The sequence below is a fragment of the Ascaphus truei genome, chromosome 9 (assembly GCF_040206685.1).
Source record: "Ascaphus truei isolate aAscTru1 chromosome 9, aAscTru1.hap1, whole genome shotgun sequence".
Lineage (NCBI taxonomy): Eukaryota > Metazoa > Chordata > Amphibia > Anura > Ascaphidae > Ascaphus > Ascaphus truei.
In genome coordinates, this window is record NC_134491.1 from 14,808,057 (window position 1) to 14,952,235 (window position 144,179).

General features: G+C 47.5%; 3 protein-coding genes and 1 long non-coding RNA gene across 11 annotated transcripts in view; 2 read left to right on the forward strand and 2 right to left on the reverse strand.

The window, feature by feature from the left end:
* Positions 1-4,450: 4,450 nt before the first annotated feature.
* Positions 4,451-8,665, forward strand: CHAC1 (ChaC glutathione specific gamma-glutamylcyclotransferase 1). Its single transcript, XM_075613440.1, has 3 exons — positions 4,451-4,681; positions 5,770-5,805; positions 6,296-8,665. The coding sequence occupies exons 1-3, from the start codon at positions 4,487-4,489 to the stop codon at positions 6,701-6,703; spliced, it is 639 nt and encodes a 212-aa protein (XP_075469555.1). The 5' UTR covers positions 4,451-4,486; the 3' UTR covers positions 6,704-8,665.
* Positions 8,666-20,940: 12,275 nt separating this feature from the next.
* INO80 (INO80 complex ATPase subunit) lies at positions 20,941-87,236 on the reverse strand. Its single transcript, XM_075615372.1, has 37 exons — positions 86,800-87,236; positions 76,459-76,649; positions 75,446-75,612; positions 74,972-75,039; positions 72,725-72,871; positions 71,812-71,932; positions 70,879-71,093; positions 70,474-70,527; positions 69,022-69,225; positions 67,783-67,978; positions 66,590-66,657; positions 65,795-66,004; positions 64,853-64,933; positions 64,051-64,146; positions 59,651-59,710; positions 58,545-58,687; positions 58,207-58,291; positions 55,824-55,941; positions 55,022-55,107; positions 50,737-50,904; positions 50,356-50,489; positions 49,704-49,771; positions 48,841-48,934; positions 47,934-48,108; positions 43,456-43,709; positions 41,163-41,292; positions 40,337-40,586; positions 33,506-33,633; positions 31,643-31,737; positions 29,205-29,277; positions 28,836-28,994; positions 28,447-28,549; positions 27,803-27,891; positions 25,385-25,540; positions 24,293-24,452; positions 23,485-23,694; positions 20,941-22,867 (listed from the first exon to the last, which is right to left on the reverse strand). Exons 2-37 carry the CDS (start codon positions 76,599-76,601, stop codon positions 22,653-22,655), a joined length of 4,923 nt encoding a protein of 1,640 aa, XP_075471487.1. The 5' UTR covers positions 76,602-76,649; positions 86,800-87,236; the 3' UTR covers positions 20,941-22,652.
* An 890-nt stretch (positions 87,237-88,126) lies between these two features.
* LOC142502454 (uncharacterized) lies at positions 88,127-98,961 on the forward strand. 3 transcript variants are annotated; one of them, XR_012803764.1, is made up of 5 exons: positions 88,127-88,141; positions 90,677-90,950; positions 92,076-92,241; positions 96,446-96,485; positions 98,812-98,961. It is a non-coding gene; the product is annotated as an uncharacterized LOC142502454 (long non-coding RNA). The 3 variants fall into 3 exon arrangements; XR_012803763.1 differs by lacking the exon at positions 88,127-88,141 and having other exon boundaries at positions 90,676-90,950; XR_012803765.1 differs by lacking the exon at positions 88,127-88,141 and having other exon boundaries at positions 90,676-90,919.
* Positions 98,962-115,279: 16,318 nt separating this feature from the next.
* Positions 115,280-144,179, reverse strand: part of EXD1 (exonuclease 3'-5' domain containing 1) — a 44,358-nt gene continuing 15,458 nt past the window's right edge. For 3 of the 6 annotated variants that reach the window (XM_075613441.1, XM_075613443.1, XM_075613444.1), the window contains exons 3-14: positions 139,346-139,432; positions 132,367-132,507; positions 130,721-130,789; positions 130,311-130,377; positions 128,901-129,025; positions 128,187-128,248; positions 123,704-123,790; positions 123,206-123,310; positions 122,144-122,224; positions 120,731-120,874; positions 118,592-118,783; positions 115,280-117,286 (exon numbers count right to left, since the gene is read on the reverse strand). In XM_075613441.1, coding sequence (XP_075469556.1) covers positions 116,861-117,286; positions 118,592-118,783; positions 120,731-120,874; positions 122,144-122,224; positions 123,206-123,310; positions 123,704-123,790; positions 128,187-128,248; positions 128,901-129,025; positions 130,311-130,377; positions 130,721-130,789; positions 132,367-132,499 — 1,491 coding nt within the window. In that variant the 5' untranslated portion in view covers positions 132,500-132,507; positions 139,346-139,432 and the 3' untranslated portion in view covers positions 115,280-116,860. Of the gene's footprint in view, positions 117,287-118,591; positions 118,784-120,730; positions 120,875-122,143; positions 122,225-123,205; positions 123,311-123,703; positions 123,791-128,186; positions 128,249-128,900; positions 129,026-130,310; positions 130,378-130,720; positions 130,790-132,366; positions 132,508-133,606; positions 133,788-139,345; positions 139,433-144,179 lie in introns of those variants that run through there. The other 3 variants (XM_075613446.1, XM_075613445.1, XM_075613442.1) reach the window with 3 other exon arrangements.

The window sequence follows — 144,179 nt, forward strand, 5'->3', positions numbered from 1 at the left end:
CTATAATGTTATGGTTGTTGAGGGTACAGGGTGCGCCCATTCATTCCCATTTGGGTTATCTTTGCTCCCATCGAGGGCTTAGGTAACCTCACTGTCAATGAATGTATTGTTTAGTATTGTGTTTTAATGTTTATTGTGGGTAGCGTGGGTGACGGTGGTATTTGGCCTGTGGAGGGTGTTTATGCCTATTGGGTGGGTAGTGGGAGGGGTTAACCCTTCATTACTTTAGCGGTAGTAACCGCTCAGGTAATGAAGGATCTAACTTCTCCCGCAAACCCCCCTCCCCCCCACACACACATACACAAACACACACACAAGGCATAAACTCCCACCATGGGCCAAATACCACCTTCACCCACCCCCGCTACCCACAATAAACTGGGCACTGGTAGTTAACCCCTTCATTGCCATAGCGGTTAGCCACTAAGGTAATGAAGCTGCCTAAAAATGTATTTTTGTTGCATAGGATGGAAGACGGGGGTCTCAGGAGCGGGTATTAATGTGTATCAGCTCCGGAGACTCCCGGCATCAATCCCATGCAGGAAAAATACTTTTATTTTCTAAGTCCCACTCTAAGGTCCCATAACGGGGGGGGAGGGGGAGACGGAGATCAGATCTGTGATAAACTCGCTATTTCAGAGCCCGATGAGATTCTCGAGGCTACTAGAATAGCGCGATCTTATCGAAACGGCGCTATTTTGCCGTTTGTCACCTCCCGTCCGATGTGTTTGGCCAGGAGCGAGAACTCTCGGGAAAATGCCCTCCCTGTACAAGTTTGCCAGGTCATCCAAGCTTCTGAATAGCAAACTTGCCAAATCGTACGGGAACTGCTCAAAATCCTCTGAGTTTGTTATCGAAGTTTATAGAATAGGCCCCTATATATGCAGATATACCCACACTTATACAGTATATGTTTGTTTTTTTACACATACACATATATGAACGTCTTCATGTAGCTTTCCTGACAACGTATCTCTACATTATATATGTACTCTATATAAAAAAAAAGTATATATGGTTTTGTTACAGATTGTGTGTGTGAGAGTATGCAGTGCATGCAATACAAGTACAAGTTATACAAACAGCATATATAATTATTATAGCACCTAATAAGACATTATTGCAACGAAAATAAAAAATAAAATCCTAGCAGCAGCAGTAAGTTTCTCCTTAAAGCTTTGGTCCCGCTGCGTCCGGCGGCGCACGGCCGCGCTAATCACCATTTCCTGGTATCCTCCCGAGCCGGTCCCTCCTCCCTGCACGGCTCACTACACGCTGTGACGCATCAGCCGCCAGGGGATGCAAGAGAATTGTAATCCCAAGCGGCGACGCGTCACGTGGTGCGGCTGTGAGCCAATGAGGAGGGGAGGAGAGGGGAGCGGGGAGGGGGGAGGAGAGGGGGAGGGGGGAGGAGAGGGGGGGGAAGCAGCGATTTGTCTTCCAAATGAACTTTGCAGCACCAAGGGAGCCCCCCTGCTCCCTCCCACAGACTCTCCTCATACTGTGTGAGCCGAGAGACACTCCGGGGCTGTGAACCAGAGGGAAGACCCCCCCCCCCCCTAAATGAAGGGGAAGGAAGGCGCTGGATGAAGAAGAGGGGCACAGCAGATTAAACCCTATAGTGTCTGCAGTGTCAGCAGATGCACAGGGGGGGAGGCGGGGGAGGGAACCCCTGGCACAGACAGTGTGATGGCCCCGCCCTCCGACGTCATTGCCGCGCCCACCCGACCCATTTTGGCCATGCCCCCCCCCCCGCTCCAGCTCCCTACAGACCGCAGATAGTGGTCAAGTGCCTCTTCACGCGCCGCCTGACTGCAGTGCGGGGTCTGAGGCAGCGGGGCCTTAGCCTAAGGCTGCGTCCATAGAACATGGAGCAGCGCTGAGCCGCGCGGACGCTGATGCTCACCTGGTCAAGCATGAGTGATTTCATGCACATGCAGGCGAGCCAGCGTCCGCGATCGGGAGGCGGGGCAATGACGTCGCTGGGCCAATCGCCCGCGACGCACCGACGTCAATGTCACGGCGCTGTGACGTTGACGCTGCTTCGCGCTGATTGGATGTTTTCAGCTGATAGTGCGCTTAAAAACAGTTTTGGCTGTGGGCTGAAAAATCCAACTCCTCAGCTCGCCTGCGGACGCTCGCGTGAGCCCCCTCTCAAGACATTCTCATTGAGGATGACAGGGCTCAGCGCGGAGCGTCCGCACGGCTCAGCGCGGCCTGTCCTTCTATGGACGCAGCCTAAGGCTACACTTAGGCTGCGCTTATAGTGCCTGGTGACGGCGATGCGACGTCGCTCCAAAACAAATGAATTGACTCCGTCGCCAGCGCTTATAGTAAGCGTGACAGCGACAGACCGGCGGAGCGTCTAAAATTTTGAAGCCGGATTTATTTGATTTTTTAGAGACAGTCGCCACATGTGACTATCTCTAAACCAATCAAATTGTGCGGCCCGCCCCTTTTAGTGACATCACTGGCTTTGACGCCAGCGACATCTTTAAAAGTAAAATTACAACCTTCGCCGGTTGCGACGGTGACGGGTGACGCCATCAGTCACATCGCCGTTGCCAGCACTATAAGCCCGGCCTTATAGTGCTGGCGACAGCGACGTCAGGCTGCGGTCACTGTAAAAATCAAATTGAGATGACTTCCAGCGATCGCGACCAAGCCGTCGCTCCGTCGCGCTGCGCTTACTATAAGTGCACGCAACAGCAGCAATGTATTTGTTTTGACGCAACGTCGCCGGCACTATAAGCGCAGCCTAAGTCCTTTTTGAAACCCCCCTGCCCTCTGCCTGATGCGATTCTCTCACTGTCCCCTACCGCCTGCCACCGTCTCTACCGCCTGCCATCCTCTCTCTACCGCCTGCCATCCTCTCTCTACCGCCTGCCATCCTCTCTACCGCCTGCCATCCTCTCTCTACCGCCTGCCATCCTCTCTCTACCGCCTGCCACCCTCTCTACCGCCTGCCATCCTCTCTCTACCGCCTGCCATCCTCTCTCTACCGCCTGCCATCCTCTCTCTACCGCCTGCCACCCTCTCTCTACCGCCTGCCATCCTCTCTCTACCGCCTGCCATCCTCTCTCTACCGCCTGCCATCCTCTCTCTACCGCCTGCCACCCTCTCTACCGCCTGCCATCCTCTCTCTACCGCCTGCCATCCTCTCTCTACCGCCTGCCATCCTCTCTCTACCGCCTGCCACCCTCTCTACCGCCTGCCATCCTCTTTCTACCGCCTGCCATCCTCTTTCTACCTCCTGCCACCCTCTCTACCTCCTGCCATCCTCTTTCTACCGCCTGCCACCCTCTCTCTACCGCCTGCCATCCTCTCTCTACCGCCTGCCATCCTCTCTCTACCGCCTGCCATCCTCTCTCTACCGCCTGCCATCCTCTCTCTACCACCTGCCATCCTCTTTCTACCTCCTGCCACCCTCTCTACCTCCTGCCACCCTCTCTACCACCTGCCATCCTCTTTCTACCTCCTGCCACCCTCTCTACCTCCTGCCATTCTGCTCTCTGTCTCCTGCCATCCTCTCTCTACCTCCTGCCACTCTGCTATCCACTCTCTGTCTCCTGCCACCCTCTCTACCTCCTGCCACCCTCTCTACCTCCTGCCACCCTCTCTACCGCCTGCCATCCTCTCTCTACCGCCTGCCATCCTCTCTCTACCGCCTGCCACCCTCTCTACCGCCTGCCATCCTCTTTCTACCGCCTGCCATCCTCTTTCTACCTCCTGCCACCCTCTCTACCTCCTGCCATCCTCTTTCTACCGCCTGCCACCCTCTCTCTACCGCCTGCCATCCTCTCTCTACCGCCTGCCATCCTCTCTCTACCGCCTGCCATCCTCTCTCTACCACCTGCCATCCTCTTTCTACCTCCTGCCACCCTCTCTACCTCCTGCCACCCTCTCTACCACCTGCCATCCTCTTTCTACCTCCTGCCACCCTCTCTACCTCCTGCCATTCTGCTCTCTGTCTCCTGCCATCCTCTCTCTACCTCCTGCCACTCTGCTATCCACTCTCTGTCTCCTGCCACCCTCTCTACCTCCTGCCACCCTCTCTACCTCCTGCCATTCTGCTCTCTGCCGTCCACTCTCTGTCTCCTGCCATCCTCTCTCCACCTCCTGCCACTCTGCCGTCCTCTCTCTGTCTCCTGCCATCCTCTCTCTGCCTGATGCCATCCCCTCTCTGCCTGATGCAATCCTCTCACTGCTTGCTATATGCTCCCAGCTCTGAAACCAATAGTAGCAGTTGCATCAGATTCATGATCCAGCCCTCCCAGGCAAGGGGGCGGAGCTACCTCTGTGATTGACAGCAGCGCCAGCCAACTGGCAGAGGGCAGAATGAAAGGGAGGCTGGGCCAAAATGCTGCAGTATTCTACTTGGTGGGAAAGCTGGCGACGCCCCGCCCAGTGGGCGTGGTTAGGGGACAGCAGGGATTTAAATGCCCTGCTCGGCTTGCATCAGCACCAGCTCCCATCCCGCTGCCCGATGCCTAGAGACCCCGGCTCTGCCATGGCGGAGACAGCCTCACTCTCCCCCGGTAACACGCTGTGGATCTTCGGCTATGGCTCCCTGGTGTGGAAGCCGGACTTCGAGTTCACTTCCAGTAAAGTGGGCTTCATCCAGGGGTACAGCCGCAAGTTCTGGCAGGGGGACACCTTCCACCGGGGCAGCGAGCGCACGGTGAGCACCGGGGGCAGGGGGACACCATCCACCGGGGGGCAGGGGGACACCATCCGCAGGGGGACAGCATCCGCCGGGGGCAGGGGGACAGCATCCGCCGGGGGCAGGGGGACACCATCCACCGGGGGGGCAGGGGGACAGCATCCACCGGGGGGCAGGGGGACACCATCCACCGGGGGGGCAGGGGGACACCATCCACCGGGGGGGCAGGGGGACACCATCCACCGGGGGGGCAGGGGGACACCATCCACCGGGGGGGGGCAGGGGGACACCATCCACCGGGGGGGGAGGGGGCAGGGGGACACCATCCACCGGGGGGGGGGGCAGGAGGACAGCATCCACCGGGGGGGGCAGGGGGACACCATCCACCGGGGGGGGGGGGGGGGGCAGGGGGACAGCATCCACCGGGGGCCAGGGGGGGCAGCATCCACCGGGGGGCAGGGGGACAGCATCCACCGGGGGGAGGGGGACAGCATCCACCGGGGGGGCAGGGGGACACCATCCACCGGGGGGGGGCAGGGGGACACCATCCACCGGGGGGGGCAGGGGGACAGCATCCACCGGTGGGCAGGGGGACACCATCCACCGGGGGCCAGGGGGGGGAGAGATAAAGAGAGGAGAGAGGGAGAGATAAAGAGAGGAGAGAGGGAGAGATAAAGAGAGGAGACAGGGAGAGATAAAGAGAGGAGAGAGATAAAGAGAGGATAAGGAGGGGAGAGAGAGACTATAACGTATATGTGTGTACATACATGTAACTATAACGTGTGTGTATTTGTAAAGAGATGCACGTATGTATAAACATACACGTATATAACATTTATAAGTTTGTGTACACTGATTTATTTTTTTGAGCTTGGGGAATAATGCCCAAACTCAGGGAGATCAGCGTTATGAGTGCAATGCATGTAAAGTATATATATACATAATATGAATATACAGTAGAGCAATAGGATATATAACGGTTGCTTATACCAGGCCAGAATATAGTATTATTATGTGATTATTGCATTTGAGGATTTTGCTGTAAATCTGCGCAGTACTGCCAGGATACTGGGTTTCTCATCCTATTCCTTTCTTTCTCCTTGCAGCCTGGCCGCGTGGTGACCTTACAAGAAGATTATGATGTAAGTGTTTATTCTTGTGATATATAATCGAAGAAAACATTACACAGTGGAGTTATTCATTAAACTGCGACAGTGAAGTCAATAGGAGTTTCCATGGGATAGTACCCCGATCGTCACTCTTGCAGCTTAATGATTAAGGGGTGGCCAAATCCACTCCTGAAGGGCCATCAACAGGTCAGGTTTTAAGGATATCCCTGCTTCAGCACAGGTGGCTTAGTGATAATGCTTCAGAATAGGGGGCTCAATCAGTGCCTCAGTCTTAATGATTGAGCCACCTATGTTGAAGCTGGGATATTCTGAAAACCTGACCTGTTGGTGGCGCTTGAGGACTGGAGTTGGCCACCCCCGGCCTAAGCAAGTGTGCAGTTAATTTTAGGAGCAGTTCATCATTCTGTAACACATAGCAACCCTGACTGCAAGTGTAAAGTGTGATGCTTTTTCCAGCAACATGAAACGACACTGAACCTTCTCTGCGCTTGTCTGATTACAGGAATGCACATGGGGCATAGGCTACGAGGTCCGGGGCGATCAGATCGAGCCGTCACTGCAGTACCTGAACGTGCGGGAAAGCGTCCTGGGCGGCTACGTGACCAAGCTGGTCAAGTTCTACCCGCAGGATGAGGGCGACGAAGGGGCAGTGTTGGCACTGGTCTATATTGCCACTCCTGAAAACCCCAGCTTTCTGGGGCCGGCCTCTGAAGAGGACATCGCTGGCCAAATCATAGTCTCAACCGGGCAGGCTGGGCACAACATTGAGTATCTTCTACGTCTGGCAGACTTTATGCACAACTACTGCCCTGAAGCTGAGGATAAACATCTGTTCTCCATAGAAGAGGCATTAATAGCCATCCTTCCCTGCCTGTACAGCACAAATGACCCTCTGGGCGTGCTCTGCTGAAACACTCGTAGGCAGTGATCATCCCTATGAGGTTAACATGACCGTTCTTCCTAGAAGTCCTATGAACACCTTGTTCACATCTTCCGGGTGCAGCACCTGCGCAGAACGTTTCATGGCGGCATCACCGCGGCGTACGACCCAGATGTGCTCCGGCGCCCTACACCGATATTGAAACTGCATGTCACGGTTACAGAAAACTTGCACGGCCCCCAACGCTAAAGCTACACCGTTTACATTTACTCACTTGGACTTGGGGGTGGGGGGGCATCAGATCACTACTGAAAGGGGCTGCCTTCCTCTCTGGCACCGAAGGGGTTAACCATTTAGCTAAAATAAGGACTGAGATTAATTTTTTGGGGTGGGGAGAGGGAGCTGTCAGAGAAGGAATAGTGTTTTTAGTTTCCTTTTTTCTTTGAGCTGTCGAATCTATGTTAAATATGTATATATTTGTTAATCCCGGGGTGAGCTGGCCTCGCCTGGAAAATAGTACTTTTCTCTCTTTATTTAAATTTACCTCGGCATTGGTTTTGCCACTTGGGGCACTGCGGTGTCCAGGCATGTGCAATATTACAGGAGACCACCTCCTTACCCTACAATGAATGGCAGTACTCGTGCCACATCCTGCACCCCGAATTTGAGTGGCTTAACCGAACCATGTATTTTTAAGTGCCACGCAGATCTAAGCACTGCTCTCGGTTTGGGTGTTAATGACATGTCGATATATGTGTGATACATACACGGTATCTCCACACTGCTGCATGAATCTTCATGCTATGTGCGTGTTGAAAGGTTATCATGTGACGGGTGGGCAACTCCAATGCTCAAGGGCCACCAACAGATCAGGTTTGCAGGATATCTCTGCTTCAGCATAGGGGGTTCAATCTTCAACTGAGCCACCTGTGCTGAAACCCTGATGTGTTGGTGGCCCTTGAGCACTGACGTTACCCACCCCTGGCTTAGCACATTACAAATATGTTTTCTTATGGGTGGGAGGGAATAAGACTGGAATATTATTTCAGGGACATATAAGAATCGTTTTTATCTCTACAACAGGGAAAAATAATAGTATTGGCTTTTTTTTTTTTTTTTTTTTAACCATCCACTTACTGTACCTGCATATTAAGCTGAAAAACTCGCAAGATGGGTTAATACGGAGCTTTTGCTGCTAAGAGCCTGTCCGTCCTGTGATGGGACTGACAGGACTCTCAATGTGTTGGGTTTTAATGTACTGTTTAAAACAGGTTATCTGAATTATGAAAGCACCTGTGCAATGGAGCAATGTTCTATGAATTCACTGCTGCCCAGGAACACACGTGTGCCACTTGATCACAGTATCCTGCTGCAGCTATTTTTGCCACTATAGACAAAGCACGGTAGCAGTAAGTTACAGGCACCTCTGGTAACGCAGGGGTGGGGTTAATAGTAATATTTGTAGCAGTTTTTCCTTTTTATTTATTTTTTCCATAGTGGTCATTCCATAGAAAATATAAGCATCTTACTTCTGCACACGGCTGTGAGTTTTATTCCTGTGAGCGCCGTACTTGAAACTCACAGCACACTGCATAGGCTTAATATCTGAAAGTGTATGTAGAGGGAAAAACCGGGGGAGAAATGTCTCTGCGACAAAGTTCTGACTTTCAAAAGCAGCACAGGGCATTTCACATTCCATTTTTGTCCCAGAATCCTTTGCTGTGGTATCTTCTCTGCATAGGTCCCTGAGGCAGCGAGGGTGAAACCGCTGTTTGGTTGAGGGGAAGACGCCTGCTTCACCCGTGGTGGCGGTTGACACTTGTTTTCCTGGCATGTGACCCGGTTTAAACGCGTTTTGCTCCATTGCTCCAGCTGTTGTTATTAGGAGCACGCAGGCTGCAGGCTGCTCCTCAATGTTACACGTACTGTATGTCCCATGTACTGTATTTGTTTTTTATATACACACGTTCAGTAATAAACTGACATCCAGAAGATTGTTTACTTTTTAAATCCAGATATATCTATGTATTACGCCATCCATAGCTCTTCACAGCAGGAACACAAGACCTAATCATACAACGCGTAATGGGAAGAAGAAGCGCTGGAGACCTAAAAGTAATATTGGGTAAAGGAGACACTTGGCTGAAGAGCTTACAATCTAAGTACAGAGATAGAGAAGGTGCTAGTCAGATATGGGTGTGGGGCAGTGAGAAAGGTTTTGTGTGAGAGGGCTTTAGATAAGAAAGAGATAGAGAGAACCTTGACCAGAACACAAGAATCTGCACGGGGTATAGTGAGATATTAGGGGTGTGGTGCAAGGAGGGGCAGAGGAGTGTATAGTGAGATATTAAGGTGAGGTGTAAGGAGGGGCAGAGGAGTGTATAGTGAGATATTGGGGTGAGATGTAAGGCTGCGCCAATAGACACAGCAAGAGTGCGAAGGCTGAGGGAAAGCGGGTGCTTTCCCTGGATTTCATTCGCGCGCCGTCCAGGGGCGTGTCTATAGGCAGGCCAGTGACGTCACGAGGGCGAACCGCTCACGTGATCACGCGAAAAATCCGTTTCGATTGATTTCACGCGCCCTCTTCCGCACGCTGTATAGACGCGATCACTGCCTTTAGGCAGTCTGATCGCGCAGCGTCCGGACGCATCAGCGCGGTTTGCCCTTCTATGGATGCAGCCTAAGGAGGGGCAGATAAGAGAATAGTGAGATATTAGGGTGAGATGTAAGGAGGGGAAAAGGAAAGTATAGTGAGATATTAGGGTGAGATGTAAGGAGGGGAAAAGGAAAGTATAGTGAGATATTAGGGTGAGATGTAAGGAGGGGAAAAGGAAGGTATAGTGAGATATTAGGGTGAGATGTAAGGAGGGGAAAGGAAGGTATAGTGAGATATTAGGGTGAGATGTAAGGAGGGGAAAAGGAAAGTATAGTGAGATATTAGGGTGAGATGTAAGGAGGGGAAAAGGAAGGTATAGTGAGATATTAGGGTGAGCTGTGCTTCAGCAGTTGGCTCAATCAGTGGCTCAGATTGAGCCACTTGTGCTGAAGCTGGGATATCCTGAAACCCTGACCTGTTGGGTTGGGGGGGTCACACCATAAAGATTGTTCCCGGCTACAATGAGATCTGTGAAGCAGCATTTAACAGGTATAGCACTTACAATACCACTGCTCTCTGCCCAAGCCCCTGTCTGTCCGTCTGTCCGTCTGTCTGTCCGTCTGTCCCTCCAGCTCCCCCATCACTCTGGAGTTAGAACTTCCCTCCTTCTGCAATTAAGGTGAAAACCCTCGTCACGCAGATTCCTTATTGGCCAACTGTGATTCTCAAGTAATTTACAAGGAAGTGACTCACTGGATCGGAAAAAATGTCCCACGAGGGCGTGTTAAATTGTCCTGATGAGTTGCATTGCTCGGCCTTTATTCACACGCTGCAAACCGTACACAGCAGCCTCGCACAGTAATGTAACCTCACAGCAGCCCTCACTCACAAGTAACACTGCAGTGCGGCTACAAGGGGCACACGGTCCCATTAACCAGAGTGCTACTGCTTGCTGATTTTCAGTTCTACTTTCTAAAAATATATACTTTAACATTAGGGCTTCCGCCCCCCCACCCCGCCTACTAATAAAGTTTAGAGTTTTATTTTTAATTAGACAGGATTGTGAACGATTTTTGTTAGTTCACTTTGACCATCTGTTAGCAAAACGTATCAGAGTAAAAGCATCAGTCATATGAGCTGTACCCCTCTTTAACCCCTTGGGTGCTAGCGGGGTGTGTAACCCAGTGCAGACAGGACAGGTGCCTCGGTGCCAGATGTATACAATATGCTTTATTTGTGAGCGAGACACACGCCGGAAGTGCTGGAAATGATTCTGAGGCATATCATAAGCTACACAGATAAGCAGGTTGTCATGTGGCTGGATACCACGAGACCACCTCTCAAGGGAAAACCTAGAACAGTGTTTTTCAACAGGGGGTTCCCCGCACATCCCTAAAAGGGTTCCCTACAATTTTCTGGTGATTTGAAAATTGTATCAAATACAGAAGACTTTATAATGTATCTGATCTGAGACGCGCTATTAGAGAAGGTTGGGGGTCCCTCAGAATCTCACATGGGGTTTCAAAATCAAACCAAAAAAGGTTGGAAACCACTGACGTAGAATCTCCATGGAGAGGGGGGAGAAAACGTGTACAGTTTACACATGAAGTACGCAGAACGCAGATGTAGCTTCACAAAATACACAGCAACATTTGTGATTATGATATAATTAACCGAGCATACAATAGGGAAAGAAACCCCCTGCACCGCAGAGCTTACAATCCACAGTTCTCCTTACCCATGAGGAGTTTTATCACAAGGTACAGTAGAGCTGACCTCACCCGCAGAGAAGAAATGTACTGCAGCCTACATTTGGGAACTTTAATTTAAGCAAAGGAATAAATATGGGATTCAAATAAAAATATTAATTTCTGAACATTTTCTCTGAATAGTCACTTAAAACTGTGAACTCTTACACACAAGGAGAGATTTTCTGACCTCCATAAAATGTCACTTAAGCCAGCGGTTCTCAACTCCAGTCCCCAAGACCCTCCCCAACAGGTCAAATTTTCAGGACATCCCCTGCTTCAGCTCAGGTGCCTCAATCAGTGGCTCATTCAAAGACAGCCACTAATTGAGCCACCTGCACTGAAGCAGGGATATCCTGAAAACCCAACCTGTTGGGGGGGGGGGGAGGGGGTCTTGAGGACTGGAGTTGGCCACCCCTCCCCTAGATTTAACGCCTTGACTTTTTTCTTTAAGGTGTGAATCAGCCCGTGTCAGCGATTAGCTGTTGGAGTTATTTCCGCAGGACGGCATGCCCTTTTAGCCGTCTTGTGTTTTGATCCCAAGGAACATTGAGAACCCAAACTTGCTCTCAGCCAATCACACGGTGTCCCCTGGCCTGGGACGTGCGTGTGTTTTTAGATTCTCAGAACTCCGCTTGTTTTCTCTCCTTCTGGGAACCCGCTGGTAGAATGAGGTGAAAGGTAAAAGGGGAATTTATTGAGTGAGCTGTCAGGTTCTCTGCTCAGGGTGCTCTAGCATTGGGAAATCCTGCATAGGCCAAGAGATTTTAAACCCCCTCTGTTACCAGCACCCCAAGCATCTAAAGCAGGGCACTTCAATCAGTTCTCCAAAAGGCACAGATCGGAGAACATTTAGGAGTAGTAGGGCCACAGTCTTATTGTAATGTCATTTACAGACTTAAACATTATATTTCAACATTCTTGCTGGCATTTAGAACATTTGTACCATATAAACAAGGGAAACTCCAGTCCTCAAGAGCCACCAACCTGCCAGGTTTTAAGGATATCCCTGCTTCAGCACAGGTGACTCAATCCAAGACAGCACCACCTGTGCTGAAGCAGGGATCTCCTTAAAACCCGACCTGTTTGTGGCCCTTGAGGACTGGAGTTGCTCAACCCTGATATACACCATGTTCAAGAAAAAGGGGACCCCTTTAGTTTTTCATCAGATCTTCTATATTTCTCGCTCAATCCCCATGAGAATTTGCACACTTGTAGGTCTGTTATGTAGATTAACTCTATATAAGAAGCACAATGTAGCCAATCAACTGATGTTAATTAAATTGATGTCGCTGTATTATGTCAACAAGTAGCAGATACGCTGCGGGAGGTACGTGTTCATTAAACAAGAAATAGGAGTTTTCCTTTGTAGCTCGAAAATGTGCTAAACTTTTGTAATCTAATCTGACACTAAGATTATTATAAAGTTTGAGTGCAAAGTGTGTTCAAAATCCCCCCCTCCTGCTGAAACGCGCCCGGAGACAAGAACGCCGCTGTCCGATCGCAGAACCGATAACGTATTTTACGAATGAGTTTTCCAGTCCTAGCGACCGTCCTTTATCAGGAGACATTTTACGGGAGTGTTTGACCATAATTCGTGCTCGGTCTCAAGCACTTTATAACGCGCTTATCTTCCTCTATAAACACCATTTTGTATATATACGCTTGATGAGGTCATCACGCCGGCACCAATTCCAAAGAATGTTTATTACATTAAATCATTCTTAAATGTAATGATCTCCTGTGACAAACCTAGAACTGCTCTAATGTCCATAAAACATGGAGTGGTTATTCTGCAAGATATGACGAAAAAGAAAAGGGAGTCCAGCACATATTTACATCACCTTAAGTTCATTTACAAGTGAGACAGTTGGTAAAGCTGCATTTAGCCTCCTAAGCCAGGAGTGCGCAAACTGGGGGGGGACGCGGCCGTTATAGCGGTCCTGCGCTCTCCTCGAATGTCGGGGGACCGCGCGAGGCATCTATAACACACTTGCCTTCCATTCCAGCGACGCGTCGTTATGGTAACCAAGCGACAAATGACGCAGCGGGGTCACGTGATGTCATGTTACCATGGCAACGTGATGTCACATGACGCCGGGCCCGAGCAGAGTGGGGGGGGGGGGAGGGCGAGGCACCAAGGAGAGCTGGCAGAGGTGCACGTGAAAAAGTTTTCGCACCCTGGCCTAAGCAATACGTTTGCAATGAGCAGAGTCCGTGGGTCACAGCGAGGTCCCGTGCTTGGCACCAGTGGAAGAAACCTGGTCTAAAGCATTAACAAATGACAGGATCGTCCATTGAAAGGTATCACAACCTGCAGCTGATGTGGGTCTCCCAGAGAGAGGCATGCTTCATTAACCCCTGCACTGCCAATGAGGCCAGCAAAACATTTGATGAAGTATCGGTTTCAAACTTCTCCTCAGTTTAATAAATCTGGCGGTGCATTAAAAAAAAACACAACATACTTTTGCAGGGGCACCGAGGGGTTAATTCATTCTGCACTAGCCAAGCGTAAGAATGTAGCACATGTTGGTCGGTGTCTCCTTACCTTTCATGTCTCTTTTACAAATTGCTGCTTCAGCACAGGTGGTGCAGTCAGTCATTGGCTGAGCTTCTGATTGAGCCACCTGTGCTGATGCAGAGATATCCCGGAAACCTGTCCTGTTACTGGCCCTTGAAGAGTGAAGACTGGAGCTGGCCGCCCCCAAAGTACATTATATTGTATTGTATTCCTGCGGGGGCCAGTAATTATAGGTTTCGGGGCTTCCGATTCTGGCGTCTTGCAGACCCTACAAGTAAAACGACAAAATCCTAAAACAAGGGAAAGTGCCTCCTAGTTACGATTTTAGCGCTGTGACAGATTAGGAATTAAATCAGATTAAGGCACGCCACACCCGTGTTAAACCGACGCTCCAGATTGTATGCAACAATGCAAGTGTACAGCTGGAAGGGCTGCACTACAATACGTTACATTAACAGGCCTGCAAGATCACATTGTTTATTTATATACAGTCATATTTCCCGATATCACCATTTCTGACGCTGTTCGGAACACAAAAGGCTTCTCCGGACACAGAGCAGGCGAGAGGGAATGGACTATATTGTGCTAGCACAGAAGCCAGCCCCCAACAGGTCAGGTTATCCCTGCTTCAGCACAGGTGGCTCAATCAGAGGCTTGAGCCTCTGATTGAGCCACCTGTGCTGAAGCAGGAACTGATTGTGCCTCTTGTGCTGAAGCAGGGTTATCCTGAAAACCTAACCTGTTCGGGGGGGAAGGGGGACTTGAGTACTGGAGTGGAGCACCCCTGCCTTAGGCTGAGTCCATGGTGACTGCAGCCGTGCAGAGGCGCGCTGAGGCTGAGGGAAAGCGGGCGCTTTCCCTGGCCTTAGTTCGCACGCCATCCGGGGGCGTGTCGGGGGGGTGGGCCAGTGACGTCACGGAGCTGGCTCCCGTGACCTGCCCTGCACTCCCGTGAGCGCCAAAACTAAAATTGAAGTGTCGGCTACGCTTCCGCACGCCTGCGAAAGTGTGCGCGAGCCCCTGCTAAAGCCGCTCTCATTGCGGCTGCAGGGGCTCACTGCCGAGCGTAAGCGCGCCTCAGCACGGGTCAGCGCCTAAGCGCTGACCATGCCCGAGGCCTTAGAGGATTAAACGGTTGAGTGAAAAAATATGAAATGGCAGTCGAAGTGTTTTCCAGCTCTGTCTTTGCTATCAGCAGTGTAACGCAGTACGCACAAATTTGGGTAGAATAATGGATAAGGTGCTATAAAGTGCGCTCATTGGCCAGTCATTACCCATAATCCTCATCAGCAATCTAACATTAGGACATATACCAATGGGGCCTAAACTCCAGCAGAGCCGAGCCTGCATTTGGCCACTTTAAGACCGTGTCTGGACTATACCGCGATGAAATACGGATCTGGGACAGCAAAGACTTATTTATAAAATGTTTTTACCAGGAAGTGATACATTGAGAGATGCCTCTCATTTTCAGGTACGTCCTGGGCACAGAGTTATAATAACAATACATGGTTACACGTTATATTTACAGACATTTCATGGACAGTTAGGGACAATATATGCTATGGGCGTATTTAACAGACAATTAGGCCTTAGTTATAGCAAAAACTGCAGAGCTGCAAAGCGATCCGGTGACGTCATCGCAGCGACGTCGCCGTGCTACACGTGAACATGCCACTGATTTGTAGCGCTGCAGCCATGACATGTCCGGATTGGTTGGTTGATGATACACTGTGATTGGCCGTGCAAATCACGTGATCCGGCCGTCGTGTGTGAACAACAAAATCTCAAATCGCTTGAGGAGACAAACGCTCTGCAGTACGTCGCGCCCGGTATGTGCACACGTATTGGCTTTCTTTTGTTTTTTTAGGCATATATTTTGATTTTGCTATAATCACGGCCTTAGCAGTTACAGACACGGTTATAATGTGAGATGGCTGAAGTCTTGAAAGAACTTAGACTGGTGGCGGCTGTGAGAGTCTCCGGTAGGTTGTTCCAGTTTTGGGGTGCACGGTAAAAGGAGGAGCGGCCGGATACTTTGTTGAGCCTTGGGACCATAAACAGTGTTTTGGAGTCAGATCTCAGATAAGTGCTGCATGTGGTAGGGGTGAGGAGCTTGTTCAGGTAGCTGGGTAGCTTGCCCAGAAACTATTTGAAGCCAAAATAGGAAAGATGAACTTTGCGCCAACACTCAAGTGATGACCAATCTAGTTCTTTGAGCATTTCGCAGTGATGTGTGTTGTAATTGCATTGGAGGACAAACGGCATAGTAAGTTGTAGAGGGTATCTAGTTTGCTGAGGCGAGTTTGTGGTGCCGAGCCATATACGATGTCCCCCATAATCTATAATTGACATCAGCATCTGCTGTGCGATGCGCTTTCTTACCAGCAGACTTATTGAGAATATGTTCCTATAAAGCAGGGCTGCACAAACAGGGAAGGGGGAGGGGGGGGGGGCGAGCAAGATTTACCATGGTGGGGGGGGGGGGGGGGGGAGGGGGCGCAGCGGTTACAGGCCCTGCGCTCTTCCCAAAGGCATTTAATTTAAATGCCGGGGGATCACGTGAGGCCTCAGCAACTTCCCTTACCTTGACAAGGTATGGAGGGGGGGGGGGGGTGCGAGCAGGGGACAGCACGCAAGGGGGGGGAAGTTTGTGCTTCCCTGCTATAAAGTCCATCTAGTTTAGTATATTTTGGATGTCAGTATCAATATGCTACCCAAATGTTAAATGGGAGTCAAGCCGTGTGCCCAGATACTTCAAACTTTTAAAGATTAGTATGATAAGTTCTCTACTGATAACTGGGGAGCCGGACAATGGCATTGCAACCCAAATAACTGCCCCCCGCCCGTGACTGAAGTCCTTGCATTTGCTTCTCACGCCTCCACTGTAAACAGCAAACACAACCAATGCCTTCTTACTTAGCCACCATAAAGCCAGTGATCCAATCCCGATTCGTTACAGCTCATTTCAGAAACCGGTTTTACCTCTCTAATTATCACCTGGACCGTACTGTAAACATACCGGAGCGCCATATGCACCCGGAACTCGGACATTCCGTCTGCCACGTGTCACACGCCGTCAGTGTTTACTGTCCTCATCGTACAGCTGAAGGCCTAGCCTGGTTTGCCCTATGAGTAATGCGACATGAACGGATTGCGTTCCCACGATGGATGTGTGTCCCCCCCCGGTCTGCGCTGGTTCTGTCTCGCTGCAAATGTAAAACTCTGCAGGTACTTTCCTGCAGGCAAAAAAACAAGGAACAGTAAAAAGTGGCATTTTCTTTGCAGCTTATGTTGTAGGATTGGACTGGGGGTCTATACTTATTACTGGGGCCCCTAAATACTCTAGAGAAGGGGTGCGCTACAACAGTCGCCTCCCCCTCAACAGGTCAGGTTTTCAGGATATCCCAGCTTCAGCACAGTTGGCTCAACCAGAGGCTCAGTCAAAGACCGAGCCTCCGATTGAGCCACCTGTGCTGAAGCAGGAAAATCCTGAAAACCTGACTTGAGTTGAGCACCCCTGCTCTAGACCAGTGACCCGGAACCTTTTTCGGCCAGCTTACCCCCTTGGTCTCAGTGGGCACTACGTGTATCACACAGACACGATACAAAAACTCACAAACCCTTTGAGAATCCAAACAGATTATTTTTCACTATATACAAACATCCTTCCATGAACAGAAAAGTTGCACAACCAATACCAAAACTTCGTCTCCAAGCGAAGAGTGCTGCGTATTGGCAACAAACACTAAGGGGCCTATGCAGAGAGCAGCAGTGGAATTAATTGGAGATGTTAATAAATAGTACCTTTTTTGGCGTGATTTTATCTCCATATGCAGCAAGGTCCTAAAACTGCATTTAAAATCATGTCTGCATATGGAGAGTTTCAACCGGCGAGATGTGCGCTGGTGAAACATGTTTTTAAAAAAGCGCGTTTTTTTTTTGTTTTTCTTCTCCCTCTGGCCGCCGAGCTCCAGCTTCCTGCCAACTTTTGTTGGCGGAGCTAATTGTTGAATTTTTCTCCATTTTAATGGCGCGATCAGCCGCTAGATGGCGATCGCGCCTTTCTGAATACGGCACTTTTGAAACCTGGCGAGATTTCGGTTCTCGCCACCCGCGCGGCGAGATTTAAAAAAAAAAAAATGGCGCTTTTTTTTAACTCGCCATTACCTGCCTCTAAAGGCATATTTTGCTAACAAATGCCGCTAATTCAGTTACCGCAGCTCTCTGCATAGGCCCCTTATTGTAAGCGACGCCGGAGAGTCGCATGCCCGTCATGTTCGACTTTCAGCCTGTTCCTCCTCGCTTTGGTCTTCTGTTAAAAGCACAGAAAATGCCAACTCACAGGGGTCGTGTGTGACAGACGGGGCTGGAAGCTGTAAATCCGCTTGGTCTGGGTGGGAGATTTGCACCTGGATCGATCCATTTCCATTCTTTCACAATCAACACAAAGTTTCTGATTATTGCGCAAATCAAGACGCTGGTCTTTGGCCAGGTCGGCATCGCTGATTTGTTCGAGAGGCGGTACAGATTTTTCTTACCCAAACGTCGTATGGTACGCGCCATTCTGTATATGCCCAATATACCTTTCCCGCCTCAAAATATATGTGTCATGTACCCGCTGATGAGGTTTCATGTAAACCCCTGGGGGCCCATGGATCCCAGTTTCAGAATCGCTGATCAAGACAAGGGGTGGCCAACCCCAGTTCCCAAGGGCCACCAGCAGGTCAGGGTTTAAGGATATCCCAGCTTCAGCACAGGTGGGTCAATCAGTGACTCAGTCTTCGACTGCACCACCTGTGCTGAAGCAGGGATATCCCAAATACCTGACCTGTTGGTGGCCCTTGAGGAATGGAGTTGGCCACCCCTGGGCTATTGTCACTGATGGAGCCACCTGTGCTGAAGCAGGGGTATCCTTTAAACCTGACCTGTTGGGGAGCGGGGTGGAGGAGGGTCGTCTTGAACACGAGTGGAGAACATGGGGATTGGGGATCAAAGACAAGAAGCAGAATAACACTTATTAGCTAAAGTAGATTCCCAAGACAAAGTCATTAGTTTCTAACACCAGACAACATTGCCTCAAAGCGCAGACTGATTATCTCTAATTACTGCTAATGGCAGTGTCACTATTACAGTCCGTGTGTGTGCGTGCATAACAGGAAGCAGCTTCACATTGCAGAGCAACAGACACGATGTTGGGGCTTCTAACCGGCACAGAAAACCAAACAAGTCACCTCGTCCTTCAGGTGGCTGGTATTTTAAAGCCACGGACCAACTCCACGTATGTTGGGATTGTATTAAAGCAGCAATCCCCCCAGAAGCCGGTGTGAGTTTCACATATAATGTTAGTAACTTATCCCAAGCACGTCCTGCTATTTTTTTTTGTGTGTGCGTTTGTTTTTCTAGTGCTAAAAAGCCTAATTTTTGGAATCTCCAGCTCTCGAGGTTACCATGGTAACCGTCAGACTGCACTGGGCTCTGGGAGGAGCTGCATTTTCCCCTCGCGGGCGCTTACTATTTCTCACGCACATCTCATGAACAAAGCGTCAGATTGTACAAATAAAAGCAGTGCTGGAAAAAGGGAAAAAAAGAGATCTATTCACAGAAAATAAAGTGCTGCATTGAGGTGAAAGCGCTCAGCCACGCAACAAATTTAAAGTATGTTTAATCGATCCTCTGACTTCTGTCCAGCACTGAAAGGGCTACAAGGATATTGTTTCTCTCCTCAAACTACCAATACTTTTGCTTATTTCTCAAAGGAACTTGTGTCCATGATAAGAAAATGTAGTTTACAATTTGCTTACTTGAACAAGTGGCTCTGCAAATAATAAATAACGTATTTCATATACTGTACTTCTTTTCTCCCAATGGGACTCATAAGCGCTTCACAATTAGGCTGGGTCTGTGCGCGTGACGTCACCCACTTTTTAGCCGCAGCGATTTGTGGCCAGGGTAGACGCGACAGGGAGGCGTCGGGGGGCGTGGCCGTGATGTCACGGAGCTGGTTCGCCCTCCTTTGGCAAACTCTGACCTGGCCATTGCGTAATGGAATCAAATTTAGCAGATTTCTCTCGCACCATCTATGGCTGCGATCATTGCCGTAATGTGATCCCGCCGTGCGCGCACTTCTCCGCACGCTCCCGCCGACCATGGACGCGGCCTTACAGTATAGTGCACGTAGGCAGCACATCACATTTTTACAAAGTCTTTGCCCCGATGAGCTTACAAACTATGTTTTTGGTGCCTGAGGCACAGGGAGATAAAGTGACCTTGCCCAAGGTCACAAGGCGCCGACACCGGGAACTGAACCAGGTTCCCCTGCTAGTGTCATTGTTTACAGAGTCGGTGAGTTTGCTCACTGAGCCGCTCCTCCTCACAGATTGAACCAGGGATAAACAGATGTTAAAAACAGGTGCAGCAGACATACCAAGAATTCTTCATATTAAAAGTAAAAAGGTCAATATCAGCATAGGAAATAGATATTTGCCGCAAAACATCCGTTCCCTGTACAGTGAGGTGTTTTAGAAAGGAACCGATCCCCTCTGACAAAGGGGTGTTACAAGGTACCACAGCAGTGAACATGCGCTCCTCCCGGAACCCCACAAAGCCGGCCTGGCAAATAGGCATGTTTCTGGTATCACAGAGACCGTTTTATTATGGCATTCCAAGAATCCTCCCCCGTTACCCTGACAACCCCTACAATATCTGTCCCTCTGTGCTCACTATGCAACAAAAACCCTAAGACAACCTACAGTCATTATACTTACATTAAATGCACACCCTGCTAAAAACACGGCGAGGAATTCTTTCCAGCGGTTACACTTACAGAAGAGCCCTGCGAGGTTAAAATCCTCAAATAGAATTGTATCCATGAATAACCCTTATGTTAGTTTATTAAAAAAGTACCCCAACCTACACCCAAAACATATTCCCTACATAAGCATTCATCATTTAATAACCACCCACCAATTAAGAAGCCTGTACACATTACGACATAGCACCCACTTGCCCTCTGTGATCCCCTTTCCCTCCTATTTTCCCATCTAGATAAACTCAACCATGTGTCGCCGCCCTATAGGACATTCATGTATTGCATGCAGCCTGTAATTCACAAATGCTTCATTAAAGGTCTGAAATGTGTCACGAGAGAGGGTGGAGGTGACCAGAGCCCGAGCATCTTGCCAAACTAGCTTTTCTAGCTCAACAAATAAAAATCGGACTCTGGGAGCAAGCTGTCGTACAAACTACGTTCGCATATCCGGAAATCCCGGTGCTGAGGTCGTGTTTCCCAACCAACCATCCAAATACATACACATACATACAACCACACACAACAAACCACACAACGGTACATCCAGCCCAACACAAACCACACAACCCAGCCAGGAAAACAGATACAAAGTTACCTAAAATTATCTTCAATTTATTTCAGATTTTTTTCCTCCAGTTAGTAAAAGAAAGATGTGTCTCTTTTTATACATATATACAAATTCAGATATAAAAATAGACAGCACATTCAAAAGAGAAAAAAAAGGCTTTGCATTGTTTAGATTCCCTCTAAATAATTTATATACACACTTGTGATCCTCTGTGGCTGGACAACGAGGAGAGGGGGCGGGGGGGACATTCTCATGATTTCAATGAATGAATCCCCCTCCGAAAAAGCTAAATAAATTCTTTAAAACCTGCCTGTGAAATGTAGGTGTGCAAAATCAAAAGGGGGCAGATAGGAGCCCATAGCGCCGGCTGAATGATTAGGGCAGCCGTGGAAAAGGAAGAAATTGGCTTCTTATTGTGACTCTCGCTCTCGGTGGGGGGTGATTGAAGAGGGGGTACTGCACATTGCAATGGGGTGACTCCATGTGGTAAACTAGCTGCATGGGGCAGACAACTGCAGTCCTCAAGGCCCACCTACAGGTCTTCAGGATATCCCTGCTTCAGCACAGGTGGCTCAATCAGTGGCTCAATCTGTGCCACCAGTGCTGAAGCAGGGATATCCTGAAGACCTGTTGGTGGGCCTTGAGGACTGCAGTTGCCCGCCTCTGGGTTAGAGGCGGACATGCAAATAAATCCATCCAATTAATAGATTTCTTGAATGTTTTTGGCTCTTTGCTCCTGGGAAGATTGCGGCGGTACCATGCAGCCCCGGGCCTCAGAGCAACAACACAAACCACACGCGTCTGGTGCAACGCCTTCCATTGCCAATTCTTGGAAACAATGCAGTTGGGTGCAACACAGAGGCGGTATGTTTTACGGGGACGCACCCACCGCTTCTCCTTTCCCGCCGGCGTTGGCTTGCACACATCGCTTTCCAGAAGCCAGTACCTGGAAGTATTGTGGATGAACAGAAAAATAAAATTCATAGTGCAAGCAGACGTGGTGTCTTCCACCTTGTTTGGCCGATGAACCCCTTCATGGTGTTGCTCAGATGGCGGAAAGAGGGGCACGGATGTGAAGGCCTGGGTATATATGTCGTTATTCAACCAGGAGCCTCCAGTGACCCTCGCAAGGAAGATGGATCTCCATTAGATTGTGAGTTTTGCTCTTCCTCCACTGGCAGCTCAGGCGATAGTGCAAGGGAATTATGGGATTGCTTAGGGAAAGGGGCAGTGTTGCCCAAGGCGGATTATTGCATCGAACTCCATACTCACAAGAGCCCCCGACTGTCCTACCAGTGAGAACAAGACTGGGGCATTTTGCCAATGCTGCAGTGGTAGGCTTGGGGTGGAGTAGGACACATACTGAAGGTTTGTGAGCCCAGGAAACTCACTGAGGTCAGATATTACCGAGCATAACTCCAACATTGGATTTCTGTGGTGGAAAAGCGGTCTGAAATCGCTCATCACTAAAAAGGGGAATGAGTGGCAGGAGGGGAGGAGATTTGGGGAGAATAGTACGGAGAATGCTTCAAGTTTTTTTTTTTTTTTTTTAATCAGCAGACACCCTGCTGTGACCCTGCAAATCCGCAAGGAAACCACTGAAAAGGGACAGGTCTTGTGGTTGTGCTGTAGATTTTGGGGAGTGTTCAGACACCCTTCTGTAAACCTTTGGCTGTCTGCATGAACAGATAAGAACTACTGATGGCAAATACAGGTACAGAAGACTCCCAACGTGTTACAGCCCCCCTGGGGTGCTAGCAACTTTGCTCTGTTTTCGTGTTGGGGTCTCTGGGTTTAAATTGATGGGGTTGATGCCTTTTGGGGTGCCAGGGGCACTATTTCCTTTACTTATGGGGGAGCTGAGAGGAGAGGAAGTGTTCAAAGGTCCAAAGTCTGCAATCCCAGCCGGTCGTAACGAAGAGGTCTGAAGGGGGCTGCTCGCTGGGAGACCTGGAGACACGGAGAGAAACAACCAACGGAGAGTCAGATTATAGCACATCCGCCTCCAACTAGTTAGCTGGTACTGTACATTTTACGGGTCTGGCACCTAACGGAGACAAGGTGTACCCAACTTTTGCCAGCGTGGGAGAGCAGGGGGTAGCGCCACTTCATCTAGTTACAGGAGCCGGGAGATGTACAGACGATTTAGTGGGTTATAGGGAATTTATCACCACCTAGATTGTGTGGGGACGCATAAATATATACAAATACATCCAGAGGCCACGGAATAATTGCCACGTGATATTTGCATATACCGAGAGGAGGCTGAAGGAGTCCCTGTAGTAGGCGCCGCCTTTGCAGCGGGGGAACATCGTTCAAATCCCTGCATCAGCTCTCCTCGTTACCTTGGGCAAGTCTCATTTCCCTGTGTCACGGACACCAAAAAATGAGAAGTACTTTGGGGCAGAGACTGGCGTTGGCAGATTTCTATGTAGAGCGTGTCCATAGGCAGAGAATATAAGAAACAAACATCCTATAACTTGCACGGGGTTGTTAGCGAAGCGCAGTGTTTTCCATTAGCAATCAACGCTAACCTTCCCCCGCTCTCAAAGTGAAGCTGTTCGTACCTTTTGATACATTGTACCCGTACGTAGCGTAAGCCGCCGCGGAAGCAGCGGCCGCTCCAGCCATCGCCCCCGCCATCGCTGCTGCGCTACCCGCCGTGGACTTCCGGCTCCGAGATTTGCCTCCTTTTGATCCACCCCCGCCACTTTTGGCGCGACCTTTGTTCCTCGAGTGGGCTCTCCCGCTGCTCGGCGTCTCCAGGCTGGAAACTCCTATTTAACGGTTAAAACTCTCGTTGAACGCACCACGACAGACCAAACGGACTCAGAGGAAATCAACCCCCTCCCAGCAGGTCCCAGCTCACCCAGTTTACAAACGGACTTGAAAACATGATTTAAATAGATTTATAGTTGTGAAATTGACAAACGGGGCGCCCATCACCCAGCTGTGACCCTTCGAGCATCACTCTGCCGTTTGTACCGTTTGAACCTAGGAGGGTTTGCCCACTTATTGTCTATAAATAAGGAAGTTCTCCCCTTGAATTTGGCTTTTGGGCAACTTCCTGCTGTCCAGCAAATCCATAATGGGGAGTTCAACATGGCTGCTGACTAATAACCTGCCAACAGGAAGCCAGCGAGAACACTGTACCCAATTATCTTCAGAGGGGGTCCCTTAAAATGCAAATGATGAGGGTTTATACTGTATTAAATTGTAAACTAAGCACAGTTGATCTGTGTTCCATTACTGTGGCCAATCTTTGCTTTTATAAAGCGATTTTATTCTGAAGAGCCAATGGCCAGACTAAGGCGGGTCCCCCGTTCCTGTCTGATGGGTAAAGAGGGAGACCTGCACAGCGCAGGAAACACTGACCATTCAGAGTGTCCGAGACAGAGCCGGTGATGGAAGCCGGAGAGTTGGTTCCCCGCGATTGCTGCGCTGACGAGGAAGGGTCATCTACGATGACTAGCATGTCGTTACTGCTCTCGTCCGGAGCGATGGAGCCGGTGTGCAGCTCGCTGCTGATGGAGATCTGTATACCAGACAGAAAGTAGGAACTGCAGACGTGTACGCATCGTATCACAGGTTACACGCCGCCCTGGGGACCCCCACAGCCCAGAATATTGCATGGTATGAAAATACACAGAATAGATGGGCGCAGTGACCCACAGAAAATGAAGTTCTTGCCCGGGAGAGATCTGAGGGTGCCACAGAGATCTCTGGGGGATCCCCGGATGTAATCAGGTTTTGAAACAAAAAAACTGTAGTAGTGATTGTTGTTAATTTATTTTAAATGCCAGTGTTTAATTGCCCTTATAGCTTATTTTATGGTAGTTTTCATTTAATATTTTCAGGGATTTAGATATTTGCTATGAGGTTCATCTAAATAAACCTTTCAAACCTTTAATTCTTTAGAGGAGAAAAAAAAAAAAAAAAAAAAAAAAAGAAGTTTAACACTTTTACTGTGTTGAGGTTCCCCAAGGTGAATACGTGTCCTAATAGGTAACGAACCTCAACACAGGACCAGGGTACTTACAAAGGGGGGACAGGGGGTCCGAGTGCAATGAGGGGTACACAAAGGAAGACCGAAATAAGGTGGTTCCACTGCATCAATAACCCAAATCATTTATCCTAATAGCAAAGTTATCCTCTGTAATGCTAATTATCTCTGGGGAGGAGGATTCCCTAAGCCAGGGGCGGCCAACTCCAGTCCTCAAGGGCCACCAACAGGTCAAGTTTTCAGGATATCCCTGCTTCAGCACAGGTGGTTCAATCAGTAGCTCAGTCTTTGACCAGTGCTGAAGCAGGGATATCCTTAACCTGACCTGTTGGTGGCCCCCGAGGACTGGAGTTGGCCACCCCTGAGCTAAGCACAACGATAGCTTTTGGGGGAGGGAGGGCAGAGTGCAAGAGGTTTGGGACGCTCTGCGTTAGCGGGACACTGTGCGGCTGCTCAGCCCTCACCTCGCTGAAGGGACTTGGCATGGCGGAGTCCACGCTGATAAACGAGTCGTCCCCATCAGCAGACAGGTTGGAGTTGTCAGCCGAGGGCAGGAATGGGATCACCAGGTTGACTCCTTCCTTCTTCCTCTTGCCGTCCAGCTCGTCGTCCTTCTTCTTCTGCAAAGGTGGGGGGGGGGGGGGGGACATTAACTCGAACCGCGGTCAGCGCCACTACGCGCAACTGGTCACGCCACGCCGACTTACAGATCGTTATTATACAGCCTAAAAGGGGGAACGTTCAGCTCGGAAGCTTCAAACCCAAAGCACTGCTCTAAACGTACGTTCCCGACAGCTGGCCTACAGGCGGCATTCCCTTCAAGTCACCGCGGCGACGTAGTGGCCACGATTGCAACTTGCCAGAAGGGCCGTGGCACTTTGGTACTGCAATTCCAAAGTGCGGGGAAACGGTTTCAGGCGAGGAGAATCCGGCATGTGCAGCCAACACAACACAGACAAACACATTGTTCTCAGTGAGGTCTCCTCTGGGACAGAGGTACACAGTAAAGCTCTATGCATCCGTTCATCATGCAATTCTCCATTTAATGTGACAGCCAAGAACAGAGGACAGACAACGTTTCAGGTCCCGTATGGAGCTTTCAGCAGATGTTCTTGGCTGTCACATTAAATGGAAAATGCCATTATGAACATGTGAGTAGAGCTCTACTTTGTACATCTGTCTTAGGGCTGGGACCCGCTGCGCTCGGCGGCGCGGACGGCGGCGCGAGCGTTCCCCACCAGCAGGGGAATCCTCCCTAGCCGGTCCCAGTCCCCCCTCGCTGACGGGTACTACGCGCTGTGACGCGTCAGCTGGCAGGGGATTCAAGAAAATTGTGATCCCGAGCGGTGACGCGTCACGTGGTGCGCTGATGAGCCAATCAGCGGCGGGGGCGGGAGCTGTCATCAGGCAGCTTCCTACTCAAGGTAGTGTGTGTGTGTGTGTGGTTTTTTTTGTGTCAGAAGGGGGAGGGAGCTGCTTACCTTACAGCAGCCCGCAGCAGCTCCCTCCTGCAGCTCGAGCCCGTGGAGGGAGGGGGGGGGAGTAGCGGGTCCCTCCGCTCAAGCCACGCCCCCTCCCGCCCACCTCCCGCTCCGGCTCCCACTCCCTACAGACCACATATCGCGGTCTGTGTCTGTCAGCGCCCCACCTGTCTGCAGAGCGGGCGCGCTGACTGAGGGAGCGGGGCCTTAGCCTTAGAGGAGACCTGCACTGTGACTAAATTGTTTGACTTTGGTACTATAGACCAGGGGGACGCAAACTTTTTTCCCTGCGCCCCCCTCCCTCCTCCTCACCTTGATTCCCGACTTCGTCACGTTGCCAACGTGACGTCATGACCCTGCGGCGGCATTTGATGCCGCGTTGCCATGGCGATGCGTCTCCAGATGCCGGCTGAATCAAGGTAAGTAGGTTTACAGAGGCCCTGCAGCTCCCCCGGCACTTAATTTAAATGCCATCGGGAAGCGCACGGGGCCTCTGTAAACCCCGCCCCCCCCACCCCCCCTGGGGGTCGCGCCCCCCACTTTGCGCACCGCTGCTGTAGACCATCTTGCACTTCAGTGGTTAAGCACGATTTACTTTATTTTTTACAGGGTCACTAAATGGGGAGAGGTTGTATATAAAAGGTTAGGGAGAGAGGTGTCTCTGCCTGTGCAAACTCTTGTTGAACACACAGAAGGGAACAGCCAGAGGAAATATCACCCCTCCCACGTCTCGGCTCCCCCCGGTGGTTGCAAAGTAACTCACACAATTATTGAAAAATACTTATAGGTGTCAAATGAAAAGAAAAAAACAAAGACTTAGTAAATTGCTGATCCAGATGTTTCCTCTTGTGAGGTTGTGTTTAGCTAGTGAAAGCTGCACAATTAAAGCCACACTGGGGAAGAATAGTACTTACAGATAACGTTAACAGCTCCGAAGAAAATAAAACTGGACTCAAATTTACACACTAAGCAAATAAGAGTGTGAATCTCATTTCTAAGGAAGTCATTTACACTGATGAGGGCGTTTGCGTTGGCCGGGTGTTTGCGTTGGCGCTTGGCGGGACAGCCCTTGTAAAGCACTTTTAATAACCAGTGATCAAGTGCCATCATGTGACAGCATTCAGCAAAACAGCCTTATTGCCCTTCAAGTTGTTAAGCTTCTCTGGGTTCCAGTCACCTACAATGAAGGCACCCTGTGCGAGTGCGTTGTATACCGCCCGCTATCGAAGGTCTGCAATGTTACCGGCCTCGCTGGCTGCAAAAGGGTCAATAACTTAAGTGGTGCGGTTTGATTATTTGATGTTTAGGGGTAGAATATAAACAAAATGTATAATCAGACAATTCCCCAAACTTCTGGATTTTACGGAAATCTGCAGCCTACACAAAGCATGGAGTATATACCTTCTCTGCGTATTTGTCCCTCTTCCGCTTGCGTTCCTTCACTCGGTTCGTCTCCTCCTGATGCCGCTTTTCGTCCTGGCGCTGACGCACTGGGGAGGCGAGAGATGAGTGATGAGGTGGTCCATGCTCTGCAGCAGCACAGCCCGCGCGACTTTACATGCGAGACGGTCTACATTCGGAGGTGGTGATGCCTTTTAGGCTACGGAGCTTTCAAAACCGCAGTGTCATTTTAAAGGAGACCTGGGAGGTTTGGAAAGCTCTATACACATCGTTATCCATGATCCTAAAACTTACCGCAGCCTACAAAACGTACATGTGCCCAGGAGCTACACAGCGGCTGGAACTTTACACTACACCCATGCCGTGGCTTTTCATGGTCTGGCCACTATAGATAACTTGATATGACCGTGTGAATGATGTTAAATAGATTTGTGCATCGTGCTTAAATTCATAAGCAATAAATGGTTAATAAAACTGGATCACTTGCTGTTACGCAGCATTACATGAATGAGCGGGGAGTTAAGAGGGGCCCGCGCGGGGGAGGGGCCTGCGCGGGGGGAGGTGCCCGCGCAGGGGAGGGGGAGGTGCGGTATTTGCGCGTGTATGGTTACCATCAGCTTTAGATATAAGCGGATAGCACGTACATTTCTTCTCAAGCTCCTCATCGTCTAACAGCAGGCTGACCACCTCTTTGGGTTTCAGAGTGTCCGGTTTAAAGTTTCCGCCGGAGATCACCACCCGTTGGATCTGAAAATAAAGGGGTAATCCTCATTTAGCGCTATTTGTTGCAGATACAATCTAGACCGTTTAGGACTGACACAAAGAAGCCACAAGGAGTTACATGATACAATTCGAAGGACGAGACCTTTGGTTACCATGAAACTGTTAATAGTCATTGTTTTTTTAAATAAATCCTTATGCTTGTCTTATTTATTTCAAGGTGTAAATTGGTAACAGCGAACCAATAAAACATGTCACTGTCCTTAGGCCAGTGTGGTCCTAGGCAGGGGTGTCCCTTGTCTCCATTCCTCACCTCGCTCTTCTCCTTGGCTCTCTGTAGGATGCGTTCCTCGATCGTGCCTTTACAAATGAGTCTGTATACTGTGACCTGCTTAGTCTGACCCAGGCGGTGAGCGCGGTCCATGGCTTGCTGGTCCACAGTCGGATTCCAGTCGCTGTCGTAGAAAATCACCTGAAGAAAAAAAAAAAGAAGAAAGAAAGAAATTCCATTAAGAATATAGCCTATTCTTTGTAAACACAATTAGGGTCATTGAAGCCTGAATTAGAAAAAGATTTCACCTTTTTGTAACTGCACAGTCATACCCAGGACTGCAAATAAACATTTATTTTCATTCATATAGGCTTGCACTTTTATATCAGGTTTTGTGGAAGCTACACTTACTGTATCAGCAGCAGTGAGGTTAATGCCCAGGCCGCCGGCCCTTGTGCTGAGCAGGAACACGAAGATGTCCGTCCTACAGGAAATAGCGAAAACAGAAACCCACTTAGTAACAGAGCAAGCTGTGCACAGAGAACCATTCCACAAGATCCAGTGGAATATTAGATATACACCTCGTACGCCACAGATACAGGCCCGTCAGAGACACACCTCGTACGGCACAGATACAGGCCCGTCAGAGACACACCTCGTACGGCACAGATACAGGCCCGCCAGAGACACACCTCGTACGGCACAGATACAGGCCCGCCAGAGACACACCTCGTACGGCACAGATACAGGCCCGCCAGAGACACTTCACATGGCACAGATACAGGCCGCCAGAGAGACACCTCGTACGGCACAGATACAGGCCTGCCAGAGAGAGACCACGCGCGGTACAGGCTCGCCAGAGGCACCTCGCACGGCACACTTACAGGCCCGCCAGAGAGAGACCACGTGCGGCACAGGTACAGGCCTGCCAGAGAGATCCCTCGAACGGGACACAGATACAGGCCCGCCAGAGACACCTCGCACGGCACAGATACAGGCTCGCCAGAGAGATACCTCGAACGGCAGATACAGGCCCGCCAGAGACACTTTGTACGGCAGATACAGGCCCGTCAGACACCTCGTACGGCAGATACAGGCCCGCCAGAGACACACCTCGTACGGCAGATACAGGCCCGCCAGAGACACCTCGTACAGCAGATACAGGCCCGCCAGAGACACCTCATATGGCAGATACAGGCCGTCAGAGACACCTCGTACGGCAAATACAGGCCCGTCAGAGACACACCTCGTACGGCAGATACAGGCCCGTCAGAGAAACCTCGTACGACAGATACAGGCCCGCCAGAGACACACCTCGCACGGCACAGATACGGGCCCGCCAGAGACACACCTCGTACGGCAGATACAGATCCGCCAGAGACACACCTCGTACGGCAGATACAGATCCGCCAGAGACACACCTCGTATGGCAGATACAGGCCCGCCAGAGACACACCTCGTACGGCAGATACAGGCCCGTCAGAGACACACCTCGCACGGCACAGATACAGGCCCGCCAGAGACACCTCGTACGGCAGATACAGATCCGCCAGAGACACCTCGTATGGCAGATACAGATCCGCCAGAGACACACCTCGTACGGCAGATACAGATCCGCCAGAGACACACCTCGTATGGCAGATACAGGCCCGCCAGAGACACACCTCGTACGGCAGATACAGGCCCGTCAGAGACACACCTCGCACGGCACAGATACGGGCCCGCCAGAGACACACCTCGTACGGCAGATACAGATCCGCCAGAGACACACCTCGTACGGCAGATACAGATCCGCCAGAGACACACCTCGTATGGCAGATACAGGCCCGCCAGAGACACACCTCGTATGGCAGATACAGGCCCGCCAGAGAGACACCTCGTATGGCAGATACAGGCCCGCCAGAGAGACACCTCGTATGGCAGATACAGGCCCGCCAGAGAGACACCTCGTATGGCAGATACAGGCCCGCCAGAGAGACACCTCGTATGGCAGATACAGGCCCGCCAGAGAGACACCTCGAATGGCAGATACAGGCCCGCCTTTGCTGAGATCTCCCTCCCACCTCCCCACCCATTTACCAAGATAGTAAGCTTTGTATGGGGCGTTTGTCTCTTGTGAAAGCAATATGGCTACCACCAAAACCTGACTCTCACAGTAAAATAGGAAGCAGCCATGTTAGTGTCCATCTTCCATTTTACCAGCACAAACAAAGAGCAAACAATAGTGTGATCCAAGTGCAGAATATACTAACATATCTCCCCCCCGCCCCCCCAATGATCTACCAGTCTTTTCATCTCCCTTGGGATCCAATCAAGCACCAACTTTGTCCAATGATGGTCATTTCTTCTTGCGATGTGTCCAGCCCACTGACATAATTTATTTCCCCGTGTAATGTCACAGACTTTTCTGGTTTCGAACCCATTCATTCTTTTCCCCGTCTCTCTGGGTAATACCCAGCATGCATCTCTCCATACTTTGAGTTGTCTGAAGCTTCTGAATGATCTTTGCATTTAAGGCTTTAGTTTCACATGGATGCGTGAGCACGGGCGGGATAAACCGGTCAAAGACTTTCCTCATACCACAGGGGAAGGTTCCCTTGTAAGACGGTCTTGAGACACACACACAGAGACAGACACACAGAGACGCACACACACACACAGAGACACAGAGACACAGAGACACAGACAGAGACACAGACACACACAGAGACACAGACACACACAGAGACACAGACACACACAGAGACACAGACACACATAGAGACACAGACACACATAGAGACACAGACACACAGAGACACAGACACACAGAGACACAGACACACACAGAGACACAGACGTTTATTTACCTGCTCTGGAAATCAGCGACCATGTCTCGCCTCTCAGAAATTTTGGATGACCCGTCCAGGCGTATATACGTGTGCTTTCTGTATACCATATATTCCTGTGCAGGAGACACAGAGAGGGCTCTTCGTTAACACTTTGGTAGCAATGGGGATTTAAAGGTCATGGTTTTAATGCAGCCGTCCACACCGATCGCGGGAACACGAAGCTTTGTAATGTGACAGGCTTATTTCTAGATGGGCACATATGAAGTTTCCCCAAATATAACAAATGTTACAGCAGGCTTTCCTCGCTAAACTGTGTGGGCCACTTTTACTAAGCGGCGTTACACCATAACAGACCTCCCAGCATGACTTAGAAAATATGGCCCTTTACATCATATTTATGTGAACAAGCTATGAGGTATCGCCTGGCATTGACGTGCCTTAAGTAGCAATGCTTACTAAATGGATCCCCTTTTTTGGCCCATTCACTTAAAATGGGGCTGCAAGGTCTCTGCCAGCATGGAAGGGCCTTATATACCGCAAGGTCTCTGCCAGCATGGAAGGGCCTTATATACCGCAAGGTCTCTGCCAGCATGGAAGGGTCTTATGTACAGCAAGGTCTCTGCCAGCATGGAAGGGCCTTATATACCGCAAGGTCTCTGCCAGCATGGAAGGGCCTTATATACCGCAAGGTCTCTGCCAGCATGGAAGGGTCTTATATACCGCAAGGTCTCTGCCAGCATGGAAGGGCCTTATATACCGCAAGGTCTCTGCCAGCATGGAAGGGCCTTATATACCGCAAAGTCTCTGCCAGCATGGAAGGGCCTTATATACCGCAAGGTCTCTGCCAGCATGGAAGGGTCTTATATACCGCAAGGTCTCTGCCAGCATGGAAGGGCCTTATATTCCGCAAGGTCTCTGCCAGCATGGAAGGGCCTTATATACCGCAAGGTCTCTGCCAGCATGGAAGGGCCTTATGGAGTAGCACTCTGCAGGTTGCAGACAAAACAGAGTTTTTCCTAAATAAAATTGTTGTGTACAGAGCTTCCAAGAATCTCAGAAGTCTCTTCATCAACCATAGGTGACACACGCTGGTTCATTAAAAAGTATCGCAAACTGCAATGAATCCACACTTGTACATGAACAACAGGCTTTCAACTCCATTCGCTCAACGCTAGACATAACAGGGTCACTTCCAGCACATGAGGCCGTGTTCTTAGAAAGAGAAGCAGCCTGCTAATCCTGCAACGGCATCGAAAACACCCCTGGGAAAAGGAAGATCCGATTACGTCCAACAGCGCACAAAGGGTATTAAACATGCTGAGCAACATATATTATAGTAGCAACACAATGAAAGCACTCAGGCATACAACGCTCAAACATCTGTGGCATACTAGAAGATGCTTAATCACTTAGCACAGGGGCTCTCAACTCCAGTCCTCAGGGGCCACCAACAGACGAGGTATTAGGGATATCCCAGCTTCAGCACAGGTGGCTCAATCAGTGGCTCAGTGGAAGACTGCACCACCTGTGCTGAAGCAGGGATATCCCCAATACTTGACCTGTTGGGGGTATTGAAGAATTGTGTTGAGAACCCTTAATTTTTAGCAAATGAAGTCTGAAACCAACATGCCAAATTCACCAGGGGTGCCGCTTTTCTTACCAGGTTCATAACAAGATAACACATTGGGAGTTTTCCGCAGTGACATTTAAGATCAGGGAGAGACAGAAATTGAAGAATGACGACACTTTTCTGATAGAGTGCCGACGATGTACACGGACCTGGATACCGAGCAGTCTTATTTCTATTCTGCCGGTAGTATACACGCCAGAACTCGCACACACACGGACTCCCGAATCCTTGCACACATGCAGTACAGTTACCTCCAACAAGTCGATCATGCGGGTCATTTGTGAGTAGATGAGAACTCTGTGTCCCTGGGATTTCAGGCGGGTCAGCAGTAAATCGAGGGCATAAAGCTTCCCACTGTCCGTGATCAAACTCTCCTTGTCTGCAAAGGTGGATGGGAAACCGTTAGAGACGCCGTTCTACGTAGGAACAAAGTGAGCAAAGAGATATATCCCTGGGGGTCTCTAATAAAGACAGGAGCAGGGAAAATACCACCACAGATTCATTCAGGGAAAAAGATCCAGATGAAAGCAGCAGTATTTTTCTGCCCGGGTTCTTACTGAGACCTTTTAAATATTGTCAATATTACTAAATCGCCACCCAAAAAAAAAAGAAAGACAAATATTTATCTGAATTTGTACTTTTGACAGTCTTGACGTCTTCGCTTCAGAGGGGCCACGGAAAAAAGAAAGGATAGAATCACAGTATAAAGTATGAAACGACGTCACAAAACCCATGTGAAAATATGGAAGATTGATCACAGATGAAGAAGTTCCTTTTATTTGTAATCGTGCATTTCTTCTCATTACCACTACAAACCTGATTAATCCAGGGGTGGGCAGCTCCAGTCCTCAAGGGCCACCAACAGGCCACGTTTTAAGGATATCCCTACTTCGGCACAAGTGGTGCAGATGAAGACAGAGCCACTGATTGAGCTCTGTGCTGAAGCAGGGTTATCCTGAAAACCTGGCCTATTGGTGGCCCTTGAGGACTGGAGTTGGCCACCCCAGGATTAATAAATTTCCCCTATTCTTTGTTTTAGTTCCCCTTTTATTTACAGGATGGGGGGGGGGGGAGGGGGAAGGGGCGACCAGTGATCCCTCCGAGCCACACCTATTTTCAGCCCAGTTCCAGAGATGGTTACTGGGTTTACATCTCCCTCCAGGGAAACAAAATGGCCGCCAAATCTCAGGGCCAACAGAAAGCTGCCACATCGGTTGTGGCTTCCTATTGGATGGCAATTTAAATCCCCTTTTAAAAACAAGAATAGCAGTAACTTTGGGAACTGTGGGGGTCCCCGGGGCTGAGATAGTGTGGTTCACCTCTGGAGGACGGACAGTTCTAATCATGTACATACGATTTGGGGCTCAGTTTGTTAGGGTCATATAAAGGAAATGAGGAATGGATGAGGCAGCGATTCCCAGCTCCTGTTGTGCGGTGATGGGGGCCAAGTTACTGAGCATGGGTCAACAAGGACCAGCTCAGTGAGGAAAGGCACTGACTGAGGACAATGAGTTTGAAGCAGGGGAACGCGCTTCAATTCGCGGTGTCAGCTCCTTGTGACCTTAGGCAAGTCACTTTATCTCCCTGTGCCTCAGGCACCAACAACATAGATTGTAAGCTCTGCGGGGCAGGGACGGTGTCTAACATTCCTATGTGCTGCGTACCGCGCACTATTCTGTAATTGTGAAGCGCTTTGAGTCCCATTGGGAGAAAAGTACTATATGAAATAAAATTATTATTTAAACTCACAGTAGTGAACAATATTTACAGAAACATACAAGGAAATGGGAAACTTGTAGAAGGGTGAAAGGGTTAACCTCTGCTGAACACCCCGGCTGCATAGCTAGGTTCTGTTTTCATTGCACACACACGAATAGGCTGTGTACGGTGACGCCAGCCAAAGCAGCATTTATTGTACTTGTTTATAGTAAGTAGAAATTTTATATCACAGCTACGGTGGGCTGGGAACAGCTTCAAAAGCATGGGGGGGGGGGGAGATAGCCATACGTGTTGTATCTGTATGCCGTCCACAGGTCCCCAAACCTGCATCATTCACCACATTGTCACATCGTGCAGTGGGTACGCTGCAAACGAGGATTCTGGGTAATGACATGCAGATGAGTGGATCACAGATTTTAAAAAGGAGAAACTGGAACACAATTTAAAAAAATGTATAATACAAACTTAAATCACTTAAAAATAAATGTTCTATGGTATTTATCTAATCGCATCCTCATTTATGCTGTACTGTTAATTTATTTCAGTTTCCCAACAGAACACAAACGCTCACGTGTAGCAAAATGGTTTGGTTTATATTAATAAATCTTTTCATTATATTGTCTAATATTACTTGTATGGTTGATTCCTGCGCCCACCGGCCACGCCCAGAACACAGGGTTCTCAGACGCGGCACTCGCAGTGCCGTGCATTACATATAGCTACCGGTAATTAGTTAACCAATATATTTAAAATGTTTACTCTGACCGATCACAAAACATGCAGTGTCTATTTTCACAGCTAAGCCCCGTAATATAGTGGGGACGCGCGCCTGTGCGAACGCTCGTGCACGTGACGCACACTTTTTGTGTGTACTGTCCGTGCTGCTGCAGGGAGCAGGTAAATACTCACTTTGACCAAAACACACACACACACACACACACACACACACAGTGACATTTGAGTGACTGAGAAAAGATCGTCAGGAGACCGGGATGTTCCATGGGAATCCGGGACGTATGGTCACCCTACTTTCTAGCTCCCTAGCCACTTTATGTGGATTCCCTGGAGGTTTTGCCTGCGGGATTAAAGTATAAGTGACTACGTTGAAAGTGCGCTCCAGGTAACGCACCTCATACCGGATTACTAACCCTATGATTTTTTTTTCCTCTGTTGTTTTTTGATTTGTATTTAGATTTTTTTCAGTTAAACAGGCCCAAAGCCAGCACTACAGTGATCACATGGTGACTCCAGCGGCTTACGTCACATGCTCTAATCCAGCTGGCAGAACAGAGCTGTTTGCTATGCAGACTACAAAGAGTCTTAATACTGAAACCATCTTATTCTGGGATTCTCAGGCGAGATCCTTTGAAGTCCAACTAAGCCCCTCATTGCTTGCTCGTGTGCCCATTAGCAGCCATTTTATTTGGGGTTTTGGGCTCGTGCTTTATGAATACAGGTGGAGATTTCATTTCAGATTCTGCTTACCATGCCAAGGCGGCTTTAACCGTTTCAAGTCTGTTGGAAGCTGCAGCGCAGGGAGGGTTAACCCTTTCGCTACTAGAAGGGACTGCCTCTGGCAGCGAAAAGGATAAGGAAGCAGCGAGGCACGGAATTAACGCCCTCTCCAGCCTTATCCCATATACAGGAGCTCCCACTAGCGGTCAAGGTGAAAACTGCATGCAGAGCATTTGCGCTGTGGGATTCGAGCTGGGAACCGGAAACGCTGTCACAACAGGAAATAAGCCCACGGTTTAAAAAACATGTTGCCGGAAACACTTCCCTGGCCTCTTCCTATCTGAGGATTTGTTTTCCCAAACACATTTCAGAGAAGATTTAAGGCTGGCCCTCTCTGTGCGACCTCCCCGGTACTAGCGAAGGTTACAGGAGTTATACGTGCAGCTTGGAACGCGCCGCTCGTGAAAAATTCTCACGCTGCACTAGTGCCTGGCAAGTGCGAGCCGTCACACGCAGGGTTAAAAGGTCGCACAAGGCTGGGGTTCCCCCATCCAGAATACTTACAAGGGGCGGTCTGGGTGACAGGAGAGACACAGAATGTGGCACAGGGGCCGTGACAGAGAGATGGGGACGAAAGTGACAGAATAAAATGGCACTATTCCTGCATCAACAACCCACTGAATAGATTTCCCTAGGCTGGATCCTCCTCTTGTTACATGGGAAAGGCAAACACAAAGGCTTTTAAAGAGGGCCCTGTTCAAAAACGTATTTCCCCACTTAGACAAGCCCGAGGACATTCCAGGCAGCTTTCACACGTGCGGGATAATTGATATTTTCACAAGTGTGCCGATAGGTTGTGAGCTCCACAACATGTAAAGTACACGCAATAAAGCATGGGTGCACATTAGTGAGGCAACACAATCTGTCATTTTCAACACTGAATGTCAGAAACACATGGGAAGGATGTGGCTCCAGGGAGTTATCTGACTGCCGTTATTTGGAATCAGGAAGGAATTTAGTCCCCCCCTTGTGAGACAGCATTGGATAATGTGTCACTGGGGTTTTTTGTTTGCCTTCCTCTGGATCAATATACTGGAAATACAAATATATGATAAGCATCGGTCTAAATTTAGCATAGGTTCAACTTGGACAGATGTCGCATCAACCTCATCTACTATGTAATGATGTATAAAGCCAATGGCTAAGGGAAGCGCTGTAGTCCTATGTCCCAGAATATACAACGCATGGGGTCCGTACGGGGATTACCCTGCCTGAATGCAGCAGAAATTCCAAGTTTGCAGTGACGAGGAAAGGATTACAAGTCCATTTCCAGCAAAAATTATTGGAAAGTGATGGGGGGGGGGGAAAAAGTTTCACAAGAAAATCCTACTGTGCGATCAGGACGTGCAAAGTCTGGGCGGAAAGGGAACCGGCTGGCAGATTGTAATGCAGAAGTGAACACACACACACCACTAAGATCATAAGACTGCCTGGCAGTGCGGGACAGAATGGGGGTTCCCCCACAGCCTAGGTTAGCGATATCCTCAGGACACTTCACACAAAACATTTACACTTAAGCCAGGGGCGGGCAACTCCAGTACTCAAGAGCCACCAACAGGTCAGGTTTTCAGGATATCCCTGCTTCAGCACAGGCGGCTCAATCTTTGACTGCACCACCTGCGCTGAAGCAGGGATATCCTTAAAACCTAACCTGTTGGTGGCCCTTGAGGACTGGAGTTGCCCGCCCCTGTAGTATGCTAAACAAAACCCATTCCTTTTTTCACTTATGTAATCTTCCTTTTTTCTAGGAACCGGTTACAAGCAACGCACTCCTGGGCACAAACGGGTCAGAGTTCCTTTATGTCACAATGACGGCGTTACAGTAAGGTGTGTAAAATGAGTGTTTGCTTTGTAATGTGGGGCTTACCAAAGTTTAAAAAAAAAAAGAAAAGTGAAGCCACGACCTGGAAATGCAAAGAAAGCCAAGAGCAGCCGCGTTCTGCTGTAAGACAGATAACCTCACAGAGTCTTTAGAAAGTACCCCCCCCCCCCCCTTACATTATAAGGAACACAATAGGGTCACATAAAGGGCCTTGTCTGGCTCTCACAATCAGCAGCCGCTAACATTTGCTCTAACAAGTCGGCCGCTTCCTGCCATTTAAACCAGGGCCATGTTCCTCTCAAAAGAACAGGAAGGGGCTCGAGAGATTCCCACAGTGACCGCGGTGTGACTATTCCTCGCTGGCAATAGGGAGCGAACCTTGTAACTCAAGGAGCCAACAAAACCATCAATTACATCCATTTTATACACATCGGATGAAGCGGGCAGCACACAACGGGGAGAAGATAATGCACTCTTTGCCCTCTGATGGACACAGCAGTGTTGTAGCCATTAAATCAGGGGGGCGCAAACTTTTTTCCCTGCGCCCCCCTGCCGGCTGTCCCCTCACTCCCGCGCCCCCCCCCCCAACCCCAACTTACCCGCGCTCCGGCGTAATGACGTCACGTTGCCATAGCAACGTGACGTCACATGACCTCGCAGCGTCATTTTGTCGCCGCGTTGCCATGGCGACGCAGGGAGGAAGCCGCCGGAGCCACGGTAAGTTAGGTTTACAGAGGCCCTGCAGCTCCCCCGGCACTTAATTTAAGTGCCTTCGGGAAGCGCGCGGGGCCTCTGTAAACCCCGCGCCCCCCGTCGGCAGTGTCGCGCCCCCCCTGGGGGTCGCGCCCCACAGTTTGCGCACCGCTGCATTAAATAATCATTCCCCAAAGAGATTATTTGATGCCTTATTAGAAAACATACTTATAGGGCGTAGCAGGAACATTTGCTGTGCAACATTTAGATTTTAGACATTTGTAGAAATGGTCAGGGCAAATCTACAGCAAACATAGTGCCGATTTCTAGTAGCCCTATTAAGGTGTAGATTTGCGCTAAGCTATGATCTTTGAATGGAGCGAAATGCAGCGAGTGTCCAGACCTCACTGTCACCTGTACATGAAGAAAGCCCGAGAACGAGAACAGACCTGAGAGGTTTCAGAAAGTATAATCCCGCTAAAACATACGTTGGCGTATTAAAAAGGTATCGCAAACGTAGACATGCGACACTGATGGTATATTCATGAAAGTGTATTTACCAATGGTTATTCCAGGGAAGAGATCCCTGTGTGGACACACTGCATGAAATCAGCTCTCGGGTACAAAGTGCAGCTTCCCAGCACCTTAATACATCAGCAGTTCTGCATTTCCCATTTCCAAATATCCCAGATCCTTGTCTGCACCTTCCTCCCCTCTCCCGGGGGGGTTCTGGGTCACCCCTCTCGGTGGTGGTGTCCTTCAGGGTGACCCATTTACAGCTCGGTAACCTGAGGGTGGGAGGGACCGCGGTGCAGTGTATAGCAACATGGCTCTCAGCACGCACGGGGTTAAAGGTATGCAGCCAAGAAACCACCTTTTGTAAAACAATTTCACAAACTCCTTTGCTTCCTTAAAACTAATCTAACCGGCAACAAAAATAAAACACCTCATTTGCAAAAGAAAAGGGGAATTTTTTGAGGCTTTCAAAGTTTTTTTGGGAAGGGAACTGTAAAGCAAAACAAACAGCGCTCCTTGCCTCCAGCCGGGGCACACACCTCCCCTGGCACAGGAAGACCCAAATATGACAACGTACTTCCCAATTTCTAATACATAACCCTTCAACAGCGTTGACCATGTGCGCAGTGCTGTACAGAACATTCACCAGCCCAAATCACAAACGTGCCATACAGCTTATCCCCACTTAGTAAACATGGCCCAAGGAGATGTGGGATTTTTACCTCTACGCTTAATGCACCACTTGCACTTAACCCCTGAACCATCCCTGGCTCGTTTCGGCACTGGTAAGGACTGCAGCTTTTATTCCACTACGCACCTGGTATCCGGACGAAGGACCAGCCATGGTGAGGTCTAGTGGCCACCAACCCTCCGGCGCCGGCAGGGAAGAACTGGAAGTGCCTCTTGGGCCAGTCGGCAGAGAGTTCAGGCGCCCCGAACATCACACACTGCCTGGCTTCACAGCTGCCCCCGAGTCTCAGTGCCCGGCGCTCGGATTCTGCGCTGCGGTCATTGCAGTACGTGTCCAACGGCGCAGCAGTAACCTGGGGAAGAGGACAAACAGGGGGCGTTCATGTCACCGCTGCTACTGAACTGCCGGAAACTCTGCAGCCGGGGTTACCGTCTGCATGGGACCAAACAGAATTGCAGTTACAGGACTGGAGTGGCCCACCCCCGACGTAGGGACTATGCCGTAGGGCAGGTGTGCGCAAACTGGGGGGCGCGGTGGATACTGAGGCCCCACGCTCTTCCCCAAGGCAATTAAATGTTGGGGGATCACGTGTGGACCCTGTAACTCCCCTTACCTTGTCTCTGGCGTCGCAGTGTCAAATGACGCCGCGTTGCCATGACAGCATGTCACGACTCTGCGGCGTCATTTGACACCGGACACATGGTAAGGAGGGGGACATGAGCAGGGGGCAGTGTAGAAAGGGGGGCGCAGCGGGGAAAGTTTGTGTGCCCCTGCCTTAGGGCACCCAACAGGTTACACACGTCACTACCATTAGTATACTTTCATCCTAAGGAAGTACTCCACTTTCAGGCTAGAGAAATTGTTACTGGTGGCAAAGCTGCCGAACTGCTTAATAAAGCACATCCGTGTTGCGATTTGCAGGCAGAGGACTTGGTCGTTATTCACAGGCTACACTTGGCCTTATCAATGCCTTCCCTCCGCCAGCATCAGAAGCGGCTCCATGCTGCTGGCCGGCGCTGGGCTCTGGAACCCAAGCTTTCCCAGCTCCGCGGATGTCCTGGAACAAGTCCACCTGCCGAACCCTTCAGGGAAGGAAGGTGCAGAAAGTGCCCGGAACAAAATCTGTGCGTCCCAACGGCTGTTTAAACGACAGATAAGGCCAAGATCCTGGCAGCCGGAGCTGCCTTTTGTGATAGGAGGTAGCAGCGCCCCTGTTATCTCCCCTCGCCAGGCTCCTCTCAAATGTTATTCCAGGAAGGCCATAAAACCAAACTGTCAACTCTGCTTACACCCCCAAACCTCAGCAGGTGTCCCAGTATGAAAACGAAATATAGAAAAATAAAACATTTGATGAGAACAGCAGCTAAAGTAAAATATACATCCTCCCCACACACTTAATGCTGATTAGAAGCCTGCAATGATCATTAACAATTTCTGGTCTCGTTCTCAATATGAGAACTGGGAGAGACCCTGGAGAGACTGTTGCCCTGTCCTGTACTGGCTGATCGCTCCAGCACACACCATTTGCGAGTCGTGTTTACACAGCGGCCTTCATGCTAATCCTTCCCAAAGAGCTTCCAGGCAGGACATGGATCTCAGCGACACCGTCTCCGATGTCTGCGTCACGCTCCATTACACGGGTGAATGTCAGGACGGTATATGCCAGAGGATACACCTTGACCTGCTCGGCAGACCTCCCCATAGGATCCTGTATGGAGCGTTAGCCGGCGCGCGGCATTTAACCCGTCTCGCTGCTTCCCCGACTTTTCTGCCAATCACAGGGGCTTATAAAGGCAGCAAAGCATGCTGGGAGATAATGGGAGTGGATATTAAAGCCACAATCGCAAGAGAACCCAGATTTAATTTTAACCTTGCGCTGGAGGTCGCCCAGTCCTCTCTCTGTCCCTCCCTCTCCAGGTGGGACGTCTGCTTTAATCAAGCAAATGCCACGATAACTAGGATTTACAGGCCACGATTACTGATTTACAGGCCACGATTACTAATTAACAGCGCACACTTTGTATAAACTACAAGATGATACTCTTCTCCTCATGCTTCTGTATCCCTCATTTCTAAGCTCTGATCTCCAGCTACGAGAGAGGTGGCCAACTAGAGTCCTGAAGGGCCATCCACAGGTCAGGTTTACAGGATATCCCTGCTTCAGCACAGCTGGCTCAATCAGTAGCTCAGTCAACGGCTGAGCCACCTGTGCTGAAGCAGGGATATCCTGAAAAACTGATCTGTTGGTGGCCCTTCAGGACAGAAGTTGGCAACCCCTGAGCTACAAGGACGTCCCTAACCCAGTCCCCTCACGGTCTGCTCAGTTCCGTCTCCATGGCTGCACTGGCACTGCACTCACTCAGCCCTCGGACGGATTGGCCCTTTAATGAATGGGCACTAAACCCCTTCAATACATTGCTGGCCCCTCTGGTGAAGCTAGAATAAAAGGCAGGCAGGGAGGGAGGGATAAAGATGGAGAGCGTTAATGGGCATCATGTGAGCAGGCTCAGCTCCTGCACCTGATATGATAACAGCTGCGTGCCGCTGCTATTTGTATGAGCACAATTACCTCTCGCTATCAGTCCCAAGCCTCTGCGTTTGATTGTGCTATAAACTAAGTCAACACAAGGTGTGTGCCAGCCACATGCCAGCGAGTGTGTGCGTGTGTCATCTGTTGTAATTCTATATAAATGTCATTGTAATTCAATGTCGCTACAACAGGTCACATCTGGAAGCTTTGTTTTATTCCAAATTTTTCTAGGGTTGCCTTAAAGCCAAAGACAGCACAGATAAAACCCCAGCCCATTCATAATCTGGTATTAAACAATTTGCCCTCTTAATTTGCCGGTGAATTAACTAGTTCTTTGTCTGGGCCAGTGAAAGGCAGCTCCCTGCATAATACCTTCCTGTGATATACAAGGAATAAAAGCAACTTCATGTCCTTGTCATGGTCATTTGGAGACTGACCCCAGGCTCAGGCACCACGTTACGCCCTCTGCTGGTGGGTGATGCTCTCAGTCTCAACGGTGTTATTATAATAATAATAAATAATAGCATGTTCTTGTATAGCGCTGCTATTTTTACGCAGCGTGTTACAGAGACATTTTGCAGGCACAAGTCCCTGCTCCGTGGAGCTCACAATCTATGTTTTTGCTGCCTGAGGCACAGGGAGATAAAGTGACTTGCCCAAGGTCACAAGGAGCCGACTCCGAGAATTGAACCAGGTTCCCCTGCTTCAAACACACTGAGCCACTCCTTCTCCTGAACATTTGACAGTAAGACTGACCCCTCGGTTTAGCTGCGGCAGTAATACATTTGTGCATTTAGGCGGTGACAAATCAGCCGGCGGTTTTTGCTTACCCGGGGTTGTACCAACGCACACGAAGGAGGGCAGCTCGGTTATTTGGCAATGCCGTACCCTGGGTAGAGATTTTCTCCGGTGTAATACGTAGTCGGCAAACCCGGAGACCGGCCGACAATGGCTGCTAAACACCAAGTTCTGTAAGGATGGGGGAAGAGACAGTATTTAGCAAAGAAAAATAAAACTCCTTCAAAGCTGATATACCATATAACACACACAGAGCCAAGTGCGTGTAACAAGGGCGGCCAACTCCACTCCTCAAGAGCTACCAATGGATCAGGTTTTCAGGATATCGCTGCTTCAGCACAGGTGGTGCAGTCGTCGACTGAGCCTCTGATTGAGCCACCTGTGCTGAAGCAGGAATATCCTAAAAACCTGACCTGTTGGTGGCCCTTGATGACTGGAGTTGGCCGCTCCTGTCATATTAAATTCAGCCTCGATCCCAATAAATCATTGTATATAAAGAAGTTATTGGTCTTCATCCTTGTGCTTCCAGACTGTGGTTTGCATGGCACACCGCCTCTATGTAATAGCACCGCCTATGTAATAGCACCGCTATGTAATAGCACCGCCTATGTAATAGCACCGCCTATGTAATAGCACCGCCTATGTAATAGCACCGCCTATGTAATAGCACCGCCTATGTAATAGCACCGCCTATGTAATAGCACCGCCTATGTAATAGCACCGCCTATGTAATAGCACCGCCTATGTAATAGCACCGCCTATGTAATAGCACCGCCTATGTAATAGCATATCCAACCCGTTCCCGGGAGGAACTTCAAGGATAACAATACAAAACAGGACTCGTTTTCCCACCCCTGAACAATTAAGTCTAAAAAAAAACAACTAACAATAATATGTGGTTAAGAAGGAGCAAGAATTAAACATCTAATTGTCCCTTAAGCCAGGGGAGCTCATCTCCCATCCTCAAGCCCTCCCCACCCCAGGTTTTCAGGATATCCCTGCTTCAGCACAGGTGGTTCAATCAGAGGCTCTGTCAAAGACCAAGCCACCTGTGCTGAAGCATCCTGAAAACCTGTCCTGTTGGGGGAGGTTGATGACGGGATTTGAGCACCCCTGCCTTATCCTTTGGTGCCAGGACATTGAGGATAAGTGGCACTGCCTTTAACAGCTCTGCGATCTAACACACTTAGTCTGCTCTATGATAAATTGAAAGCATCAGTACAGGCATTTTTTATTTATTCCCCCGTCTCCCTCCATATATCATGGCATCCCTTGTGTACAATCCGTCCCCCTACCCCCCCACCCCCCCCGGCTGCAAAGATAGAGGTTACATTATTGCCCGGTGAAGAAAGTATTTTTATATTATTATGGGAAGAGGGTGTCCATAGAGGTCAGGGAGCCACAGATCAAATGCACACAAAAAAGTGGGGACGGCCATTTTAATACGACCCATAAGATTGTTAAAAACAATGACCAAAACAAGGATAATTTACCGTCTGATAGTTCTAGGCTTGTGCTTTAAAATATAAATATACACATACACACACACACACACACACATACACAGTCAAGTGAAAAAGGAAGTACACCCTCTTTGAATTCCATGGTTTTACATATCAGCACATAATAACAATCATCTGTTCCTTAGCAGGTCTAAAACTTAGGTATACAACCTCAGATAAACAACACTACATGACATATTACAGCGTGTCATGATTTATTTAACAAAAATAAAGCCAAAATGGAGAAGCCATGTGTGAAAAACTAAGTACCCCCTTACTGCTTCCATAGGAATGAAGATGCTAAGTAGCAGACAGGTGCTGCTAATCAAATGCCCTTGATTAATTGATCCTCAGCAAGTGTGACCACCTCTATAAAAGCCGAAGTTTTAGCAGTTTTCTGGTCTGGAGCATTCAGGTGTGTGTTAACGCAATGCCAGGGAGGAAAGACATCAGCAATGACCTTAGAGAAGCAATTGTTGCAGCCCATCAATCTGGGAAGGGATATATGGCCATTTCCAAACAATTTAAAGTCCATCATTCTACAGTGAGAAAGATTATTCAAAAGTGGAAAACATTCAAGACAGTTGCCAATCTTCCCAAGAGTGGACATCCCAGCAAATTCACCCCAAGGTCAGACTGTGCAATGCTCAGAGAAATTGCAAAAAAAACCCAAGAGTTACATCTCAGACTCTACAGGCCTCAGATAGCATGTTAAATGTTAAAGCTCATGACAGTACAATTAGAAAAAGACTGAACAAGTATGGTTTGTTTGGAAGGGTTGCCAGGAGAAAGCCTCTTCTCTCTAAAAAGAACATGGCAGCACGGCTTAGGTTTGCAAAGTTGCATCTGAACAAACCACAAGACTTCTGGAACAATGTCCTTTGGACAGACGGGACCAAAGTGGAGATGTTTGGCTATAATGCACAGTGCCACGTTTGGCGAAAACCAAACACAGCATATCTGCACAAACACCTCATACCAACTGTCAAGCACGGTGGTGGAGGGGTGATGATTTGGGCTTGTTTTGCAGCCACAGGACCTGGGAACCTTGCAGTCACTGAGTCAACCATGAACTCCTCTGTATAGCAAAGTATTCTAGAGTCAAATGTGAGGCCATCTGTCCGACAGCTAAAGCTTGGCCGAAATTGGGTCATGCAACAGGACAATGATCCCAAGCACACCAGCAAATCTACAACAGAATGGCTGAAAAAGAAAAGAATCAAGGTGTTGCAATGGCCCAGTCAAAGTTCAGACCTCAACCCGATTGAAATGCTGTGGCTGGACCTTAAGAGATCTGTGCATAAACAAATGCCCACAAACCTCAATGAACTGAAGCAATGTTGTAAAGAAGAGTGGGCAAAAATTCCTCCACAACGATGTGAGAGACTGATAAAGTCATACAAAAAACGATTACTTCAAGTTATTTCTGCTAAAGGTGGTCCTACAAGCTATTGAATCATAAGGTGTACTTAGTTTTTCACACATGGCTTCTCCATTTTGACTTTATTTTTGTTAACTAAATCATGACAGTGTAATATGTCATGTGTTGTTCATCTGAAGTTGTATTTACCTAATTTTAAGACCTACTAAGGAACAGATTGTTATTATGTCCTGATATGTAAAACCATAGAATTCAAAGAGGGTGTACTTTCTTTTTCACATGACTACACACACACCACACACACAGATTGTGTCTGTGCAAAATAATGTACAGAGCCCTGGATAAGGACGCTATATAAATGTTATTATAAATAAAAAACGTTACATTATGGTGATAATTTTGAGCAAAAGATACTAGAGAAAAGGTGACAGTGTGCTCATTTGCCTGTTATTACCCAGAATCCCTGGCTGCAGTGGAAGCACTGCATGCTGGGATAATGGGGAAGGGCAGGGTTGCAGACCTGTCTGAGACATGTGAGTGTGCTCACAAGTGGGATCTTTCTATTTGCTGATGAAAAGAGAAGCACTTTTTTTGGGGGGGGGGGGGGGGGGGGGGGGGAGAAAAGAGGGAGAATAGACCATTTTGCAGGTAGTTTTTCCTTTCCGCGCCACCCTGGAATGCCGAGAGCAGGTCACCTTAATATTCAGTCACATGGGACGCATCCATTATTCAGGACTGAAACAGGCATCGCGGCCCAACAGCCCAGTCTCCTCTCCCCAGGGCTGGGAGGATCAGGTTACCCAGAGAAAGCCTGGATAAGATGGCATTAGCTGTGGCAGAGGTCACCGCAGAGAAGCGAGGAGGAGAGGACATGCTTCACCTAACCCAGCAGGAAGTTACAGGTCCCACCTCCTGCAGCTTGCGGGCTCCCCCTCTAATATTACAGAGGGGGCATGCGAACACTTCCCGGGAGGTCAGCCACGAAAGAGGTAATGGAAGGGTAACCTATTAACCAGCTATGCTACTCCAGTCCTCAAGGGCCACCAACAGGTCACGTTTTCAGGATGTCCCTGCTTCAGCACAGGTGACTTAATGCTGAAAGTAGCGATATCCTTAATCTGACCTGTTGGTGGCCAAACCCCACACCACCTACACCACCCCCTTCTGCTTTCCAAAACATGGCGCGTTAGCCTAAAATGTACGTATGTAGGGATTTGCGAGACATTCAGGAAGGTTTAACATCCCTTCCCCGTATTATTCCTATGGTGACGTTTATAGAGAAATTGCTGCAGCGTCTCAGAGCCTGGAAAGGGAAATACTGGACCCCATGCAAAGTGGAACCACAAACACAGCATACAAACACACTTCTGCTCTCCCATTAGGACAGCACATCCTTTGCAGGCCCCAGCCATGTGCTGTACGTTGGTAGGGGGTTGGAATGGAGTATACCTTATATAGTGCTGCATTTATTAGCAGAGACAGACCAGTTGCCCTCTGCCAGGCGAAGCTTACCTGCAGGACAGGACTGCTGTGGAGGTTGGGGAAAGAGAGTGTGAAGTCCACCCACAGGATTAAATCCTTGTTGGTGAGATACGGAGGCGTGGTGCCAGCTTCCTCCCTCTCTGCCCAGGAACGCATGTGATGGAGCCTGTAGGAGGCTTTCAGAGACAGGAAAAGAGCTAACCATCTGAAACAGACCACAGCAGACACGCTGATTAATTGCACTTGAAATGGAACACATGATTCTGACCCATATGTGGCTGGTCACGCAGCAATCCCCTACTAGCGCCAACGTGTACCAACGCCAGTAACAGGTTCATGGGTTTGGACCTGAGTGAGTGGCATCAAGAAGTAATTTAAAATCTATTTTTAAATATATAGTTTGTGAACAGGGTGAGCGTAGACTTGGGGGGGGGGGGGGGAAGGGGGTTTTCACCCTCTGGCAGCTCCCAAGACTCTGCTCACTTGGGGTCTCTGTTCAACAAGAATTGGCATAGGAAACCTCCCCCAATCTATTGCAGGGCTTGGCAACTCTAATCAACGGCCACCAACAGGTCAGGTTTTCCGGATATCGCGGCTTCAGCACAGGTGGCTCAGTTTTAAACCACTACCTGCGCTGAAGCAGGGATATCCTGAAAACCTGGACCTGTGTGTGGCCCCCGAGGACTGGAGTGGGCTGCCCCTGATCTTTAAGCCTTTTATTGATCACTTGCCTGACAAACACTCCCCCATTCGGAGGCCAATAATAAATGCAAGTTGTCATTAATTTCCAGAGAAACATGCAGTCACATCTTTGCTTTTAGCACGGTTTTGTTTATGGAAGCCAATTTGATTGTTAAATTGCTTACAAAGGGACGGTTTTCTGGCTGTTCGAGCAAGATTGCACCTTGAACGCTTTATAAGGTTAGTTTGCTCTCACCTGGCCAAGTGCCCCTGAAACATGAGGTTGGCGAGCTCAGCGGGAGAGGTGTTGATGAAGCGAAGGAAAGAGAAGCAGCTTCCCCGGTCTGACTCTGGGGATTAGGAGACAAGAGACGGGAGGATTGGTGCATTTTACCGCAGCAAACGCAAGCTTTTCCCTTTGGCCAGTTCCTCAAAACATTTCAAAATATTTCCAGGAGTCTATATCCCTTCTTTACTCCCCATAACCAGATTGTATCTGGGTTGTAACCACTGCCACCTTCACAATACAGAATCCAAACTCAGACAAAAGACTCCAGAAGCATAAAACAGCTGTCTCTGGGCGGGTCGCGTGATTCTGCACTTCCTGGTCCCAGGCTGAGCTGTACAAGGCGAGTAATGAAGCAGTTCCATGTAATACAGTGGATAGGATGCTAAATAACATGCCCACTGGGCGCTCATTTGAATATCACTACCCAGAATCCTCGTCTTCATTCTAGCCACTGTATGACACGACAATGGGGTGTGTATCTTTGACAACATTTACAACAAAATGTAGGTTCATATAAACTAGAAAGCAGGTGGAACTGACACAGATGCAACTGCTGCCTATTAACGGATTAAAGCATGTATTGTACACAATGCCGGTTCTCCAGAGAACCCTTCAGTACAAGACAAACATTTCAAATCATATGAAAGCATAAAACTTATTACCATTGAAAATGGCAGTTATCCTGTTGAATGCTCATAAGTAATAATGTATAAAGCAATATTAGAAGGGGCCGTGCACGCTCATTGGGATAATGCCCCCGGTCTAGGGATAAAGAACATTTCTGCAAAACAGATCTGATACATTCAAAATGTTAACACACAAGAACTTACCATTCCTATGGAACAGAGATTGCTGGATGTGGTCTGGTGCGAAGGGTGAAAGCAGAACCCGAAGCCACCTGCACAGAACAGAAACACAGCACATGCAGACACATGGAGAATCAGCACTCTGAGGGGGCAGAATGAATTACAATCTGCAGACTATCGCAATACTATATCCTGCAGCGGTTTTGCCAATCCATGTAAACAGATGAGACATGCTTTGTGCTGCAAGATTGTAAGCTCTGTGGGACAGACGGTCAATGTACCTACAATGTTCTTTTACACTGACAGTGCTACGTCTAAAATTATTCATCCTTTCCGGTCCTTTCTATGGGGCTTCTCTAAACATTTGCATTGCCGACATTTAAACATCGTTGGCCAATCCTGCTCTATTTCTAGCTCGGGTTCATTCTGGCCTCGTCTGTACAGTGCAAACCTGGGCTAAAACGGACCAAAATCATATGTTGCGGATCCATCAGAAAGGTTTTGTTTTTGTCTGGTGAGAACTGACAACGTTTAATGCAGCATTGAGGGTCCGGATAGAGGACAGAGGATAGTGTGTTTGTACATATACACGCAATGGTTGTGTTTTTGCACGTATTTCTCACCCCGAGCGGAGCCGATATACATCTAGATCCAGTGATCTCGTCGCTTTGCTCACCTGTTCCGGGAATGGTTACAGGAAACGACGTTCCCCTGGCGGTACAGAAACTTGGACATCTGGTACGGCCTTAATGAGAAGTGGAAGGGAGACCAGGTCTCCTGACGCTCGAACAGCTCAGAGTGGTTACACACCTGGGGGGAGAAAGCACAGCGGGAGAGCGGAGCAGGTAATAGGAGCCTTTTATTTCATATGGAAAGCGGACGGAAACAACAACAATTTATCTGCAGGAGACTCGTGTAACAAGTTGTCGGCAAAATGAGACTGACCTTTGTATGAGGGATTAGGGAGCAGCGATTCCCAATACTGAGGTGTCACCCCCCCCCCTCCAAGTGTGCCCAGCCTGACCATACCACCTGCAGTCTGCAATACGGTCCTCACCTTCCTAAACTGCATGACCAAGTTCATGAGGCTGCTGGTTGTGTTGTGCGATTGCTGGGCAGTGCCCATGGAGGACTGCAGCAGGTCATCGATGGAGATTTTGTTCTTCAGAGCCTGGTAAAGCAGCTTCTGTCGGCTGGTAAGGTTGCAGTACATCAGAATTTCAATCTGCAAAACAAAAAACAGATGGGACGTTAACGTGAAGCAAGGCAGCAAGGCAATAAGTTACACCAGCGGTGCGCTAACTGGGGGCGCGGCAGCTGGAGGCTCCAAGCCGAGAGCGCGAGGCCTCTGTAAAATTTACTTACCGGCTTCAGTCCACACATCTCCATGGCAACGCAGCGTCAGATGACGCCCATTACCATGAGACGTGACGTCACATGACCCAGCAGCGTAATTTGACGCTTCATTGGCGGTAAGGGGGGGGGGGTGCGATCCAGGAGAGCAGGCAGGGGGAGCGCAGCGATGGAAGTTTGCACACCCCCGAGTTACACAAATCCCGGCACCTGCAGCCAACGCAGCAAGCAACGCCAGGTTAAACAATATCTTAGGCAATGCTGGTTTTCCATTGGTATAAAATCTAGGGCAGGGGTGGGCAATTCTAGTTCTCAAGGGCCACCAGCAGGTCAGGTTTTCAGGATATACCTGCTTCAGCACAGGTGGTGCAATCGAAGACTGAGCCAGGGATATCCTAAAAACCTGACCTGTTGGTGGCCCTTGAGAACTGGAGCTGCCCACCACTGATCTAGGGCCAAATTAACGAAGCAGTCTCACAGTGCCAGAAGGTACGTATAGCAGAACACCACTCCATGAATATAGGTTTAAGTGTAACTAGGAAATTGTAATGGGCGTCCTAATTTATGTATACGCCTCATTATTTAGTGGGACTACATCATTTTATCATTTGTTTAAAACAATGTGATTTCCTTCCTTCCTTCCTGTAAACTTCTTTTATTTCAGTGAAAAATGAAGCACTTCATTTCACTCAATCTCCTGTATCTTATACTATATTAGTGAAAGCACTGTATGTTTGCCTGCCTGCCTGCATGCATGCCTGCCTGCTGGATGTCCGGTGTCCCTAGCGGCAATCTCATTGGTCCCTTGGCCCGCCCGCCCGCCCCCGCACACCTCTCATTGGCCTCACACACTCACACCACCCCCTTGGCCCGCCCCCCACACCTCTCATTGGCCTGAGGCGGAGTGACGGGCCAAAGGTCCAAAAAAATAAATAAAACACACACACACACACACACACACACACACACACACACACACACACACCTCTCTCCCCTCTCCAAATCACCTTTTCCCCCCTCCCTAGCGGCATCACCTCTTCCCCCTCCCCAGCGGCATCACCTCTTCCCCCTCCCCAGCGGCATCACCTCTTCCCCCCTCCCCAGCGGCATCACCTCTTCCCCCTCCCCAGCGGCATCACCTCTTCCCCCTCCCCAGCGGCATCACCTCTTCCCCCTCCCCAGCGGCATCACCTCTCCCCCCTCACCGCTCCAAATCACCTCTCCCCCGCTCCAAATCACCTCTCCCCGCTCCAAATCACCTCTCCCCCCTCCCCGCTCCAAATCACCTCGCTTCCCGCAGCTGCCACGCGGCGCGTAAGATGGCGGACCCCCTTCCTCCCTCGCGGCGCCGAGTCAGACGGTGGCGGCGCCCGGAAGTACAGGTAGGTGTCGCTCCCCACCTCCGGCGCCAAACGGAACTGAGAAAGGGCGCATCAACTGAGGTGTGTGTGTGTGTGTGTGTGTGTGTGTGTCACTGTCCACTGCCCCCCCCCTCCTATCCACTGCCCCCCCCTCCTATCCACTGCCCCCCCCTCCTGTCCACTGCCCCCCCCCTCCTGTCCACTGCGTCCCCCCTCCTGTCCCCCCTCCTGTCCACTGCCCCCCCCCCCTCCTGTCCACTGCCCCCCCCCCTCCTGTCCACTGCCCCCCCCCTCCTGTCCACTGCCCCCCCCCCTCCTGTCCACTGCCCCCCCCCTCCTGTCCACTGCCCCCCCCCCCTCCTGTCCACTGCCCCCCCCCCTCCTGTCCACTGCCCCCCCCCCCTCCTGTCCACTGCCCCCCCCCCTCCTGTCCACTGCCCCCCCCCCCCTCCTGTCCACTGCCCCCCCCCCCTCCTGTCCACTGCCCCCCCCCCCTCCTGTCCACTGCCCCCCCCCCCTCCTGTCCACTGCCCCCCCCCCTCCTGTCCACTGCCCCCCCCCCCTCCTGTCCACTGCCCCCCCCCCCTCCTGTCCACTGCCCCCCCCCCTCCTGTCCACTGCCCCCCCCCCCTCCTGTCCACTGCCCCCCCCCCTCCTGTCCACTGCCCCCCCCCCCCCTCCTGTCCACTGCCCCCCCCCTCCTGTCCACTTGCCCCCCCCTCCTGTCCACTGCCCCCCCCCCTCCTGTCCACTGCCCCCCCCCCTCCTGTCCACTGCAGGAAATGCAGGGGGAGGAATCCATGCCTTTGAGGCGCCCCCCCCCCTCCCTTTGACGCCCCCCCCCCCTCCCTTTGACGCCCCCCCCCCCTCCCTTTGACGCCCCCCCCCCCTCCCTTTGACGCCCCCCCCCCCTCCCTTTGACGCCCCCCCCCCCTCCCTTTGACGCCCCCCCCCCCTCCCTTTGACGCCCCCCCCCCCCTCCCTCTTGACGCCCCCCCCCCCCTCCCTTTGACGCCCCCCCCCCCCTCCCTTTGACGCCCCCCCCCCCTCCCTTTGACGCCCCCCCCCCCTCCCTTTGACGCCCCCCCCCCTCCCTTTGACGCCCCCCCCCTCCCTTGACGCCCCCCCCTCCCTTTGACGCCCCCCCCCCTCCCTTTGACGCCCCCCCCCCCTCCCTTTGACGCCCCCCCCCCCTCCCTTTGACGCCCCCCCCCCCTCCCTTTGACGCCCCCCCCCCCTCCCTTTGACGCCCCCCCCCTCCCTTTGACGCCCCCCCCCTCCCTTTGACGCCCCCCCCCTCCCTTTACGCCCCCCCCTGCCTTTGACGCCCCCCCCCTGCCTTTGACGCCCCGCGCGCACACACTGACTGACTGCCGCACGCACGCACACACTGACTGACGCGCACACAAAGCCTGACTGACGCACGCACACACTGACTGAGGCACACACTGACTGTGTGTGCGTCAGTCAGTCTGTGTGTGTTTGTGTTTCAGACTCACTGACGCGCGAGCAAACACACAGTGACTGACGCACACACGCTACATGAAGCTGTAAAGGAGGGAGGGAGGGGGGGGACTGGATTGATGTGAATGGGGGACAAACAGAGAGAGGGGGGAGGAGAGAGAGGAACGGGAACATTACATCCCGGGCAACGCCGGGTCTCTCAGCTAGTTTCTAATAATTTCTGGGGAGGACGAACTCAATTACTTGTACCAGGAACAAAAGAAAGATGCAGAGAATGGAAAATGTGCAGAATGGAAGTGCCTGATTCAATCTAGTCCCAAGCAGCCATTCAGGCCGTTACGGGGCTGAAATTTGTCCAATAACTTCCACTTGCGAGTATATGCGAGTCACTCCCTCGGACTCACAAACAGCACAAAGAGATTAGATAAAGACTGTAAAAACAGTCCTAAGCATTTGTTTACTATGGAAACCCTAAATGTTTCATAGCTAGAACATTTTTTAAATACTTTTTTTTTTTTGAAAGCCGTTAAAATCGGCTATATTTATCTCATTAAACAAGCAAATGTCATCAGTTCCCATTATCCCCTTTCAGGAAACCGTAATCCCCGCCTCACCATCGCGTCTCTGTCTCCTGTACGCCATGCAGCGGAGGCATTAAAGGCAGCTGTGAAATGAGCCACGGTGGCAAAGTGTGGGAACTTTAAATGGCTGCCATCCTTTAGTGCAGATACTGGCCTGAATTCCTAGAAGGAACGTGGAGACGAAGGACCGAGCGCTGGCAAACCGTGGGATTGGCCAACGTGAAATGGGTATGGTATTTTTGGCTGCTCTCCAGAAATCCTAAACTGAACAGCCACAGAAAAAAATGGAACATGACCCCATGGAAGGAGAGGGCCAGAATTTCTATGTGTAGGGCTTGAAAAATTTTATTAATTTGCCCCAAACCTCTGCAGGAAAGTTCAGAAGCGGCGCTGTCAATCACCAGTCTAGTTCCCGAAGTCGCACCCCACAATGCCTTGCATAGCGCTATGCCAGGCATGGTGGGGCAAGACTTCAGGAAGCAGAGCGAGGGTGGGCATCCCTTCCTCTGAAATCATTCAGCAGCAGCCACCGTCTTCCATTTCCCGGAGCGAGGGGAATTTGAGCTCCACCTGTGTAGCTCACCTTGTCGGACAGCTCATTCTCCACATCCTTCTTGATTCTCCTGAGCATGAAAGGCTTGAGAATCATGTGCAACCGGGACAGCTGGTCTTAAATACAAAAACACAAAGGCACGTTATATAGGGACTCCAGGGCAGGGCTGGCCAACTCCACCAAGGGCCACCAACAGGCCAATTATTAGGGGCATCCCTACTTCAGCACAGATGGTTCAATCTTTGACTGAGCCACCTGTGCTGAAGCAGGGATATCCCCAATACTTGGCCTGTTGGCCCTTGAGAACTGGAGTTGGCCATCCCTGCTCCAGGGATAAGGGACAGTCAGAACCCTTTGCAGAGATCTTACTCTAAACCAGGGCGCTTTAACACGTTGTGCGGGGGACGCATCCGAAACTTAGATGCTCGATCAGGGGCGGAGAGGTTTTTTTTCTCTCTTTACACAAATGCACTTTTAATCTACAGTAATGTAAATCTTTATATGGTAAACATCCTACAAATTACTATACTTTTGCAAGCATTTTAAAGTCTTTAAAGATACATGACATCGTGGTTCCCCTATTTGTAAAGTTTCTGATCTGGCCCCTTTTAAGAATCCCCGCTCTAAACAGAAACGGAGTCAAATTCTTAAACTTAACCCAGAGTGGCCTGCAAGGCATTACGGTTAACCTTATAAATTGTTCCCTGAATACACTTCAATGGGATGGACCTCAGAAGTCCTCTAATCGTCCCTGAAGCAGCAGGAGTTGCTACGAACATCTTGGACAAGGAGGGCACGCAGAACGGCTGGCAGGGTGCAGTAAGGTACTTACTCTCATCAATGGCAGATCTGTTCTCAGCGTGGCTCTCTATGTCCTTACAAAACCACTCGCTGAATTCCTCGTGCGAGTCGAAGAGGGTCGGCATGATAAAGTGCAGCAGTGCCCACAGCTGGAAGAGAAGAGCAGGGATGTACACACCTTCGAGGAACTCTGTGCCACAGAAAGTCTGCGACAGTGCAGCTCTTCAACTAGTTGGGTGTTTACAAGTTGATAAAATGGTCTTTTATTAATTCTACAGTACCCGTTTTAAATGACTGGTTTGAATACCAGTGGGAGGCTCTGGGACAATGGCAAGCAGGCCGAGAACACACGTTCCTGGCCTACGGTCTGTAGGGACTACGTCTCACAATAACCTAAAACTGCATACAGAAGTGACCTACTGTGTGTCATTGGCCATCCTGCCATGTTGTGATAAACTGTGACACAAGGTGCAAGATTCACCACTGTACCCTATGAAGCAGTGGAGATATATCCCAATATGATGTGCTAGCATTGCATCAGTGTCTCTACACAGCCAAGAGCAAAGCAAGCAAACTCTTCCTAGGTTTCTAATGTCGCTTTCAGGTCAATTCAATGACCCCAATTATATCCGTCACCATGTTGTTTCTTGCAGAAACATCAAGAAATGACTGTATCCAAGTCAGAGGCTGCAATGTATTGCTTAGCTTTCAGTGCCCCCTGGTGGACATTTGCTTTTATAAGCATTACATTGTTTAGTTCCCCACTTGGCAACACATATACTGAAACTGCTATACTGTAACGCAAAAGCCCTGTGATGTAACACGGACATTAAAGCAGCAATACATGTGAAATCTTAGGGCTTTAAAAAAAAAAAAAAAACACTTCCATAGTATTAGATAGTGACTGTTTAATTTTTTTAATTATTATCATTCAACTTTCAATGCCATTTTTAATGAGTTTTAATAAACAGAGCATCCTGTGATTTCTATAGCAGGTTTAGCGCACCTCCCCAGCAGTGCAAGATCTGTGTAACACTTTCCTGTTTGGGATCATTTGTTGCCAATATTCCCAGCAGTTTGAGCTGCCAACAATAGATGTCACCTTAGTTATAGAAGGATACTTCATATCCTTCTATAATACAATAATATAATACAGTAGCTGCCGAGTTATGAGCGCTTCCGAGCGCTTGAAACTAGAAATTGAATAAGACCTACGCTTGCGGAAGCGTGCGCGAGCCCCTGCTAAAGCCGCTCTCATTGCGGCTGCAGGGGCTCACTGGTGAGAGCGCGCCTCAGCACGGGTCAGCGCCTAAGCGCTGACCATGCCCGAGGCCTTAGGCTGCGCTTATAGTGCCCGCGACGTCGCTTCAAAACAAAACAATTGACTCCGTCCCGAGCGCTTATAGTAAGCGCAATGGGCGACGGAGCGTCCAAAAACGTGGAAGCCGGGTAAATTTGATTTTTCAGAGACTGTCGCCGCATGTGACCATCTCTGAACCAATCAATGACCCTGTCGCTAGCGACGTCGCTGAAAGTTAAATTATAACTTTTGCGGGTGGCGACGGCATCGGTCGCGTCGTCAGCACTATAAGCACGGTCTTACACCGACTGAAGCAGCCATTATGTTAGTCACACTATCAGAATTTTGACAAGATGTATAACAGGAGCACCAAACAATTGCCAGCTTAGGTAAGAATGTATAATTACACGCCATCACATGCTTTACATATAACAATATATATATATTTTTGAAGTGGGAAAGCAGTATTGCTGCTTCTTAACCCTTCTCATAATATAATTCACGTTTAAAAATTAAAAACATACCCGAAAATGAAACTTTATTAATACACACCCCAATAATAAAAATGCCGACCGTGTGCACAGTGCTTCACTCACAGACCCAACGATCGCATTTTGTGCAGCCTCTGAAAGTGGCGTGTCTGCAGTATCTTGGCCCCAAAACTAGGACGTTTAAATCAGGTAGGTTTTTTCGTGCGCGCCAGTTTTGCCGGGTGACTGATATAGCCCCAAAGTCACAAGGAACCGATACTGGGATTCAAACAAGGCGAGATTACCACCCAGCTCCAGAAGTACAATGCAGTGTTTCTGCTACAGGTAACACAGGATAACACCCAGCAACAGAAGTACAATGCAGTGTTTCTGCTACAGGTAACACAGGATAACACCCAGCAACAGAAGTACAATGCAGTGTTTCTGCTGCAGGTAACACAGGATAACACCCAGCTGGGGGAAAGGCTGAGGTAGCCATCAGGGTTACATTATTTAATTATTTACTGCAATGGTGCATAGCAGACATTAACACAACATGCTTCTTATCCACATGTATCAGAAATGGGTGTTCTGACACTGCACGTCCGTATATTGCTAGAAGATATTGGAGATTCTCGCCCTACCTCAGCCATGGTGTTCTGGATGGGAGTGCCCGTCAACAGGAGGCGGTTCCGACACTGAAACTGGAGCAGGATCTTCCACCGGACACTACACACAGAAAGCACAACACTATTTAATCTCCTGCAGCGTGGGAATTTGGGCAGTCCCACGTAGCTAGCAAAAGGTCACCCCTTCTACGCCATCACTGGCCTCACCATAAACCCTGGAATAACGCAGATTCTCAGACTATAAGAGTCTCAGAGCAGGAATCAGTAAAAGCACGTGTTCACATCTCTTAGCGAGGCGGCCTGATCTGCGGATACTGATGGCGTCTTGTAAAGAAGGGACCGAGGGATGTTACCTGGAGCTGCTTTTTAGGGCCTGAGCTTCGTCCAGCACCATGTACTGCCACTTCACGCGCTGGAAGTATTTCACGTCCTGCACCACCAGCTGGTAACTGGTGATCACCACGTGGAAAGGCGCTTCCTGCGTGTACAGCGTCTTCTGCAAAACCAGGGCAAGTGGGCGGTAAGTACAACTGTGACAGCCAAGGCGTTAATTGCACACTCTGCTATGTGTGGCTGCTAACCAATATCACCAGTACCGGAGGCTCTTTAACCATTGGACAAATACCCAAACGGATAGAGATATATATAGTGAGTTTGAGTATGACACACAGTCTAAATCAGGGGTGGTCTACTCCAGTCCTCAAGGGTCCCCAACAGGTCAGGTTTTCAGGATATCCCTGCTTCAGCACAGGTGGCTCAATCAGTCCCAGCTTCAGCATAGGTGGTGCAGTCGAATGCTGAGCCTCTGATTGAGCCATCTGTGCTGAAGCAGGGATAGCCTAAAAAAACATTAGGGGGGGACTTTAAGACTGGCGTTGAGCCCCCCTTGCTTAGAGAAGTGTTAAACCCTTGGAGATCAAGGTCAGAATTAGCATTGCCACCGCCCAACAAGTTAGAGAGGGGAAATGCACCATATCACGTTCTGACTTGGGCAATGATTATATTTTGGATCTGTTTGGGATGACGATATAAATAGGAAATGGAGTAATTACCCTACGAGTCCGCTGTGTGTGACATGTTTGCAAAAAACCTTTCCAGAGTAGTTTTAATGGGGAAAGCAGAAATGAAAGCACTCAAATATTCAGCGCCGTTTCCCAAACTGTTTTTTAGATTTCCTTTTCCTAGAAAGGACTTCAAAACTTTTTATTGTATTAACAGGCAAAACAATGAGAAAAGACTGAATTGTATACACTATTAAAAAATTAAGCAGAGAGTCCCCGGAGCTGAAATTAAGGGGGTTCAGCTCCCGAGATCCCCTGCTTCATACATATGTTAGGAAATAATTACAAAGCACTTGGTCTGCTCCTTTCACACCGTATGTTTGCCATGTTTTGCGGACCCTTCTGCCAGCAAAAGGGGTAAAAGCGTTCATTTCATTTATTTAAAAATCACTTCTCACCTGCCCCCAAAACTTCCTGATTACTTTCCTCTCGTGGGGGTTGCCCCAATAAGGCAGTACCTAGAGAAAATAAGAAGCAAGGCATGATTATACTCGGAGGGAGATTGGTATTAAACATTTTGTGTTTATACCAGGGTGAAACTAACACACAGGAATAACTTTCAACAGAGTAGAAAATAAATCTCTTTAAAAGTCAAACAAACCCAGGACTACAAATTTCTGAACACATTGGATGAATGCCATTTATTTTGAGACATTTGTGACCGTTTAAATCAGTACGATACAGAAATGTATACTATATCTCATGGGTGGCCACACCAGTCCTCAGGTTTTCAGGATATCCCAGCTTCAGCACAGGTGGCTCAATAAAAAAGACTGCACCACCTGTGCTGAAGCAGGGATATCCTGAAAAACCTGACCTTTTGGTGGACTGCAGTTGGCCACCGCTGCATTATCTGAACCATGTTGAAGCAATGGATTCTGGGTATGGCTTGAAATCACACCCAGGAAGTGTTAACCATTTAACTTTTAATATATTCACTAGCTGATTATTTTGGATTCAACTAATGTTTGAAGTAGCCAGGTTAAAGTTGAATGTTAGTGCTGAAGTTTAAAAGGAAGTTCAAAAGGAGTGAACAAGTGGACAACACCTACTGGTCCTGAATCCTGCATTTGATCTACGCTGGAAAGGTGGATATTATCTATCCCAGACTGCACACCTCAGCACTTAACTATTGCTGTGATGCCGCCTTTACTATTCATATTTGCTATGGCCACACATGTTTTCAAATTATGCACTTATTTCTACCAGCCTCATGTCTCCTACTCTATTCATATATTTCCGTCTCTCCTTTCTTCGCCACTTTTCAGCTCACATGAACTCCTTTCTTACCTGCGCCCTCCGTCACTACACAGCTATACCCCCTGCACTAAAACACACCCCATCAAAACATCCTCACACATTCTCTTTCTATCCATGCTTCTCCTCCTTGCTTCTGGGGATATCGCTCCCAATCCTGGTCCCTGCCTTATTTCTACTTGCTCTCGTCCTCGTCTACCAAATGCAACTTCTACTCCTTCTGGTGTCAATCCCTCCAACCTCATACCTATCCCCTGCCACCCTCCCTCCTCTCTCCCTTTCTCCTGTGCCCTTTGGAATGCTCGCTCCCTCTCTAACAAGTTCCTCTCTGTGCATGACTTTTTTCTCTCTCACACTCTGCTCCTATTTGCTATAACTGAGTCCTGGCTCACTCAGACTGACTCTGCTCTGGAAGCTGCCCTCTCCTATGGTGGCCTTTCCTTCTCCCACACTCCGCGCACTGATGGCAGGGGTGGAGGCTCGTCCTCTCCTCTCTCTGCCATTACCGAACCCTTCCTATTCCCCGCTCTCTTGCTCTTCCCTCCTTTGAGGCTCACACTGTCCAGATCTTCTCTCCTCTCCCTGTCCATGTGGCGGTCATCTATCGCCCACCTACCTCTACTCATCCCCCCTTCTGGCTTTCTCTCACTTTGAATCCTGGCTCTCTTTCTTTCTCTCCTCAGACTCCCCTGTTCTTCTCCTTGGGGACTTCAATTGCCACATTGATGACCCCTCTCTCCCTTCGGCTGCCCGCTTTCTCTCTCTAACCTCTTCTTTTGGCCTTCAACAGTGGACTGCAGCCAGCACCCACAAGGATGGCCACTATCTAGATCTGGTTATCACTAAAAACTTCTCTCTCTATGATTTCTCCATTTCCCCCTTTCCTCTCTCTGACCATCACCTCATCTCATTTTCTCTCTCTCGCTTTTTCCCTTCTCCATCTCCATCTACCCCCCGGTTCTGCAGAAACCTGCGCTCTATTCACTTACCTGACTGAGTCCACTTTACGCTCCTCCCTCTCCTCTCTCAGCTCTGCTACAGACCCTGACAACCTGGTCATGCCCGCTTTCTCTCTGCCGGCCTCACCTTTCTAACCCCGTACCATAAATTCCCCACACGTGCATGCTGCGCTCCTCCACTCGTTTCTCTGAACGCCTCTGGAGGAAGTCTCACACTCTCGCAGACTTCCTTCACTACAAATTTATGCTATCCTGTTTCAACTCTGCTCTCTCTCAAGCTAAACAACCCTACTTTTCTTCACTAATCAACACGCACAAATCTAACCCACACCGACTCTTCTCTGTCTTTGACTCTCTACTCAAACTACCCTCAGCTGCCTCTTCTTCCACCATCTCACCTCAGGTCTTTGCCGACTATTTTAAGGAAAATGTGGAATCCATACGTCAGAACATCCCCTCTGTTGCCGCCTCTCATCCCACACCTCTTCCTAACTCTCCTCCTGCCCATCTTGACTCTTTTTCCGCTGTCTCAGAGGAGGATGTATCACTGTTGATCTCCTCCTCTCCCTCTACCACTTGCCCTCAACCCCATTCCCTCCCATCTCCTAAAACCTGTTGTTCCTACTATAATCCCTACGCTCACACATATTTTTAACTCCTCCCTCTACTCTGTTACCTTTCCCTCCTCCTTCAAAGATGCAACAGTTATACCATTACTCAAAAACAGCAAGCTTGACCCTACCTGTCTAACTATCGACCTGTCTCCCTCCTGCCTTTTGCCTCTAAACTCCTTGAACGTCTTGTATTCTCTCGCTTGCTCCATTTTCTCAACACCTATTCTGTCCTAGACCCTCTACAATCTGGCTTCCGCACTGCTCACTCCACGGAAACAGCCCTCACTAAAATAACTAATGACCTCCATGCTGCCAAAGACAGAGGTCATTACACTCTGCTCATATTACTCGACCTCTCTGCAGCATTTGACACCGTGGACCACCCTCTTGTCCTTCACATTCTCCATACTCTTGGTATTCGGAACAAAGATCTATCCTGGATCTCCTCTTACCTCTCCCATCGTACTTTGTGTCTCTTCTGCCAACACCTCCTCCTCCTTTATTGATCTCTCTGTGGGGGTACCCAGGGCTCTGTCCTGGGACCTCTTCTCTTTTCTCTCTACACACTCTCTCTAGGTGACCTAATCACATCTTTTGGGTTTAAATATCACCTCTATGCTGACGACACACAAATTTACCTTTCAACCCCTGACCTTACACCTGCTATACAGACCAAAGTTTCTGAATGCCTCTCTGGAATATCATCCTGGATGGCCATCCGCCGACTGAAACTTAACATGGCTAAAACAGAGCTCCTTATACTACCTCCCAAACCTGGCCCTACTACATCCTTCCACATTGCTATTGGAAATACGATCATTCACCCAGTAGCCCAAGCACGCTGCCTAGGGGTCACACTTGATTCCTCTCTCTCATTCTCCTCTCATATTCAAAACGTTTCTAAAACTTGTCGCTTTTTCCTCCGCAATATCACAAAGATACGCCCTTTCCTCTGTTACTCTACTGCTAAAACTCTGACTCAGGCCCTCATTCTCTCCCGTCTTGATTACTGTAACCTCCTGCTGTCCGGCCTTCCTGCCTCTCACCTGTCTCCCCTACAATCTATCCTAAACGCTGCTGCCAGAATCATTCTACTCTTTCCTAAATCTTTCTCGGCGTCTCCCCTCCTGAAATCGCTCTCCTGGCTTCCGATCAAATCCCGCATCTCACACTCGATTCTCCTTCTCACTTTTAAAGCTTTACACTCTTCTGCCCCTCCTTACATCTCATCCCTAATTTCTCGCTATGCACCATCCCAACTATTGTGTTCTGCTCAAGGATGTCTTCTTTCTACCCTCTTTGTATCTAAAGCCCTCTCCCGCCTTAAACCTTTCTCACCGACTGCCCCACACCTCTGGAATGCCGTTCCCCTCAGTACCCGACTAGCACCCTCTCTATCCACCTTTAAGACCCACCTTAAGACACACTTGCTTAAAGAAGCATATGAGTAGCACAGTGGATAATACTAGACACATGATACATAAAGCTTGGCTCCCTGCAGACGCACTTACTAGAATTCCCTCCTAGTGTCCTCCTACCTACCAATTAGAATGTAAGCTCCTCGGAGCAGGGACTCCTCTTCCTTAATGTTACTTTTATGTCTGAATCACTTATTTTCATGATCTGTTATTTGTATTTGTTATTTATATGATTGTCGCGTGTATTACCACTGTAAAGCGCTATGTAAACTAATGGTGCTACATAAATAAAGACATTCAAACATGTTCCACAGTATGAAGAGATTTTAAATATCAACTACCGCAAACGCCTGCAAAGCGTGGCAGAAAAAGTAAATGCAGTTTGCTGCTACGCGTAACATTCGATTTGCTCCCAGCTCCGAGAAGCTAACGCCTGCGGCGAGCTTCTCTTAACCACTGCAACTAGAAACCCTCATTAGTTACAGAGATTATAAACAACTACCATGAGACAACGCATGAGGTAATCAGCGGATTATACAATCTCCTTCACCTTGAACCTGGGAACGAATCTTGTAAACTCCTGGTGCCAGTTGTTCAGGGTTGAGGCAGGTGAAATGATTAGAAAGGGTCCCCAGATGTTCTCCCGCTGGAATAAAAGGAAATGTAAATACTATAGAAAAAGGACCATGAACATTCAGCATTGCGCTCAACTGCAACCGGACTCGTTCGGATACATGGAGTCTATTCATTTTATAATTGTACAGTGTACAAGGTCCTGTTCATCGGAATAATCAGACTGTAAGCTCTTCAGGGCAGTTGATCCTTTTCCTAATGTTTGAAGCATTAATACCAAACATCACGTTATTTTGGTTCTAATTCTGCCATAATGAGCCATGTACCTGGATGGTGCTATACAATTAAAGATATGCATACATTAACCAGACCATTCTCTCCCTTGTACATCTGATCATATTTTTAAGTGCCTGGGGCCCATGACGAGAACAGCCCATATTTACCATGCTGTGCTATTATGCCTTCCCACTGCCGGAAGATACCATGAAAGTGAGTGAGCGCAAAGTGACTTAGTGAATGTCATAATCAGTTCCCAATGTGAATCAAACCGCGTTTACGCGTTACAAAAGGCAGTGACGCCAAGAGTAGATTTCACATGTGACAAGAGATTAGTGTAGCCAGAGAAACACATGGCCAGCCTTCTACACCGTGCGACAGCTAGAACCCGCCTGGGCTCCTCCGTGCTACAGAAACGGGAAGAGAAGTTGATGAATGGCCACTTGGTTGCAGTGTGTGTAAGTTAGTGTTTGTCTGGAGCTGGTTACGCAGAACGTCCTTACCTCCGCGAGGTGCGCTAGAAGGGCGATACTCTGCACCGTTTTACCCAAACCCATCTCGTCAGCCAGGATACCATTAATACCCTGAAATAGACAAAGAGACGTTGTACCTTCTGCCTCCTTGTATACTGGGGAAGCACCGCGCGCAGATACGGCCTCTCACCGAAGCTTACTTTCAGAACTGTATTGCAGTATTAGGCCGCGATTGCCGGCGTGAGTGCGACAGCATGATGTCACGCACGCAAAACCTGCTTTGCAGGCATCGGAAGGCGACAGGGAGACGTGGCCGTGATGTCATGTGAGCAGTTCGCCCTCATTGGCTGAACCACTCACGTGACGCAGCCGGCAAGAACAATTTCAAATGTCTTAAAAAATCGCGCACTTGGACGCGTCCGCACTATCATTAGACAACATTCATTTGTTTTGACGTCGCGCGCACACGCCGCCACTATAATCCTGGCCTTATACAGTATAGCTGTAGTACGGGGAGGGGAGGAGGGGGGGGGAGAGAAGAAGAGGAGAAAGGAGACAACTTGGGAGAGCTTTAATAAGCAGTCCCATGCGGAGGGTCAAAAGACATTGTCTTGTAAGCGGCTTCTTAATGTCATTGGGTCTCTATAAAGTAACGGTTTTACTTATTTTTGTCTGGTGAAAAAACAATGTTTTACATTTCCGTGTCTTCTGATTTCAAACATAAGAACTTCTTCTGTTTATCTGTTCGACCAACGCTGGCATCAGTATTATTTTGCAAACAAACCAAAAACTTACAATTTACCAGTGGCTTTGATGATGGACCAAAAAACATTAAATGAAGCCGGAAAAACCCTACCAAACATTTGTTTACCATGAAAATGTTAAACATTCACACAAAAAAAAAAAAAAATCAAAACTTTTTTTTGCGTTATTTACCCTACTGAACACACCACTGCCCAAAGCTGCACCCACCTGTTCGTACAGGTTTGCCAGCCAGTTCATGCCTTTCAGCTGGTAACCCTTAAGTTTGCCGTTGAATATGGTGGGCTGCGGAATATCCTCCCCCGCACGTATAGAGGGATTGGCCAGACTGTAGCTCTCGCCAAACCCCGAGCCCAACTTGCTGGCTGCCCACAGAGCAGCTGCACGACTATCCTTCGCATCTTCATCAAATGACCTGGTCTGCAGGAAAGGAGACGGCCGTTAAATCCACCATCCGTTGCTGGTGGGCCACATCAATCGTGCGGTGTAACCGGCTGTGTGTAACCGCGTAACCGGGCTGTGTAACCCTACAGGATGTTCAGCCTTTAGCAAATATATGCTGCCCGTTTGATAAGACTGAAGACTTCCTGCAAACGCACTTCAAGGGCTCAATCTATGGGCCGTAAGGTGCCTTAACGGCTTAGCACCACTTAGTATATATAGCCCCAATAGTCTATAATTATTGCCCATGCTCATCAGATAAAAGATGTAACACACACACACACACACACACACACACACACACACACACACACACACACACACACACACTTTGTGGAACTTTACAGAAGCAGTAACCAATGTAATTAGATAAACTTGCAAATGGTATAATAGTAAAAATAATCCAAAAGTACTGTGTCCTGGCCTGCTCACCTGGGCGGGAATTCCTGGTTTACAAAAGGCAGGTGCAGTTATTTCTTGCTGTGCAGTCTGCTACTGTTATCAGTCACAAGGGATTATGTTGATGAGGAGACACACACGTCCCATCTGAAGCAGAAATCTTACCTGTGCTTGGTGAATCTTGAAAGCCTCTTGTGCATTCCTTAGTGCCCGAGTCTTGAAGTAGTCACTGTCTGAAAACACAATCCATGAAAAGACGTTTACAAGAAGTGCAAATGCAACCCTCAGTCTGTGTAGGACCAGATATTACAGTTACAAGTCACACACTGTACGCCAAGGAGCTGAAAGCCACTGTAACGCTACGATTGCACAGAAGCTTCTGGGCGGCAGTGTGATGCGGTGACGTCACCGCTGCGATCCGGCAAAGCGGCAAGTTGAACTGCAGGCAGGAGGCAGCCGGAGACAGGGAGGCGTGGCCGTGAGAGGTTCGCCCTCATTGGCTGAACCGCTCACGTGACGTGACCATCGCCTGCCAAGAAAAAATTCCTCCGCCTCCTCTCCAGTCTGCCGCCCTGCAGTTCGGGCGCTGTGCGGCCGTCGTGATAGGCATGTTTGGTTACATTGGATATATGCGCTTATACGACGCCGGGCGATTTTAGGTATAATCACGGCCTTACACATCATGATAGGATGGGAACGTTCTTATAACAAAGGAGTTCCATTTTAGAGCTCACTGAGGAAAGGCCCTGACTGATCACAATGCCACAGAGTTTTAAATCAGGGGAACCTGGTTCAATTCCCGGTGTCAGCTCCTTGTCACCTTGAGCAAGTCACTTCATCTCCCTGTGCCTCAGGCACCAAAACAGATTGTGAGCTCGGCGGGGGAAGGAGTTGTGTCTGCAAAAGTGCTATGTACAGCGCTGTGTACACTGTCAGCGCTAGACAAAAAATCCCTGTTATTAATATTAAGTGTCCATTTACAGCCTACAAAACCTACAACGACCAACAGGGCTGCTACGGCTTAGGCAAGAGCACCAATTACGTTTCATCTTTCATGGAGCAACTAAAAATTGTAACACGCAAAGGAGGTAATTAACCCAAAACATTGGGGTCCGAAAAGATGCTACATCGCAGATATAACATACTTGAAAACGAGGAGTAACTCTCAATGCATTACTTCCTGGTAAAACATTTTATAAATAGTTCCATTCAGAAATATTAACAGTTGATGTTCCCTCTAACAGACCACCTGACCTCTCCTAATGTCCTTATTAACTGCAATATACACGTGAATTGACGTTAATAGCCAAATGCTGCCGTTCATGCAGAACCCCAGATTTAATGCGTTGCGGTGGTACCGTAATCCTCCTGGGTGATGTTTAGGAAGACTACTCCTCCCGCGCCGATTTGCCTTCGGGATGAGCTGTCTTCCAGCTTGCGAAGGATCTCCTCTTGTAGCCCGTCTGCTCCGGGCTCTCGTTTGCGGCTGACAAAGTGAGCGTACAGCTCCGTCTGCGTGATCAGGAAGTTTAACTTCCTCTGCTGTCTCTTAGCCTGGTGGGAACACACACAGTAACAGGAGGAGGGGGTCAGTGAAGAGTCAAAGCGGACTGGAGACCGACAGCGGGCACAGTCCCTACAAAATAACCTCAATTTTATTGATATGTTGAGATATTTGTAACTGTTTGAGCTGTTCCTGAAGCAGAATTATAAAATGTGAACAAAAAAAAGAAAGTGAGAAGTATGAAACAGCAAAATTGTAGTATACAAGCCTGGGGTTTTTCCCAGGTTACCTGAAGCACCATGCGAGTGTCCAATAATGTTTATTACCAACAATATTACCTTGTTGCGCCTTTTCACCTCAAAACAAATGACCAAACGGTCTACCATTCTTTTTGGCAGAATCTTAAACTCTTTACATGTCAAATTTTTTAACTTCCTGGGACTAGATTATAAAAAATAGGTTTATGAATACAAACTTCCACCAAAACAAAACAATCCGTGTTTGTTCCATTAGAGCTTTACAGCTCTTTACCAATCTACAGCAATTCCCTCTTTTCATGTTTTATAACCGCTTGTAAAATTCGGACACATCCGAGATGAAACACTTTGTGGGAAAGGTCACAATGGAACAAAGAATACAATTCCTAGCACATTTCTGGAAGCGGCCTTACTTGTGCGCATTGTTCCCTGTTAGAAGTCATCTTTTTATTTATGATTCTCCTAGGAGGGGGGTTTAAAAAAAAAAAAAAAAAAAAGGATCTCGAACGCTCCTGATCTTGGGCAAGTTGTGGGTTGCGTCCGCTCATGCCTGCCTGGGGGGCTCAGACCCTCATTACCTCTTTCTATCCGTTTGTGCGTGGCTGTCCTCACTTGTATGCAAGGGTTTGTGTCAGGGGGGCTCCAGTCCTCAAGACCCGCCCCTGTCAGGTTTTAAGGATATCCCAGCTTCAGCACAGCTGGCTCATGAGCCAGCTGTGCTGAAGCAGGGATATCCTTAAAATCTGACCGTTTGGGGTATTCTGTGCGGCGGAATATGTTGATGCTTTACAAATAAAACCATAACTTGCTGCTTCGAGGACCAGCATCGCTGTTACCTCTCTCATCTCCTCGTCCAACTTGCGCTGCTCCAGCGCCTCTTTCTCCGCCCGCTTGCGATGCTCTTTTTCAACCTTGTCATACTTCTTCCAGTAGAGAGACATTTCCTTGGTGAGCCTGCGTGCTCGGGGCACGGTCTCTTTGCAGTTCTTCTGTGCCTGCAGGGCTGCTCTGCGAACCTCCCGCATGCACTGATGGGCCAGCTGTGGAATGAATGAACACAGGTCAAAAGTCTCCCTAGGGTGCACACCATTATAACCGCACCGCCGCTTACATCATTCTCTCCTCGTGCAGGTTCTCATCAGGTGTTTAGGAATAACCGTTTCATTATTTGGGGCCTATCGGCATCAATCTGGTTGGCTGGTAAACGGCAACAAGCAGACCGTGGCGGTTCACCGTTCCCAAAGTGTGATATATTATGGTATACTGAACCAACACTGCCACTGAACCCCATGGAAACGGAGTTACACTGGGGCGTGTTTAGTTAACGAGGGCAGCAATGTCACTTGCTACATCTGTACTTCCAATGATGGGCAATTACATTTTTTAATCTTTACAAGGGGTACAGCACCCCCCAAACCCAAATCCTAACATACAAACTGAAATTAACAGCTTATTCATACATCACAAAAAGGGGGTGTATGCCGAGCACGCACAATACACTCCCAAAAGTGTTTCATTCAATCAAAATGCAAAGAACTTTCACTTACAACGAGCATGCTCGGTACACACACCCTTTTGGGGGGGGGGGGGGAGGTTGTGGGATGGGCTGATCATGATTACCCTTTATAGTGTGTATGTGTAAGTATATGTGTGTGTGTGTATGTGTACATATATATATATATATATACATATATATATATATATATATATATATATATATATATATATATATATATATATATATAGATATACACACACACATACACATACACACATACACATACACATAGATACATATAAATAAAAGCACTGTGCTGGGTGATAATGGTTAAAGGCACGGTTGCAGACAGTAATATTTCCATTTGCTATATGCTTTACTATGGAGGCTTTTTGTCACTTGTTTTACCCACCAATACTTAACTAAGAGTAGTGTGTATATATATATATGTGCGTGTATGTATATGTATATATGTATGTGGGGGGTTAGAATGGACAGCTTGCAGAAACAGTGCCTGTCAGATATATCAGGGGTTGCTGGGACTTGTAGTCACTGGGGCCTTTCATTCGGATTTACTGTGGATGCTTGACATCCACACCCGAACTACAACTCCCAGCAGGCAGCCAACAGACTAAAATGATGTCACTTCCATTATTATTTGTGACCATTCTGACTTTTTTACCCTATGAGATTTGTGGATGCCACTGCTAGCCAAGAAGTTTCACTTCAAAAAGAAACTACAGCATGTGGGGAGAAGAGAAGCTCAGAAGACACCAGAGGTACCATTTACCTTTTTGCTATTTGTTAGAAACAGGTGGCGGGCTGAGACTTTTTGTTTGTAGGCCTGAAAAATGAAGAGCAAAAATAGTTACACAGAGATACTTGCACACCACACCCACAACATGTTAAATATCCATTATTAATGCCCACAACTCAGCCACCGTTCTGATAACACTACAATCACAATGGTGGGAAGCCTGCAGAAGGGCACACATTAACGTTGGATGGTAAATTTGATGTATAATGGGGCAAAATGATGGAGGGTTAAGTCATGCTTAGACAGGAGCTGGCTACGTTACACGTATCATGGCCCCAGTCAGACTATCTGGCAGCAACGGTATTAAAGGGGTTACCAAGATCTGCTCCCATTGCCCCGGCCGCTCAAAGATACACCGCTTGCAGCTCACACCCCTACCTTTGGCAACTCCTTCTTGACTATAGTCAGCCACACTTTCCGCCGCCGGGCGTTCAGCTGCTCCACGGTCAGATGCTTCTTCTTGCCAACCGGCGTCGGTGCGTCCTGGGAGAACTTTGCAAACACTTTGGCGTGGTGGTGATGCCGTCGCGGTAACTCGTCGTCCGACGGCTCCTCTTCCCGACGCCGCTTTTTCTTCACCTTTTTTAACTTGGCTGTTGGAGGGGGAAAAAAAATATTGCCAGATTTAATCTCTCCTGCTGTACGAGTGACCAGATTACACAGGAACGTCCGAGCTCCCATTACTGGGCCACACACAATGCTGCATCCAGAACCGTCTATGGCTTCCTTCAACAAATAAGTCCATGTTAAAAGGAAAGACTTGGTGGCGTGTGTGTCTGAAATTTACAAAGTGCATTTCTGAGGAGCCTCTGAATGTGGTAGTGTTTGGCAATCAAGTTTTTTCTTCACTCATATCCCACCCTGTCTTCATCACATGGCCGACTCTTGTTGAACACAGTGTGATCAGACACAAGGGAGCTCCCAAATCTCAGCTCGCGTTTAAATATTTGTAAAAGTTAATTTGTAGAGGTGTCAGATCGGGGAAAATGGTGTCAATCCCCCAGATATAACCACTTCAACATGTCACTGCCATTAGTAAATGTTATCCAAGGAGGGAGCGGCCCTTTCAAGTTACTGATGCCTTTTGCTTGTACTACCAACATCACAGAGATTGCAAATAGATGTAATTAGGACGTCACCAACGGTTTAATTCACAACAATGAATAAATATTATGCCAATTAATATAGTTGGCCAGACAAATATAGAAATCTAAAATATCTAAATCTAATTAACGAAATCTAAATTCGTGTGTGTACACAAATGGAAATTGTAAATTAGGTGTAAAAATATCACAGAACTGCAATTCTCACCTTTAAACTTCTTCTCCTCTTTGATTTTTTTCTTCTTGGTGCCCAGTAGGTGGCGTTGTTGCTCGTAGAAGGGGTCATGGGTGGAAAGTAACCCAGCACTATAATACTGGTACTGCTGCAGCTGGGGAACAAAGGGACAGGTTTGCAGTTCCCAGTCATACCAGGCTATAACCAGGGAACATATACTGAACACATGCTCGGCTCATTCTTGTAACAATACGTAGGCCTTCAATCAATATACGGTGAAGACTTCTTCCCCGTGTTGGAGAAGTGGAGTTTGAATCAAGAGAACCTGGTTCAATTCGCGCTGTCAGCTCCTTGTGACCTTGGGCAAGTCACTTTACCTCCCTGTGCCTCAAGCACCAAAAACAGATTGTAAGCTCATCTGGGCAGGGACTGTGTAGCAATCCTATGTGCTGCGTACTGCGCGCTATACTGTCATTGTCACGCGCTTTGAGTCCCATTGGGAAAAACCGCTATATGAAATAAAGTTAATTTATATGAAGTTTCTCATTTTACAAAGCACACTGCACTGAGGCGGAAATAAATCAAAAATCCCTCAGCCCTGTAACACCTTCTCTACACTTTAATGCCCGTTTCAGAATGGCACATTTTGATTTTAGCGAGTTGTTGACGAAGGTATTATGTATTATATTCGAAATACTAGAAAAGCAGGAAATTGCACGTTCAAACGCAGCCGTTCTGAAAACTGCACGATTGCAAATGCCTTTGTACGGGTAAAAGCGCACGGTGACTAGGTATTTATTATCAACGTATGATTACGGTGTGCGCTTTGTGGTAAAGCCTTAGAAATAGGATCATGCAAATAAGAATTCCTTCTGGTAAAACGAGCATGAAGAAACTTGTGCCGGTCTCCCCCCATAGCTACAGCCGTCCGTATACTCCGTCTCACCTCCTTATCCTTGTGGTATTTGCTTTGGTGCAGCTTCTTGTATTTGTGCAGTCTCAGCATCTCATGCAGCTCCTCCTGAGGCAGCGAGTAATCGTCCTCGTCGCTTAGGGAAACGCTATCACTGGAGTCCACACTCAGCAAGATGTTCTGCGGCAAGAAGAGAAATCCTCCTGATCCCGGAATCACCCCAAAGCACGCTTCCAATATTAAATAAAAAGGGAATACCAGAAAAGACTCCATATTGGCAGTGTCGCAGGGCAGTTTGCAGAAAATCCTACTATTTTTACATCAATATTTCTCCGGAATAATAAACCATTAAAAGTTGCCACGGAGAACATCCGTGGGAAGGTCACAGCCTTTGAAGTGGGTGAACTCAATTCATATCCCAGTGTAAATTCCTTGTGACCTTGGGCAAGTCACTATCTCCCTGTGCCTCAGCCACCATAATTAGATTAAACACAGGGAGAAAAGAACCCCAATGGAGAGCACTCAAGCATGTACACAAATCACAGTGTGCTAGAATGGAGGAAGTCGTAGGTGAGATGAGGAGTGAATGAATTAAAATAATCATTTATTGGGAGTAATAACTCAACTAAGATAAATGGATCACTAGGTTGCCAGAGTAAATAAGACTCAGAATGGAGCCAAAAAAGCGCAGCGAAATAAAATATACCAAGTCTCATGCGTGAGGTGTGGGCTAGCACCCTTGATGATATGTGCAGGGTGTAGCTAGGTGAATATTTAAACCAATGTGGCCTGGGTCTGCTGGATATGGATACAGGTGCAGCCACTCAGCAAGGATAGAATTGCTCACATTCAGGTGTTAGTAAATCAGCCTGCCCATCTGCTAATGTAGTGTTTAGAAGCAGATTAAACACTGTGAATGTCAGTATTAGTGAACTGTCACAGAGACTGCAGTAGCCGCTGTGTATAGCCAGTAGTAAGGCAGTCCAGATAAACAGCCCACTGCTAGTGTCAGTGATAGATGCTGTCATAAAAGGACACAGTAAACAGGTGACACACACTAGATATGTCTCCAGTGTGGGAGCACCCCTGGGAGGGGTGTCTATTCTGACCACAAAAAGGTGGCTGCTGCCGCAATGAATAAAAAGAGAACAGTAGTACACAAGTAGTGTCTACTCACACCTCGGTAGGTAAAAACAACATGAGAGTACAGTATCATAAAATTGCAGACCCCGTGGTAGTGCTGAGTCGCTAACCACCTACTTGCTAATGCTGGGTGTATCAAAGTTTGCCTTGGGTGCTGCTCAAGTGGATAATGATAGGCTCAATGCATATGTCTAGCTCCGTGTAGAGGAGCTAGTATGGGACGGTCACGCTCCGATCACGAGCGTTGATCCCGCGCCCCTTAGATTGTAAGCTCCTCAGGGCAGACACTGTATATACTGTCTGTGCTTTGTAAGAAGATGATCATTAGCAATAAGGAAGAATAGGTGGGGCAGCGTAAAGTATCACTCCATACCTCCGGGTCTCACGCACTGCAGTGTTTTATGTCTGACACGGCGGTACATTTTTAATGGCCCTTCGAGATTTAACGCATCTGTACCTTTTGAAAAAATAGGTATTTCCCCATAGCTATGAAGGAGGGATGAACGGGGACCCCCTGCTCCCCGAGATATGTACCTCTAAAACTGCTGCTGGTATTTTCCATTTAAAGGCCTCGCGGGCCAATAGGAAGCCACAAAGGACTGACATTACCGCTTCCTATAAGCCTGTGTGACCTAGTGGAGTTAGGATTCTCCCCCCCACGTATTCCCGGTTCTGGGGGGGTTTGTGCCAAATGGTGTGTAATGTTGCACATGGCAACCTCGGTCGAATGAAGCTGGTTTTATTTAACCTTTAGCTGCCTGGTGTCTGCGATCCCGGTGTTACGCGTCAGTCAGAATTGTCTCTTTTCACCCATTATAGGTGTTTGTAATTGTTTGTTTTTAGATCAATATTTGTGTGCATATACACACACAACACCTTTGAGCAAGGTCTCCCTTTGCACTTCTCCCCATTGTGTGCAATTTATTTTCCTTGTATTGTAATTTTTAAAGCACTGCGCACAATGCTGGCGTATTGCACATCAGATGATACATACCCAAAGCAATATACACATTCCTAGACAATTACATCATCTAGCAAAAAGTTATATTCAGGCACAGTTTGTTCGTGGACGGTTAGCTAGATAAGGGCGAGCGTGTAAATGAGCGTGTCGAAGTGACGGCTCTCACCCTTCCTCACCTTTAACCATTTCCTGCTTTTCTTCAGCTTTGAGAAGTTATACAGACTTCCTCTCTCTGACTTTGGTTCTGAGGAGACAGTGAAGGAACATGCATTAACCCAGGGGTCTTCAGCTCCGGTTCTCAGGACCCCCCTAACATGTCAGGTTTTACGGATATCTCAGCTTCAGCACAGGTGGCTCAATCAGTGGCTCAGTCTTTGACTTGAGGACTGGAGATAAGCAACCCTGCATTAAGATATCATAGGATGTTATCTCTGGGGTTTTTTGTTTGCCTTCCTCTGGGTCAATAAGTATAGATATAGGATAAAGTATCTGTTGTCTAAATTTAGCATAGGTTGAACTTGATGGACGTACGTCTTTTTTCAATCTCATCTACTATTTTAACTAAGAGATTGTTAAAGCCCCGCTGGCTGACAAAGTTCTACTTCCCAGCACATAAGGGAGACCCATGGATGGATGTGGCCAGTACATACCTGGCTGCAGAATGCCATTGAGCGAGTGAGCTGGTAGCAGCACAGAGTTCCCTTCTCCCGACGGCTCCCCGAGCAGGGGCGACATGGGCTCTTCCTTCACCTGCATGGAAAGATCCTCAGACTCCGGGAGTAGGGGGGTCTCATCCAGCCCATCCTCGCTTTCGTCACTGCAAAGAGAAGGAGTTTCTGGCTGAACCAGTACATGGGATGCGACAGAGCAACATAATAAAATAGGGTTTCACTTTGTTCCCTTAATGCAATGTAACCAATGTCGCTTCACTCCTTCAATGTTACTTGGATGAACTGTGCCAGTGCTTCCAGTCTACTGATTCATCCTGTCCTACAGAATGGGCTGCTGGGAGTTGTAGTTCTACAAGTGAGCAGAGATCAATGATCAGGTCTTTATTGGATCAGCAGTGTTCTGTGTGGGATGTCCTTGGGGATCAGACGTGTCAGTGCCACTCTTTACGGTCATGAATATCAAGGACACTGTATATATTGATATTTTTTTTGTTGCTTAAAAAAAAAAAAAAAAGTATAAGGAGAACCAAATCATGTGGGTGCCACAGACCAATAGAAAACGGCCCAGTCATCAGGAGTATGACATTGCAACGTGCTGGACATTTAAATGGACGTCCAATAGTAACTAAATAGCTAAGTATCTCGAGAGTTGGGGGTCCCCAAAAGCTAAAAATCGTGCAGTTTGAATGTTAAATTAAAAATAAAAGTTATGCGTATACAGACATTCAGCTGGATTGCTGCTGTAAGGTTTAATATGACTTACATTTAACCCCTTTGCTGCCAGAGGGGTCAGCAATATCGCCAATGTGGTTAAAACCCTACTAGTTACAGCTCTAAAGAAATCCCCAATGATCCTATAACCCAGGGATACATAGGGAGACCAGAACAGTAAACTGAAGGATATCTGGACTATTCATGGCCCAGAGGGTAAAATCCTTGGTCTCCAAGTGATTAAGCCATGAGAGTTAGATGCTCCGTTCGCATACGAGTACCTGGAGGTGCTTCTGTTAAAAATAGCCGAGGTCTGGCGAAGAAACTGGTCCAGGCGGAGGGCTCTCTCCAAGTACTGGAGGTAGAGGGGCTTTGCCAGGTCTGTGGAGCAGCCATCCTCTGTGACTCCCAGCTCTGAGGCCATAGACCCAGCCTCTCCTCATACAGGGCACGAGCCTCACGGAGCACACAGCTGCACAAACAGAGAACAGTGTTAGAAACCACAAGCGTTTAACCCAGGAGTTCTCCACTCCTCAAGCCCCCCCCCCCCCTCCCATCAGGTCAGGTTTTCAGGATATCCCTGCTTCAGCACAGGTGGCTCAATCAGTCCATGCTTCAGCACAGGTGGCTCAGTCTTCGACTGCACCACCTGTGCTGAAGTAGTGATTTCCTTAAAACCTGTCCTGTTGCGGGGTCTTGAGGACTGGAGTTGAGAACCCCTGGTTTAACCAATTATACAATACGGTCACCAAAGAACCTGGCGGATAAACCCAGAAATATCCAAACTGCTAGGACTCGAATCCCGCATATAAAAAAAAGGCTCCATGAAGAGTGTGTAAAATTAAGAGAAACTTATGAGGCCGAGTTCCTCTATGTTAAGGAGTTTTTTTTCAAAGCTTTCCTCATCATACTGTGCAATGGGGTTCCTGGTTTCACTTCAATATCCCCCTCTACCCCCACCCCTCTTTATTTTATTTTTAATTATTCCTATTTAAAAAAAAAAGACTAAGATACATGCTGAACGATAAACTGACTTAAGAATCTTTCTGGAGTCTGCATGAAACCCAGTTCTGTGCTGCCTGGTGGGGAGGACAAAGTGAGAGATGTGGACAACACAGCATGATTTTGTGCATTTTAAAATAAAAATCGCTAGGGGAAAAAAAACAAAACAAAAAAAACACAAAGGTTGGTAATCGGATTTAATGTGCATTACAAGGAGATCACGTACAAAGACGTGACATTTTTAGCGGGGGACTGCATCTTTAAAACCACATGGCTTTCTCCGAGTTGTCACCCGTTTATTATGCCTCATTTTCTGCTACCTTTTTTTATTTGGACTAGCCACTGATATTATAAAGATATTTGTAAAAAAAAAAATAAGGTATACGCTGGTAGAAGAGAAAGGAGAGGAGTGTTTCCGGCGAGTAGGGCACATTTCTGCTTTAAATCAGAACCTCTCTGAGAATAAAGGCTTTAACCACAAAAGTACATGGGAAGCATCAAAATTCAGCCTGCCCCTTCGGTCTTGCCCACTTGCCAAATCTGTTCACTACAATGTCTGCCTGTGCCCTGCCTCTGTAACATAACCCAGCAAATCCTTGAAAATGACGGGTATGTATTGTAACACATGTCTTAGTCTGCAGAACACAACGACAAAGTGTTGTGTACCATGAACTCTGGCAGTGTTTTTAAACGCAAGGTTGCATGACCACTGGAATGCCATTTGAAGACACATGCCACGTGAGAGAAGCCGGCGCTTGTGCAGGGTTACAAGGCCCTGGAAATGTTTTATATATTTTCCTGCAAGCAATGGCAAGGGGAAAAGTTCAACGTCATTTTGTTAAAAAAATATATATATATTTGGGCTTTAAAACAAGATGATTCTTCCAACATGACCACGCTGCAATGCTGTCCCGTCACCCCACAATACTAGTCGAAGCAGATTTTTGGCAATGCAATCATTAGGCTGCGTCCATAAACACTGCAGCCGTGCGGGGGCATGTCTGGGGGCAGGCCAGTGATGTCACAGAGCTGGTTCGCCCTCATTGGGCGAACCGCTCACGTGACCGCCCTATAGCGCGAGAAATCAGTTTTGACTGATTTCACGCACATCATGCGCCCCCTACCGCTTCCGCACACGCTGTATAGACGCGATCACTGCCTTTAGGCAGACTGATCGCTCAGCGTGCGGACGCGTCCGCGCGGTCTGCCCCTGTATGGACGCAGCCTTAGTTCCTCTTCTAAGCATGCTTCCGCTAGTCATAACATTTATATGCAGCCCAAGGAGCGTGTGTTGGAATATCAGTGGATGAGAAATGTATTCCTGGAAAGTATCAGCGCTGGAAATGTCCAGAGTAGAGGAGAAAGAACAAGAAGCTCCTGTAAAGAGCAGACGCCAACCTAGGAACAGCACGGACAGGAAGCATGAAGTCTCCATGCTGGGCATTTGCACATAAAATAAAACCTCGATTAGTAATCAGTTTTATAGCAGGAGGAGTTTTTACATGTAGGCCCAAAATGTACAAAGAAAACTCCCAGTAAATATTCAGTCTGCGGCTTTTTGTAGCCAAGATAAAATTACTGCTTTGATTCCAAAACTGCCAAGAGTTACTGGAGAAAATCTCAGAGACACCAATGTAATCATTTCTTCCCTCAAATACAAGGAGGAAAATGAAGACAATAAGAAAGAAAAGTACTCAAAACAATCTGATGGTTATCTAATGTGGACTTCCCAAATGTTGCTGTTTACAGCCCGACAGGATCTGTTCCTTTGAGACCAAGCACCAAGATTTCATTTCACCGTGTCCCATCAAAAGTGATATTACTGACAAACTGACCTTACACTATTTAACAACAACAGTCTGGAGACACACACACACACACACACACACACTTTAGCATGTAAAACCCAATGAAGAAATTACCGTGCATTAGTTTTTGTGTTTTACCAAGAATGAGGTATACAATGTTAATATGATAACGCCCCCACAGGGGACCCGTGTAAAATATGATAACATGCGTCCCCTGTGGGGGTTTTAATATGATAAAGCCCTGCACGGGACATTATTTGACCTGTATCTCCAGGAATCAAACTATTATGTTGTTCCTGGGAGACACAACATTACTGTAATTACACTTCCACCTATTAAATTACCGTAAATTGGACTCAACATGGACTCGCCATGTAATCACACCTGTTATTGAGCAGCACTTGGTAATTGGGCTGTAATTTTCACATATACATTAGATGTGTAACTGATTTGGTTATACAATTGCTACACACCAAGTGGTACAGTGCATTTTCAAGCCAGACCCAGCAGTCCTGCGATAGCTCAACAGCGTTTCAGAAACTCAGAAAACACGCCGGCTCTATTTTTACTTCATGGAAATCAGATTTTTCAATCAGATTTTTCAAACAACAAACTATTCCGTTATTTTCGCGCGGCAGCCGCATCATGTGACCAGTTCAGCCACTGAGGGTGAACAAACCTGGTGATGCGTCCGCCACGCCTCCTGCTCAATATCACCCATCGCTCGGGCGACAGACGCAACACTATCCACTCCTTCGCGCCTACTATAATCTCCGCTCCACACCCTTAGGCTTTGGTCCCGCTGCGTCCGGCGGCGTGGGCGTTACTCACCTGCAGGGGTTTCCTCCCGAGCCGGTCCCAGTCCCCCCTCGCTGCACAGCTCACTACGCGCTGTGACGCGTCAGCCGCAAGGGGATGCAAGAGAATTGCAATCGCGAGCGGTGACGAGTCACGTGGTGCGCTGGTGAGCCTATCAGCGGCGGGGGCGGGAGCTGTCAGCCTCCAAAAAGGTGAGGTGTGTGTCGACAGAGGGATCAGCTGTGAGGGCATGTGTAGGGAGGGGAGCTGCTTACATTTCAGCCGGCAGCAGCACTCCCCTGCAGCCCGGGAGACCGACCCACGCTGCAGCCATCCGCTAGGGGGGTGGGAGTAGCACTCTGCTCAAACCACGCCCCCCCGGCCGCCGCTCCCTACAGACCGCAGAAAGCACAGCATAATGGTTAATGCACGGGTGCTCCACTCCAGTCCTCAAGATTCCACAAATAGTCAGGTTTTCGGGACGTCCCCCCAAAGCAGTCACTTAGATTTCATTTGGGTGACCTTGGCAAAGATTGTATGATCTTTCTTTGCCCTGGGTTGTCAAATATTAGATTTCGAGCTCTTCTACCACTTCCAGAGCTGTATATAGTGAGGAACATGGCGGGTGATGGGGAAAAAGAAATAAGACAGATTATTTGCACAAACCCAGGCACGCTCCGTGATTGCACAGTAAGATATCCGAACTCAGGGCGGTATAGCATGAAAACCACGATTGCCAATCACACGCTATAGCATAGAGAGACCCAGGTACATCCATAAGGGCCGAAACGCCGGTAGCAATTGTGACAGGGATGATAAAGGACATGAACCCCGGAGAGCAGCAGCGTCAAATGACGTCGCCATAGCAACGCACGTCAAATGACGCCGCTGGATATTAGGTATGGGGGGCTCGAGCAGAGGGGCTGGCAGGCAGGCAGGGGGGGGGCCGCAGCACAGAAAGTTTGCGCACCCCTGCGCTACACGGTCATTGTGAAATAAAGTTATTACAATTGTACACACAGGGAGCCATAATCAATCTTTTCCCTACACAACTTTCACCTATTCCGTTTCATTTGGAAGGCAATCCATGGATTTTGCATTTCTACAAGAGGGGTCCGGCACTATAGTGGTTAAGCCCATTGTTGAACATTACAGGCGGTCCTCGGTTATCCGACACAATGCGTTACTCAAAATGGCGTCGGATAGTGAAGCGTCGGAAAGCGAAACACATTTTCCCATAAGAACACTATTTAAATGGAAGGTTCCGTTCCTGAAGGCATTTTTAACACTAAAATACACCAAATATGTTACGCAGGCAATAAGATATGCAACACACACAAATTATGATGTAAAGATTCTATTTATTGAATCCAGAACTGTATAATAAAACTGTTTACTGTACAGTATGAGCAATATAAAATACCAACAAATATCAATTATTGGAGGGTAATTTGAAGGGATAGGGAAGGACTTCTTAGGCCTGGGACAGTGGACTTGAAGCTCGCTGAGCCGCGCTCCTGCTCTGCCTCGCCTGCTGAAAATGGTGCTTTTTCTTGTCCTTCCAGGCGAGGCAGTGAGAGCGTTCAGGGGGCGGGGCGGAGGCGGAGCTAGTCCCCCGCTCCCATTGGATGGGAGTGGTCACGTGACCGCTCCTCCGCTTCCCCGAGCGGCAAATTTCAAACCTGCCTGTCTGTTCCAAGTTTCTCAGCCTCCGCACGCATCAGCGTGCATGCGGAGGGGGAAACTATAGCCGCGCTGATGACAGATGCAGGGGCTTTGTGCATCTGCTCAGCGCGGCTCAGCGACACTTAAACTCACTATGTCCCAGGCCTTAGAGGTGATGTAGATGGACTTGAAGATTTGGGCCTCTTGAAGAAGCGCTTTAATGAAGTCTGGACAGATCCTTTCCTTTTCTGTCTGTAATGTAGACAAGAGAAAATCCCTAATTGGGTGCTCTATATCCTCAGTGTTGCCTGTAAGCATGACAATAATAATGCACAAACAGGGTTACATCCTTTTGAGCCATAAATCACATATGATCCCAGAGTGGAGTAAATAATAAATACAATAGTCCATGCAGTGACGGGAGAAGCCGTCTAACCTGTTCCCGGTGAGTATGTCGCTCCACCTGGCGGTCCCCCTCTGGGCGGGCTTTTCAAACCTCCCGTTGTCTCACTGGACGTGAGCATGTGTACTCACGATTCATAATAGAACTCTGTTCCACCTCTCCGGCTGGGGTTTAAGGTAGGTCCTGGTCCGCTGCGTGCCTCTCGTTCCAAGGTAAGGTAAAGTAGAAAAAATTGGTGGGACGGGCACTGCAAATCAAAATAGGCTGGAGGCACAATGCTATAGAAAAAGGAACTTTATTGCGGCATAATAGCCAGTTTAAAAAACATGAGGAGGGTCCTCTGACGCGTCAGTTGCTCCGATGACCTGGGTAAATGTTTGCCTAAGATAGTAGGCCTCGAATGAAGCAATAACCCCTATGTCCATCGGCTGGATCAAGGAGGTGGTGTTGGGGGGCATGAACACCACCATGACGTTTGGATGATGGTCATCCAGGAACACGAGATTGCCAGGAGCAGCAATGCTTTAAAAGCAAGATTTTGCCTTGTGCAATATAATTCCACAGCGGGAACAAAATGGTGTTGGAACCAGTCCTCAAAAAGGCTCCCTGTTACCTACACCTTATGGTTTGACTTCCAAATCACTGGAAGTGTGCTCTTTGCATAACCCTTGAATGCCCTAGGGTTTTCTGCATGGTAGACAAGCAAAGGTTTTAGCCTTACATCACCTGCAGCATTTGATCCAAGCAGAAGAGTCAGCCTGTCCATCGCAACTTTAAAACCAGGCATAGATGTTTCCTCTTTTGCAATGTAACTTCTATTGGGCATTTCTTCCAGTAGAGTCCAGTCTCGTCTGCATTGAAAACTTGACGTGCGCAATAGCCACCGTCCTCCATAATTTTGGCTAATTTAACAGGGAAAGTATTAGCTGTCTCCTCATCAGCACCAGCAGCTTCCCTGGTCACTTTAATGTTATGCAAGTTTGCCCAGTCTTTAAACCGCATAAACCAGCCCCTACTGGCAGTGAACGTTTCATCCGTGGACCCTTCTCCATGCTGGTGCTTAATGTCCTCATAAAGACTCAAAGCCTTCGCCTGAATTAAGGCTAAACTAATGGGTACCTGACGCTGGGATTGATCTTCCAGCCCCATGATGAGTTATACAACCTCAGCAATATGCCCAACACGTTGCCTTATTGTTGTACCTTGCATAGGAGCCGAGCCCCTAATCTGTTCCAATATTCTTGCCTTATCTTTTAGAATTGTCACAATTGTTGTGCGAGGTATATCCAAGGCACGCCCAATTTCTGTATTCGTCTCCTTTCTCCGAGTGCTTTATGATGTTTAATTTTGCCTCTAAATTAACAGGTTTTCTTTTACGTTTTTGAGCAACATCACAAGCATTTTTACTTTTAATCAGACATGGTTAAGGACACAAATACACCACTAAACCTTCACACAGAGTGAACTGGGCGATTTCCCTGACCTGCAGCCTTACGATTGGCCGATTGTAGCAACTTGGCAACGTGTCGTATGGGCGTCGGATAAGCTGTTTTTGCGCCGTAAAAATGTCCATTGGTATGTATTTAAAAGCGTCGGATAAGCTGTTCGTCATAAACAGAAAAGTCGTAAAGTGAGGACTACCTGTACTCCATTTGAGAGAGGAGCTGGTTGTTTAAATGTGCATTCTGGGGAAGTGGTAGTAACCCTTACATCTTATGGCTCAGTAACTGCTGTAGAGTGTTTCTGCAACCATGTATGTAAATGGTCACAGCAGAAACCGAGCTCATTGTAGGGTATGGCAAACTATATATACACAATTCCAGAACATACCCAACATAACAGTAAACGTTTGTAACTATGTAAAAGCTCTTTAAAATATAAATTATCCAACGCTTTAATAGGTACTTTAGCATTTAAAACGCAAAAGTCTAATTATGACCAGTTTAGTACATGGAATATAGAACATGCACTGCTTTCGTTACGCTCTGGATTAGAGATGCACAGAACTCGCCAAAACGCACCCCGCAACCCCAATGTGATTCCTTCCAAAACGTTTCGCCAAGCCTCAAAGAGCGACGGATTTGTAAAACGTCCAGCGAAATATCGCCAGTGAGGGGAAACATGGGGTGTGCCCTATTTATAGTTTCAGCATCAAGCCAATCGAGCCATTTGAGAATTTGGGACACTTGCTATGCACATTGACTTCATGCTCGGCAAATCGCTCTGCGAACAACAACTCAGCCGTGGCTTTTTGTGCGATGCACATGGGGCACATTTCTACTCTGGATTGGAGTTCACAGCCAAGAGTATTATGTAACAGAAATGTCACAGTAATTAAAAAGATATTTGAGAGGTTAAACAAGTGGCGATCTTTAACAAGCACCAAGGAAAGATTTTATTTTTGCATACATACAGCATTCAGATTTTTGGATCTCCATGTAGGATTGTCCTTGGAAGGGTTTTCTTAGCAGGCTCTCACTTTATTGGCCGCTCCTCCTGTCTCCTCCGATTAGGTGAATTAAAGGGGATCTATTTTCAATTATCCGATGTACTTCAGATAAGTCCATATCAAGAACAACTAAATGTGTGGTTCCACCAAGGATGGTTATTTTCTTGGTCTAAAAATGAAGCAGGGGGTCTGCAAGGATGAGCAGCATTACATTTCAGCTATGAGGACCCCCTGCTTCCCGATACGGTTACCTCAGTTAGGTGCTGCCGGTAGCATCCCGGCTGGGTGAATATGGAGGTTTACATGGCCCGTTGGCAGCACCTTCGGGGATATGTAATTCGGGAAGCAGGGGGTCCCTGGAGCTGAAATTAACGCGATTCAGCTTGGGAGACCCCTAGTTCATACCCATTTTTTTTTTTTTTAAATATGCTCTGCAGTGATCGATCGGACAGTTATTGGTCGAAAATTCCCGTGGAGAATATATTAAAATTACCCCCTAAGTGAGTTTTGTCCACTCAGAATCAGGAGAAAAATGTTAATTTATTGGGAGAGAGAATCTTTTGTGAAAGAGATGATCACCGGAAAACATCTGTATCACGAGCGAGTCTGCCCCCACAAAAACAAGTAACCCCGACACACATTAAACATACCCGATTCTACTCCTAACCCAAAACACAGGTCACCCGTCCTCTACAGCAGGAGCGTCCAACTCCAGTCCTCAAGGGCCACCAACAGGTCAGGTTTTCAGGATATCTGTGCAGCAGCAGAGGTGGCTCCGTCAGCGACAGCTACCTGTGCTGAAGAAGGGATATCCTGAAAACTTGACCTGTTGGTGGAACTTGAGGACTGGAGATGGCCGCCCCTGCTCTAAACCAAAACGGAATTGGGGCTCCCACCTCCTCTCCCCTAAAACATAAGCACATCTCCACATCCAACTACACTCCCCCCCTTTCTTAAAAACAGTCCCCAACGGCAAGCGCTGCCCAGTAACCCAAGTGTGATGGTGCCATGGATAATGAACCACTACTTTTATATTAATTTAGTCACACATTTCCCCTCTACTAATACAATAAGGGGGTTGTTTTATAATACAGCCCCTCCGATTCCAGTCTTAAAGCATTAATCCTCTTGTTGCCACAGAAGCCCAAGGTTAGCAACGTCACTGCCTTTGAAGTGGGTGAAACCAGTTCATACCCCAGTGTCTGCTCTCCTTGTGACACTGCGAATGTTACCCTGTGCCTCAGGCACGACGGGTTAGATTAAAAAAGTCCTTGGGACAGGGACTCGCCTGATGGCTATTCACTAAACTGCAATAACATCCATTCAAATCAGTTTTCTTGCAGTAGTGTCCGATTGGCACTTCAATAAATAAACCTGGTCATGCCTGTAAAATGCTACGTAGAGTTATATACACTGTCAGTTCTATGTAATACCATTGTGAACATATATTATGTTAACAGCTAAAGGGCAACCAGTATAATGAGATCCTTTAATAATCAAGTCCTAAAGTAATAAAAATGTACTAAAGTATAATAAATTGAGTCCTATAATAAATAATATATAACCAACAACGAGGTTCTATAATATAATAAAGGGGATCCTATAATAAGTAAAATCACAGAACAATAATAAAATTAGATCATGACCGAGGGTCCTATAATAAAGAGATTCCATAATACGAAGAAATAAAGTCCTATAAAATGAAGTCCCACTTTAATAAACGTTAATAATAAATATGACCCTGTAATATAGCAGGAAATTAGGTCTTAAAACCAACAGTTCCAATAATATAAATCAATGGAGTCCTTTAAACAATTGTCAATGAGCTGCTATAATATAAAAAAAGGGAGTTCCATAATAAATCAAAACAATAAGGCCATCTCACATGATAAATGGGGTCCAGAGGTGGCAATTTAATAATTAGCAGAAATAAGGTCCTATAAAATACGCCTAATAATAAGAAAAAATAAGTCCAATAAGAAATAAAGGTCCTATAAACGAAATACTACAACAATAACGAGGTAATTAAATAATAAGAACCTATAAACTAAGTCCAATAATAATAATTAATTTAATAAGCAATAAGTCTATTAAATGACTTCATTATTATTAGACATATTTCTAATTATTAAATGACTTTATTATTATTATTAGTCATTTTTTATTAAATTACTTAATTATTATTAGATATTTCAAATTATTAAATTACTTTATTATTATTAAGAAATACGTGTAATAATGAAGTAATTTAATAAGAAGAAATAAGTCCGATAAGAATAATAATAATGATGATGATGATGATGATGACGGCCCTATGACAGGTCAGTGAGGCCCTAGCCGATAACCCCGGCCCTATATAATAATAATGGCACGAGGGTGCACGGGCCCCCTCTCCACCCCCCCTGGGCCTGCCCGCCGCAGGCTGAGTGACGCAGCAGGGGGTGAGTGCCGCGGCCTGCGGGTATCTCAGGGGGTTCCAGGCCTCCCCGCCTCTCACCTCAGGTCTCCCTCCCCCCCCTCCCGGGGCCGGGAGCTGGGTGTCGGGGGGTGAGCTCCTATCCGGTCGGCGCGGACCCGGCCTCGTCGGCTCCTCCAAGATGGCGTCACAGGGGAGGCAGCGGGCGCTGGGCCGGCGGCGGCCACACTCACTGACTGAGAGAGCGGGGACATGGGGAGCCATGGCGGGGGGGAGCGGCGCCATTACCCAGGCCAGAGCAATCGAGCCAGAGCCACCCTCACCGCCTGCTTTAGTAACACGCCGGGCGCGTGGAGGCGCAGGGGCTGCGGCGGTGGGGGGCAGGAGCCCGGGAGGCGAGGGAAAGGCGGGCACCGAGCACCAAATACCGCGGGATCCCCGGTTTCTCAGGGATCCGGATCGACGAGGTGGGCGCCTCGATTGAGCGAGCCTGGGCTGCGCGGCGAAGGTTGCCAGTGACGTAACGCTGGTGATCCAGCAGATCTCGGGCCCGAGGGCGAAGGAGAGGGGAGGAAGCCTCGCGAGATGTCACGGGGCTGGGTCTCGGACGCTGAGAAGACAAGAAAGGGGGAGGGGCTCTGGGGAAATGACGCTCTGCGCCTTGGTTGGGGGTTAACCCCTCCAATGCTGGAATGGGGCCTGCAAAAAAAAGCTGGACGTTGCACTTACAGGCCTCTATGTCCCTGCAGGGGTTAAAGTGTCATGTGCCATTCTCAGGAAGCCTCATGTTTAAAATGGGCTGCTCCTCATAGTGCACATTTATTATTATTATATAATAATAATAAAAAAAAAAATATATATAAATATAAAAAAAAATTCGGACATTATAAAAGTGATTATATATGTGTATCTCACTACTATTAAAAAACTTTTGTTTCTAAAAATAATCTATGCCTCAAGTTCCCTGGCTGGGCTCCTCTCCACCCTGTTGTGATTTTATCGCGGGAGTGGATAAAGCTGGGACAAACCTAACATTGATATGCTGGAGAGAGGGAAGAGGGGGGTGGAGAGAGGAGGGTGGATTGGGGAGGGTGGAGAGAGGGGGGTGGAGAGAGGGGGTGGATTGGGGAGGGTGGAGAGAGGAGGGTGGATTGGGGAGGGTGGAGAGAGGAGGGTGGAGAGAGGAGGGTGGAGAGAACACGTGGATTGAGGAGGGTGGATTGGGGAGGGTGGAGAGAGGAGGGGGGATTGGGGAGGGGGGAGAGAGGAGGGGGGATTGGGGAGGGGGGAGAGAGGAGGGGGGATTGGGGAGGGGGGAGAGAGGAGGGGTTGGAGGTGAGAGAAGAGAGAGGGGAAGAAGTGGAGCAGGGAGAGGGGGAGTCTTACATAGCCAGATCCCCCAACATTGGGCACATGGAAATAGGTAGACTTGTTTTCCTCTTTCCGTAGAGGCGGGTTATAAGCGAGGGAGCAGCTCCTATAAATGCTCAGTAACATGCAATGTATAATTTGTATAGATCATCTTATTTAAACATTTGTTCTTTTGGATTTGTGTGTATTAGATATTAGCAATGAACATATCAACTACTTGTTGGTCCAATAAAAGGCATCATACCTCCTTCTCCCTCTCCCTCCTCTGTTATTAAATGGAAGGAGCAACACGGCCCCCTACCCTTCTTTCTATAAACCTCTATATCCCTAAAATGTACATAAGATGATGTGCATTTAGAAGCTTACATTTGTAAGATATTGTTGGATGCTATACAAAGAGTTTAAAGAGAATAATGGTAGACATGTAGATACACTATAACACTCCTTATTTATTTATTTTAAAGTGAACCAAGGAACAAATACCGCATTAATTCTATACGTTTATCCTAAAATTATATAGGGACGGTATATCGGAAGAATTGGGTAGCACTGTGTAAGAGATGTATGCAGAGGTATGCAAATTGAGACTGTTTTAGGGTGAAATTATATCTTGGCTTTATTGAGCCTGTTCCTTTGTAGAGCCAAAGTAGAAAGATAATAAATGCTGCACACTAATAAAAATCAAAAGGGGATACAACTACCGGTGCTCCTGGTTCAGGATTCTCTGTGTCAATCCAGGGTTAACGAAATGAAGAAAATCAGGGCTCCACGGATTTGCTCAATGAACTAATTTATTGCCAATAGACTTGACGTTTTAGTCTATTGGCAATAAATTAGTTCATTGAGCAAATCCGTGGAGCCCTGACTTTCTTCATTTCCTTTATCCAGGCAAACATACAAAAACAACAAACCCCTATCCCTGTGTAAGGGTAACTTACTTCCCCAGACCCTATGTGCAGGACTGGAGGGATATTCCCATTACCAGCCTATCACCCAAAGTCTCAGGAGGTACCGTAAGCAGGTGGCCCTCCATGTCAGTCTCTGGCAGGTTCCTGGCTCCTCCGTGTCCAGGAAATATAGGTCTCTTGATCTCAGCACAGCCTTTGTGCTCAAGACAGTGTCTGTGTGCAGGCTTCTCTGCTCTCCTTATGTCAGTCTAAATGTGAGCGAAGGAATCTCTCTCCTGTGTCTCACATCAGGCTTTTTACAGAGCTCTCATTAGTCCAGGTTGAGACTAGTTAATTGAGTGGCTGCAATTAACTATCTCTGCTGGATTCTCAGAGCTCTGAGGCTGCTTTATTTAAATAGGGATAAGTCTGTTACACACGGGGGAAAGGGACAGATATATAACTAAACAATATTAAATAAAAATATCACTTGTGAGCACATTCACATGTCTCAGACAGGTCTGCAACCCTGCTTTTCCCCATTATCTCCTATCAGTGTTTCCACTGCAGCTAGGGATTCTGGGAAATGACATGCAAATAAGCACAGTGTCACCTTTTGCTTCTTGTCCATTTTGACATGGGACCCCTGTAGGCTTATGCCTGCCGCAAAAATCTTTCTATTAAGAACATTCTATGTGCAAACAAGTGGCCATACAAAGCAGTTATATTATAAAGAATTAATAGATTTATTTATATATAATAGAGATTATTTATTAATATATATCTATTAATACACTTAATAGAGATTTTTGCAGGAGCAGCCAATTCAACCGTAGGATTCTCCCAGTGATTTATTCCGGAAATTCCTGTTTCCATTCGTGTAATATTTTTTGGCTATAAACATAAAGGGGATCATTCTATATATACGCCAAAGCGGCCATTTCACCTGGTTTTGACCCCAGATTCCCATTGCAGTTTATATAGAATTGCAGTTGAAAATGTCCCAAACGGCCACATCGCTGTATATAGAATAAGGAAATATGGGGCACATGCATCGAGACCCGGGGCGGGTTATCACACATGTTGAGGCATTTCACTCCCATTGACTTGAGCGGGTGAGATAACCCATCGCGGCCTCTATGGGTCATATTAACTGATGCTATTCAACCAGAATGTGCCATATTTACTAAGCAATGTTGGAAGGGGCCCCATAGAGAAGCACTGCTTAGTTAATAAGGCCCAGGAGTCTTTTGATGGGGTAATCCTTCCAAGTACCAAAGTTTACTAATGGCAGTGACATGATTAAGAGTCACAACTGTGTGAGTAACATCGTATTTATCTAGATCTGACACTTAAACGTATTTTTAAATCAATTGTTATTCAATTTGTAAACAGCGCGAGCTGAAACTTGGGAGGGGTTTGGTTTTGCTCTGGCTGCTCCCTTTTGTCTGATGGCACTGTGTGTTCTATAAGAGATTACATAGGCAGAGATCCCCCAATCTTCTCCGCTTATCTATAGTGGCAGGGTCTTAAGGGCCTCTGAATAGGGGATTTACAACAATCCCCTATGCAGAGGCCCTTAAGAAAAGCAATTTGTAATGAATTTGGCACAAAAAAAATGAAAGCAGACATATCTTTTCTTATAGCACGGTTAACTTTGTTTAGGGAAGCCAGTTAAACTGTTTAATTCTTTACAAAAGATCAATTTCTGGCTTGCTACGTGGGACTCCCCCTGTGAGAGCTTGAGGGCTTCACCGCTAGGCTGAGGAGACTGGACACTGAGCTGCAAGAGAGAACGTGGGGGGGAAACAATGCTGCTCAGATCCCCGTGAGGTCAGCAACACCCGATGACATCATAATGCAACTGAAGTAGAAGTCCAGCTGCTGGCTGAGTCGGTGACTATTCACCATGGAGAAGAGCGGATGAGGAGGAGAGTTAAGGAGTAGGCATCCAAACAATACTAGAGAAAAAGAGTAAGACTAGAGGAAAGATGCGGGTGCAGATTATCCTAATCCTGGGACATTAATCAAGGAGGAATAGAAATGGGGTGCAAGGAGGAATAGAAATGGGGTGCAAGGAGGAATAGAAATGGGGTGCAAGGAGGAATAGAAATGGGGTTCAAGGAGGAATAGAAATGGGGTGCAAGGAGGAATAGAAATGGGGTGCAAGGAGGAATAGAAATGGGGTGCATGGAGGAATAGAAATGGGGTGCATGGAGGAATAGAAATGGGGTGCATGGAGGAATAGAAATGGGGTGCAAGGAGGAATAGAAATGGGGTGCAAGGAGGAATAGAAATGGGGTGCATGGAGGAATAGAAATGGGGTGCATGGAGGAATAGAAATGGGGTGCATGGAGGAATAGAAATGGGGTGCATGGAGGAATAGAAATGGGGTTCAAGGAGGAATAGAAATGGGGTGCAAGGAGGAATAGAAATGGGGTGCAAGGAGGAATAGAAATGGGGTGCATGGAGGAATAGAAATGGGGTGCATGGAGGAATAGAAATGGGGTGCATGGAGGAATAGAAATGGGGTGCATGGAGGAATAGAAATGGGGTGCATGGAGGAACAGAAATGGGGTGTATGGAGGAATAGAAATGGGGTGCAAGGAGGAATAGAAATGGGGTGTAAGGAGGAATAGAAATGGGGTGTAAGGAGGAATAGAAATGGGGTGTAAGGAGCCCTTCCCCCCTGTGCTAAATCTCTTTTCACTCCTGAATATAACTGCCCCTTTCTGTTTCCTTATCACCCCACCTTGTTCCCTTCATTTGTATCCCAGTTTCCTTTATTCTTCTTAACGCTCTCCCAGTTTCCTCTTCTTTGTATTTTTTACCACTATTCCTGCTATACTTCTTGTATCCCTCCTGTTCTACATCTCTCATTAACTCTTCTTATATATCTCCCGTTCCCTCTCGTTCTAGATCTCTCTCCCCCTGCTCCCTCTTGTCGCATACCATCTCTCTCCCCTGCGTCCTATTTGCTCAGTTCCCTTTCGCCATAGAACATTACATTAATCTCCTAGGGTTACAAAGAGAGGAAAGGGTCAGGAGAGGAGTCTGGGCAGCTCTGTGCGTCCCTGCTAAAACGCTCATGTTTTGTAGAGCCCCGCGGTGACAGACGAGGAGAAGAACCAGAAAAGGGAGATAGACAAGCATAAGCACAAGGAGGAGATGGAGGTAGAGGAGAAGCAGAATGAGATCGAGGAGATGGAGGAGAAGGAGAAGGGGAACCTAGAGAAACAGGAGGAGCAACAGGGACAGAAAACAGGTGATTCATCTCTCTCCCTCCCTGGCTCTCCTCTATATTTGAAAGTTACTTAAATTCCAATTTCTAGTGGCCGAATTAATCCTGACGAAGTGTAAATCAACTGAAGTCATCTGTCTGTTCGCTGCATATGGGCACCTCATAAGATATTGTAACCACATTTTGCCTGATGGTGCCCTATAATCAAGTAGCAGGTTTTTTTTTTGGCTGTTTAGATACAATTCACAAATAGCATCACATATGACAGCATCAATAACATAAGTGTTGAAATCACATATGACATGATCCCATCATACGACACTCAAGCTGCCACTTAATCTTGGTCACGCTGAAAATCCAATTTGCAACATTACCAAAAACGCAGGAGCAGCCAAAGTTCTTCAAGTGCAAGATCATTGTTTGGGCCGAGTGCAATGTCCCCCCCACACACACACACGCAGCATTAGAGGCTCTCGGTGTTTGGGCCGAGTGCAATGTCCCACACACACACGCAGCATTAGAGGCTCTCGGTGTTTGGGCCGAGTGCAATGTCCCACACACACACGCAGCATTAGAGGCGCTCGGTGTTTGGACCGAGTGCAATGTCCCACACACACACGCAGCATTAGAGGCTCTCGGTGTTTGGGCCGAGTGCAATGTCCCACACACACGCAGCATTAGAGGCGCTCAGTGTTTGGGCCGAGTGCAATGTCCCACACACACGCAGCATGAGAGGCTCTCGGTGTTTGGGCCGAGTGCAATGTCCCACACACACACACACGCAGCATGAGAGGCTCTCGGTGTTTGGGCCGAGTGCAATGTCCCACACACACACGCAGCATTAGAGGCTCTCGGTGATTGGGCCGAGTGCAATGTCCCACACACACACACGCAGCATTAGAGGCTCTCGGTGTTTGGGCCGAGTGCAATGTCCCACACACAGCATTAGAGGCTCTCGGTGTTTGGGCCGAGTACAATGTCCCACACACACACGCAGCATTAGAGGCTCTCGGTGTTTGGGCCGAGTACAATGTCCCACACACGCAGCATTAGAGGCTCTCTGTGTTTGGGCCGAGTGCAATGTCCCACACACACGCAGCATTAGAGGCTCTCGGTGTTTGGGCCGAGTACAATGTCCCACACACACACGCAGCATGAGAGGCTCTCGGTGTTTGGGCCGAGTGCAATGTCCCACACACGCAGCATTAGAGGCTCTCGGTGTTTGGGCCGAGTGCAATGTCCCACACACACACGCAGCATTAGAGGCTCTCAGTGTTTGGGACGAGAGTACAATGTCCCACACACACACGCAGCATTAGAGGCGCTCAGTGTTTGGGCCGAGTGCAATGTCCCACACACACACGCAGCATTAGAGGCTCTCAGTGTTTGGGCCGAGTGCAATGTCCCACACACACACGCAGCATTAGAGGCGCTCGGTGTTTGGGCCGAGTACAATGTCCCACACACACACGCAGCATTAGAGGCGCTCGGTGTTTGGGCCGAGTACAATGTCCCACACACACACGCAGCATTAGAGGCTCTCGGTGTTTGGGCCGAGTGCAATGTCCCACACACACACGCAGCATTAGAGGCTCTCGGTGTTTGGGCCGAGTGCAATGTCACACACACACACGCAGCATTAGAGGCTCTCGGTGTTTGGGCCTAGTGCAATGTCCCACACACGCAGCATTAGAGGCTCTCGGTGTTTGGGCCTAGTGCAATGTCCCACACACGCAGCATTAGAGGCTCTCGGTGTTTGGGCCTAGTGCAATGTCCCATACACACGCAGCATTAGAGGCTCTCGGTGTTTGGGCCGAGTGCAATGTCCCATACACACGCAGCATTAGAGGCGCTCGGTCGAACACTTCAGGACCTCAGAGGCAATGAAACTATTATGGATTGAGTTATTTCAGCGGGGGACTTCGCATTAAGAAACAAAAAAAATGGAATTATCCATTTATAAATGTCAGTATTTCGTAGTTTCTTAGAATTCCTGAGCAATGCCAAGTACTTTAGCTAGTTAATTCTAGGTTGTGCTACCTTTTATTGGACCCACATGGAGTTCGTGATAGGTGAAATGATAATAATCTCAGCAAGTATGTTGTATAGACCGCACTACCGTGCGTGTGGTTGTGATACCGATATAAGTACGCTGTGGGTGCACAGGAACAGTGAAGAGGCCCCTAGTCTCTCCTAAGTAAACATCAGGTGTTCCCCGCACTCCAAATACAAGAAAGTTAATGATGCTTAAAATACTATTGTGTATTAATGAGCAAAAAGAACATATAACAATATGCAAACGCATGTTACAGATAATAAGTAGATGCAGAAATGGGAGGAGGGGTGGGGAGGGAAGGGGGGGATGTGAAATCACTAGTAAAGTGAGGGTAGGGTAAAGAAACCCCTAACGGGGAAGGATGTTAGTGTATGAAGAAGCGGAGGGGGGGGCAACGTTTCGGGGTTATGTACCCCTTTTACAGGCCCATTCCCATAGCATCCACAAAGTGGGACCATGGTACTTCCCGACTCCCTCACAACTTAATCCTCCCTGTCTAAAAATAAACAAGTGTAGAAGGGTCAAATACACCAACATCCCTCCCCGTTAGGGTTTCTTTACCCTACTCTCACTTTACTAGTGATACCACACCCCTCCTTCCCTTCCTGCATCCACTTATTATCTGTACCTTGCGTTTGCATATTGTTGTTATATGTTCTTTTTGCTCATTAATACACAATAGTATTTTAAGCATGATTGACGTTCTTGTATTCGTTTGGAGTGCGGGGAACACCTGGTGTGTTCGATCATAATCTCACAGCATCACTTGAAGGAGAAACTGATAAAGATTGGAAAGCTATGTTTACGCCGATTACTAGAGTCAAATCCGCGTCCCCAATTTTCTTGCATTGTCCCCCCATTAAAAAAAAACGTTTCGCAGTGTAAAGTCTGCAATCTGATTTGGTCGGTTTTTATTTGCGCGGATTCATCAAAAACCGCCATTGGATACAATCCGTTGATGGATTTGTAGAATGCAATCCGCGGATTCTTAAGAAAAAAATCCACAGAAAGCGAATCGCCCTGTCTGAGATTTGCTGAATGTAACGCTTGCGCTCACCACGAACAAGGCGGGACCCTGGTACTGAGGTGGGAAAGTACGAAACTGTGCACCCACAACAGCGGAGGCGCGCCTGGAGAGTGGATAGTCCGCTTAGCCGGGTCTCGGATGGAGAGATTGGGTTAGTCCAGATACTTGCCAGGAGAATGGTCAGTGTCAGTTTTGCCGTGGTCTTTGGATGGAGCCGGGAGAGTGGTAGCGTGTCCAAGAGCCGTGGTCAGGGTTGGAGAGGTGCGGGTAGTCAGGAGCAAGCCGGGGTCGTTATCCAGAGAGGGTCCAAAATCCAAGCTGGGGTCGTTATCCAGAGAGGGTCCAATAGTCAAGCCGGGTCAGTACACAAGAAAGCAACCAGAGAGAGAAACAGCAAGGCGCAAGGCAAAACAGAACGCAGGAACACAAGGCTACACAGGTTATGCTCAGCAAAGCAGGAGTGAATGAGCAAGGCATTTATGCAGACAGGATCCAATGAGGCTGGGGGCGGGACGGAGGCGCGGCCTCTGCGGAGGCAGAGATAGGCTGCAGGAGACAAGTGGGCCATTAGAATACTTGCCACGCAGCTGGCGAGCGGTGCACAGCGTCAAGTGTGGGCTGATTCCTTACACTGAAAATCACAGACCAAAGGAACTGGCGGATCCCAATCCGTCCATCTCTACTAAATTACATTTATGAAGAACTCTATGTTGGTCCATTAGAAGGTTATCACAACCTACGTTGAATGTACACTTCCCCAGCACCAATACGGCTTCTAAAACTTGGAGTTACAATCAATCTAGATTGCAGTAACCGTGTAATGGGAAACAGGGCCGGATGGTGTGGGGGGCAGGCTCCCCACATCATAATGAGGCTCGTTATCCAGTTATTGGGGGTGGGGGGTCTCCAGAGGCAGGCACAATACTGACACTGTTGCAAACACTGGGAAGTGTTAACACTTTCCTGCAAGAACAATGCTCTGAATACCCAAGAGGTTAAGATAGTGGTTCCAGATACTGAAACCCGTTGGCTAAACATGCTGATCCCCTGTATAAACATCACTAGGTGGGAATGAATGTGTGCTGGTTGTAAACTGAGTGACAATGTAACACTAACATCGCTGTGACCGCTGTGTTCCTTTATAGAAAGAAGACCCAGCCAAAGTAGAAAGAAATGTTGGCATAGGTATTTACTACTTTAATGTGATATTAGTGTGGCTTTTACTTCCCTTATGTCCTATTCCCCAATTGAAACAGTAAGAAAAAGCTTCACGGCCCTCCTCTGGTCTTGTGTCAAATCAACAATGTGTTTATTATACAAACATATATCCCATCGACATTTCAGTCCTTGTGTTGGACCTTTATCAAGATGAAGGTCCGTGAATAGAAGCGAAACGTTGATTGGATGTTTGTAGAATAAACACATTGTTGATTTGACACAAAACCAGTGGCGTGCCATCAAGCCTTTTCCTACTTGATCAGATCTCCCCCAGGATGTTGGGGCGATGTGCACCTGTAGCAAGGAAATATTGTTTCTGCGAGTGCTCCCTGCAAGATTTGTTCCCCCTCTATTTCCTAATTGGCCACGAGACGTGGTATGGGCATCCATATATTTAATTATCTTCTCAATGGCGAGGCGCAAAGTATCACAAAATGCAGCGTGAGCAACAGATAAACTGAAAAGAATAATCCAAAAATAGTAAAAAACAAAAAAACTCCTCTGCCATTTATGCCAACTCACAAATAAAAGTGAAGATGTACGTTCCAAGTAGATTTTCGTAAAAAATAATAATATAATGCAACAAAAGTAACATTTTCCCAATTGGGGCCAGCTTGTAATTTAGCGTGGCTCAGTGCCGGGGGATAGCGTGGGGCCTCTTACCTCCTTCTCTCCGGCATCTCCTCCTGCAACGTCGTGGCATCGCGTTGCCATTAGATGTTGTGTTGTCGCAATCAGAAGATGCAGGAGAAGCTGGAGAGAAGGTAAGAGGCATTTACAGAGGCCCCCGCGCTCTTCCCTGGCAATCAGTTTAAATATTGTGGGGAAGAGTGTGGGGCTCGGTGCGACTGCACCAATGGAACCACCATCAAGCCGGCCCTGGTGAGAGTCCATAGTAAATGGACCCAAATCATCTAGGCAAGAGCCCCCCTAATGTAACGTTTCAGAGTACCTGTGAACCTTCATCACATGGCATCTGTGTAGCTTAAGGGCGGCCAACTCCAGTCCTCAAGGGTCACCAACAGGTCAGGTTTTAAAGCTATCCCTGCTTCAGCGCAAGTAGCTCAATCAGTGGCTCAATCAGAATGATTGAGCCACATGTGCTGAAGCAGTTATATCCCTGATACCTGGCCTGTTGGTGGCCGTTGAGGATTGGAGTTGGCTACCCCTGGTGTAGCTACTCAGAACCCATGTAATGAATGCTCTCTGGGACTCGAAACGTAACACGTTACAATAAATGGCTGTATCTGTGCTAGCGATCAGTGGCATGGAACCAGATGTATCATTGTAAAAAAGACCATGTTGTATTTTATAAAGAAGGCGTCAAATCAAGCAATGTTCACCTAATAATATCACGGCCATTAGTTCACTGTGCTCCTAAGTGGGACTGAACCTTTAACTCCCAGGTGGTCAGTCTTCAGTCTGTGATGATACGTCAGTACTTGACTATACACTGGAGACATTATAGTGCACAATAAGATATCTCTGTTCCTTTACAATAGTGATTCCTGCATAAGGTTTTTCTTTTCATAAAGATGGCAGGTGCATCGGGACATATACAATGTATCAATCAGTATATCAAATCTGCTCTCCCGCGGCATGTTCTAAACTGCTCCCCCCAACGCGGCAAATCTATGGGCTGTGAGCGACTTTACCAATAGCTTTATACAGGCATACCCCGGTTTAAGGACACTCACGAGTAAATACATCTCGCTCAATAGGCAAACGGCAGCTCACGCATGCGCCTGTCAGTACGTCCTGAACAGCAATACCGGCTCCCTACCTGTACCGAAGCTGTGCGCAAGCGGGGAGACTATACAGCCTGTTACACATGCGTTATTTACATCAGTTATGCCCGTATATGATGATTGCAGTACAGTACATGCATCGATAAAGTGAAGCACTACCTTTTCCCCACTTAAGTACATTTTCGCTTTACATACATGCTCCGGTCCCATTGCGTACATTAATGCGGGGTATGCCTGTACTGAGCTGATGCGTCATTGGGTGATCTGGGATGGGATAATATTACCAGCACAATAATATGGGAGATGAATGCAATGACTCAGTGAGTAGGAGGTATATGGTTCCCATGCATCGGACATATATCTGGGTCTCTTGTAAGGGAATCCGTTCACTTTTTGCAGTGGGTACAGGATCCAGCCCAGTTATATCACTGTTTGCTGTCGGGGAAAAAGAAACATTTCATACTAAACTGAGCTACAAATTCACATGGGGTCTTTTTTGCTCTGTGGCTATTAATCCTTATCCTCACATATTGCTTCTTTTCCAGGGTCCTGTGCTGTAAGCATTCTAATGAAGAAGCAGCTGGAAATAAGTAATTAAGGAATCTTTAGACCGTTAAACAAAATGGTAAAAGAAAAAGTAAACAAGTTAGAATATGAATAGCTGATCAAAAAATAAAGAACACAAGACCATTCAAAAAAAAAAAAAAAAAAAAAGTTTACAATTTTTCTTTGATACTGTAGTTTCTTTGAAATTTTTCTGGTTTTTGAATTTTTTTTTTACAGAGAATAAGAAAAATGTAGTTTATTAATAAATTCATTAAAAAAAATTTTTTTTTTAAAACACACGAAACAAACAATATGTACATAATTTGTTACAAAATACCAAAAAGGTAAAAATATTAATATTTATGCCAAAAAAATTCCATGTTAAAAACAGATGTGTGCAGCTTCTTGAATACTCTAGATCCGGGGTGGGCAACTCCAGTCATCAAGAGCCACCACCAGGTCAGGTTTTAAGGATACCCCCACTTTAGCACAGGTGGCTCAATCAGTAGCTCAGTCTTTAACGGAGTCGAAGCAGTGTGATTGAGCCACCTGGCTGTGAAACATTTTAAAGTGTAACATTGAAAGTGTCTGGACTTAATTTTGGAGATTAATCTTTAATCATGGATGCATTCTGAATATCTGGACTAATATTCTGATTTTCATCTATCAATTGAAAGAACTTTAATCAAATTAACATCTTACTGGTATGAGCTGAATAGGCAGACCCCTCCCTTAATTATTAGTCAAGTGAATGTGTTTAACTATATAAGGCAGTCTCTCTTGGCTGTGAAACATTTTAAAGTGTAACATTGAAAGTGTCTGGAGTTAATCTTGGAGTTGAAATTGTAGGTGAAGATTAGAGGAAGATCTGGACTCTGCACAACAACTCTGCAGCTGTGAGAACTTGATTTTCTAAAAGCTGTGATTCTTTGTACTCTTCCTATCCTCCAGGACATGGGAAGTCTCTCCTGCTGCATCTCACTATGCCCTCCCTATTGCTTTGTCTGTTTACTGTTTCCTCACTCCTTTGTGAGCGTTTGTTCTCTACAACTTCCCCATTCCCCCATTATTTATACACCTCTCCCAACAACTTCTTTACCCCTCAATAAAAAACACCCCCACAAATCCTCTATTCACACCCTCTATCTACTCCTTCCTGCTGCTGGGGATCTCCCCTAAGCCTGAACCCAGACATACACACCTGATCTCACCCACGCCTCCCTGCCACCTCTTCCCCTGTAAATGGTGTTAACCTTCTGATTTAATACTGACTAACCTTAAAACTCGCCCCACAAGTTAAGCATCCCAACAGCCTGCACTCATGGTTACTGCCCCACACTCAGTCACTCCTACCACCCATTGTGACCAAGCACTACCATATACTGCACTTATTCCCTCACCTGCTGTCTGTAAGTTTCCCCTCAAACCTCTTAGATTGTAAGCTCTTCGGGGCAGGGATTTCCTTTCCTATTGTCTGATTTTGCTGCACTTATTGTATTATAATTCCCTGTACTGTATTCTTTGTGAAGCGCTGAGTACACTTTTGGCGCTATATAAATAAAGACATACAATACCTGTGCTGAAGCAGGGATAGCCTTAAAACCTGTCCTGTTGGTGGTCTGTGGGGACTGTTGTTGCCCACCCCTGCCTTAGCTACTTCTTTATTAGAAAAAGACCCTGTATTGTGCAGAATACAAGGGGCAGAGGGAAATTTATCAATGGAAAGATAATAAAGCAAGTTTGACACGCGGCTCTATTCTCTGCTTCCGATAAATATTAGAACATTTCCTGCATGTGATTGATGCAAGTTGTAAGCCAACAGAAATCACACCACTGTCACATCTGGCAAATGTTGTTTGATGCAAATATAAAGACAAAGTGACGCCGCAGGCAGGGCCGGCCTTAACTTTTGCGGGGTCCCTCCGGTGGAAGTAATTGGGGGGTACTTACCTTGAAGAGCGGCCCTCCTCCTGCAGCGTCACGGTGGCATGTGATGTCGCGTTGTCATGACAACGCGACGCTGCAGGGAGGAGGGCCGCTCCGGAGAAGGTAAGACCAAACACGCGCACACCTGCCACTGAGAGATAATAAGTTACATATGTATATACACAATATGGTGGAATAGGGGCTAGGTGACAGGTGATTATTTTCAACCTTTTTCCACCTATTAGGTTAATATAGATTTTTGTGTAGCCGACAGTCAGGGCAGGTATTTGGGTATCTTTAGACCTCAGGAATTTTATGTTAATATTTGTGACATTGCTTGAATACATTTTGTAATTTTTTGGACATACTACAGTGCTGATTTAAGGGGTCTGTTTGTTGTTGTTGTTGTGTGTGTGTGTGTGTATACACACACACACACGATACTGAACACTAACTCCATACTGCACCAATGTGTAATAAAAGGTGCACCCCCCCCCCCCATACTGTACAATAGGGTCTGTTTTTACCTTTTTATTTATTCTCAATTTTGAAACCTGAGAAATTGAGCCCAAAAGTGAAATGTATATGGCTGCTCACAGATAGTGATACCACAGGGCTTCAAAGAGCCTTATCAGAGGAGCTCATGCCAGCTGAGCTGACCAGTCTCTTTGAAGTATGAATGGAAAACAGCTCTGTGCTGCCTGGTGAGGTAGAGAAGGGATCCAGCGCTCCACAGATTTCTGAATAAGAAAATTTATTAGTGCCACACAACGTTTCGACCTTATGGTCTTTATCAAGTGACTAGGCATACATAAGTCAGGATCTACCCAGTATATGTGTGTGTGTGTGTGTGTGTGTGTGTGTGTGTGTGTGTGTGTGTGTGTGTGTGTGTGTGTGTGTGTGTGTGTGTGTGTGTGTATATATATATATATATATATATATATATATATATATATAAAGAGTGACCTAGGCGCACATATGCAGGGGAAGAGAAAAGAAAAAAGAAAAAAGAAAAAAGAGGAAAAAATCATAGGGCAGTATATCAATACAAACAGATAAGAATTCGGTGAGATATGCACTTACACTAGTAAGATCATTAAAGGCCTTTAATCCACTTAGGGACTCTCGAACTCAGCTCCTGTAGTTCGTCTGTTTCTTGGCTCCTGGATCTTTGGAGAGGCTTGTCTTTGAGGCTTCTTGCAGCAATCACGATGAGTCTGTTTTTAGCAGACTGTACCTTGGTGTGGATCTCAAATAAAGGGATGGGTAGGGAATAAAAGGAGATAAAAGGAGAAACATATGTGTAAAACGCTCCACAGATTTCTGAATAAGAAAATTTATTAGTGCCACACAACGTTTCGACCTTATGGTCTTTATCAAGTGACTAGGCATACATAAGTCAGGATCTACCCAGTATGTGTGTGTGTGTGTGTGTGTGTGTGTGTGTGTGTGTGTGTGTGTGTGTGTGTGTGTGTGTGTGTGTGTGTGTGTGTGTGTGTGTGTGTGTATATATATATATATATATATATATATATATCCTTAACCATTACCCATAAACAGGTGAATAACAATTGAACATTACCCCCAGCTGTCCCCAATTCGCCTCCCCTGATCAATCCTGTGTCCAAACAGTTCGTAAATGTCTACTTCCGGTTTTTCAATCCTCTACCGGTATTTGCGTTCCAGTGACGTCATCATGATATCCTGGGCTTGCGTTCCAGCGTCGTCTCCTCTCCGTCGGCTAGGTCTGACGTCAGTCACCTCGGTTCCTATTGGCTCTCCTCTTTTCATCATCCTGGGGGTGGTGTTTCTTCATCCTCAGACTTTCACTTCTTCCCTCTTGTTGCACTCCGGTTTTGAGAGATTCTCCTTAATACATCTGTCGTCCTGGTCATGTTGCAGCGATCCTTGCCATGTTAAAAGTCCTGTATATAATGAGCATTTTTCCATGAGTATCAGTTTAATGTCTGTACTTATTCTCTACATGGAAAAAAAATCAATGTATATGATCAGGGGTGGCATTTTGTAGTGTATACAAGTGCCAAAAAAGATGTAAGTGTTAAAAACATCATTTAATAAGAAACTTTTGAAGTGCCTGCCGATCTATTCTGTTACTTACTCACATTAAGGCTTTTCACCAACAGCAGCCATGCCACCTAAGAAACATTTTATCTCCTATTAAGAAAGCAGTTAAATGATATATAGTCATTGAGCCCTTTTGGATATACTGTATCCAAAGTGTATGTCCAGTATGATTCGCGCTGTAATAAAGATGTGCCCGGATTGCGCATGCGCAGAAGATCACGATGACGTCACTGGAACGCAAATACCGGAAGAGGATTGAAAAACTGGAAGTAGACATTTACTAACTGTTTGAGCATTGTATGGACACAGGATTGATCAGGGGAGGCGAATTTGGGACAGCTGGGGGTGTTATTCACCTGTTTATGGGTAATCGTTAAGGATATATATACTGGGTAGATCCTGAATTATGTATGCCTAGTCACTTGATAAAGACCATAAGGTCGAAACGTTGTGTGGCACAATAAATTTTCTTATTCAGAAATCCGTGGAGCGCTGGATCCCTTCTTTTCCTCAGTGTACTTTGGATTTTATGGCAGGTACTTCCTTGAACCAGCAGCTCCGGTAAATTGTATGCATTTTTTCTATTTGTGGAGTGCAGCCTTAACCCCTCTTCCAGCCTGGTGAGGTAGGGCAAGTGAAAATACACAACAAAGGTTGCAATACCTTTTAGTGGACCACAGAGTTCACGATAAATAAAAAGATAGCACGTTCATGTGACGTAAGCAGACGCCGTGATGGGTCTGCAGTGAGGCCGCTAGAGCGCTAGGGTTTAGCAAGCTGTGTAATTAAGTTAGCAAGCGTGAGATTAGACCGCCAACAGTTACCTCTACACTCAAATTAATTTCAGAGCTACTAACTACACTATCTCTACCATCTTCTATGAAGGCGAAAATCAAGTGATACTAATCATGTTACCTCCGCTGCTATACTTGCATAGGCCGTGATTATACCAGAAATCGCGCGCAACGGAGCGCAGCTTCAAAACAAATCAAATGCAATGACAATGCACATACCAATCACAACGGTAGCGCCGCACTGCAAGCTTCTGTCTCAGAGATTTGAGATTTTCACAAGCGACGGCCGCATAACGTGATTGGCCTTGCCAATCACAGTGCATCTTAAACCAGGAAGTGATGAACTGGTCATTTCTCCGGTGCAGCAGCGCTACAAATCGCTTCTGCATGTGCACATGTAGCGCAGCTACGATGACGTCACCGGATCGCTCTGCAGTTTCTGGTATAATTGAGGCCTTAGGCCCTGCTCACTGTGCCTGCTATGCGATGTGCGCACGTTTGGCACTCTTTGATGTTATTGTGTGAGTTTTCAGTCTAGAAACGACTCCTGGCGGCGAAGTACAGAGTTTACGCTGCTACACTTGAGGGCGACAACTCAAGTTGTAATTTCGAGCGGCAGCAGCGTCACGTGTACTTCACCAGCCAATGGGTGAAATGTAAACACAAGAAACACCCTACTCATGTCTGGGACCCACCCACAAGTCACGTCATTCAGTCTGCTGGGGATGAGCACACCGCCCGCAGATGAAGAAGCGCGCACTCCACGTCGTGAGGTAGGCACAGTGAGCTCGGCCTTAGAGAGACCTACCGCTACCTAGAAGGCAGGAGACTCGTTACATGTATGTATAAATATGCAATACACGGGTTACATACAGTATTAACATGGAGTGACATTACTGTATCCTAGCTGATATTTTGTTATTAATTATACCTTTAGATGCTGAATGTGGCAATATTAGAATAGTATTACTGTTAACTGTGGTACCATTTTAGGTCTGGTTGCTTTAATTGTATCTAGCTGGGGACAAGCTATTAATTGTAGCCCAATATCCATTCGATTAGAATTTTGGCCATTTATATGAATACATGATTTCTTCATAACTTTTTCTCAAGGCAGTATGATTTTAATGGTATGTCTTTATTTATATAGCACAATTAATGTACATAGCGCTTCACAGTAGTAATACACTTGACAATCATATAAATAACATAATACAAATAACAGATCATGGGAATAAGTGCATCAGACATAAAAGTAACATTTCGGAAGAGGGGTCCCTGCTCCGAGGAGCTTACAATCTAATTGGTAGGGAGAACGTACAGAGACAGGAGTGAATTCAGGTAAGTGCTTCTGCAGGGGGCCAAGCTTTATGTATCGTGTATAGTATTAGCCACAGTGCTACTCATATGCTTCTTTAAGCAAGTGTGTCTTAAGGTGGTTCTTAAAGGTGGATAGAGAGGGTGCTAGTCGGGTATTGAGGGGGAAGGGCATTCCAGAGGTGTGGGGCAGTCAGTGAGAAAGGTTTAAAGCGGGGGAGGGCTTTAGATACAAAGGGGGTAGAGAGAAGACATCCTTGAGCAGAACGCAAGAGTCGGGATGGTGCATAGCGAGAAATTAGGGCTGAGATGTAAGGAGGAGCAGAAGAGTGTAAAGCTTTAAAAGTGAGGAGGAGAATTGAGTGTGAGATACGGGATTTGATTGGAAGCCAGGAGAGACACTGAGACAGATTTAGGAAAGAGTAGAGTGATTCTGACAGCAGCGTTTAGGATAGATTGTTGGGGAGACAGGTGAGAGGCAGGAAGGCCGGACAGCAGGAGGTTACAGTAATCGAGACGGGAGAGAATGAGGGCCTGAGTCAACGTTTTAGCAGTAGAGTAACAGAGGAAATGGCGTATCTTTGTAATATTGCTGAGGAAAAAGCAACAGGTTTTCGATACGTTTTGAACGTGAGAGGAGTCGAATGTGACCCCTAGGCAGCGTGCTTGGGCTACTGGGGAATGATGTTACTACCAACAGTAATGTGGAAGGAGGTAGTAGGGCCAGGTTTGGGAGGAAGTATAAGAGCTCTGTTTTTGCCATGTTAAGTTTAAGTCGGCGGAGGGCCATCCAGGATGATATAGCTCAGAGACATTCATAAACTGGTCTGTACAGAAGGTGTAAGGTCAGGGGTTGAAAAGTAAATGTGTGTCGTCACCATAGAGGTGATATTTAAACCCAAGAGATGTGATTAGGTCACCTGGAGAAAGTGTGTACAGAGAAAAGAGAAGAGGTCCCAGGACAGAGCCCTGGGGTGCCCCCACAGAGAGATCAATAGAGGAGGAGGAGGTGTTAGCAGAAGAGACACTGAAAGTACGATGGGAGAGGTAGGAGGAGATCCAGGATAGAGCTTTGTTCCGAATACCAAGAGTATGGAGAATGTGAAGGACAAAAGGATGGTCCACGGTGTCAAATGCTGCAGAGAGGTCGCGTAATATGAGCGGAGTGTAATGACCTCTGTCTTTGGCAGCATGGAGGTCATTAGTTATTTTAGTGAGGGTTGTTTCCGTGGAGTGAGCAGTGCGGAAGCCAGATTGTAGAGGCTCTAGGAGAGAATGGGTGTTGAGAAAGTGGAGCAAGCGAGAAAATACAAGACGTTCAAGGAGTTTAGAGGCAAAAGGAAGGAGGGAGACAGGTCGATAGTTAGAAAGACAGGTAGGGTCAAGCTTGCTGTTTTTGAGTAATGGTATAACGGTTGCATGTTTGAAGGAGAAGGGAAAGGTACCAGAGTAGAGAGAAGAGTTAAAAATGTGAGTGAGAGTAGGGATTATAGTAGGAGCAAGAGGTTTAGGGAGATTGGAGGGAATGGGGTCAAAAAGCCAGGTAGTAGAAGGAGAAGAGGAGATCAGCAGTGACACATCCTCCTCCGAGACAGCGGGAAAAAAAGAGTCAAGGAAGGCAGGAGGAGTTAGAAAGGGGCGTGGGATGGGAGAAGGAAAGAGAGGGGATGTTCTGATGTATGGTTTCCACCTTTTCCTTAAAATAATCAGCAAAGACCTGAGGTGAGATGGCGGAAGAAGGGTGGTCTGAGTAGTCAAAGACAGAGAAGAGTTTGCGAGGGTTAGACTTGTGTGTGTTGATTAGTGAAGAAAAGTAGGTTTGTTTAGCCTGAGAGAGAGCAGAGTTGAAACAGGACAGCATACATTTGTAGTGAAGGAAGTCTGCGAGTGTGAGAGATTTCCTCCAGATGCGTTCCGAGGAACGAGTGGAGGAACGCAGCATGCGTGTTTGGGAATTTAGCCAGGGTCTGGGGTTAGAAGGGCGAGAACGGCAGAGAGAAAGCGGGGCATGTAGATCAAGAGTGGAGGATAAGGCAGAGTTGTAGTTCCTGACCAGGTTGTCAGGGTCTGTAGCAGAACTGAGAGAGGAGAGGGAGGAGCGTAAAGTGGAATCAAAGGCTGGTAGGTTAATAGAGCGCAAGTTTCTGCAGAAACGGGTAGATGGAGAAGGGGAGAAGCGAGATAGAGAGAATGAGATGAGGTGATGGTCAGAGAGAGAGAGAGAAAAGGGGGAAATGGAGAAATCGGAGAGAAGTTTTTAGTGAAAACCAGATCCAGATAGTGGCCATCCTTGTGGGTGCTGGCTGCAGTCCACTGTTGAAGGTCAAAAGAAGAGGTTAGAGAGAGAAAGCGGGCAGCCCAAGGGAGCGAGGGGTCATCAATGTGGCAGTTGAAGTCACCAAGGAGAAGAAGAACAGGGGAGTCTGGAGGAGAGATAGAATGAGAGCCAGGATTCAAAGTGAGAAAGACAGAAGGGAGATGAGTAGAGGTAGGTGGGCGATAGATGACCGCCACGTGGACAGGAAGAGGAGAGATCTGAACAGTGTGAGTCTCAAAGGAGGGAAAAGCAAGAGAGGGAGAAATAGAAAGGGTTCGGTAACGGCAGAGATAGGAGAGGATCCCCACGCCTCCACCCCTGCCATCTGGGCAACGAGTGTGGGAGAAGGAAAGGCCACCATAAGAGAAGGCAGCTTTAGAGCAGAGTCAGACTGAGTGAGCCAGGTCTCAGTTATAGCAAATAGGAGCAGAGAGTGAGAGAGAAGGAAGTCATGTACAGAGAGGAACTTGTTAGAGAGGGAGCGAGCATTCCAAAGGGCACAGGAGAAAGGGAGAGAGGAGGGAGGGTGGCAGAGGATGGGTATGAGGTTAGAGGGGTTAACACCAGAAGGAGTAGAAGTTGCATGTGGGAGGCGAGGACGAGAGCATACAGAAATAAAGCAGGGACCAGGATTGGGAGAGATATCCCCAGAAGCAAGGAGGAGAAGTATGGATAGAAAGAGGATGTGTGAGGATGATTTGTAGGGGTGTTTTTTAGTGCAGGGGATATAGCTGTGTGGTGTCAGAGGACGCAGGTAAGAAAGGAGTTCATGTGAACTGAGAAGTGGTGAAGGAAGGAGAGATGGAGATATGAATAGAGTTGGAGACATTATTCAGACTGGTAGAAAGAAGTGTGTATTTTGAAAAGAATTGGTGGATATTATAATTATCACCTGTCAGTAAAATAATATTAATTACATTTACATAGGTGGCTATTTCTACTACGAATATACTCATTTACTTCACTTTTTAATTCGTTTTTGACATAAGTTTATTTATTGTATTACATTATACTACAATTAGTCCTTGTTACGTGTGTGTTTAGATGTCGGATCTAGAAATAAAAGCCAGGTGTGAATGACTAGTTTCCTGATCCCCTTAACCAGTGTCTGGATGCCCCCGCTTCACAATATCTAAAGCAGCAATCCCACCTGGGATCTTACCTGATCCGCAGTCCCTCAATGTCCAGGTACCTCATTCCCGCAATGTTATAAGTTGGAGGGGAGGTGTTCCCTACCTGTCTTCTGGGTTAGGAGGGATTCCGATGTCTTCCGTGTGAAGCTTGAGTCAGATCTGGAAGAAAGCAGTATAGGTTATTTCGGTGTAGGTATAGGGCAGTTAAGATATATAGGGTAAATAAGAGATCGTGTGGGAGAGAGAGACAGAGAGAGAGTGGGTGAGAAAGAGAGACAGACAGACAGACAGACAGACAGACAGACAGACAGAGAGAGAGAGGGTGAGAGAGCGGCACACACACAGAGAGAGACACAGATAGAGAGGGCGAGGGCAACAGAGACACAGGGAGAGGGCGAGGGCGACAGAGACACAGGGAGAGGGCGAGGGCGACAGAGACACAGGGAGAGGGAGAGGGCGACAGAGACACAGGGAGAGGGCGACACAGGGAGAGGGCGACACAGGGAGAGGGCGACACAGGGAGAGGGCGACACAGGGAGAGGGCGACACAGGGAGAGGGCGACACAGGGAGAGGGCGACACAGGGAGAGGGAGAGAGGGTGACACACTCACAGACACACAGACTCACTCAGTCACACACACTCACCCACCCGCAAGGAAAGGGGGGTCGCACATGGCAGCGGGGGCCACCGCATGGCAGGAGGGCCTCTGCAAGGCAGGGGGGGCGCCCTCCTCCAGAGGATGGGTGAGGGCGACAGGGAGTGGGTGAGGGTGACAGGGAGAGGGCGACACTCACAGACACACACACTCACCCGCAAGGCAGAGGTGGACGCCGCCGCAGCACCACCCCGAAGCAGACGCCGCTGCAGCACCCCCCCCCCCGAAGCGGACACCACCGCAGCACCCCCCCCGAAGCGGACGCCGCACCCCCTCCAGAGGCGGCAAGCAGGGACCCCCCAAGCCTACCTCCCGCCCCGGGCAGCAAGCGGGGATCGGGGGTAGGGGCTAACCCATAGCTGCCAGCCGGCCCTCTTCCCCGCGTCAACCCAATCAGGAAGGGGGTTTATTTATAAATTTAAAAAAGCAGGGGAATTCATAGAGCCGCAGCACGGCTCGCCAGCGGCCTAAATCCACTCGCCACAGGCGTGTGCTTATGCGTATTTGTCGAACACTGCTAATATTATTAAGTGATATTTTACATGTATATTGTAAATAAATGCCAAGTCTTAATTGTGATATGCAAAGTGGATTCTTTGGAAGAGTATATTACATTTGTTGATATTTTTTTCTGTATAAAGTTATAGTGTACAGAGATTTACAAACCTTGCAGCGTCACCAGAATAGAAAACCTACGAGGTTTGGAAAGCGCCGCACATGGCAATGTCACCGGGACCAAGTCTTCCAAGTAAATGAGAAGCTGGGAAAGAAAAATCGGTGACATTCCACTAAATGTTCTACGCTCCAGAGACGTCTATGGGAGTGGTTGTATTATCAGCTTTATACTGAGCCGAGGTATTGATTGTCTGGGATAGAAGATGCATTGAAGCTTGATATAAAAGATGTGTTGAATCAGTATGGATGTACTAGGGAGAAGGAGCGGCTCAGTGAGTAAAGACTCCGACTCTGGGAATTGCCGCAGGTTCCCTAGATTCAGTGCCCTGTGCTTCAGGTACCAAAAACAGACTAAGCTCATCTGGGCAGGGACTGTGTAACAATCCTATGTGCTGCGTACCGCGCGCTGTACTGTCATTGGGACGCGCTTTGAGTCCCATTGGGAGAAATAATTATTAGATTTCCGGTTGCACACCCACTTTTAGAAGAACCTTCTCTGCATGACCGCTGGAGACCCAAGGGAAAAATTTCATTTTCAGTCCATCGCAGAAAGGGTAGGAGCGTGATGGAACAGCCCCCCAGCAACGGCAATGGAGGTTAATACAGCAAAAACAATCACTTGAGTGAAATTAGGTTAACGTAAAATCAAGCCTAGAAAAATGAAAGGCAAGAAGCTTAAATTGTATCTTCTGGCGTAGTGCTGACTTACCTGTCAAAATCAGGCCCCATGATGCTTTGCTAGTGCCAGCGCAAAAGCGTGGCCAGGTACCATTTTGCCGGTCGCAGAGGTCAGACAGCATTACGCCACTTACTCCAAGAAGCGGGACGAGCGGGGATAGGTGTGGGGGATTTGGGGGGAGGAAGAGTAGGAAAAGCATGTGCGGGGGGATGGAAGGGGTGAGCGCTCCAGGACTCTGCCCACACTTCACTCTCCCCTACCTGCCAGTGCAACCAATGGGAGCTTGCCTTTGGTAGTGGTACAGTAGGAATGTCTGTCACCAAAATTCTAACAGATGCAACAGAGGAGAGGGGCGAGCTGGGAGTGGCGAGCCGGGACAGGCTCCCTCTGCCCCCACCCTACCCTACAAACGTCTGGCGCAAATTCTTACTGGCTCCGCTTTAGAATTTTGTTAATCGGTCATACATACATAAAAACCGAGGCAACAGGGCGGCTACTTATTATAACCCCTGAAACCACACGCATGTCATGCGTGCAATATTTTGTACATTCATAAATAAAACCGCACAGAGGTAAGCAGCGATAGAGTAATAAACATTTATTTGGCAACTGGATTGACACAGACTGAAGACATTTCAAAGGCCTCAATGGGTAAGGCTACAGGTAACATGGTAAGTGACAATCTATTTGAACTAAATGATGGACACAGAGGCTCTTATGAAGCGATGTCCTTGCAATGAAAATTTGAACCCCCACCAGTGCTACCAGATCTGTAGGGGACAGGAGAATAACCCTTCCACTGCCAGGGGGCCAGCAACACCGTCTGGGCATTAATAGGGTCCACTCCCTATAAGTCCTCCCCCAGCTGCTCCTATAACCGCCCCCAATAACCCCCAACTGCTCCTAATAACCACTAACTACACCCTATAAAACTCTTCCCCCCTCCCTATAAAAATCTGATACTCGGTGCAGGAGACAAGCGTTTCAAATATTAAGTGTCCAGGAGGTTAAAATAAAGGGTTACCCATTGCAGGCTAATGGCTAACATGGTAACCTCAGAAGCTAGAGGTAGGAAGAAGCAGTACGTGCGCAGGGGGCAAGATATGAACATTATTGGAGTTAAACTCACACGCTGCTGGTGGGATTGCCGCTTTAAAAGCAGAGGACCCCCAACCCTTTTCTTTACAGGATTGTGTAGTATTACATTATACCTTTATAATGAAGAGGGGGAAAAAAAATTATATCTATATAATGATTTTTAATGCAATATATCAGTGTAGCATTAGATAGCTTACCATATTATTTTTATTCAACCCCCCACCTACTCATTATGCCCTTTAATGAGTTTTAATGCATGAAGCATCCTGGGGTTGCGTAAGAGATGTGTGCTGCAGAGGTTCATATAATGGTGACCGATTAGGGTGAAATTATATCTTGGCTTTATTGAGCCCGTTCCTTTATCCAGACAAAGTAGAACGATAATAAATGCTGCACACCAATAAAAAAAATCAAAAGGGGATACAACTACCGGTGCTCCTGGTTCAGGATTCTCTGTGTCAATCCAGGGTTAACGAAATGAAGAAAATCAGGGCTCCACGGATTTGCTCAATGAACTAATTTATTGCCAATAGACTTGACGTTTTAGTCTATTGGCAATAAATTAATTCATTGAGCAAATGCGTGGAGCCCTGATTTTCTTCATTTCCTTTATCCAGGCAAACATACAAAAACAACAAAACAACAAACCCCTATCCCTTTGTAAGGGCTAACTTACTTCCCCAGACCCTATCTGCAGGACTGGAGGGATATTCCCATTACCAGCCTATCACCCCAAAGTCTCAGGAGGTACCTTAAGCAGGTGGCCCTCCATGTCAGTCTCTGGCAGGTTCCTGGGTCCTCCGTGTCCAGGAAATATACGTCTCTGGGTTCTTGGGTGTCTTAATCTCAGCACAGCCTTCGTGCTCAAGACAGGGTCTGTGTGCAGGCTTCTCTGCTCTCCTTCTGTCAGCCCAAAATGTGAGCAAAGGAATCCCTCCTGTTTCTCACATCAGGCTTTACTCAGATCTCTCATTAGTCCAGGTGGAGACTAGTTAATCGCGTAGCTGCAATTAACTCTTGCTCTGCTGGATTCTCGGAGCTCTGAGGCTGCGTTATTTAAAACAGGGATAAGTCCCTGTTACAGGTTGCTATAGCAACATTTTTAAAAAGGCATTGCACACGCTCTTGAAATAGGCAGCCATATTGTAAACCCGGGGAAGCAGGATCTTTGCTCATCAATTCACAGGAGAACAGATCGATCAACAGCTTAGGTCAGTGTTTTTCAACAGGGGTTCCCTAAGAACCCTTGGTTTCCCCAGGAATCCCTGAAGGGTTGCCAGCAATTTTCTAGTCATTTAAAAATGGTATCAAATATAGAAGAAATTACAATGCACCTCAACTCAGACGCGCTATTAAGAGAGGTTCGGGGTTCCTTACAATGCATCTGATCTCAGACACGCTATTCGAGTGGGTTGGGATTACTCAAAATTTCACTTAGGGTTCCTTAACCAAAAAAAAAAAAAAAAAAAGGGGTTGGAAACCACTGGCTTAGGTCATTATATCTCCTTAAAGCCAAGCAACTGCTGCCTTTAGTAAAACAAAAATAAATAAATAATAATTTAAACAATATGTCCGGTCAATAGGAAGCCGCAACCAATGTTGTATCTTCCTGTTGGTCTGACATTTGGCAGCCATCGTTTCCCCTGGAGGGACATTTAAAGCTGCAGTTCAGTCTATATCCTGTATGTGTTTTTTTAATAACTCAGTTCTGTAGTAAGAAAAAACACTTTTAGCATTTTCTGTTTTTAAAAAAACAACTTTGAAAGACCAATTTTCTTGTATTCTATTTTAACAGCCATTTGCTAAGGCACTGCCCCTTCATGTCCTGTCACAAGCCCTGGCACACCCCTTTGTCAGCCCTGCCCTCCCTCTAGCACATGTCAGTGCAGGAGTGCTCATGAATATTCATGAGCTTCCACTGACGGACTGAAGCAGAATATAAACAGATCCCTTCACTAATTATGTCACCAAATTTCGCCGATCAATACATGGAGAACGAATTGACCTGCAGCTATACAGTTCTTTAGGTAATTAGAGATTAAAAAAAAAGTTTGTTGGGACTGTTTTGTATAGCAATTATTAGATATTTGTAGCAGGGGCTACATGTACATGTATACTGTGGACAATACAGAAGTAATCTGTGCCACCTATCAGATGGTGCGATATGGAATAAGAGACATTACCTGAACTGCCTGGCAACACATACCAAGAGATAGGGACAGAAAGAATTGAGAAGAACTATCAGTCTGAAAGACACAGAGACACAGCTAGTGACAGTCTGAGAGACAGAGACAGTCCAGATGACCCTGAGAGGACTTTAATAGAGACAGCCTGATACTCACAGAGATGAAAGATGAGGGTTGTAGGAGACAGCAAGCCAAGGAGAGAGAACATGAGAAAGGAGAGAAGTCGGTTGTGCGGAGACAGTCACCAGAAAGGGTAGATCCGAATACTTGCTGCACCGTTTATGGCGCAACTGGATAACAGAAAGCCGGGAGACTCGTTCCCGCAACATCAAGTATCCTGTGTGTATGCTACATGCACCTCACCTCAAATCAGGCCTGCAACATTAAGACTCGTCATTTTAAAATAAGAGCGCCAATGCCGTGCCGGCAGTAATATGGACCTGTTCGGCCAACACACGTCAAAAAAGTTTCAGTTCGAACTGGAGCCTCTCTCGACAGCAACTAAAACAGATATACCTGACACCAGGGGTGCACAAACTGGGCGGGGGGGGGGGGGGGGAGAGAAACGCTTAGCAGCCCCGCGCTCTTCCCCACAACATTTACATTGATTGCTGGGGAGAGTGCAGGGCCTCTGTAATTGCTTCTTACCTGCTGCCAGGCTCCTCTTGACACTCCTCAATTCGACATCAGAGCAAGCAAAGGGGTACGACTTAAAGTTTGCACACCCCTGCTCTATACCTCACCCTGTGACAAGTCTAGAACTGGCAAAAAAATCCCAGGTAAACCCCGTGACAAGGAAGTACCGAGCTTCAATAATCAAAAAATAAATAGATGATACCGTTCTGTGGCTAACGAAATGCTTTTATTTGTGCGAGCTTTCGAGATACACTGATCGTTTCTTCCGGCGATGTTACAATGAATGAAGCAAGCAAAGGGTATACTTAAAACCAGTGTCTCTTGGAATGTTATCTGTACTTGTCCCTCCCCCGTGTGTGGATGAGATTTATGGCTAGAGGTGCTCAATGGTTCCTGAAAGTAAGTGATGTAAGTGTGTGTGTGTGTGTGTGTATCTGTGTGAATATAAATGAATGGAGAGCCCACAGTGTATACAGTACTTTACAAAAGGTGTGTGTAGAGTGCGAGTTAATATAAATGGTGTGGGTAGGTGTGGAAATGTGAGAGATTGTAGCATAACTAAAAGTGTGTGTGGATACTATGTGGTCCCTATAGGTGTATAGGGATGGAAAAACAAGGAGTATTAGTATGTGTAAGAGACAGCTGTGTGTGCATACATATAGCACAGTATGTACAGACATGGCCTTTACTAATAAATAAATAAATATATATATATATATATATATATATATATATATATATATATATATATATATATATTATGGTGGGTAAAAAAAAAAGTGACAAAAACCCACCACAGTTAAGCATAAAGCAACTGTAAATATTACTGTATGGAACATACAGTAATATTTACAGTAATATATATATATATATATATATATATATATATATATATATATATATATAATTTAGGTAATAATCCCGAAAGAACAGGGCATTACTGGCCAGTAATGCCCTGTTCTGAGGGGATGATTACTATTATAGGCTAAATGTAGGCTTTTTTCATAAATAATAGACTTTTGTATAGTTATATAGATTTTTTAAATTAAAATAAAATGGTAAATACATGAAACCACCTCTATATATACACACACTTACACTGCAGCTATCTATATCCACACACTGCTGTCCCCTCTGTGTACACAGCAGCTCAACACACACACACACACACACACACACAGCACAGCACCTCCTCTACATACACAGACACACAACACCTCTACACACACACAAACTCTGCTGCTACACACATATGCTACACCCATAAAACACTGCTGCTGACTCACACTGCAACCACATAATATAATAAATATATATATATTATGATTTATAATAATTATTTATATATTATTGCCACACTTCCTTGTCACGGGATTTACCTGGGATTTTTTGTGACAGTTCTAGACTTGCTATACTCTCTCTCTGCCCCTCTCTCTCTCTCTCTCTCTCTCTGCCCCCCTCTCCCTCTGCCCACAGACACAGTTTAATATATATATAACCAAGTCTTGTCTGGTGGGTCCCATTATGGTGTACTAAGGAAGGTTAGACTCAGGCCCCACCATAACGCGGATATAAGAGGGGTTACATACAGATGTAGCAAAGGTTATTGCAACTACGCATAATCTCAGATTTTCCATAGGATTCAATGACAGTGATCACACAAAATACATCCCCCCGACCCCTAACGCAGGTATAACACCAGAGGCAAAGCCTGCTACATCTGTAAAGATGAACACAAACAGGTTTCAACATTATTGGAACCTCCTCCAGCGTCACACTGTAAAGCCATTATAGCCAACCTCACACAGACCCAAAATGTCAAAACAGCTGTCCGAGTAGGTTATTGGCTATGCCAGTGTTTAACCTTTTATTGGTTAATTATAATTAAGGAATCCTATTATATTGTGATATTCTGAAGAACCCCAACCCTCTCTAATAGCGTGTCTGAGATCAGATGCATTGTAAGTAACCCCAACCCTCCCTAATAGCGCGTCTGAGATCAGATGCATTGTAAGGAACCCAACCCTCTCTAATAGCGCGTCTGCGATCAGATGCAGTGTAAGGAACCCCAACCCTCTCTAATACCATGTCTGAGATCAGATGCAGTGTAAGGAACCCCAACCCTCTCTAATAACGCGTCTGAGATCAGATGCATTGTAAACGCTTCTGTATTTGGTACAGTTTTCAAAGGACCCAAAAATTGCAGGTAACCCACTGAAAAACACTGGTCAGTGCTGAAAAGCTGTATAATGCAGTAAGCATAAGCTTATAGGGGTTCATGTAAAAATGGATAATTAAAGAGTGATACTGTGTGCTCATTTGCATGTCATTACCCAGAATCCTTGGTTGCAGTGGACGTACTGTATGCTACGAGAATGGGGAAACGCAGGGTTGCAGACATGCGACACGTGTGAATGTGCTCACAGCGTGTGAGTTTTATTTGCTGAACATTATACACACCCTTTAAAAACATCTGGTAACACAAAGTCAGACTTCACACTGTAAAAGGACATCGCCTCTAAGAGCATCTGTGTTCATAAGTTATCTCAAGTGGCCTTATGAAACGTTTTGGCCAATAACTGTGGGGCAGTCATCCGTAGCCCCATGGGAGAGGGAAAAGGAAGGACTGGTTTCTGCTCGGGTCTCGGGGTCAGAAGTAAGCCCAGGTCTTCACTCACGCCCGAGAGGTAGGGAGTCCCTATTTCTGGACACTGAGGGGGTTTCTTCAAAGCCCAAAATGGTAAGTTACAGAAGCCACCTGATGCAGCGTCCTGCATTGAAAGGGCATCAGGTTCTGCTCTCCTGCGTGGAGACTCTTCGCTCTGGTCAGCCTCACGGGTCTCCTGCGTGTCTCCAGGCCTTGACAGAAACCCCTTCTCATTCACCTTGAACTCCGCCATGGCCCTCTCCCGCCTCACACTCTGCAGCACGCGGAGCTGCTGAAGCTCCACCGGCAGCTCAGAGCAGGCGAACTGTAAGGGGGTGGGGACACAGCGTTGTGATGAGTGGGGTCTTCCCACCTCTTGCCAAGAAGCAACACCAGGTGTTGAAACATGCAAGGCACCTTTAGCATTGTTACTTATAACAAACATACGTCACTGATATAACACATACAAATATAGGGAGGGACACATCAAAATAAAAATAAGACCCTCTGTTTCAATGTACCTTTCCTAGTACAATGTTTTATTAGTAAAAATAGTAAACAAACACAAATGTACTTAATGCATATTATGTTGTGGTTTTGTCTTTTCAACTCCAGTAGTGGACTTCTCGAACCAAAAAACAAGGAGGAAAGAAATAACATGGGAAGTAAAATAGATGCGGTTTGGAAAAAGACATCCATCTATCAAGTTTATCCTTTGGTAAATTCCAATTGGCAGAAAGTAAAGACCACGACGACATGCGCCATTTAAGTGTCTTAATTTTTCCCCCACTAATTCCTTCCCGCCCTCAGTAATGACCATCAGGAAGAGCGCTGACCCAGGGAGACATCGATGTTTAAACATATCCCTGTGTATATCATACTTTCTAATAAGGTCTAACTTTTTCTTAAATATATCTATTGCCTCTTCCATCACAGTATCTGCCGTTACTGTACAGATCCCTTTCCTGTGCTGCTGGTGAAATCTTCTCCCCTCCAACCAAAGAGATGGCCCGGTGTCGTTTGTACCGTCCTTGGGATGAAAAGTTCCCAGTGTTGCCTTTAGATATATTTGTATATAGGTGTCTAGGATAGTTTATGCGGGGGGCGGGGGGCATTGTATTCCTTAATTTGGATAATATGACTATTTTTTTCAGACAAAAGAAAACTTGTGAAATAAAATAAAGATTCCTAACCAGACAGGACTGACTACTTAAATGTTATTTGCTGATGTCTAACTATAAACGAGCACTCCAAGCGATGTTTAATAGAATTGCAACAGGGGGTCTCCGCAGCCGAATCCCGGTGATTTCAGGTCCGGGGAACCCCTTGCTCCTCTGGATACTTACCTCCGACGGTACTGCCAGTAGGTCTCCTCAGTTTAAATATCCCGCGTCACGTGGGCCAATAGGAAGCTGCGAGGGATGATGTTGCGGCTTCCAATTGACCAGCAAGATCTTTAAAACGCCATATTGTGAACCCAGCCAGCTACGGAGACCCCCTGCTTCAAACTTTTTTTTTTTTTTTAAATTAAAGTGTCGCCAGAAGCGCTTCTGTGGATAAACACCAATCAATCCACATGAATAAAGTATGGCTTTGCCCAGCCCTGGTTAAATCCCTTTGGTCATCATACCTCAGTGCTGCCCAGGGCATCAGCGGTTCCCTTCCGATATGCGTTCAGATAACCGTCTACCAGTGAGGTGAAGTCTGCCAGCATGCCATCCAGCATGGCCAAGCGCAGAGGCAGGAGGTGCACCACCTCCAGAACCAACACCTTCAGCAATGGCGGAGGCATGGGTCGAGCAAACCAAACTCTGGGGTCCTCCTGTACATGCAAAGGATGAGAACAACAATGTTACAGCATCCATTGCACATGGAAAGGTAGGAATGTATGAATATACGTGTGTACAGAAGCATGCAAGTTCCTCACTATTGTTTTGTCTTGTGGAGAAAATTGCAAGAACACATGTTGAAATGCCACAAAGTAGAAAGTACAATACGCATGGGAAAAGACGACTCACTGACCACTAAACCGGACCATTTATTATTGTAAAAATCAGCACATAAAGATCCTGTTCTATGTCACATAAGACAAATAAAATTAGTGATTCTGCCACAAAGCTATTAAAATTGTGCAGAATAATAAAATGTTATCAGGAAAGACTAAAGGACCCCAGTATGTAAATCTTGCAGGAGAGGGTACGATCTGTACTTTCAAAATACATCAAAGAGATTAAGAAGGTGTATGAATATATGTATGTATATTTATATAGCCCCATTAATGTACATAGTGTTTCACAGCAGTAATACAGGTGACAATCATATAACTAACAAATAACACATAATGGGAAGAAGTGCTTCAGATATAAAAGTAACATTTAGGAAAAGGAGTCCCTGCTCCGAAGAGCTTACAATCCAATTGGTAAGTAGGAAGAAAGTACGACAGTAGGAGGGTGTTCTGGCAAGTGCATCTGCAAGGGGTCACTGTTTATGTATGAGGTGTAAAGTATCAGCCACGGAACTACTCATATGCTTCGTTAAGGAGGTGTTTTAAGGTGGGTCTTAAAGGTGTATAGAGAGGGTGCTAGTCGGATATTGAGGGGAAGAGCATTCCAGAGGTGTGGGGCAGTCAGTGAGAAAGGTTTTTAAGGCGGGAGGTGCTGGAGAGGAGCATATTTCAGAGACAGAGGTGCTAGTACAAGAGGTCAATCTTAAGCAGGCGGCTCAGGGGTAGTGTGAGAAAGTATTACACTTAAATGAGTAGTAGTTTAATGGAATAGCAACCCTACAGAAGTGGTAAAGGAATCGGGGAACACGGCCCCTGCATCGCACTCCCTCCTTACCTGCAACCGCAAACAGCTCCGCGGATATCACTACGCGCGCGGAGAGGTACTTATGCCATCACGGGGACTGACCCCCGCATCCCGTTTACGTCACACACCTGACGCGTGTGCAGCGCTCCCCAGCTGCGTGTGAATCACTAACCACCTTCATCCCTCCCACATATCTCCTGCACCGCTCCACCTATTCCTGCTTCCGCTGAGGCCGGACATCCGCTCCTCCCGTCTCATTGGTTCCTATCACCTATATATGCTCAGCTTTGCCACTGGCACTTTGGCTGAGCATAATTCCTTGTAGCCTGTGAGTTCCCACTACCCTGTTCCTAGCTTTGTCTTGCCTTATCTTGTTGGTGTTTGATTTCCTGTGTACCGACCCGGCTTGACCCTTGGACTCCGCTCTTCTGGATTATTGACCCTGGCTAACCTCTGACCTTCTGCATCTCTCCAACACCTGACCACGGCACCCAGACAACTATTCTACTGGCTCCAACCTCGGCAAGTATCAGGACTGTTCTCCCATCTCCAATACCAACCCGCCTACCTTGACCCTCCACTCTCCAGACGTGCCCTCGTTGCTGTGGGTGGCGTTTATACTTTCCCACCTGAGTACCGGGGTCCTGCCTTGTTTGTGGTGAGTATCAGCGTTACAATAGTACAGTAATGGAAAGCAAAACTGCTTTGGATAGGCACCATTAAATCCCAAACATGAAAAAAAAAATAAAGTCAGCGATCAAATAGGGCTGGAGAAGGCACAACAGGCGGGACTATGGGTAAAAACTAGGTGGTTCTTATCTGCCGTCAAACTCTATGTTTAGGATTCATATGCCAAGCGAATATAATTAGACTTCTCCAATACCCCTCGCCAGCATAATATTTTGCTTTGCTGGCCCCTCAAGCAGCAGAGGACTTGGGGACTTGACTCCTCTTCTCACCTTAACCAGCTTCTGTCTGTGCGTCAGGAACGAAACACGCGAGGGCAGCATGTTCAGGTGGCGTTTCAAACACTCGTCCAGAGTACTCGTGCGGTTTGGGAGGAAACCGCCTGTGTCCATCGAAAAGAGGAACACGTCGGCCACCTGGGAAGAAAAAGGCATTCTTTGACCCTAATAGCATTGACAATGTACGCAGCTCTGTACATACAATCATTGCCAGAGACACAGGGAGATCATGTAACCTGTACAAGGTCATAAGGAGCTGGCACTTTAATTCAAACCAAGTTCACCCACAAAGGCTGGGACATTAGCACTGAACTACGCCTTGAGCTGAGCATCTTTCATTACCGACATGTTAATATATCTGTAACACACAGTGAATTAACCTAATGAACTTTTGCTAAATGGTGCAATCCTTTGTAGCATACCCAAAAAAAAAAAAAAAAATGTTGGAAATAATTTAACACGATCTTCTTTACACACATGTAACCATGCTTACAGAAAAGATTTGAGTTTTGTTTGTTTTATAAAGCAAAGTTATTCTCTGTGGGACTCGATGGGGAAGTTAGTCCCAAGAGTCCTCCACCCTCAGAGGGACAAAGATAAGAGGGGTAGAGAGCACTTAACGCGATCGGACAAGGAGTCTCCTCTTCCGTTAAGCGATGCCTCTTAACGTGGCACGTTGGTGTCGCGGCCCCTCCAGCGCTCAAAGGGTTAAACCCATGAATATTTAAGTACAAACACTGCATTGGTCTGGGGCCCGAGTCTCTGATGCATCCGGCGCTGCACACCTAGTCTTGCAGGATATCCTCATTATGTTTTTGCAGCATGAAGAGGGGCGGCCAACTCCGGCCCTCAAGGACCACCAACAGGTCAGGCTTTAAAGAGATCTCTGCTTCAGCACAGGTGGCTTAATCAGAGGCTCAGCCTTCGACTGAGCCACTTCCCAAGTGAGTAGGTCCTTTCATTCTGCTGGATATAGATCCACTGTGGTCTCTCTTTCCTAATAGAGGTAAATGAGAATTTTAATCCCAATAGAGGTATATAAGTATTTTGTCTAATTAGTGTTTGTCTGTATTAGTGTTAGGACTTGCGAACAGGTGTCTGCCTTGTCGTGGCTCGCAAGCTTACAACGCTTTGGCCAAAGGGTTAAACTAAATTACCCTTTTTCAAGAGAATATATAAGTATTTTAGAATGTATTTTTGTCATATTGGATGTAGCATTGGGCTTCTCTGTCGTTTGCTGAAGCAGGGATATTCTGAAAACCTGATCTGTTTTGTGGCCCTTGAGGACTGGAGTTGGCCACCCCTGCATTAAGACATTGCTGCTCCCTAAAGACTTCTTCTCAAACAAAAAGTAGTATGTCTAGACATCTGTCTGCGTAAAGTAACCCATGTATTGCACCCACCGACCTGTGTATCAAACACATTGCTGAGGACAGTCCCATACTGGTGAGAGAGACAGTCTGCGAGCCAGCGGCAGTCATGGATCACCTAGAAAACACACACACGGGCAGATTAGAAGTTGGGGAGACTGTACATGACCAGCTTCCCGGAAAAGAAAAAAAAAAACAAAAAAAAAAAAAAAGGACAGTTCTTTAAATGCTCCAACGCTCTGCTGCAAAATCTTCCAACTCTGAAACCACGCTGCAGGGTTAACCAGAAATGATTCCCCACGTGCTATACTGCGAGTTTCAGAATGGCACAGAGGTTTAGGATAACAGGGGTGAGAGATGGGAGTGGAACATATAGTTTCATCCCGTGGTTAGAAGCGCAAGCTCTTGAGTTGTAGAACCACCGTTTTAATGTGCAGATATGAATAAAGTCACCACGGTTGCGTACATTTTCCATTGCAATTAATTTTTTTAAGCCTGCCCCAGGACAGTCACTACGTCCTCTTGCCCTTAGCCTTTCCAACACTGTGTTTATTTTTAAAATCTGATGCCTTGTTCTGGAAATATAGGGGTTTGAAATATTAAGTGTCCAGGGTGGTAAAATGGAGACCAGAGACCACTGTAGCCTTGTTACAACCAACTCCAGAAGCTCAGGGAGCTATAGACTAACATTCTAGGAGTAAAAATCACACAGGCTTCTGGGGCCAGGGTATGGCGTTAAAATACCATAACAGTATTAGCTGGGGTAATGAGGTCTCTTGACTTGAAAGTGTTGAATCAGAGGATATCTTCCAAGGAGAAATTAATGCCAACGCCAGTCCTCAAGGGCCACCAACAGGTCAGGTTTTCAGGATATCCCTCCTTCAGCACAGGTGGTACATCCTTGACTAAGCCACCTGTGCTGAAGCAGGGATATCCTGAAAAACTGACCTGCTGGAGGCCCTTGAGGACTAGATTTGGCCACACCTGCTTCAATTAGTGTTTCACGGTTTTGCAACCCTCAGACTGCTAGATAATCTTGCAGTTAATATCCCAAAATGAATCAAGACGCTCTCCCCACTTCCACCCTCCGTTATCTCACCTTCAAGACGCTGTTATCGTCTAGCACCATCTGCAGCCCGTTTTTAAAGACCTTTGGCCCCAAGACTAAAATGTCGAATAGATAAACACGACTCTTTGTCGCCACCTGGCAGGGAAGCAAACAGCACAGACAGACAGAAGAACAGGTTCAGAAAGAATAGACCACATCTCCATCACTTCGCCTAGCATGAAACGCGTCAGGCTATTGATATGTACGTTCTGTAGTTGTGAACCAGAAATAGTGAAGGCGTTGGCAGCCATCTTTCGCTATCCCAGGTTGCAGTCGATGAAAAGGCATTTATTTACGTAATTTACCACCTGGAAATTCCAGGGGGGGGGGGTCGCCTTTTATCAAAACCTGCACAATAAGGTAAACATGTAAATATAAGCCAGGAAGAATAACTTTAATATCGGCAGCCTGGCTTGGGTCAGTGGCAGGAGCGCAGGGACCAGTGTTATGATGCAGCCACACTAACCTATTCCAGTTTCATTGTCTCACCTGCAGCCAGCAAAGTTTTCCGTGGCGACACAGATTTAACCCAGCAGCAGCTAAGCCGAGAACGGTCTGACTCCGAATGTGCCGTATCTAATAAATTGAGACGAGGTACCCAACATAAAAAATAAAAAAAACGTTTCTCCATACAGGATCACATGTCTAGAGAGAAAAAAAATGTCCGGGTGGCCATATCTATTTTAAAACATCCCGCAGCTTAAGAAACAAAGTTACCACTGAATTGAGTCTGTTAGTTCAGAAATTATATATATTTTTTTTCTTTAAAAAACAAAAAAAAAACAAACTCATTTTGTATTGGCTTGTACAGAAAAAAAATATTAATATGTGGGGGGTACAGAATGTAGAAGTCAGGGTAGTGGGAATATATAAAATACGGTATTTCATACACGCTGGAGTACAAAGAGTTTACAGAGCGATAGACAATAACGTTATTTCGGGTCACTGTGAAATGACACTATGTTTCTCTTGGTTCTTAATCTAGTCTAAATGGTAGCAGTCCCGAAGTATCGCACAGTCTTGAGTAACATGCTTAACTTTGACCTTTGTCGCTCTGTTCGGGTCACGTCGCCCTTTTTTGGCAGAGTACGTGGCCTTGATTCTCCCACGGGCTCAAATAGTTATAATCAGTTAAGTGGTAGTGGTCGCCCAGGGTCTTTGCCAAAATCAAACCATGGTTGCCATATTCAAAACAGTGGGTAACTTTACCAAGCTACGGAGATTCCCATATTTGGCATGAAACCATATTCTCTCTGATTTGTGTTAGTGAGGGTACTACTTCATCCAATGAGATGCTATGGTACATCTGGCAGCTGTGACTATATCTGAGATTATGGTAGAAAGGGGGTGATAGACAGCACTCTGACACAATGACTCAGCAAGGTTGCAGGGTGCACGGAACAGGAAGGGACCCTAATACCCTTCAGAAGTACTAACAATCCAAAAAATAGTACCAGCACTCTCTGTCTCACAGCTACAGATATAAGCGAATACCAGTGTAGGGAAAATGAATAATTTAATGACACTAATAATAAACTGAAAAAATAGCAACAATAGCCAATACGCCAATGCAAGAATAAATATCACCATAGAGGAAATTAAAATATAGGGGGTAGAGGGGAAAGAAGGAGAAGGGGAAAAAAACACAAAAGAAAAGCAAAAAATCACAAAAATGGAAAAAGGAAAGCAAACTAGGGGGGCGACGTTTCGAGAGGTGATCCCTTCATCTGGCCCATTCCCCCTGGTCCCAAAGGGTCCCAGAGATACTTCCCTAAGCCTTCCCTCCCCACTGTCAAATGATCCCACACTCAGCTAATGATATAAATCTAAAGTCTAAAGAGGGCAAATCACATAAGCAGAACTCGACAAGGCACCAGGAAGAGGGTTTGCTTATACTTGTTCACTGATTGATATCTGATATCTGCATATGTTCTGTGTCTTTCACAATATTCTTGTATCTACATTCAGTGGTTGATATTTGATATCTGCTTATGTGATTTGCCCTCTTATACTTTAGATTTATATCATTAGCGGAGTGTGGGATCATTTGACAGTGGGGAGGGAAGGCTTAGGGAAGTACCTCTGGGACCCTTTGGGACCAGGGGGAATGGGCCAGATGAAGGGGTCACCCCTCGAAACGTCACCCCCCTAGTTTGCTTTCCTTTTTCCATTTTTGTGATTTTTTGCTTTTCTTTTGTGTTTTTTTCCCCTTCTCCTTCTTTCCCCTCTACCCCCTATATTTTCATTTCCTCTATGGTGATATTTATTCTTGCATTGGTGTATTGGCTATTGTTGCTATTTTTTCAGTTATTAGTGTCATTAAATTATTCATTTTCCCTACACTGGTATTCGCTTATATCTGTAGCTGTGAGACAGAGAGTGCTGGTACTATTTTTTGGATTGTTATATCTGAGATTAGTTTGCTTTCATATTTGGTTACCTATGGATGGGGATGGTCTGTTTAGTACATGCATCAATGGGTCCAGGTTTAATGGTTCATTCAACATTCTCATGGATCGTGCTGCAGATACGTTTAATCCTGGGGCACCCCCACCAGATATGGAGTAGGCAGCCTCTGTCTCCACATGATTTGGGACGTGCGAAGATCTTTGCTAGCCTGGTGGTGTGAATAGTACCAGCGGTATAGGACCTTGTGCGCTTTTTCTGTGATTGAGGTACAGATAGAGCTTTTTGCCACGGCCTCAAATATGTAATTCCATTATTCGCTAAATTTTGATTCAATATCTTTCTCCCCCGCCATAGCCAAGTGTCTGCTGACCAAACCTGGAGGGAAATCTGGGTTATCAAATATTGTTGTCATTGCATGGTGTATGTGCAAAGCCTGCTTTTACGCTATGGGTGTCCCGGAATTTCAGGCAGTGTGACATAATTGGTAGGAGCCCCAGAATTCCTTTTCTTAACCATACTATTGTTTACTTATTTAGCGGGCTCCCGTTTAACCCAGCGTTGAGTCCAGGATCCATGTGCCAGTTTACAAAATGCCTAGTTTGAGTCGCTTTATAGTAGGATATTAGACACGGTTGTGCCAGGCTGCCAACTATTGTGGGTAGAGTCATGATGGTATTAGTTTACTCGTGGTCTTTTTTCCCCAAGCAAATAAAAGCAGGAAGTCTAGGATGTCTTATTACAAAGGGAATAGGGAGGGTCGGGAACAGCTATAGCAGGCGGCGTAGCACATTAATTTTGAGCGACCGATTTTGGCCGTTCCAAGATATCTTAAACTTAGATCAAGTATTCAGATCTCTCTTTAGTATGTCTAGGTGGCTTGGAGGAGTCTTAGGAGTTATGACTTTTCCGTTTAAATTATATTAGTTTAAAAAGGTGTGTTGGGGTAGGTCAGGGGTCGGCAACCTGCGGCTCTTCCCGCACCTACATGCGGCTCTCACTGTGCGATGCGGGGGGGCCCGGACGGCGCTGGTTAGGCCTCTATTTGCCACCCGGCGTCTCCAAACTGCTGCACTGCAGCCAATAGCAGTTGAGTTGCTCTTGATATAGTGACCATATGTAAACAAGTGCTTCATTCATTTAAGGATATTGTGTGTGCCGAGTGCAGAGGGGCTATGTAGGGTTACTAATCCTGTTGTTTACTATGAGCATAGCAAGATCATTTATACTTGCATTTGCTATATCCTGACTAAACGAAGAATCTATCGCGAGGGTTTCTGTGATGTATCCCATAACGTGTCAATTTGCCTAGGCTGACTGTGAATTACTCAGTATACAGACATTACCCAATGAGCTACCAGATATAACTTTGTCTCATATCATTTGGCGTGTTGAGACTTAATATACCCTATATTTGCTAGCGATGGGTATTGAATTGAGATACCATTGCGGTTACTGTTTGTAGTAAGGATTATAGTCCCTCCTTCGGCTATAATTCATTCCGGTCTATCTAGAATCGCCACGAGTCGCCCCATAGGGGATTCTAATATTTTTGTGTTGTGTATGTTTTTAATGTCACTGTTTGAATACCAACAATAAAAAAAAAAATTGTTTTGTTTTTGTAAGACTATACTCACTCTAAGGCCTCGGGCATGGACAGCGCTGAGGCGCGCTGGTGCTTACCAGTGAGCCCCTACAGCCGCAATGAAAGCGGCTTTAGTAGGGGCTCGCCTACGCTTCCGCAAGCGGTCTTATACAAATTTTAGATTTGGCGCTCGCCGGAGCGCAGGGCCAGTCACGTGAGCAGTTCGCCCAATGAGAGCGAACCAGCTCTGTGACGTCACTGGCCCGCCCCCCGACACGCTCCCGGACGGCACGCGGACCAAGGCCAGGGAAAGCACCCGCTTTCCCTCAGCCTCCGCGCGCGCCTCAGCACGGGAGAAGGCACCCTGGACGCAGCCTAGTGTGTCATTGGGAAGGGGTTAATTAACTCCACCTAGTGGGACAATTGTTATCCCAGGCCACCATGGCTGATGTAAATTATATGTAACCCTGAGTGCAGATATCTGGGTTCTACGGTTAATTAGGAGTTAACTTCTGTTCTTTATATATGCATATACCCCAGTGCACCTTTGTTCATATCCTTTGTGTATTAGGTTGAGCATTGAGTTAATACTCTAGTTTAGCATTATTTTACAGAACATATTTATGTCGGCGTGGATTACACATTGCTTTTTTATGTGCATTTGGCACTGAACATGTTGAGCAGTCAGGGAAATCAAGGAAAAGTATCATTAGTGGGATTATTATAGGTCTAATTACTCAAATATGTTTGTGACGATGAAGAAGTTAAACATACTGCACCTTACATGAAATATCGCTTACGGTCAGTGGATATATAAAAGCAAACAATAATGGAACGGTTCACACTTTCCCCTATTGGACCATTAGGTGTGGAAACGCTGGGGTGGGTCTTGCCATGAGGTTATAGGTGGCTCTGATAATACACAGTATTGCACATAAAATATTTTTGACCTATTCATTAAGTAGTTAGGTCAGTACTTACAGCAGGGCCAAACATGGGCTGGAACTGGTTAATCACCGTGAATTCCACTTCCTCCTCATCCACTGCAACAGATAAAAACACTAGTTATTAACCAAAGACGCAGGGCTTAACTTCGAAAAGTGTTAATTAAAAAAAAAAAAAAAATTAACAAACTATTTGTCTTTATTTAACTAATCTAACCATGCTACATGCAAAGATTTGGCTTGTTTGGTTTCTCCGGAATCCCAAATTGTATTTCTTAGGGGTTTCCAAATAGGGGAAGAGTTTGAAAATTAAGGAATTTTTTTACCACTGTCCCACCCTCTCCTTATCAGAGAGACAAAGATAAGAGATGTGAGACCCTGGGACTTTGCCTGCACCATTTCTTGTGGAACACAGTGAGTGCAGTCAGAGGAAATACAACCTATCCCGAATCTCAGATCACCAGGTTTACACATCAACTTAAAAGACTTAGAAAAACAAACAAATTTAAATGTATATGTCAAGATTTCTGTAAAAAAAAAAAAAAAAAAAGCCCAACATCCAGCCGTGACCCCTTAAAACAGGTCACTGGCATTGGTACATTTTGGTAATAGGAGGGAACGCCTCCAAGAGATTTTAATGTTTGTAATTCAGTTACCGATATCCACAAACTGCTCTGACGGCTTACTTGATATGGACAACACGCGAGTCAAAGAACTTAAATAATGAGCAGTCTGACCGACGACAATATACCTGCACGCTTAATGGCCTGTAAGCTCACGGTACAAGACTTTTGGCAAGTAGGGGCGCGAGTCTCCCTGTGTTCTGCATCTGGCTTCCTCGCTTCAGCAAAATTCTCCTCTGAAGAAATATTCTCCCTGCAACAAGTAGTAACAATGACGAGCGCTGCCCCAAGTCAATCCTTGCATGGCGATGCCCCATCTAATCTTTAAAAAAACATGCGAAACGCCATCTTTTTCCCCACGCCAATTGTACTTTAAAATCTTTTTAATTTCAAATTACATTTTATACTTAAATTCAGCCGACATTCGTTCTAGTATCCTAATTTTTCTTGCTCTAAAATTTTGTAAATATGCCAAACACAATTAGATTATAAAATCAACACGGAACTAGAAATGTCCCTACCAAGAATCCTTGCCTGCAGCTTAGTCACTGTATGACTTGAGAATAGGGTGAATGTAGCAGGTTTGGGGCTCCAGAAGCAGAAACACATACTCTCGTAACTCGCAGGCTGGTAATCACTATTATATTATAGACCTCAGAATTGAGTACCGCAAGATAAGAATAGAATGGTTGTTTCTATAAAGCAGTGTTTCCCCAACTCCAGCCCTCAGGGAACCCCAACAGGTCAGGTCTTAAGGATATCCCTGCTCCAGCACAGATGGCTCAGTCAAAATGACTGAGCAGCCGATTGACCCACCTGTGCTGGAGCGGGGATATCCTTAAGACCTGACGGGGTTCCCCGAGGATTGGAGTTGGGAAACACTGCCATAAAGCTATATTGCTAACCCTCTAACTGCCAGAAGAGCATGTCATGCTTCTGGCATTGAAGGGTTAATGAACATGATTTAAGATTGGCTGTGTATGTAACCCATATGTTGCTAAGCTGGTCTGCTATTCATTACAAGATCGCTAAAAACTTAAAATCTAGTGGAACCGCGATTTCAATTAGGGGTGCGTGCGGTGTCCGAGGAGTTCACCCAACAAATCTGTAATGGCAACTCCCAGGCAGTATAGCGGGTCCCCGTGTGGTTACTGTGCGCTTAGTAAGGCCCCAAACTGCACCTTAGTGTGGGGGGGATACAGCTGTCACTTACAGCTAAAAGTCACTCCCCACAATGCTTTGGATCCACAGCAGCAAAGCATTGTGAGACGTGACAGCGAGTAACCACTATAGCACCCCATGCTGCCTGCACACAATTATTAAGCGTGTGTTCCCTTGTGAGCTCAGGACACTATACTGCCTGGGATCAGTCACATGGTAACATTAGTAAGAATCCGATCAGTCAGCAATAACAATTAGGGGCTTGCAGAACAAATATTTTCTAGCAGGGGGTGCACAGTGTAAAAAAGACTGGGAACCACGATCGTTGAATGTGTGTTGTTTACATTGATGTCACATTAACCACTCAATGACGTCACCTTTCTCCTGTGGCCTGTCCTTCAAACACCTGTTCAGATGCGCCTTCTGCCTTGCTCTGCAATTCCACTGGAAGACAAGAGCAAGACTTAATCCCACCATTAATATTCCTGTGATCTGAACTCAGAATCATGTCATGGATTCAACGAAGGTACATAAAGATTTTATTATGTAAATTGCTACAAAATATTAGGCACCGTTACAGAAAAATGTGATCTCTGCCATTCCAACGTAATTAGTCCAGTTCCCTTTACCCTGCTCTCTTGATGCTGATTACATACAAAGAAATGCTATGTTTGGAAATAAATTATTGTAAACACTTTCCAAAGTCCATAATTAGCAATTATCAGTACATGCCGTTTCTCACCAGTTGGAAAATGTAACTAAACATTGTCTACAATAAAAACCTTACCGTTCACGATATCGTGACCAAAAAACAGTTTCGCTCCAGGTAACGTCCTGCCGGTTCCAAGATCCTTAACTACAATATAACAAGGTGCAAACCATTCATTAAAAGTAAATCTATACGTCGCACAAAGAAAAATGTTTAGTAACAATAACTTAAAAAAAAAAAAAAAAAAATACATGTAGGACCAAAATTAACTAATGACAGTGCTATATTTTACTTTATAAAAACATTTTTAAAAGTTCATTAGCCATATTGGCTCTGGACAAGCTTTCATTGTAGGTATTGTAGGTTGGGGTACGTTTTAAGCGATCAACATGCGAGTTGTGGCATTCTAGCTAGCGTACAAAGCTTTCCAAAACCCCCAGGTTTAGTCTTCAAGCTTTCAGAGAACAGGAGGAAGACAAAGAGAAAGAAGAGCAGGATATTACAGAACAGAGGATGAACAAGCACATGAAGACTTTTCTTTGCCAGCTAGCCCAAAAATTACAGCAGAGACTGAAAAAAACAAATAAAGTATAATATTATGAAGTGTTACCAGTCGAGCACCCACTGGGCAGCAAACTGTAAGCCCTTTCTGTATGGTGTAAGGCTGCGGCCCCACTGCCTGTGCTGCACGCGCTTCTCAGAGGCAGGCGGCGCGTGCAGCCGAGACCCCCAGTCTGCAGAGCTGCAGGGGGAGGGGGCGTGACGGGGGCACGGCTGTGACATCACCAGGCAGGTTCGTCCTCATTGGCTGAACCGCCGGGGGGGCGTGTCCTAGCACTCCATCACGACTCCTGCTCTCAATTTTCTTGAGAGCAGGAGTTTCTCTCGGCGCAGCACGGCGGCCCCCCCTCGCAGCGGGCCCGGCCCCATTGTGGGGCGGCTCTTGTCCCTGCAGCAGCCAGCAGGGACCTGGCCTAAGCTCAAGTGCTATTAGCCCTATTGGTGCTGGAATTATGTATTGGTTGTGATACCTTACAAAGCATGGGTGGCCAACTCCAGTCCTCCCGGGCCACCAACAGGTCAGGTTTTAAGGGGACAGGTGGATCAACCAACAACTGAGACACCTGTGCTGGAGCAGGTGTATTTTAAAAACCTGACCTGTTGGTGGCCCGGGAGGACTGGAGTTGGCCACTCCTGTTTTAGGGGGAATCAACAAAGTTCTTCATGGATACATTAATAGTGTACAGGGCTTGCCAAACCTGACAGGCTCTTCAACCTACAAATCTACTTAATAAAAACAGACAGAAAACTAGGCTTAAATCAATCCTAAAACATTTCCTGGAAAAGGCCTATAAATGTTGCGGCCTGCTTCTGTCCGTGTTTTATCTCTCCCTTATCTTGGTTCTAATTGTGTAATTACTTTATGATTTAGCACTAATCTTGACCGTTGCACCCCGATCACCCTTTATTCAGAACCGTCCTCTTTAAGGAACCAAATTGTAATTTAAAATTGTTGTCTTATTTAGAAGGCACCAATCGGCAAACTTCACTCTTAAAAACCTTCCACTGTCATTAAATCATTTTTATCCTATGCAGATCTGCACTTATAGCTTATCTTCCCCTATGGCAGGGAAGGGGTTACATTTTTTGGCCATCGGTCTACAAAGTGCACAAGCAATAGTAAAATATGGCTTACATAAATAATACAAGTCTTGGACAGTTACCTTTACTTATAAGAATAGTCCGGCTTGGGTCAACATGCATTAAGACCCCCTGGAAGGTGCCATAAGTCAGTGTAATTGTAATAGTCTTTCCAATGACCCTGCTCAGAAAACTGGAGTCGGCGATGGCATCCATGTCAGAACCTGCAAACATAACATAACAGAAAGGTCACAATTATCAACAAACTAACTAAAATTAAACCATGCAATATGAGAAATGCATTAACCTCAGATGCTGGAGAGGGAACCAATATCATGCAATAAGGTTAACCCTTTCAGTTTGTGTGAGGAATCTGCAATATTTTATTTTAATTGTTAGGTGCCACTCACATGGGATCTAAAATATTCAGGCAATATAAAGGGGGAAACCCCTCTGATTCCTGGATCTTGTTTGGTTGCAAAGGGACTTCCCCCCTATATTGAATGAATATTTTAGATACCATGTGAGTGGGATAATCCTAAACCCTCCCCATATCCAATCTTTCTATCATACTTTATTGCACTATATTCCCCTTTCTTTATTTTATGATTGCACCTGAAGATATTTGCGCTTTGTTACTGGTTCCTGCCCATGTTCAAAGACACTTGGAAAGTCTTTTCGTTTGGAAATGCATTATCCCTTATCGCTTTCATTTCACATGTGCAATCCCACATTTTTTGACTGTGTGATTTGCGCTTGTTTATTCCCTCACATTTGTTGTTAAGGGAGTGGGGGGAGTGGGAGGACTACAAAGCATTTACTATGGAAATTCATTAAAAATATATTTACTTTACACATCTTAGAGACCAGACTAGTAAATCAGCTCTAACCTAAAAACATTCACTTCCAAAACCTTACTAACTGTGTACTCATTTCAAAACCATCAAGAAAATCCCAAAACACAGCATGTAATGTGCAAAACCAGCATGACAGGTGTTCCTGCACCTATGTCATCACTTCATGGTCACCCTACCCCTGATCTGCCTGCAGTTACCACTAGGCATGTGAGAACTGCAGGGAAATCGACCGATGCGAAATGTGCAGAATGTTCACACTCTCTCAATGGATGGGTGGGTGGGTGGATTTTGAGTTGGTTATTTACAAAAACGTGACATGTCCTTTTTTTTTTTTACATTGACAAGTGCAAATGTCGCCATTTTTAATTGAGCAACATAGAATACATGTTGTGTTGTCCCACCCCTATGGGGAAGTAGATGAAGACCCTCCTTTAATGCTGAGCTCGGGGGGGAGATGGATATTTACCAGCTTACTCTCTTCCTGCGGTCAGGTGCAGAAGGCCGCAGTGATAGATGGAAATGTAACGGCGGCAGCAGCCAGGTCTGCCCGAAACTAGCACACAGTGACCGGCGGCGCCGCAGCCTCTCCGCACCCTGCTTCCTCCATTCCTGATACGTGCTGTCTGACTCGCCCCGCCCCTCACGTGCCTAACCATGGCTTCCTACACACCGCACGTGTATGCCTGCTCAGCTCCTGCGCCCGCATCACGTGACTCCCACCCCTCCAATCCAGCGACTGCTAGATCCCAAGCGCCCGCCTTCCGTCAAACCTGACAGCGGCTCTCAGCCAATGAGATGAGTTCAAACGTGCCTGTGAGGAGCCCATCTTTATTCTGACTTTTGTACACGTGTCCGTCTGGAATTAGAGCGCTGCATGAATATCCATTCTAACAGAATACATGCACTGAGTTATTTAGGGAGAGGCTTTAATAAAAGAACTGGGAAGTTTAAACTACAATAAATCCCTATTGAACTATTAATGTATAAGGACATGGTAGATTGGGCACCCTGTCCTTAAACATTTATGGGTAAAGAAAGTGGAGAGAACCTAATTATTATTTTGCTGGATAAGGCAGCGATTATACTATTGGTGTTCGCACGACCGCGTGATGTTGCACGCAAAGCCTGCACTGCACGTGACGCGGCCGTCGCGCTCCAAAAACATTGATTTGTCTCCCCAGCAGTCTGTCGCTCAGGACCTTGCGGCACTATGCGCAGCTTCATTGGAATCCAGGTATTTGTTCTGCTGTGCACTCCGTCACCAGCACTATAATCGCGGCCGATGCTTTAGGATAAGCTCTTACTCTCCGGTTGCTTGCGAGAGTGCAAGCTCTTACCTCGCAGCGCAGTTGAAGCAGAAGCGGTCCCTGCTCATAGTGCTGGGGGCGATGCGGGGGCGTCTCAAAGCTGGTGCGTCCTCAATGGCTGAACCAGCTCACGTGACGCTGATGTCACGCGGCAGCCGCCTGAGAAGACAAAATTGATTGTCTCCTCAAAACGCTGCCGCGTCAACGCGCCTCTTCGCCTTAATATATATATTAAAACTACAGGCGGTCCTCGGTTATCCGACACAATGCGTTCCTCAAAATGGCGTTGGATAGCGAAACGTTGTAAAGCGAAACACGTTTTCCCATAGGAACACTTTAAATGAAAGGTTCCGTTCCTGAAGGCATTTTTAATGATAAAATACATGCAAAATGCAGCACACACATAAATTATATAGTGCATATACTGTATTATATATATAATATTACATAATATATAATATAAAAATATAATATATTATATAGTATAATATATATTATATACACATAAACAACTTTGCAAAGCGTCGTAAGAGCGTTGGATAAGCCATTTTGGCGTGTAAAAATGAACATAGGTATGCATTGCACAGCGTTGGATAAGCCATTAGTTGTAAAACGAAGCGTTATATATATTTTATACAGGCAGTCCTCGTTTTATAAGTATGATGTTTATCCTCAGGGATCTATAGTATATGAGTAGAAATATATTTTGCTGTTTATATATCCAATGTGAGGTGTATGTATAAAGAATAATAAGTGAGACTAAAAATACAAATGGAGTGGAAAACAGTGCCATTGTATAGTGATGACTCCTCTGAATGAAGTCAAGAGAAAATTCAATAAAATACAGACAAGAGAAAAGTCCCAAAGGAGCACAGAAATGTAAAAAAAAAATCCTACTTGATAAAACACTTTATATATATAAAACTGAAAATCTTGGTTGTGAGTGTCTGTAGAGAATTTGATTGGTCCGTCGGTCTGCCCGCCCTCCCATGGCTCTCATTGGCCGATGTGTCTCACCGCCCTCCCCCCCCCCCCCCGGTGTGTCCCGCCCCCCCACCCCCCACGGCTCTCATTGGCCAGTGCGCTCTAACCCAGGGGTCTCCAACCCCCGGCCACACTGCTGTTGCTGCCTGAGGTGAGGAAATGCTCCCTGGTGGTGCCGACTATTACTGCTGCTGCTGCTGCTGGGGCTTAACTGAGACGTGTGAGTATTTGCCTCCCCCCCAGCTCCGTTTTTGCCCCCCCCCCCTACACACTGTGACACACACACACACACACTGACGCACACAGTAACAGACACAGTGACAGACACCCTGCCTTCCCCCCCCCACCGCCGCCCCTACCTTCCCCCCCGCCCCTGCCTTTCCCCCCCACCCCTGCCATCCCCCCCTGCCTTTTACCCCCGCGCGCCTTCCCCCCCACCACCCTCCCTTCCCCCCGCCATCCCCCCCTGCCTTTTACCCCCGCGCGCCTTCCCCCCCACCACCCTCCCCCCACCCTCCCTTCCCCCCGCCTTCCGCCCCCCCTGCCTTCCCCCCCGCCCCTGCCCCTGCCTCCCCCCACCACCCTCCCTCCCCCCCGCCTTCTGCCCCCCCCGCCTTCTGCCCCCCCTGCCTTCCCCCCGCCCATGCATCCCCCCACCACCCTCCCTTCCCCCCGCCCCCCCTGCCTTCCCCCCGCCCCTGCCTCCCCCCACCACCCTCCCTTCCCCCCGCCCCCCCTGCCTTCCCCCCACCCCTGCCTTTTACCCCCCCACCTTTCCCCTTCCCCTTTCCCCTTCCCCACCCCGCCCCTACCTTCCCTTCCCGCCACTGCCTTCCCCCCTGCCCCCCCCTGCCTTTTACCCCCGCCCCTGCCTTTTACCCCCCACCTTCCCCCCCGTCTTCCCCCCCAACCCCCCGCCTTCTCCCCCATCTTTCCCCTTCCCCCCACCGCCGCTACCTTCCCCCTGCAACCCCTGCCTTCCCCCCGCCCCTGCCCCTGCCCCCCACCCCTGCCTCTCCCCCCGCCTGACTTCCCCCCTGCCTTTTACCCCCCCTCCCGCATCTGCCTTTCACCCCCTCGCCCCTGCCTTTTACCCCCTGCCTTCCCCCTCCCCCCCCCCGCCTTCCCCCCTCCACTCCTGCACCGACATCACTGACCAGCCGCCACACCCACTCACCACCCACCTGGCGCCAAAACTCACACCCACCGCACTCACACCCCTACGCACCGACATCACTGACCAGCCGCCGCCCGCACTCACCAGACACCCGCCGCCTCACACCCGCTCACACCCTAGCGGGAGCCCCACCCAAAGCCAGCACTCACTACCCACCCGCCACCCGTACTGAACACCCACCCGACATCTCACACGCAAAAAAAAAACAGGCCGCCTCCCTACGAGCTCCTTCCCTGCTCACCTCCTCATTGGCTCATACACGCACCACGTGACGCGTCAACGCTCCAGAACACCTTCTGGTAGCGCTGGCCGGCTGATGCGTCACAGCACGTAGTGAGCCACGGAGGGAGGAGGCAGCAGGGACCAATGGATTGCAGATAAGGGGCTGGTGGCGCACGCGGCCGCACGTACAACCGGACGCAGCGGGACCAAGCCCTAAGGCTAAGGCCCCGGTCTCTCCTCTGTAACGCGCGCCCGCGCTTTTGGCGGCGCGTTCAGCCAATTCCCCGGTCTGCAGCTCACTGCAGGAGGAGAGACCGGGGGGCGTGGCGGAGGAGTGACGGGGGCGCGGCCATGACGTCACCCGGCAGGTTCGCCCTCATTGGCTGAACCGCCGGGGGGCGTGCCTAATCGCTCGACGCGAGTCCTGCTCTCAATTCTATTGAGAGCAGGAGTAGCTCTCGCGCGAGCGCTGCGGCCCCCCCTCGCAGCGGGCCCGGCGCCATTGCGGGGAGGGCTCTCGTGCGCGCAGCGTCCGCCACAGCGGACGCTGTAGTAGGCAGCGGGGGCAAGGCCTAAGGCCTCGGTCCCGCTGCGCTCGTTGGCCCGGGCGGCCATGTCGCGAGTTCCCCACCAGCAGGGGAATCCTGCTGAGCCGGTCCCGGTCCCCCCTGGCGGCACAGAGCACTACACGCTGTGGCGCGTCAGCCGCTAGGGGACACAAGAAAATGGTGATGTCTAGCGTTGACGCGTCACATGGTGTGGCTGTGAGCCAATGGGGAGCAATGGGGAGGGGAGGCTTCGGGAGGAGGAGAGGCTTCGGGGAGCGGGGAGGAGTGTGGAGTGAAAGCGTGAGTGCCTGTCTGTGTGTGTGTCTGAGTGCGTGCGTGCCTGTCTGTGTGTGTGTATGTGTGTGCCTGAGTGCGTGAGTGCCTGCCTCTGTCTGTGTGTGTGTGTATGAGTGCGTGAGTGCCTGCCTGTGTGTGTACGCGCGTGTGTGTGTGTATGAGTGCGTGAGTGCCTGCCTGTGTGTGTGTGTGTGTATGAGTGAGTGCCTGCCTGTGTGTGTGTGTGTGTGTGTGTATGTATGAGTGCCTGCATGTGTGTGTGTTTAATACTTACCATCAGCAGCTCCAGCCCGAGCCCGTGGAGGGAGGGGGGGGGGGAGAGTAGCGGGTCCCTCCGCTCAAGCCACGCCCCCCCTCCCTGTCAAACCTCCCACTCCCTCCCGCTCGGGCTGACTACAGACCGCATATCGCGGTCTGTGTATGTCAGCGCACCGCCTGTCTGCAGTGCGGGCGCGCTGACTCTGGGAGCGGGGCCTTAGTCTTAGGCTAAGGCCCCGCTCCCAGAGTCAGCGCACCCGCACTGCTGACAGGCGGTGCGCTGAGATACACAGACCGCGATATGCGGTCTGTAGGGAGCGGGAGGTGGGCGGGTGGTGGGCGGTTTGACAGGGAGGGGGGGCGTGGCTTGAGCGGAGGGACCCGCTACTCTCCCCCCCCTCCCTCCACGGACTCGGGCTGGAGCTGGAAAGTAAGTTTAAACACACACAGGCAGGCACTCATTCATACACACACACACACACGCGCACACACACACACACACAGGCAGGCACTCACGCACTCATACACACACACGCGCGCACACACAGGCAGGCACTCACGCACTCATACACACACACACACACAGAGGCAGGCACTCACGCACTCGGGCACACACATACACACACAGACAGGCACACACACAGAGAAAGGCACTCACCTGCTTTCACTCCACACTCCTCCCCGCTCCCCGAAGCCTCTCCTCCTCCCGAAGCCTCCCCTCCCCATTGGCTCACAGCCACACACGTCACGAGTCAAAGCTAGAAAACACCATTCTCTGGTGTCTCCAGCGGCTGACGCGCGACAGCGTGTAGTCAGCTGTGCCCCAGTGGGGACCGGGACCGGCTCGCGAGGATTCCCCTGCTGGTGGGGAACTCGCTACATTGCCGCCCGCGCCAACGAGCGCAGCGGGACCGAGGCCTAAGACCTTGAATTCTGCTACTGACTACTGAGCACACAGCAAATTCTTTGCATGGACATTATGATAATTTCACATGCACTCAAGGGTCTTAGAATTAGATTATAGTGGTTTATTTGCTCTCAGTCAACAATTCAGGAGCCAAACATTGACTTTGAGCAAATAAACCACTATTATCTAATTCTAAGAAATGTTTTGGTACTAGGAGGTGCATTTCCCTTTTTTACACCTAGAATACCACTGCTTTTTAATTTACTAATTTACAGTTCCACCTTTGAAAGAAAAAAGTATTTATTTAAAAAAGTATCTCCCCATGCCTGCTTTTACAGCACAAATATTGCTTCCAGCTTTCTAAAACTACAGGTAAAGTAGCTTTGCGCCAATGATTAATAAATGTAATTTAATCAGTACTAGTATTTTTGTGAAGTCACTTCTTTGACCACTGGTGTATTTGTGTGTGTGTCTGATATATATAAAATCAAGAGAGGGCACTCACAATATTCGGAAAGTACACTGGTCTGGGTGCTCCAAGTAAGAGGCTAGACTCTGCATACAGGAAACAAATCTGGAAACACAGGTCTTCCTAAAAAATAAAGTGCTTTAATGTAAAGTAAAGATCTACGTTTCGGTCCTTTGTATGGACCTTTGTCAAAAAATTTTGTTCTAAGTATTGTGACAAATGCCCCTCTTTTGTAGTGCTGACGTCTGTCTGGGTTCTTCCCGACACAGTCTTCTAGGTCTTCTAGTGCTACTAATCAAATGCGCTTGATTAATTGATCATCAGCAAGTGTGACCACTTCTATAAAAGCCAAAGTTTTAGCAGTTTGCTGGTCTGGAGCATTCTGGTGTGTGTTAAAACAATGCCAAGGAGGAAAGACACCAGCAATGATCTTAGAGAAGCAATTGTTGCTGCCCATCAATCTAGGAAGGGTTATAAGGCCATTTCCAAACAATTTAAAGTCCATCATTCTACAGTGAGAAAGATTATTCAAAAGTGGAAAACATTCAAGACAATTGCCAATCTTCCCAGGAGTGGACGTCCCAGCAAATTCACCCCAAGGTCAGACCGTGCAATGCTCAGAGAAATTGCAAAAAAAACAAGAGTTACATCTCAGACTCTACAGGCCTCAGTTAGCATGTTAAATGTTAAAGTTCATGACAGTACAATTAGAAAAAGACTGAACAAGTATGGTTTGTTTGGAAGGGTTGTCAGGAGAAAGCCTCTTCTCTCTAAAAAGAACATGGCAGCACGGCTTAGGTTTGCAAAGTTGCATCTGAACAAACCACAAGACTTCTGGATCAATGTCCTTTGGACAGACGAGACCAAAGTAGAGATGTTTGGCCATAATGCACAGCGCCACGTTTGGCGGAAACCAAACACAGCATATCAGCACAAACACCTCATATTAACTGTCAAGCACGGTGGTGGAGGGGTGATGATTTGGGCTTGTTTTGCAGCCACGGGACCTGGGAACCTTGCAGTCATTGAGTTGACAATGAACTCCTCTGTATAGCAAAGTATTCTAGAGTCAAATGTGAGACCATCTGTCCGGCAGCTAAAGCTTGGCTGAAATTGGGTCATGCGACAGGACAATGATCCCAAGCACACCAGCAAATCTACAACAGAATGGCTGAAAAAGAAAAGAATCAAGGTGTTGCAATGGCCCAGTCAAAGTCCAGACCTCAACCCGATTGAAATGCTGTGGCTGGACCTTAAGAGAGCTGTTCATAAACAAATACCCACAAACCTCAATGAACTGAAGCAACGTTGTAAAGAAGAGTGGGCCAAAATTCCTCCACAACGATGTGAGAGACTGATAGTCATACAGAAAACGATTACTTCAAGTTATTGCTGCCAAAGGTGGTTCTACAAGCTATTTGTCACGGGACTATAGGAGTGCTCACCACAAACCGGACTGGACCACGAGGCCGAGGTGGGGATACAGGAAAACCACCGCCCTACAGCCGCGTGAGCGGGTCCGGTAAGCAGAGTCGTGTGGATAGCCTGGTTCGGGACAGGAGAGTATAGAGTCGTAGAGGTACTTGCCAGATTCAGGGTCGGAGAGATCAAGAGTAGTCGGGGTCCAAAGCCAAGGTCGAGGAGAGGAGAAGGTAGAAGTCCGTAGGGCGAGCCGGGGTTCGAGGGTGCCAGAGATCGGGAGTCCAGATTCAAACAAGGGTCTGTAACGGAAGACAAGAGCAGACTGCGAAGTAGCTTGTAGCAAGCACAACTAGAGACTGACTATGCTCAGCAATCAGCTCTGGGCTGGTAGCACTATATACTGGTAGGAACCAATGAGAGCTCCCAGCGGTGATGTCAGATGAAGGTAGAGCGCTGATAGGCTGAGGCAGGATGCAGGACAGGTGTGGGAGGAACAAGTACATTGGCGGCAGTGGAGATGGACATAGTGGCGCGTGCGCGACGGAAGGGGCGGATTGAATCTGCCGGGAGGAAAAGCCGGAACAGTAGACGCGCGCGGGGGTCTGCCCCGACGGTGCGCATGCGCAGCAGGGGCTGCAGGGGAAGAGGAGAGGACACGAGACCGGACGCCGCGCGCCCCAACAGCGGAGGTAAGAGCCGCAGCGGGCGGCAGCATTACACTATTGAATCATAAGGTGTACTTAGTTTTCACACGGTTTCTCCATTTTCACTTTATTTTTGTTAAATAAATCATGACACGGTGTAATATGTCATGTGTTGTTGTTCATTTGAGGTTGTATTTACCTAATTTTAAGACCTGCTAAGGAACAGATGATTGTTATTATGTCCTGATATGTAAAACCATAGAATTCAAAGAGGGTGTACTTTCTTTTTCACATGACTGTATATCAGTCCGGAAAACAAGGCACGTCTAATATGAGAAAACAGGACAGGCACTCCAAGATCCAAAGGTGTATATAAACACTGTATGTATACACTGCTGCATTACCACAGCCAGAATCATATATTATTTTATAAAACGTTAGTAAAATCAAAATATATATATATATGTAACACGTGTTCCTCCCCCCCTCCCCCCCCCCCCCAACCTCACTTAGGGACCAGTGTGTGGAAATGGGCGCTTTACCTCTTTATTGGTATGGTGCTCTACCTGTTGGTTTGCAGGAGGTCTGAGTAGTCTGCTTGATGTTATGAGACATGACAGGACTGGCTCGCACAGGTTTCTGGGTTCTTCACAATGGTGTCAGCGCCTCCAGCAGTGATGGATCCCACGAAGTGTAGGTGTCAGCTCCCATCACTACACAACTACCTCCCTCCAGGCCAGGAACTGACACCTTAGCCAGAGGTATCTTGAAAGGTACTTTATTGCAGGCATTCTTCATCAGCTCTGTTAGCAGCATATCATACTCCACTCGTCCCAGGCTTTCTAGACGGTGCATTTTCTTCTCTATTGCTCTGCTCCAGGTGGTCATTAGGCTAGCCAGCCCAATATGAGCAAACTTACCCCGCCATGGGGAGACTCACAGCTCCCACCCCACTCCCTGAGGATCAGGGAGCATGCACCTCCTTCACCCTCGCCAGGGCTCAGGCAGGAACACTCTCACCCTCCTTACTCCAGGATGAGCAGGGGGCAATCACAACCTCACCCTCTCCAGGGCTGAGGGGAAGACTCCTAACTTTTAGGCTACTCCCCTAGAAACTTCTGGAAGGGGCGGGCTCATGGAATGTACCCACCTCCAAGGGTCTGTACACAGACCATGAGTGTCAGGACGTGCTCACCACAAACGAGACGGGACCGCGGTGCTGAGGTGGGATAGGATATAACGCCACCCACAGCCACGAGGGCACGTCTTGAGAGTAGAGTGGTCTGGGAGTCCGAGTCGGGGCAGGAGAGGTACGGATAGTAGAGGGTGCTGTTTGCCAAGTCCGGGGTTAGAGAGAAGGACGTAATCGTTTACCGTTTGCCGGGTTCGGGATGCCAGAGGTGCGGAGAGTCGTGTTGCCGTATGCCGAGTTCGGGATGCCAGAGGTGCGGGTAGTCGTAGAGGAAGCCGGTTCGGTACACGAGGAAGACTGCAAAACAAGACAGGACAAGACAGGACTAGGGAGGCAGAGAGTGATGAGAACAACTGGTTCTATGCTCAGCCGATGAGTTAATGAAGCTGTAGGGTATATATAGGCACGAGGGTCCAATGGCAGAGTAGCAAGGTGGGGGGGTGTGAATGGGCCAGGCTGAGGCAGGGATAGGTACAGAGAAACCCCTGGAGGAGGAACTAGACGAACAAGCACATTTGATTGAGGCATTGTAAAGAGGAGATATGCCTTTAAGAGGCTGGTGCTCCTCCATGTGGGCGCGCCCACCTGTGGCCGTACTTGTGGGCGCGTGACCGAGTACACGCCCAGGCCTGACACTAGAAGGGGAGCGCTGACGTGCGCGCGCGCGCCTAGGCAATATGGCGATCGGCTTCCTGGAGGGAGGATCGCTACGAGACGCTGGAGAGCCCGGCGGCACCACGGGTAAGTGAGGAGCACGCCGAGGACGGCGTGACTCCCAGGACCTTACAGTACCCCCCCTTCAGGGGCGACCTCCGGGCGTCCATGACATGGCTTGGAGCGATTCTTACGATGGAAAGCCTGGACGAGTCGAGGCGCGTGGAGATCCCGGTGGGGAATCCAGGATAGACTGAACCTCGTACTCCTGTTGACCTTGGATCAGAAGAGGAAGTGGAGGAGACGTGCTCTTAGAAAAGCGAGGACTCTGGAATGCTGGTTTAAGCAAAGATACATGAAAGACTGAAGGGATCTTCATCGAGGGTGGAAGGCGCAGGCGATAAGCCACAGGATTAATCCTCCTGACCACAGGAAAGGGACCGAGGAACTTGGGTGCTAGCTTCATGGTAGGAACCTTTAGTCGGATATTCCTGGAAGAAAGCCAAACCCTGTCTCCTGGGACGAATTCCGGGACCTGGCGTCGAAGGCGGTCTGCCTGGAGTTTCTGTCTCCCTTTGGCCACCTTTAAGTTCTCCTGAATCCTCGTCCATAAGTCTTTCAGCCGGGAGATGCGCTTGTCAACCGCTGGTACTCCTGAGGATAGAGGGGAGAAGGGTAAACGGGAAGGATGAAAGCCACAATTTATGAAGAAGGGAGATTCTTGAGTGGAGTCATTGCGAAGGGAGTTAAGAGCAAACTCAGCCCAAGGGAGCAGATCCACCCAATCATCCTGTGTATCGGTTATAAAACACCGAAGGTATTGTTCCAGGTTTTGGTTGGCCCTCTCCGTCTGCCCATTGGTCTGTGGATGGTATCCCGAGGAGAATTGAAGTGAAATACCCAATTTTCGGGAAAAGGCTCGCCAAAATCTTGACACAAATTGGGACCCACGATCAGA

Bases quoted from the DNA above. Each gene is read 5' to 3' on its own strand.
- CHAC1 (XM_075613440.1), top strand. From the start codon at position 4,487: ATGCCTAGAGACCCCGGCTCTGCCATGGCGGAGACAGCCTCACTCTCC. The intron at 4,682-5,769 runs GTGAGCACCGGG...TTCTCCTTGCAG, and splicing joins ACCGGGGCAGCGAGCGCACG to CCTGGCCGCGTGGTGACCTT. The intron at 5,806-6,295 runs GTAAGTGTTTAT...GTCTGATTACAG, and splicing joins CCTTACAAGAAGATTATGAT to GAATGCACATGGGGCATAGG.
- INO80 (XM_075615372.1), bottom strand. From the start codon at position 76,601: ATGGCCTCAGAGCTGGGAGTCACAGAGGATGGCTGCTCCACAGACCTG. The intron at 71,933-72,724 runs GTGAGACGGAGT...TTTGTTCCCCAG, and splicing joins AATACCACAAGGATAAGGAG to CTGCAGCAGTACCAGTATTA. The intron at 66,005-66,589 runs GTAAGATTTCTG...CCTTTCCTGCAG, and splicing joins TCAAGATTCACCAAGCACAG to ACCAGGTCATTTGATGAAGA.